At 33.5% G+C, this 144,179-nt stretch overlaps 1 protein-coding gene across 1 annotated transcript; it reads left to right on the top strand.

Annotated features, from left to right (window-relative positions):
- Positions 1-37,080: 37,080 nt before the first annotated feature.
- LOC126892960 (ATP-binding cassette sub-family C member 4-like) lies at positions 37,081-131,600 on the top strand. The gene is made up of 11 exons (XM_050662899.1): positions 37,081-37,407; positions 41,516-41,620; positions 53,757-53,987; positions 58,932-59,359; positions 73,511-73,667; positions 81,706-82,941; positions 93,549-93,963; positions 102,211-102,361; positions 105,649-105,879; positions 117,764-118,275; positions 130,841-131,600. The coding sequence occupies exons 2-11, from the start codon at positions 41,535-41,537 to the stop codon at positions 131,306-131,308; spliced, it is 3,915 nt and encodes a 1,304-aa protein (XP_050518856.1). The 5' UTR covers positions 37,081-37,407; positions 41,516-41,534; the 3' UTR covers positions 131,309-131,600.
- Positions 131,601-144,179: the final 12,579 nt, after the last annotated feature.

The following is a 144,179-nucleotide window of genomic DNA, read 5'->3' as shown; positions in this document are numbered from 1 at the left end:
AGATAATTTATTTATTAAAGTATAGGTACCTTAACTTTTTCTATGATTAATAATGATAGTCAGATTTAAAACATGTATTTTTGGGAAAAACATTTTTTTTCAAAAATTGTTTAAACAAATTAGATTGTTTATTAATTAATAAATGTCAAATTGCAAATAGACAAATTACATATTTGTTTTGTACAGAAAAATTACATACAAATAAAAAAGAAAGATCAAAATATATTCAGTAGATCCCGAGATATAGAAAATGATTGTAGTTTTAAGTTGACTTTTTTAGTTTTTGAACTCGTGCATTTGTGGGGTCCCAGCTCCTCCTTTACTTACCACGACTAGTCACCAACTGAACAACATTTTTAAAAATTTGTGTGAAATACCAACTTTTCGAATATGTAAAACGATTTTTTCTACGGACAATATTTTTAAAGTTGTTCTAAATGTTTATAAACTACAAAATTTCAAAAATTTGGCATTTGTATCTTTGACTATATTTGTATTTTTTTTATAGTCTGGGCAGATTATCGGAGAATAGGCCATTTTTGAAAAAAGTTATTTACCAGCAATTTTATTGCTGGAATCGAATTATAAGATCCTATTTATTAATAATATAGGTATGCAATTTCCTCAGATAGTGTGCTACTTTTTTATAAACAAAATGGCGCCCGAAAATCGTGTTTTTTTCAATTATTGCTCTAACTCCGAAGATTTTAACTTTACAACAAAAACACTCAAATAAAAATTCACCGTGATTAAATTCTGCATAGAGACGTGTTCCTCCCGATCTGCTCCGACGAAAATTTTCCTCGGAAAATGCGGGTTTTCCCAACAAAATCTTTAATTTTCAAAGAAAGTTTTAGATAAGTAATTATCCACCAATAATTAAATAATTTGGTGACTTAAAAGCCTTCTTGGTTTAGATTATAGTTCCAGAAGCTGGTGAAAATTAAACTAATATTTTAGCAACAATTAAATTGTTAAATTAATAATTTACGGTCGCAATAATAACCAAAATAATTATGATACACTAATCAAACTTTGAAATCTTATAGATGAGATGCCTATTTAATATTTTGTCGACAAAATATTATTTTTTATTTTTTTTGTAAAATCTTTAAATGTATAAAAAAAATAGTTATAAACAAATTAACGTTTCTCAGAAAGTTTTTATTATATTATAATTTAAAAAAATAGCTAAAATGCGTATTTCAAATATCTTGAAAATTAATGCTTTAAAACTTTTTTGCAACCATTTGCAAAAAAGTTATGAAATAGCAAAATAAACAGACGATTATTACGGCGTTTATATATTTTTTTAATTCTTTCGAAGCGTAGAAGTTAGTTTAAAGTACAAGCTAATTATCTACAAAAAATATCGATTATCAGTTTAATGGTTATATTTTAATTAAAGATTATAAATATATTTTTTTGTAATTTACACGCGTGAAAGTAGACTAATACAGTACTGTAGCTAAAATTTTCACTCGGAGCGACGACCGGCCGCGCAACGTACACTTTTAATAATGTATGCTGCGTGTCAGTCGCTTCGAGTGAACATTTTAGCTCCGACTCTGTATCATGCCTACTTTTACGCTAAAAATTACAAAAAAGTGTTTTTAATCTTTGATTAAAATATAACCATTGCACTAATTTTCGACATTCTTTGTGAGTAATTAGGTTGTACCATAGACTCACATTTAAGCTTTGAAACAATTAAAACAAATTATAAACAACGGAGTAATCGTATATTTACTTTGCTGTTTCATAACTTTTTTGCAAATGGTTGTAAATTTTTTTAAAGCATTCATTTTCAAGACCTATGAAATACGCATTTTAAGTATTTTTTAAAATTAGAATATAATAAACAATTTCTGAGAAATGTTAATTTGTTTATAACAATTTTTTTAAACATTTAAAGATTATAGAAAAAAATAAAAAAAATTATATTTTGTCGACAAAATATTAAATAGGCATCACACCTTTATAATCTTTCTAAGTTTGATCAATGTCTCATGATTATTTTGGTTGTTATTGCGACTGTAATTTGTTAATTAATAATTGAATTGTTGCTAAAATATTCGTTTCATTTTCACCGGTTTCTGAATTTATAATCTATACCAAGAAAGCTTTTATTTCACCAAGCTATATAATTATTGATGAGTAATTACTGGCCCAAAAAATTTATTTGAAAATTCGAGATTTTGTTGGGAAAACCCACATTTTCCGAGGAAAATTTTCGTCGGAGCAAATCGGGAAAAAATTGCCACTATGTAGAATTAAATTGGGGTGAATTTTTATTTAAGTATTTTTGGTGTAAAGCTAAAATCTTCAGAGTTATAGAGCAATAATTGAAAAAAAATACGATTTGTCGGCGCCATTTTGTTTATAAAAAAGTAGCACAGTATCTGCGGACTTTGCATACCTATATTAATAATATATAGGATCTTATAATTCGATTCCAGCAATAAAATTGCTATTAAATAACCTTTCTTTGTACTTTAGTAATTAGAACAACGTATTATAACTATTTTTCCTTCAAAATTTAAAGATTGTGCAAAAAAAAGAAAAATTTATATTTTGTCGATAAAATATTAAATAAGCATCTCATCTTTATAATCTTTATACGTTTGATCAATGTATCATTATTATTTTGGTTATTATTGCGATCGTAAATTGTTAATTAACAATTGAATTGTTGCTAAAATATTCGTTTAATTTTCACCGGCTTCTGGAATTACAATCTATACCAAGAAAGCTTTGATGTCACTAAGTTATTTAATTATTGATTAATAATTACTTACCTAAAATTTTATTTGAAAATTAGAGTTTTTGTTAGGAAAACCCGCATTTTCCGAGGAAAATTTTCGTCGAAGCAAATCGTGAAAAACAGATTTCTATGCAAAATTTAATTGCGGTGAATTTTTTTTTGGTGTTTTTGTTCTAAAGTTAAAATCTTCGGAGTTATAGAGCAATAATTGAAACAAATACGATTTTTCGGCGTCATTTTGTTTTTAAAAAAAGTAGCACACTATCTGCGGACTTTTCATACCTATATTATTAATATATAGGATCTTATAATTCCATTCCAGCAATAAAATTGCTGGTAAATAACTTTCCCATGAATTTTGCTGATTAGCCCAAAGTATTAGTACATTTTGATAGTATCACTTTTCTACTTTCCTTTGTCATACGCAGAATTGCCTTATCTTCATTATTTTCTGTCTTATGTTATTGCTAAATAAAGGTCTCTGGGATAAACAAATAGACTAACTTTTAAACTAATTAATGTATCGATTTCAAATTTTGAGAGTTTGTTAAGTACCCAAATACACAACTTTGGGTAAAACACTAAAGATCTAAAGTAGTTTTAGTAAGAGTTATTAACAAATAACGATTTTCACTTATTTTGCAGTTTGGGTAGCAACAAATTAACTTTTTAGCTTTCAAAAATCGGCATGTTGAAGGATTTTCAATGTTCTAAAAAATTAAATTTTGTAATTTTATGTCAACTGTTTAGCTTTTGAATGGGGTGCAAAAAAATCGAAAAAATCGCGATTTTTGCACTGAATTATTATTAGTTAAAAAACGGACGCGAACTTTAGGCATTTAGGCAGGAAACAGTTAGGTTTTCTTCCTAAAAGTCTACAATAACTAAAAAAGTAGTCAGCTACCTAGATCTTTGAGTGTCCCGAACATGGTCTATTTTCAGCTTATTACCCTGGAGTAATAGTACTTGTGCGAGTCTGAATGTTAAAATAGTGCACTATCTTTTTAGTTTAGATAAGAGACGCTATATGGTAAGTTCTTAATTTTAAGGAAAAGTAGTAATTTAGGTTCAATTAAAATTGCTCATTGGTCATTGAGTATTGGATCAAAAGGAAAAGTGCGTATCTGGGTCACATCATGCGAAACGAAAAATACCAGTTCCTTCAACTTATAATCGAGGGAAACATTGAAAGCAAGAGAGGAATCGGTCAAGAAAATGCTCTGGCTCTGAAACATAAGGCGATGGAGAGGGATTGACGACAAACAATCTCTGATACACATTGCAAAAACAGAGAGTTCATGGAAAATGTGACTGCTAACATCCATTAGTGGATTTGCATCGGAAGAAGAAGAAGATTGATCATTCATGACCAGATTTTAATGGTAATCATCTTAGTGATTATTATAGGAAAATATTTACGTTCTTTGCGGAATCGAATCGTGGTCTGGTGGTCTGTTATAATTAGACTTAGGCAAATATGCAAATTGCATACTTTGCATATTATGCATAAAAAATGCAAAAATTTACAATTTTGCATATATTTATATAAATATGCATAATGTGCATATAATTTGAAATTTTGGTTGTAACTATAGATACCTACATATCTTTTTATATTCAGGTATAAATAGCTTGAAAATCTCAATATTTGATTTTGTTTCATAATCTCTTGGTATTCAAATTTTTGGTATCGGTGTCGGAATGTAGTAACTAATAAAAGATAGCGGCTTATACATAGTTTGTCACGTTTTGTCCTTAATACAAGGGTTCCAACATCTGCCAGTTTATATCTCTAGGTAAAAATTTTTATTTTGACGGTCCATTTGACTTTTGTTGTAAAATAAGCCGTGAACAAGTGTCTTTGTAATTGTGAATAATTATTGTGCTTTGAAAATTCCGAAAATAATCAGTTCAGTACTATTCATAATATAAAACTAGAGTTTTGTTTAGAAAACCTTACATTTTTAATAAATAAATAGGTAGTACATTTTTAATAAAAGAATTTAAATCATTGTGTCAAAACATTAAAAGTAATATATAGGTATTTGGAAGGAAATTGCCCAAGAATTTAAATCAACCATGGAAATAAACAGTGGTTACCAGTTACCAGTTACCAGGTTCTTTCTGAAGTGGTTCAAGTAGGTACTAGCTGAGACATTTTCCGAAACACTTAATTTAGATTTGAACCAACTATTATACATAGCATCTAACTTTAAAAAAAAAATTAAAATTTTGATCACCATTTGATAATTTACTGTTACCACAATTTGAAATAATATCATTTATTTGTTAAAATACATAAATATTTAATTACATAAGCTTGGTATGTAAAATACATAGGTACCTACATTCTACATGTTAATTAATACGACATGTGAAGATTGTAAATAAAAAATTTTGAACCTATTGTTTTTATTACCTGCATATTTTCTAGATAAACATGCATATTTTTGGGTAAAATACTGCATATTTATGCGCATATTTCATACATTTTTATTTGCATATTTGCCTAAGTCTAGTTATGATTATAAGAAGCTACCTACCGAGCTCTAACGGTACCTACCTCCTTGAAATTCAACAAGGATACTCCTTGGTCATTGCTGATTTCTGATGATATCTTGTTAACAGAGTAGAGCAAAGAAATGTTGGAGGAGAAATTGAAAGGTTGGATAGGGGCTATTGAAGAGGGATTACTTAAGGTTAGTAAGTCGAAAAAGGAGCATATGTGGCTGAGAGGAAACTGAATAGTTGGGGACATCAAATTGCTTGGAGGAAAACTAGGGCAAGTAGAATAACCCTCTAGCAGGTCAATTTTATTTTTAATGGAAAAATTCAATGCTTCATATCTTTTGACTTAAATCAATTATTATCAATTAGCGTTAACCAAATATATACAAGTACGCTCAGTAGTATACGACCAAAGGTAGGTTTGCATGCTGCATGCCTAAAAATAGTTGAAATAGGTGAAAAACAGCTGAAAGATAGCTAGAAAATAGACCGCCTTTAGGCGGTCTTGCCTGCTAAAGGGATAATTTATAGACCTTCGCTCCTACATAACGGAACATGGCAGTGGCGTGCTGGCCATATAAATGAATCGGTGCAATCACCGAGAGGCCGCGGCCTCTTGAGGCCGGTCAGATAGGTTTTTTCACAAAAATTTTTAGATGTAACAAAAAAATATTTTTTAATTTCTAATCGAATTTTAATTTTGCTAATAATATTAATAAAACGTTTTAAAAAAATTAAAATTTTTTGAATGGTAAAATACAGTTAAATAAATAAAGTAAGTAAATGAATAAGACTCTATATACATAAATAGATTGCTACAGATAATATTTATTTTCATACATACAACTATGTCCCTATATTTATGGTTTTCCAATTTCCTTAAACATGTATGTACTCAGCAAAATAAAAAATGTCTTGCAAATTTTTTTCCGAATTATTGGAAATATTGAAAAACGATTTGATCAAGACAAATCGTTTTATGATGTTATATGAAGAACTCGTGGATTCTGCTGATAAATGGATTGTATTAAAAAATAGGATTTTGCAAAATACTGAAATTATAGAAGATCGAGTTAATGATGAATATGTTCAGTCTACAGAAATATGAAGGATGATATTAATATTAATCTTACTGATAATGAACATAAAGTAACAAATGACAATGTTGTTGATATTGTGAAAACTTCACCTCCGTGTGGTACTAAAAAATATATGTATAAAGATTGTATAGCTTGCTGTTATGCTGTTTTGCATAAGTACAACTTATATCAGTGTACCTATCCAAATTTAAATAGTATATAAGCATTTATTAACTCTTTCAGTGACACAGAAATCTTGCGAAAGAAGCTTTTCAACGTTGAAATACATAAAAAATCAGTTAGAAGTACTTTAGCACAAGATCACTTGGAAACATTTATGCTAATCGGTATAGAAAAAGAAGCTTTGTATGAGCTTAAAAATCAGGGGCGTAGCTACCGCCGTATCAGCCGTATCAATTATACGGGGCCCCCGACATTCAGGGGCCCCCAGCGCAACATGTCGAAACAAAATTTCACTTACAAAAATTGAACAAAGTGTTCTACAATTATTTCACTATTAAAATGCTTTGAAACAGTGTATGTTGTTTGGATATCAACATTTTGGTGTAGTGGATTCTTTATCTACGTCTACACCTATATAAATCGTATTTATCTATTATATATTCTCTGCTCCATAAGAACAGAGCTTTTTTGTTTTCAAACTACCTCTCATTGTCAATTCCGTTAGCTGTGTGTGAGTTATTGTATAATGTATAATGCCAAATAGCAACTTTTGTAATCGCTTTATCTTTGAATATTTGAAACAGTGTGTATTGTTTGGGTATATTTTCGTATAATCTGTTCTTTATTTATAATTGTATATATGTATATCTACAGTTCTCCAAGAAATTAACGCACCACCTTAAAAATTGGTCATTTTTAATGTCTCATATTTCCTAAACCTGTTTTCCGATTTAACTGATTTTTTTGTTGAACAATATAGTTGTAATAATATGGTTGCTAGACAGGTAAATTGTCATTGTGTACCGGCTGTATACCAAGCAAACTGTGATTTTTTCTCAAAGTTCTCGTCACCCTGTGGAATATTGTAGCATTTATAAAATACTGAAATTAAAACCCAACTATAGCCTCATGTTTTCTTAACATTATGTTTTTCGATTCATTCGTTTACGTTGGATAATAAAGAAGTTAGGTATGTAATACTTTAACAACTAGTCTTATTTTTGATCAATACAGGGTGTTTTTAAACAAGTATGGCAAACTTTAAGGGTTATTTCTGCATGAAAAAATAAAGATAAGATAGGTTGCTTTATAAACGTATGTCCGAGATATGGGGTGTGGAGATTTATCTTACAAACTGACGATTTATTATTTGCTCTAAAACCGGTTGATATATGCAAATGAAATTTGGTGGGTTCTAACAGGTAGTGATTGTGCATTTTTTAACATACCTACAATTAAGAATTTTATGTTCACCATTGGCGCACATAAGGGTCATATTACCCGTATTCGCGCCAATGGTGAATATTAAATTACTAATTGTATATCAAAAATGCGCAATAACTACCTCTTAAAACTTTCCAAATTTTACTTGCATATTTTAACCAGTTTTAGGGCAATAAATAGTGTCAGATTGTAAGAAAAATTTTAACACCCCCTATCTCGGAGGCGAAGCATTTGCAGACATACGTTTATAAAGCAAACACAAACTGTCATTACTTTTTCATGTAGAATTACCCCTTAAGCGGCCCACAAATTGCATTATTGTTCGACAGTTTCGTTCGATGAGCTAGTCTGTTCGAACAAAAATGACGCAAAACGGAAGTTTGTGGGTTGAAAACTGTCGTTCTTGCTCGCTTGCAAAAATGATGCAATAGTCATTTTTGTTTGAACAGACTTGCTCGTCTAAGAAAAAAAGTTAACAAAACTGTCAAGCAAGAACGCAATTTATGGGCCGCTTTAGAGTTTGCCATACTTATTTAAAAACACCCTGTATTGACGAAAAACAAGGCTAGTTGTTCAGAATGTTAATAAAATATGAGGCTATAATTATGTAGTTGGGTTTTAATTTCAGTATTTTATAAATGCTTAAATATGCCACAGGGTAACGCGAACTTTGAGAGAAAAAATCAGGTTGATTGGTACATCCAGTATACAATGGCAATTTACCTGTCTAGGAACAATATTATTACAGCGATATTGTTAAAGGATAAGGCTATAACAGATTAAAAAAATCACTTAAATTAAACAACAGGTTTAGGAAATTCAAGACATCAAAAATGACCCATTTTTAAGGTGATATGTTAATTTCTTGAAAAAGTGTATTTGCTTGCCGCTCACCCTTATACCATAAGAACAGAGCTTCTTTGTTTAAGCTCATTTTCAATGTCCATTCATCCTTAGATTGAAAAAACTTAATATGTTCTCAAACAATAAGTCTCGACAATTCAAATCTATTTTTCTAGTTTGGTTTAGAGTTTATTAGGTTTATTATTATTTATATTTGGGTGCTATACGCAGAACTTATTAGTTTCTACGGTTGTATTATGTAGTGTGCAATTTATTTAAATTTTGCAATATATTTTTTTGTTTTATTTCATTATCTTTTATTTTGTACTAATATTGACGATTTATGTAATTTCAGTAAACTGTATTTGTTTTTGTTTTTTTTCCGACTTTTTGTAAGCTTTGTCCATAAAATTGTAAAATTTTCAGTGACAATAAAACATGTTTCTATTCTATTCTACACAAGCCTTTTTGCTTCTTTTGTCGCGGGGAAAAGGGCCCCGCGACAAACTTTGATATGGGGCCCCCGTGGGGCTAGCTACGCCACTGTTAAAAATGATGAAATAATCGACGAATTTTCTCAAAAATCCACTTTAATGCGGAAATTATTGGTCGAGAGTTAAGTTATTATTTTATAAAATAATTGCAAAAGAATGTTTAGATTATTGCGTTGTATTAACATTTTAAATATTGTTGAATTAAAGTATTTGCACTGTACTGGTATTTTGTACTCTCTTGTATAATCAATGTACTAAAATTCAACTTAATACATGATTGAAAAATCCTCAAAATTTGATTTTATTCAGGAAATCATGGTTTCTGTCTTACTGCATACAATATTCGCATACATGTCATTTATTATTTGTAAAATTTTACTTTTAAATAAAAAATATAGCAAATTAAAAAAATCATTGAGTTTAAAGTTGTATGTTTGATTTAAACATAATTTATATTTTTGTTTTTTTTTTATTTTATAAATAACGAATAAAACATCCTGATAATATAAGGTAAAATGATGGGAGGCCGCTTTTCTATAAAATCACCGGGCCGCTTGAAAAGTTCCAGCACGCCACTGGAACATGGAACACTAGATATAGATAGAGCAGTTGCCTACAGGATACAGTCTTGTGGCTTAACTGGAAGCGAATGAATGGCCTATTCTGTTATCAAAAAATCGGAGAGGGGGTGAAGGGAAAGATACAAAAGAATGAGGTGAGACCTGAGTTGGTGTACGGCGGTGAAGTGTGGTCTGTAACTGAGGTACAGAAAAAGATGGAGATAACTGAATGAAAATGATCTGGTGGATGTTGGGTAACAGTAGAAGGGACAGGATCGGAAACCACTTAATTAGGAAAATAACCGGGGTGACTGCAATCTCAAAAAATGTTCAAGAACGAATACTGTAATGGTTTAGATACGTCAATTTCCGGAACAAATGTAGAAATGAAAACTATGTGGGTCCAAAGATAGAGTTGTTCTAAGTTAATGGAAAGCGAGGTAACTGAAAAGATGAGGAGACTGTGTGGCTTAGAGAGAAAGGTTTAGGTAAAGAAAACACAACGGACAGAAATGAGTACTAAGAAGAGTAAGAAACAGCGACCTCTGAAAAGTAAAATCTGAGCAAGGCGCTGAATGTAATCTACAGGGTGCTGTTTCAAAAAGGTATGTCATAAATTAAATCACGCATTCTGGGAACAAAAATAAATGGATTGAATCTAACTTACCTTTGTACAAAAATGTACACAAAAAAAGTTACAGCCCGTTGAAGTTACAAAATGAAAATCTATTTTTTTCAATATATCGAAAACTATTGGAGATTTTTTATTGAAAATGCACATTTATGATTCTTATGGCAGGAACATCTTAAAATAAAATTATAGTGAAATTTGTCTACCCCATAAAAATTGTATGGGGGTTTTGTTCCCTCAAACCCCCCCCCCAAGTTTTGTGTATGTTCCAATTAATTCATTATTGTAGTACCATTAGTGTTAAACACAACGTTTTTAAAACTTTTTTGCCTCTTTGTATTTTTTTCGATAAGCCAATTTTCATCGAGATGCGGCTTCTTTTTTAATATGTTTGTTTACATAAAAATTCTATGGGGGTTTTGTTCCTTTAAACCCCCCAAATGTTCGTGTACGTTCCAATTAAACTATTATTGTGATACCATTAGGTAAACACAGTGTTTTTAAAACTTTTTTGCCTCTTAGTCTTTTTCTGACAAGTCACCTTTTACCGAGATGTGGCTTCTTCTTGAAAATATACCTAAAAATGTAAATTACATATAAATAAATTTTCAGATTATTAACAGGTATATCATAGGTACTTAACCATTTACAAATATGTGGTGGATTCGACAAATATTCAAAATATCTCGATAAACACGGGCTTATCGAAAAAGTACTAAGAGGCAAAAAAGTTTTAATAACATTGTATTTAACTAATGGTGCCACAATAATAATTTAATTGGTTCGTACACAAAGGTTTGGGGGGTTTAAGGGAGCAAAACCCCCATAAAATTTTTATGGGGTGCACAAATTTCACTTTAATTTTTTTTAAGATGTTGCTGCCATAAGAATGCCACATGTCCATTTTCAATGAAAAATCTTTAAGAGATTTCGATATATTATCAAAAAAATCGATTTTCATTTTGTAACTTCAAACTTATAACTTTTTTTGTGTACACTTTTTTACTAAGGTAAGTTGGATTCAATCAATTTATTTTTATCACCGGAATGCGTGATTTAATTTACGACATACCTTTTTGAAACACCTTGTATAATAAATTTTAGTGTTACATAGTATTTTGTTAGGCTAAGTAAGCTAGTTATCGATAATAAAATCGCTTATACAGCAAACTAAAATTGCATTAAAATATACAGTGCGTCCATAAAGTAACGCATAAATTCATTATTTCGTAAACCGGCGATATTAAGGAAAAATCCCGAAATAGGTCGATTTTTATTTTTAAATTCCGATTTTTTGGCATATATATATACATATATATATATATATATATATATATATATATATATATATATATATATATATATATATATATATATATATATATATATATCATACTAGTGACGTCATCCATCTGGGCATGATGACGTAATCGATGATTTTTTTAAATAAGAATAGGGGTCATGTGATAGCTCATTTGAAAGGGTATTCAATTCTTTATTCACTAATATAAACATTAACATATTTATTTATACAAGGTGTTCCAAAAAAAATATTTTTAATTAAAATAATTGAGACAAAAAGAAGAATGTATGTAATTTATTTAATTCAAAATACGTTTCACTGTTGTCAGAAAACAGGAAAAAATGTTTATTTGACAAATAAATATTGTTTTTCGCTTAAATTCAATGTTAAAGCTGCCACCCACCTGTCTCTTGGCAGTTTGAACATTTCGTTTAAACGAAAATCAATGTTTATTTGTCAAATAAATTTTTTTTCTCTTTACTGACAGTAGTAAAATGCATTTTGATTTAAAATAAATTACATATTATATTCTTCTTTTTGTCTCACTTATTTTAATTAAAAAAATGTTTTTTGAACACCCTGTATAAATAATTATGTTAATGTTTATACTGTTGGATAGAGAATTAAATACCCTTTCAAATGAGCTATCACGTGACCCCTGTTTCCATTTAAAAAAATCATCGATTACGTCATCACGCCCAGATGGATGACGTCACAAGGATGTTTTATATTCAAAAAAATCTTAATTTAAAAATATAAATCGACCTGTTTCGGGATTTTTCCTTATAATAATAACGAATTTATGCCTTACTTTATGGACGCACTGTATATTGTGTAGATATAGATGTTTACAAATAAAAAGTGTAATTGGCATTAATTGTAAACATGAAAGTTAAGCAAGTAGAAATAAACAGTTTTGTCACACTGCATTCACTTATATTATTATAAACGATTTAAATAGCAGTTATGGTTGAACGACCACTAAATTATGATTTAATCATTTTAATTTAACTCCAAACATATCGTAAGTGAACTAACGAACATCGCCATAAAAAATATAAAACTGAAAGTATTTTCACTACGTCATAGGACCATACTATGAACATAATACTAATACTTAAAAGCAGGTTGACATTACTAATGACATTGATTATAGACACGGATCCGTGTCTATAATCAATGCTAATGAATATCGAACGTGACTCACGCTTACGTAGTTGACCCGTGCTTTGGACATAAAAAACGCTTTTAACTCAGCAAACTGGGGCCTCATTGTAGACAGAATAGTCGAATGTGGAGCTCCGGAATATTTGTCCAACATAATAAAGGACTACCTATCTGAAAGAACCGTATGCATATCAAAGAAAAAGAAGATGAAAATGACCGCGGGAGTACCCCAGGGGTCAGTCCTGTGACCCTCACTATGGAATATATTATATAACGGGGTACTAGAAATAAACAAAGAGAGAGGAGTAAAAGCGATTGCATACGCGGACGATCTGGCCTTACTAGTCGAAGGCGATTGGGGCATAATAGAAAAAGTAAACCAAGCAATAAAGAGAACCGCGGAATGGATAGAAGAAAACGATTTAAAACTTGCAGTAGAGAAAACTGAAGCGATAATCTTGAGGGGACCGAGATACAGAAACAACATAATATTCGAGTACAATGGCTCCGAAATAAGACCCCAAAAGACCGTGAAATACTTAGGCATCACGTTAGACGATAGACTAGCATTCGGACAACACGTTCAGGAAGCACGTCGAAAGGCTGAAAAAAGGACCTCGGTACTAAACAAGTTAATGCCAAACATAGGGGGCCCAGGATCACAGAAAAGAACAGTTATGTTACAATCCATTCTATCGATAGTATTATACGGGGCCCCGGTATGGTACGAGGTCCTCCGGATGAAAAAATATAAAGACATGCTTCTCAGGGCACAAAGGAAACCTCTGATCAGGGTGTGCAGCGCGTACAGAACCGTATCAACCATTGCGTTACAGGTGGTGGCTGGTTCTGTGCCGGTGCACATCCTGGCTGGAGAGAGAGTCCGAATGTACCAACGGGGCAACGGGGCAATAGGTTCAGGACCATTAGAAAGAAAGAGAAGTATAGAGTTGTGGCAGAGGGAATGGGCAGCCGAAGTCGAGAAGGCGGTCTGGACGAGATCCTTGATCCCAGATGTGGTGAGGTGGTGCGGGTGTCGGCATCGGCGCGTCAGCTACTACTTCACACAGTTTTTGACGGGGCATGGATCGTTCAGAAAATATACCCACCGTATAGGGAAGACCGCTGACGATCTGTGTCCCGAGTGTGGGGTGGTTGATGACGCGCGGCATGCCGTGTTCGTGTACCCTGCGTACCATGCGGGGCGTGCCGAGCTGCAGCTGGGTCTGGGATCCCCTCTAGGTGAGCCACACGAGCTAATGGACAAAGCCATTAATAGCAAGAGAGACTTCGACCTGGTCATTGCTTTTGTCACCAAGACAATGAAACACAAGGAAGAGAAGGAGAGGCGTCTGCAGACGGGATGACCACTATATTTATTTATTTAAAAAATGTGTTTGTGTCGTGGCGGGCAGTCAGAGGGGGGAGGACCCTTTACATCCAAACCACACTGACTGTCTATTTTTATTCTTACATGGTTTTATTTATTTATTTATTTATTTTATTGTAGTTTATTTATTTATTTACTTAATTTTATCTATACAAGTAATCGTCTTTTGATCAATTTTATCTTTCTATTTCCTGTTTATGTTCTCTATCTTTACTTTTTCTTTTCTCTTTTGCTTCTTTCCTATTCTTCTTTTCTCTTTCTTCTCTCTTCTCTAATTCTATCTCCACTTTCTCTTTTCAGCTCCTTTTACTCTAGTTCTTTCTTTGTATGTTACACCATGTTTTGTATTGTTTTGGGACAGTCAGTGGGGAAGGACCTTTTACATCCAACCTACACAGACTGTCCCATCTAAATGTCAGAATGAATGGGTGGACGAGTAAGTGTGCATAGATGAAAGTAAGGAATGTTTGGGGTTAAATGAAAGAAAGTATGAATGGGTGGATGAGACAGCGTGGATAGATGTAAGTATGAATGACTGGAGTTGCTCGTAACTGCCAACTGACATTCTCTGGTTTGTTCCATCCTGGGCTGGGGAAACCCCGGTCGACCTACCCGCGCACGGGTTGAGCTAGGCGGTCGCTTCACCGGCCTGTCTGGTGCGGAGCGTGCGCGGGGGCGGCCGAGCGGCCAACCAATCCATGGAATGCACGCTAGAAGTGCCGGAGGGGAGCTATGAGTAAGGTCGACGGGTCAGATATGCTCGCTAAGAGCGGTTCCAGACCCGTCGGCTGGAGAAAGAGGAGGTGGGTTTAGTCGGTAGGCGGCTCGTGATACAGAGAGGGTGGGCCGAATCCGACACACCTGGGACACCTTCCCAGACGGTCTTAAGAAGATTCCCTCCTCGAAAAAAAAAAAAAAAAGTTGACCCGTGCTACACGACTAATGTAAACAGATGTTCATGCAGCACGAATGGTCTACGCCACGCCACGATAGACATTAAACATGTTAAATATTTCACGCTCTAAAGACAGTCGTAGAGAGTTTGTATTTGATTAAGCACGTGCTTTTACCCTCAAAAAGGAGCATCTGAATAGACGGATGACCGTTATTTAGATTTGTAGAATTGTTCGAATATGATCCTGTGCTCTGGAATGATTGAAACATAACATGGAATCTAGTACCTGGAAACGTGTACTAGAGAAATACTAGCTGATGGGTGGAATGCATAAAACGTAGTACCTGCTAATGCTAATTCTTCAAGTATGTAGGGGAGAGTTGGACAAAACCGGGTAGGTTGATAAAACCGGGTACCCCTTAATTCTTCTAACTGTCTGCTGCTATCTATTAGACAATGTTAAAATTAGTGTTCCTTTACCACCAACAGTCGTGTGTATTCATTTCTACGTCATCTGAGTAATCTGTGCCGGAGCAGTAAGACCTCACCTGTTTTTTATGCAGGAAACTCGATTTTTAAGGTAAGTTTATAGCTCTTTTCTCCTCTAATGAATAATTAATGGCCATTTCAAAATATTACATGGCCATTAATACATGTAATCTAGTATATTGCCTTTAATTTGGCCAACAATTTTGAATAATATTTCATAACTTAAAAATTTAAAAAACATTTTATGTCTTGTTTACGAGTTTGACAAAACCGGGTAGTCCGAAAATCGACAAAAGCGGGTACCCGATTTTATCAGACCTGTTGTTACTTCCTGTTTCTGCAGTGGTTTTTTTACTTTTAGTTAACTACAACATGTGGCTTCTTCTGTTAAAGAAGCTAGTAAGAAAGTTAATAGGAAAAATTTAAAAAATCTCCAGTCGTAAAAAAATTAAAACTAAATGAATTGGACAAAAAAAAAAAAGAAAAAAGTGGTAAAAAGGGCTGCACCAAAAACAAAATTTTGGAGAGTTTGGAGGAAGAAGATAATAATGACGATGCGTGTCTATATTACAATTAACTATTTTCAAATTATAATGCGAAAGAAGGCTGGATAGAATGTGTGTCTTGCACCAAATGGGCTTATGACGCCTGTGTAGTGCCTATGATGATGTAAATGAAGTTTTTATTTGTGACTTCTGTTCATAGATTTTCGATTTTTGTTCACATAATTTTAATAATTATTTTATTTTCTGCCCATTAGCCTCTTTACATGGTAATTAAGTTACCACCCGGTTTTATCATACCGGTTGGACAAAACCGGGTATTTTGCAATATTCTCATTAAAATAAAAAAAAAATTAAAAATCTAAGAATATTTTTAAAATATTGACATTGGCATATCAAACTTAAGTCATTTGAGAATATTTCAATCTGTAGTAAACATTTGCTACTCTCACATAGCAAAAGATACAGACGGTTTTTGGAGTGGTACCCGGTTTTGTCCAACTCTCCCCTACTACATTTTTGAAGATTTTCCTACACTTACAAAGCATTACTACACTTACAAAGTCTTTGTAAGTGTTTTACTAAAGCATTAAATGCTTTGTAAGTGTAAAATGCATTAAAAAAATTTCAAAAATGTACATACTTGAAGCATTAGCAGATGGTAAGTTTTATGCATTCCACCCATTATTTGTACATACTGTAATAGTAGCCTTTTCGGCGCAAATTGATCCTAAGCGAGACACAACCTGCACCGGCGAACTGCGCGGACAATTTTGTAAAGTACGCTTATAAACGAGGGACCGCAAGTTAAACCCATTCTACGATCAGTGTATAGTGTTTGCATTCGCTCGCAGGTCTCACTTGGGAACGTTTGTCATCGGCGTACAGTTTTCTTGGGTCGTGGGATGCGTGACTCACCGCCAGATGTTTATTTTTACTTGTTTTTGTTTGCGAGATGGACTTACAGAAGCTAATTGAACTCGTTCGGGATATACCCGTGGAAAGACGACGTATGGGAGAAAATAGGAAATGAAATGAATACAGATGCTATCTAAGTACAATTTATTGTGATAAATAAAATATTAGCATAGTCAAAACCACGAGTGAAAATGCTTTGTCGTTGTCATTAAATTATGATAACTTTATTACTAGTAGACTAAAAAAAGAATGTGTGTGTACTTTGTACGCACGTAAGAAGTTATACTTCAATTATATGATTATATGATTATAAACGAAATTAATATACTTTTTATTTATATTTTATTTAAATATTAAATTAATTTATACTTACTACTTCTCAAACATTTTTATTAAAACAGTGCCAAAAATTAAAATAATAAAAAAATAAAACACACAAACACACTAAAAATGCCACAAATGATTTCTGAACATTAATTGTCGGAAAATTTTTTAACTAAATACGTATTTTCTGAAAATAAAATTATATAATAAATATACTTACAATCATAAAATGTATAAAAAAAATAAAAAAATAAAAGTTTCTATTGGGATTCGAACCAACTTACCACGCGGCTGGTATTTGTGTTGTATTGGGATTCTCTCGCATTAAAACTGCGCCACAGAGACAGCTTGTCATTATGTGCGAAGATCGTCTAACTAAACAGATTAACCTTTTGACATTTTTAACTTATGTAAATTAAATTATTTTGATTTTGAATTGAAATGATTTAGAATTGAAAAAATACAACAAAACATAGAGTAAGAAGACAATATATTATGTAAATATAAATATAAATTATGTAAATAAAAGTATTACATACTACTTATGTATTTTGGTAGGTTCAAGGTAGGTATCGGAGCCCGTATAACGACTAATAAATTTCGCAATCACTTGCGTCGTGCAAAGTGGCTATGTTCAAATATCATAACAAAATTTGATCAACTATCTATAAAACACTTACCAGTGAAAGATTCTTTAGCTTTGAATAAGCGAGATCTGCGGCACTCATACTAGGCACAGTTTGATGAGCTTTCACATTGGCATGAAACAATCATCTCTTCTATGTAAATAAGTCCAAAAATATAATATGAAAACTATTTAAAAAGGCAGTATAACCATTAACTAACTTTTTGTTTGTTGTTTCTCTTCCTACAAATTTTAAAACGCAACAAGCATACATTATAACCAAACGCAGTCCCACAGCTGTGCCACAGCTGCCATATTGGATAATTTTTGTCATGTCATTTGAACATCCAATCAGAACAAAGTTATAATGCGCATGCGCCCGGTCGCTAGGTTTTCCCATATAAAATTTCACCGTCATTACGCCCGTAAAGAAGTATAACTTCAATAAACGGCGATACGCAATTAATAATTAAAGTTATGCCTTTACAATAACATATGATTAAAAAAATAAGGTTTCTTTAAAATTAAATAGGATGTCCCAAATAATGATGGCGTAATCCCCTTTCTATAGGTTTAAACATTTTATGTAATTCAATAATTCCTCAAATCTACAGATTATCAATGAAAAATGATTCATGTTACTTAAAACCGTGATCGATAAAAATATCGTATTACCCTTAAATTCAACTTCTTGGCATATTACATTTTTGTTAATGCTTAAAAATTAAAAACGAAATATGTAGATAGTGTTATTTTTTATGACCGGTCAGTAGCGGAGGGATTATTAAATAATTCTAAGATTATTTTAAATATTTAGGTATTATGTGCAGAAATAAAATACTCAGTGTAAGATACCTTTTTATGCACCCTCTTCTGACGAAGTTCGATGTTTTCGGAAGTCATACCGCTATACGAATACTAGGGTCGTGTAGATAATTAAAAGGTTGTGAGTTAAAAGTACGGAAATACCGATTTAAAGTTACCTACTCAATTCACTACAAGGATCAGATACATCAGTATTTTGTAATCAGTATTTGTACTCAGTAGTTCAGAAGCATGGAAGATGATAAACAATGTCAGAACATCACAAAAAGGTGGGCACACAATTAAGAGTATATCTGATGCAGAGTAAGAACAACATTTTAAGGAATTATTAGTAAAAAGCGACAAAATACATAACAAGAATACAAGAAAAAGAGAATGATATACAGAGAGAACACAAAATAGAACTAGATAAAAGCAAAGTGGAAGAAGCTATTAAAACTATGAAATCCCGGAAAGTACCCGGGGCTGGAGGAATAATTAATCCTCAATTAATCAAATATGGACCACCCAAACTATGGGATATGCTTAAAAAACTTTTCGAAAGATGTCTAAATGGAGAAAAAGTACCAGATGAATGGCTAACATCACATATTACGCCCATACATAAGAAGGAACCTAAAAATAACCCCAAAAACTATAGGGAAATGAACTAAAACAAGAAATTCGAGGAAAGCAAGCTGAAGAACAAGCTGGTTTTCGTGCGGGACGTTCAACGGTAGACAATCTCTTCACTTTAAAAATAGCACTAGAAAAAAGAATACAGAGAAATCAAGAAACCCACATCGCTCTTATCGACCTAGAAAAAGCCTATGATAGTGTCCCCATAATAGAACTATGGAAGTCAATGAAAGGCATCGGTATCGATGGAAAACTCATACAAGCCACTAAAATGTTTTATGAGACCACTAACACAAGAATAAAAAACGGCAAAAATTTCACTGATGCATTTAATACTTCAAAAGGCCTCCGACAAGGATGTTGTCTACTCCCACTCTCTTTAAAATATATTTTGACCAATCCTTACAGAGGTAGACAAAAGCAGTAAAACCGATGGGACTGAAAGTGGGAGACGACTCTCTATTTACATTATACTTTGCGGACGACCAAGTTGTTATAGCCCAAGATCAAGATGACTTAAGCTATATGATATATATATATATATATATATATATATATATATATATATATATATATAATCGGTTTAAAACGTCCTCCGACGTCTTCCGATGCCCAATCTCCATGCATCTCTATCTTCCCAAAGGTCTTCGTCTAAACCTCTCTCTCGGATCTCTCTGTCTATTCCTTCTCTCCAGCTCTTTCTGGGTCGGCCTCTTTTTCTTTTTCCATTTGGTGACCAATCTAGAATCTGTTTGGGCAGACGGTGTTCTGGCATTCTCTGCACATGTCCATACCACTTTAATTGTTGTACTCTTATATCTTCGACAATCGTATGTGTGACTCCCATAATCTCTCGTATACGTTGGTTATTAACTCTTTCGAGTTTTGATTTTCCTGCGGCACGTCTCCAGTAATCCATCTCCGTGGCTTGTAGTGTTCTTTCAGTAGTTGTCTTTAATTGCCACACGTCACTTCCATACATTACTATGCTCTTTATAATAGTGTTGTATATTCGATGTTTATTTTTTTTGGATATATGTCGATCCCAAATAATACTATTTAGTTGCGATATGGCCCTTCTACCTTGAATGTTTCGTTTTTTTATAGCCTGATCTGATTTGCCGTCGTCCGTGATTTCTACTCCTAAATAAGAATATTTATTGTTGTACTTAATGTGTTGTCCGTCATTTAAAATTAGACTCTGCTCGTTGCCACCGATGTTCATGTACATTGTTTTATCTATGTTAACTTCTAATCCCCATTTTTGGTATTCTTCGATTAATTTTCGAGTCATGTATTCCAGATCGTCATATTCGTTAGCAATCACAATTTGATCATCAGCAAAACATAGAGTGTACAGGTTGTTATTATTTAATTGTATACCCATGCCGCTGCATTTCCGCTTCCAAAGTTTCAATGCTTGTTCCAGATATATTTTGAAAAGTGTCGGCGATAGGCAGCATCCCTGCTTCAGTCCTTTGTCTACTACGAAACCTTTGGAAACATTCGTTCCTATTTTAACTTTGGCGTTGGCGTTATCATATAGTTTTTCCACTGCTGTTATGAGATTTGAGTTGATGTTCGTTTGTCTTAGAGTGTTCCATAACTTATTTTGGGGGATGCTATCGTAGGCCTTTTTTAGATCAACAAACAAAAAGTGGACTTCTTGATTTACGGCAACCTTTTTTTCTATAAGTTGAGTGATACAAAAAAGGTGGTCTATGGTCGATCTACCAGCTCTAAAACCTGCCTGTTCTTCTGCCTCCATATCAGTATATTCTCTTTCTATTCTATTTTTGATCATTTTCCCATAGATTTTACTAATGGTACTAGTAACTGCTATTCCACGGTAATTATCGCAATTTTGTTTGTTTCCTTTTTTATGTAAAGTTGAAATGGTAGAGGTTTTAAATTCGGCTGGAATCTCTACTTTGTTTATGCAGTTTTGAAAGAGTATTGCCAGGTGCTCATATAGTTTTTCAGTTCTATTTTTTATTAGTTCTGAGGGTATATTGCCAGGTCCGGGTGCTTTTTTGTTTTTGAGTGAAGTACAAATATCCTTTACTTCCTTTTTCGTGATTCTTATAGGAGATGCTTCAACGCGTATGTTTTGGTTATTATCTTTTATTTTGAATTCTACTCGATCTTCTTGTAACAGTTTACTGAAGTACATGTCCCATGCTTCTAACGAAATTGGTGAGATTAAATCTTTTTTCTTGTCGTTGGTCCTAAGAGATTTAATAAGTTTCCAGCTTTGTGTACTTCTGGTTCCTCCTATGTACGTATTTATTTTTTGACAGTTTTGATCCCAGGATTCATTTTTTTTCTGTCTTATCATTTGTCTCACCTTAGCTTGTTGGTTTTTGTAATTAGACCAATTGGTATCTGTTTTTGCACTTAAATATTGTTCATACTTTTGTTTCTTTTGTTTTATCGCTGTGTCTATTTCTTCATCCCACCAGTATGGAGTATTTTTGTTTTTTTTTCGTAATATCCAAGGGCTTCTTTTGCTGCAGAGTGAATACTTTCTTTAATGTAATTGTAGTGGTCCTCGATGTTATTGAAAGTTATGTTTTTAAGTTTCTCGTTTAGTCTGTTTTGATAAAATATTTTTACACTATATTGTTCTAGGCTTATAAGATTATATCTTACGTCATCTGCCATCTCTGAGCGAACTACTGGTTGTTCCTTCTGGCATCTTCTTGAAAACATTATTTTTGCTTTTAAGAAATGGTGATCGCTTCCACAAACTGCACCTCTATAAGCTCTTACGTCGTAGATTTTAAGATTTGATCTTTGGCGTACAATCAAGTAATCTATTATAGATTTTAGATTCCTTGTTCTCTGTCCCCAGGTGTATTTATGTACTTCTCGATGTTGATAGAATCCATTTGTAATACGGAGCTGGTTCTGTTCGCATATTGTGATGAGTCTGGTCCCATTGTCATTTGTTATGTTTTCTCCGTAAGGACCAACTATTTTATTGTTTTGTTTTTTTCCGACCCTGCCATTAAAATCTCCAAGTAAGATTAATTCCCTCGTATTTCCTATCGATGTTATTTCTCGGTTTAGTTTCTCGTAGAATTCTTCTTTCTTGTTAACCAATGCATCTTCGTTAACTGCATATACACCTATTATCGTTAGTTTATGACCATGTATATTGAGGTTTATTTTAATTAGTCTTTCGTCTATGGCTTCCCAAGTGGTGATATACCTTCTTAGGCTTTTACGAATAATTATTGAGACACCTTGTTGTGCTCTTTTTTCTTTTGATATGCCGCTATAGAAATGGTCGTAATGCCCTAAGTTTTCTGACCCTGTACCTTTTTTCTTGGTTTCTGTTAACACCACTATGTCCATATTGAGCTTCTTTGTTTCATACATTACTTCATTGAGTTTTGTAGAGAGACCCTGTACGTTCCATGTTCCTATATTCTTGATCCATTTTCGTAGCTTAAGTCGTCGTGTTTTATTCCATCCGTTCCGAGGCTGTAGATTTGGCTTTTTAACATTTATACATTTTTCTGAGTATTGAGGAGTTAGCCCAATGCCTCAACCCCCAACCTGGAGGACCGGGTGATTTGTTGTCAAGGTTTTCTTCCTCTAGCCTTTGATGGTTCAGCATCTAACTACAAGGCAGCAGCTTCGCCTGTACCCTAGGCAGGGGCCCTTACAGGGTGCTATCATCCGGGCCAGATGAACCCTGGTTTTTTTACGAGGTTGTTACTCCTCCCCCTTCCTCCTTTATCCGGGCTTGGGACCGGCAACATAACAGCTAAACTACTCAATTCGCCCAGCCGTCATGCAGGCGGAGTTAGCTATATGATACGGAAGCTAAATTAACATTACCAACAGGCAGGATTAGTAATAAATATGGACAAGTCAGAATACTTCATAGTAGGAAACGAAGACATTGAAAACCTACCATTGTAACAAGGACATATTGTTGGTGTGAAACAATGCAAATATTTGGGAGCTATATTTAACAAACGAGGAAATAGTGAAGATGAAATACAACACATAATCAATGAAGGTAGAAGCATCGCTAGATCCCTCAATTCAATTTTATGGGACAAAGATATCAGGAAGATATGAAAGTATAATAAAGAGCGCTACAATCTACGGTGCAGAAGTTTGGGATATAAATGCAAGAAATAAAAACAAGCTACTTAGTACAGAAATGGACTTTTTGAGGAGAAGTAGTCAGGTCTCAAGATTAGAACATGTAAGAAATGAAACAATTAGAGAACATATGAAGGTGGAAAAAACTATAATAGACGATATTGAAAGGAGACAGCTGACATGGTTCGGTCACGTTAAAAGAATGAATGAGACTCGCTGGCCGAGAAAAATATTAGAGTGGGTCCCACCGGAGAGAAGAAAAAAAGGACGACCACGGAGAAGCTGGAGGGACAATATTCAGGAGGCAATGGATTCGAAGCAATTAGATGAAGATATGTGTTACGATAGAAAAAGTTGGAAGCTGGGTATGGAGAGGCGGCGACAGCCGTAGAAATCCATTATATATGTATATATTTGTACTCAGTACCACTGAGTACCGGTATCAAAAGTATCCGTTACACGTCCGCACTGAGTTTGCCCGTCTCCAACACCGACAACCAACGGTTGGGTTAGGTTGTGTTCAATATGCGGTCGGCTAGAAAAATAAATGCACGGCTCACCCGTCCCGTCCCGTCCCAGAAGCGTAGATAACGCTTGTTTTTTAGTGTGAACCACGTTCGGTATTCACTATATAGTAATGCAAACCCCCCTTAAATTAGACATTCACGCTATAAGACCAAGAGTTTCATGTAATGAGTTCAGCAGTGTTCAGTGATCAAGTATCTGTGCTCCAGCCGAGATACTTGAATATCATTGTTTTATTATCTCTTTCGTGTTTTTACCGAAGATACAATGTGAATGCAAAACACTGTGGTGATAATTTGCCTTAAAATTAATAATTAAAATCTGCGTCTTAGAATAAAACAAATGACTTGAACTTGTGATCTTGGGAAATAGTTGTGCCACGAAAGAGGGGTCAATTCTTTACCTACTTATTTTATGTAAGTATTTTACTAGGTTATCTGTACGCGTATACGGTATATAATTAATTGATCATCTATAAGATACGCGGCTGTAAATTAAAAATTGAATTGGGTGTACCAATGCAATTCAATGGAATAGAAGGTCAAGTACTTTAGGAAATCGAAACACAAGTTAATGAATTTCTAACCGTTGTGTTGCATAGTTTGGATTGCTAAACTGTTTTATATGTAGATGTAGATAGTGGCTTGCAATCTTGCCATCTGGCTTGCAATTTTTAGAAGCCATGGAGGTGTCACCAATATTTTTAATATTTTTCAATATTATAAATAATTGCTATTAGGATTGAAAACTTTACCTTTACCTTGTTACATTATTTTATATGTTTTATTAAAAATTAATAAATGAAAATAGTTTCTGTCCTTGTGGGATCGGTACTCACCAGAGGGACCGCAGACGTTCGGATACAATTAGCCTCTCTTTGCAAAGACAATGAATCACACACATTGCACATTACACTAGGTACCTGATTGGAAAAATTGATGAAAAATGATAAATAAAATTAACTATTTTACTAAAAAAATGCTTGTGTTAGACGAGAAATTGGGTAATATGGATCATTTCGTACTCAATTTGTTAGGCGAGAAGGATCAATAAAACAAGAAAGCAAGTTGAAATTACTTCTCAGAGCTGAAGACAGTCACCTTGGTGCTTGGTGGAATGAACGTTGTACAACTGCTTCAAGAGAATACAAAACTGATCCTCACAAAACAGAAGTAAAGAAAACCTCATTAATTTAAAAAAATTTAGAGCCAAGGCGTCTTAGGTGTGCCTTAGAACAAAGGAAGAAACAGTCACAGTAGAACTAATACTTCCATTCTAAAGTCTCAAAGAAAAATAACACAGGCGGGGAAAATACGCCCACGCGAGTTTCTGTTATTTTATATAAAAGTAGTTTAGTAATCGATAACCAGGAAATTGTTAATGTAATTGCTGAAAATTGTTATTAACGATTTAAAAACAAGAACCTCCTCAAACAAACATACCCTTCTATACAACATCTTACCAATCTCTCAAATTTGACTCTATTGTCTTAATGACACTTAAGATAAAGCGCTTAAGCGCTTCTTACGCACTTCTTTTACACTTCTAGTCTAGTTGGGTTAGACGAAAAACAGGCCTAACCTTGCATTAGGAACTGCCCCAAATTTTATTTTTTTAATCTTTGGGAGGGGTCAAGAGTAGTGTAAATTTAAAATCTCGACTGAATTCCGCCATTGCGTTAGCCGCCATCTTGATTTTAAACGAGAACCGTTTTTGCTCAATATCTCCACCATTTTCAACTTTTCGACAAAAAGCATAACAACCGAAATTTTTGAAAATGTAATTTTCTATAATTTCTATTTTTTACAATTTTTTCGTGACATCGATATTTTCCGAGTCATAGCGGAAAATAGTGACATTTATATATAAATAGAGCATAATTATTGAATTATCTCGTTTACTATTAGTTTTACGACAAAAATGTTCATATACAAAAATAGAGAGAATTGAATTCTACACAATATTTTAGTTTCTTTAATTTTTTTGCTAAAGTGAATATTTAAGGTAGTATGTATGCGATAATGGCGTGAGCGTAAGACCTGATTGATTTTGTAGCAATTGTTTTTGTTCAATATCTACGCCATTTTCAACTTAAATTGTTCCAAATATGATGTCCTACAATTTCTTTTTAACAATTTTTTTCATGCGGTTGACATTTTCCGAGTTAAGTGGGAAAATAGTAAAAAGTGGTGGGGGGAGCATAAGTACTGAATTAAATCTTTTTTCCGAGCTGCACCAAATTTTTTAATTCTATCCTTTAGGGGAGATCAATGTAAATTTAAAATCTCGACTGAATCCCGCGGTTGCATCAGCCGCCATATTGATTTTAAAAGAGAACCGTTGTTGCTTAATATCTCCGCTATTTTCAACTTTTCGACAAAAACAGTAGGAACTAAAATTGTTGGAAATGCAATTTCCTACAATTTCTTTTCCACAATTTTTTTATGCGATCAATATTCTCCGAGTTAAGGAGGAAAATAGTGGAAGCGGAGGGGAAGCATAATTATTGAATTGTCTCACTTATTATTAACTTTACGACATAATTGTAGATAAACAAAAATAAAGAGTATTATATTCTATACAATTTTTGAAACTTCCAATGAAACACCAACCAAACTAAGTACATAAAAGACATAAATAATAACTTGTTCACTTAATTTTATTAACTAGCGGGTTTTATTGGTTGAATTTTTCTGTCGATAATTAAGTTTCATGTCAGCTAACATATTTTATTAGTTTAGCAATTTTTTTTTTAATTTTAGTCCTTACAATTTTTGTCTAAAAGTTGAAAATGGAGAAGATATTAAACAAAAACAATTGCTTTAAAATCAATCGTGTCTTAAGCTCGGGCCTTTACCGCATACGTACTACCTTAAATATTGATTTTATCAAAAAAATGAAAGAGATCAAAATTATACAAAATTTAATTATCCTCATTTTTGTATAGGTTGAAATTTGTTGTAAAAGTAATAATAAACGAGATAATTCAATAAATCAATAATTATGCTTTAACTGTCACTGTTTTTCCCCATAACTCGGAAAATATGGACCGCACGAAAAAAATTATAATAAACGAAATTATAGAAAATCGCATTTTCAACAATTTTAGTTTATATATTTTTTGTCGAAAAGTTGAAAATGGCGGAGATATTGAACAAAAACGGTTCTCCTTTAAAATCAAGATGGCGACTAACGCAACGGTCAAATTCAGTCTAGATTTTAAATTTATACTACTATTGACTCCCCCTAAAGATTAGAAACATAAAATTTGGGGCAGCTCCTAATTGAAGGTCAAATGGTATCCCGACTGGGCTATTCAGCAACTCTAAAATGTTCTTATAAATTGCAAGAATTTAGTTACAGTTCCCGACAGCATTCCCTCCATAGTGGAGATAGTCAGGGCCGCCGCTACCATGTGTGCTAAGTGTGCATCGCACACGGGCGTCTAACAAGAGGGGCGGCCAAAAGCAAGCCACTGATGATAACACTTTTTAAAACGAAAATAAATTAAAATAATTAAATAGTAATGATTCAGATAATTCTGTAAACTATTATTATTACCTGATAATACTAAAATGCGTTTAATTTATCATTTATAGTTCTTTTTTAAACGCTTTTATTTAGTTCAATGGTTTGCGTCAAATTTTTAGACGTTAATTTGACTGCCTTTCCTTCAATGGAAATGAATGAAATTTTGCAGACATATGGATTCGCGGGGACAATACACGAATAGTCGATCAATTTTTTTTATGTTTATGAATTGTTTAAATAAAAAAAAAACGATTTTAATGAAAAATGCTTAAATTCTCTTGTTTTTTACAATGTAGAAACTTGAAACTTTTACAGATTGTAGCTAATTATATGAACTATACATAATTTCACTTTTTACGTTATTTGTTTACGTTATGCTTCATATATAAACAATAAAGTTTAAAATTTATCCAGTTTCTGTCCGATATCTATTCAGTTTTCAGCGAAAAAAAAGTTATGGCACCGCAGAGGGACGAATGTATTGAGCTTCGACTGTCCATAAAGCGCAAGGTTCGACTGTTGACTACGCTGCGCTGTCGTAAACTTGGGCCCGAAAGTGTTTGCGTAAGGACAGGCTTAAAAGCCTGCATTGAGCCTGCCAAGCTTACGTTTCATTGAGCCGAGTGCGAACATTAAGGTACGTATCCATACAAGGGTGAACCCCGCTCGGTGTAGCTGCTCAAATGGATACAGCATGCGCTCCCTTACTATACATAGAAACCGTAATCCGGTTGAAACGAAGAGTGTACGCGCCAAGCGGCGATCACCGACGTATCCACTAAGTGGAGCTACTACACCGAGCGAGGTTTACCCTTTTATGGATACGTACATTTAGACCACTTGCGCATCGAAAACTGCATTGCGAGAAATTAACAGCGTCTACACCGTGCTATAATAGTAAATTATTACAAGAGATGGAAATACTGCGAAAACTCTCATAGTCGTAAATAATGATTTTGATTTAAGAAATGTATGAAGAAATTACAGAAAATGTACAATGTATGTATCAAAAGTTAAAATAAATGCAAAAAACGTATCTGTCATATACCTACATCATTTTTTAAACATAACGATATATTTTAATGTTTGAAAAGTGTAAGACTAAAAAGTAAAAAATAAAACAATATGAAAAAATTTCTTTAAGAAACGCTTTTATTGAGTTATGAGTGACTAAAAGTTAACATAAAAAAATCAACTAAAATGCAAAAAATAAAAAACATCAAACGCGACGGATTATTAGAAAAAACGTTCGTTAAAAAAATAAAAAAATCTAACACATTCGTCAAAGAAAAGCGTGGCGCGTCTTCATCGAATAAACGGTTTTCGCCCCACGCTTTTCTTTAACGAATGTGTTAGATTTTTTCATTTTTTTAACGAACGTTTTCTAATAGTCCGTTGAGTTTGATGTTTTTCATTTTTTGCATTTTAGTTGATTTTTTTATATTTTAACTTTTAGTCACTCATAACTAAATAAAAACGTTTCTTAAAAAAATTTTTTTCATATTGTTTTATTTCATTCTAATCTAAACAAAAATATCAGAAAATATTATTTATTGTATGCACTGCCCTTTTGCAAGTCTAGTCATAAAGCAGTTGCGGGAATACTTTTTCATTCAAAGCGGCTGGCGGCTTTCGGACTTTTAGAAATTTTTCTCGTCCCCATGTGGAGGCGGTCCGCTCAAGTCTCCACAGCTTCTCCTGATCATCGTAAAAGGCAACAAATTGGAGCAGCTGTCCGCTCTCGTCTAGCCAAGCTCCTAACCTGTTCCTGTTTGATAGTTAATACTCCCAGCTATCATTTTTTTATAAAGATATAGATATTTATTTTGACAAATTTAGGAAATACAAAAAAAAAACAAATACACGGCCCCACATAAGAACTGTTAATACTAATAATAATCAATCACATTTAGTTTAAACATGGCATTATTTAACCTACACATCTTTGTTTGTTTTTTTCTTTTTGTTAATGAAATATTAATTATTTATCTGTATAATATTAAGCCACACAAGAAATATTGTTTAGCTAAAAGAAGAGGGAAAATACAACCAATGTAAAACATTGAAGCAGACATAATAATATGTAATTTTCTTAATTTTTATAATCAGAAAGAGACAGCATACCTAATCATTAAGAAATTTTATTACGGGAAAGTATTATTAGGTTACATCTAAGTCATTTAATACATATTAACTAATTCACGGTTTTCGGCAATGACATTTCTTAACCATAAACATATATTTCTTTTAGACTAACTGATTTCTTTATCTCAAATAAATTAACAGAACAAATCCTCAGCGTTGCACCCGCCATGTTTGATATAGCGTTGTATTGTATATTTTTATAGAAGACGATACATTGAAAAGACCTATTATAGTTTTGATACATAAGTATACACATTTTTAAAAAGGTACTTACCTACATGTATGAAGTTCTACCATTTCTGGAAGGCCCCGCAATTGGTTAATAACTCCTTTTTTAATATTGTTCTGAAGCTATATATTATATCATTCTGTCTTAGCTTTAAATTGTGGCATATTTCCCAGTTAGAATAATAAGCTCCTTTATTTCAGAGTCGTCCATCATTATACCTAAAAAGCATATAAAGATACTATTATGTTTCTTTTATAACCATTCGGATACGCAACAATATTATTATTACATCTTAAATTACTCAATTTACTTATATTTAATACCTATATATGTACGTACCTTCAAAATATCCGTTAATTTTTAAAGTACACCAATAAATCCAACATCCATCTATATGAACATGAACATATCACGCCATCTTGACAAACACTGACGACTAAATCATAAATAGTTAATCTGCGCAATTCTTTTGTGGAAGAAAACCTCTTTGCAAGTAACATTTCGACAATAAGAATTATTTCTTGTGGTTTAAAATATTTATTTGATTACAAGAAAATTTCTTGTTCACAAATATAAATATGGATTAACTTAACATTATATTTCTTATACTGCAAAATATTTGTAGTTTTCAATTTAAGAAATAAAAACTTTATGATAAGAAAATTAAATGTAACCATTAATGCATTTCTTAGTATTGAAGAAATTATCTGTAAAAAATTATTAAGTTGTGTTTAAAAAACTCGTTTCTTTATATGTGAACCGGTATGTTAAAGTTAATAGGATATGTTAACTTTTAAGAAATATTGCTCAAAGAAATCGGTGTTTTAGGAGAAAAGAAATTGTTCTCTCGGTGTAACCTGTTCCTGTTTCATAGTTAATACTCCCAGCTATCCTACGACATCCACCCCTACCTAAACCTGTACCCGAGGAGAAAACCTCTGAAACCAGTGGAGGACACCACTGAAAACAAACGGATATGCATAGTGATGACGGCTATGTATCATCCTAATATACCGCCACCCCAACCTCAAGGTGTAACACCCTCATGCCGAAAGGGTGATGGCCCAGGGGTAACATAGTGGGTTACAAGCGATGCCTAAGGGAGATGGCGAACCAGGCTATGAAAATAGCCTTGGAGGGGCAAGGGCGCACTGCCCCACTGAACCGATCATCACGACCCAACTCGTGGAAAGAAAAATGAGACAATTAAAAAGAAAAACAATAAAGGTAGAAGAGAGAGCAGAGGGAGCGAAAGAGAAAACAAAAGAGGGAGGGAAAAAGGAAGGGACGAAACTCGAGGTTAGAAAAGCTGGAGGCGAGAAAGTGGAAGAAAAGGAATTAATCGGATCTAGAATCAGTGCAGGGACAACAGGGAAGGATGAGAGATACAGCAAATCAAGAGAGAGGAAGAAAGAAAGAGAACAGGAAGAGAAAAAGAGGGAGAAGAGAGACAGACATTTCATTTATTAAAAATAATAGGCGAAAATAGTTTCTATCCTTGTGGAAGTGGTACTCACCGGAAAGACAGCAGACGGCAGACGTTCAGATACAATTGGCGTCTCTTTGGAAAGACAATGAAGTCGACTTTTCAAGGTAACTAGGCATTTACTCAACACATTACTTCTACACATTTCTTTAAATACTAGTAAGGTACATTTTTCTAAAGTGTTGAAATTGGAAGAGGGCGGCAAATATTAAGTTGCACACGGGCGGCCAACACCTTAGCAGCCGCGCTGGAGATAGTATTTATATATAAATAATATAGAAGTCAGGCAACTCGTATCTCACACTATCTCTTCTCCAATCATTATAACTGATTAAATTACTACGTGTCAGGATATCTGAGGGATGTCATCTGGAGAAACAAAGATATGAGGCTGGCAGGGAAAGTATGCATATACAAATCATGTGTAAGATCGATCATGACGTACGCGATGGAAACAAGTTGTGACATAGCAGAAACCACGAGGATACTGAGAACATCAGAAATGAGAACGTTGAAGTCAATAACTGGGAAAACACTGAGAGACAGAATACCGAACGACTGAATAAGGGATATCTGTAACATACAAGATATAGTATGGTGGGATAGACAGAGAAGACGAGAGTGAAATCAGCATGTGACGAGAATGGACAGCGAGAGAATAGCCCGTATAGCCAGGGATTCGAAGCCAACAGGCAAGAGACCAATAGGAAGGCCAGGGCTGCTTTATCGATTAGGCAATATAGGCAGTTGCCTAGGGCGGCAAATTATGAGAGGGCGGCAAAAATACTGTACAACAAATATTTGTATACGAAATTTAAATCGAATAACATTTAAGTACATATACGTACATAGTTCATCCATCAATGGAATATAAGTGGGCATTCATTTCTAGAAAACAAATTGCATTTTCTTAACACTATTCATTCAAAAATGACAGAAGTTTTAAATTTAGGGATTATTGGGCCGTCGGCAGCACCGCAAAGGCGGCGGGCGCACTGTTCTATAATTTTTGTAAACTCAATCCTTTTGGGTTATTCGTAATTGAAAATTTGCCATTTTCATTGAAAAATGTCGCCTTTTTGGACGGTTTTTTCTATTAAAAATCATATAAGATGTATAATTAAATTATGCTTCTAACAAAAAAAAAACTATATAAAAAATTTTTGTAGCTTATGAAAAATCAAAGAGATTCGTTCCTTCATAAGACATTTTTTTTGTGCATGCTCAAATCGGTGTGTTCAACTTAATAACAGAGAAATTGTCGATTTTAAGGGTATAATGCTATCAATATCTTTTGTAAGTACTGCCTGAAAAGACCTTTAAAACGACCGCAATGTTAAATTTCGATTACATTCAAACTAAGCGGGATATGGTGCAACAAAAAAGGATGACTAATTTATTTTAAGATAAAATGCGAAGAATGTATATCTTAACCCCTCATCCATCAGATTTAAATGCATCGTTATGCTTCTACAATACCTTTTACTATAGTGTTATTTCTATGTTCAACAAGTTGGACGGGTTTAAAATGTATGGTTTTAAAAAAAAATAAGATCAAATTATAGAGAGCATTTTTAAATTTTTTTTTAAATCTCCCTTTTTCTCCATGTAACTCGAAAATGATAATGAGATACAGTAATGAAAGAAAAATAAAATTGTTATTTAAACGAAAACCTACATTTTTGTAAGGTATTTTTTACGTATCTCTTATCACTTTCGAATTACATGGAGAAAAAGGAAGATTTTTAAAGACATTTAAAAATGTGCTCTATAATTTGATCTTATTCTTTTCAAAAACCATTCATTTTGACTCCAAACCATTTCAACTTTTTGAATATAGAAATAATACTATAGTAGAAGGTATTGTAGAAGGAAAACGATGCATTTTAATTCTGGTGGATGAGGGGTTAAATATACTTTTTCTATATTTATATATACTATTTCTTATTTTATCCTATTATCTTATATCTCTTATATTATATTTCTTATTTTATATTATATCTTATTTTCTCATTTTTCCTTAAAATACATTAGTCATAATTTTTTTTGCACCATATCTCGCTTAGTTTGAATGAAACCGACATTTAACAGTTCTCGTTTTAAAGGTCTTTTCAAGCGCTACAAGAGGTACTCGTAGCATTATACCCCTAAAATCGACCATTTCTCTGTTATTTTAAGTTGAATACACCAGTTTGAGCATGCACCAAAAAAAATTGTTTTTCACCTACCCTCTCTTTTTTTATTAAAACTAGAAGATTTATGAAAAATTGAATCTCTCTGATTTTTCATAAACCACAAAAATGTTTTATATAGTTTTTTCGTAAGATGCACAATTTTTATAGTATTCCCAAAAACAGTCTCCGAAAAGTGTCATTTTTCATTGAAAATGGCAAATTTTTAACCACGAATAACTCAAAAATATTAAGTTTTCAAGAAAATTTATGAAACAGTTCTTGCTTAGAATTAGGTTTAGGTTTTCTGGTCACTTCCGGTGTTAGTTTGATAAAAAAATTCCACCCCCGACAACGGGTGGGAACCACCCCTAAGTTAAAAAGCGCCATAGGATATAGGGTAGACTTTGTTTCTTGAGCTATTCCCTACTTACAGTGAACATATCAAGTAAATTGATGCAGTAGGATGGAATTCGAAGCCAAATACCCTCACTGACTGCACTAATAGATACCTACATCATTCATAACATGACTGCATTCACTTAAAGGGTCATTTGGATACCACAATAAAATCACCAATCACCAATGATTGACATATCTAAATATTTGGAAAAGAGTGGATTGAAAGATATTTTCCCTAATTTTGATATTGCTTTGCGCATTTATTTGTGCCTCCCAGTTGCCAACCAAAATATTCATGAAAATAATTTCCGATCCAGTACGACGCAAGAACTTCTTAACAATTTGTCGATTTTGTCCATAGAAAGTGACGTAACAAAGGCGATAAATTATGACGACATTATAGATGATTTTTCCAAAGAAAAATCAAGAAAGAAATCTTATGTGATCGAACTGGAATGACAATTTTTATGTATTCTTATAATAAAAAATCTGCTTGCAATTTTTTTTCGCAAAAATGGTACATGCTTGAAGGGTGGCTACTAGAGAATTGCCTAGGGCGTCGATTGACCTAAACGCGGCCCTGAGGAAGGCCCTTTAAAAAGTGGCGAGATAGCTGGCAGTAAACATCACAGCTACGAATACAAGCAAAAAATCGGTTAAGAATAGGCCAAGAGGCCTAATATAAGAATAAGAAGAATGTTTAAGGTATTTTTGAAGTGAAAACTTCTTTAGCGACATTGTGCACTTTTGGGTGGGAAAAAAGCATTGAATTAGCGACCTTCATCGCTACGGCGAGAAATTTGTTATTTATATACTATAGACTGCAATGTGTATAAGTTCGACCGAAGTTATAATGCTTGGAGGAGGGACAGAGTGTGTACTCGAAGGAGCTTGCCAAGAAAGCTCATGAGGGGCCGCACTATCCCTACTCCAATCATTAGAACTGATTAGTGTTTAAAGTATTTTTTGAAGCGAAAACTTCTTTAGCGACGTTGTGCACTTTTTGGATGGGGAAAAAGTATTGAATTCGCTACCGTCATCGCTTCGCCGAAATATATTCTGTACGTTTATGCATTGTGTGTATGTATATATTCAGTGCCGGTGCTAGGGTATAAGGCGCCTGCCTGCAACACTAGCATAGGCGCCCTTCGGTTTTTTAAATTGATATTTTGTATAGCACCAGCAGAACAAAAAGCTCAGTTTGGCGCCCCCTGAACAGGGGCGCCCGCCTGCAGTGCATCCCTTGCATCCTACCAAACGCTTATATAATATAGGTATAACACTTCTCTTTGAATGGGGAAAAAGCATTGATCTCGCGATCGCCATTGACACGGCGAGATATTAATAAATTATATACGATATGTTAAATTGCGTATAAGTTCGATTGATGTTATAATTGTTGGAGGAGGGATAGAGTATGTACCCGAAGGCGCTTGCTTCGCAAGAAGTTTTCACTTCTGTCGGCACTCCCCAGAATACCAATTTTTTTTTCTTTTGTCTTTCTTCTTTAAGTACTGTTCCCAAATTTTAGGCGTAGCTAGCTTCCATAACAATTTGCCTGTATCATTGTGCGGCATGTAATAATGAATCTGCTGATAAGCCATTCCATTGACTAAGGTTTCGGAACCACGAATATTTCTTCCTGCCAATTCCCCTTTCCCCGTCGATATTTCCGTTGAGTATTAACTGCAGTAATCTGTATCTGCTACGTCTCATTATATGCCCCAGGTATTCAAGTGTTCTCTTATTATCATTTTCATTAACTCACTTTCGCATTGACCTACTATGTTTAAGACTTATCTGTTTGAACTTGACTTCTCATGATATTCGGAGCATTTGACGATATGACCAGATCTCGGAGGCTTCTAATTTGTCCATCATGTTAATCTTCATCCCTTCATGATCCAGGATTCACATCCATGTAGTAATACAAGATACACATAACATTTTACGAACTTAATTCTTAGTTGTAAGTTCAGCTGAGAATTATTGCTCAGAATAGATCTAAATTTCATAAATGCTCCTCTTGCAATTTCTATACGAGTTTTGACTTTTTAATTCAAGGTCTTCGATACTTTCAGCCATGATCGCGGTGACATCTGCATATATATCTGATGTAGTTTCTCCCCCAATTCGAACTCCACTTTGCCCTTCCAAGGGTTCGTTAAAAATTATCTCTGAGAAACGGTAATTAAATTCGGGGACAGCACACAACCATATCTGACACCTTTTTGAATGCAAATTTTGACGGCTTCTTGGCCGTCTACCAAAATAGAAGCTTCTTGATTTCAATATAGATGTTGTGAAAGTCCCAGATCCTTGTCATATATTCCAATCGTTTCTAGATATTTAAACAGCCTATCATGCTGAACCCTATCAAACGCCTTTTCAAAATATATAAAGCAGACGTAAATTGGTTTCTGTACTTCCCATGATCGTTGAGGTAAAATTATAATTGAGAAAAATGCTTCCCTTGTTCTCAATCCTTCTCCGAAATTGAATTGTGTTTTTCCCATTGTCTCTTCATATTTCTGCTTGATTCTATTAAGAATTAGCTTAAGAGGTAGTTTGAAAGAGTGGCTCATGAGTCTCATTAATCTAAAGTCTTTAATGTTGTTCTGAAGCTATTTTTTAATAATTTTTAATAATAACGAAACGTTAATAAAAATCATTTTTTAATAATATTGTGGCTTATTTCCCATTCTAAATAGTTAAAATTCTAAAGTCTTTACATGATGATGTATTAGGTTTTTTTGGTAGTGGAATAAATGTAGACTGTAACCATATTTGTGGCATTATTCCAGTTTCGTACATGGAAACAGGATATTTTTTCTTTTATTTTCTCTTTATTCCAATTTATAGTGTAATGTAAAATTTATAGCAAGAAAATTGGCCCAGTGGCAATAACCTTGTAGTTGAGACACAATAAAAACATTGTCGTTATTAAATATTTATGTTGATATAGATATTTATAAATACAAACAATAATTACCAATTATTGTAAAGAACAATAATTATAAACAAAAGTTAGCAAGCAGAAATTAACATTTTTATCATACTTTATTTATTCACTTAAAAAATAATATAAACAACATACATATTCACTAAACTACCATTTTATTATCATTTTAATTCAACACCGAACGAAAGTAACGATAAAAGATAATATTATAAAACTGAAAGTATTTCTACTACGCCATAGTGAGTTAGGTACTTGCAGTATCAGCACAGAAACGTCTTGAATATCATCGTTTTATTATTTATCTCCTTCACGTTTTTAACAAATATATCTACAAATAATGTTAAACAGTGTCGGAAAAATTTCCTCTAAAAACAATAATTAAAAACTGTGTTTCGGACAGTTTAGCAAATGCCTTTGAACTTGTAAGTGATCTGTGGAAAGTGTAGTGACACGAAAGAGCGGTCAGCTGTTAGTTTACCTACTTATTTTACGTGAGTATTTTATTTGGTTATGTATACCTATGGCATGTAATTCATTGATTATCACTATAATCTTATAGTGACGCAAGCGTAAATAAAAGAGTGAGCATGTGCGGATGCAATGCAATGCAATAAAAGGTCAAGTATTTTAGGAAATCCAAACACAAATTTATTAATGCATTTCCAACCGTTTATTGTTAAACTCATCCAATTTCACATTTTTAAAAAGAAATACATTTTTTATGTATGTACTTAGATATTTCATTTTTTTTATAGAATAATAAATAAAAAAATATGAACAAAAAATTTTCTATGAACAAAAAGAAAAAATCTAACACATTCGCCAAAGAAAAGCGTGGCGCATCTTCATCGAATAAACGGTTTTCGCCCCACGCTTTTCTTTAACGAATATGTTGGATTTTTTCAATGTTTTTCTTTTTTTGCTTTTTATTTGATTTTTTTTAATAATACTTTTAATTTTGGTCACTCGTATCTACAAAAAGCGTTTCTTAAAAATTATTATTTTCATATTTTTTTATTTTTTACTTTTTAGTCTTTCACTTTTCAAATTCAAATATATCGTCATGTTTATTAAAATATGTATAAAACATATGATGTACAAACTTGAAATGTAGTCGAAATCGGCAAAAAATTTGAAACTTTATTATTTATTCATGAAGCATAACGTAAACAATTAACGTAAAAAGTGAATTTATGTATAGTTCATATAATTAGCTACAATCTGCAAAAGTTTCAAGTTTCATCATTGTAAAAAACAATTGAATTTAAGCATTTCCCATTAAAATCGTTTTTTATTTACCTAAACAATTAATAAACATAAAAAACTTTTTTATTGACTCTTCGTGTATTATTCCCGCGAATGCATATGTCTGCAAATTTTTAGTCATTTGCATTGAAGAAAAGGCAGTCAAATTAACGTCCAAAGATTTGACCTAAACGATTGAACTAAAGAAAGTGTTTAATTAATTAGCCAAAACGAATTCTAATGTTAATTGTAGCTCAAAACATCTCTACCGGTGGTTTTTCTAAGACTACGATAAAAACACAAATTTTATGAATTCGATTTTGGTTGAAGTTTTGTTTCGTATCATTAAAATTTGACAGGAATAAACTCCGATTTATATATAAACAAAAATATATGAGCGTTAATTTATTGTTTATTTAGGAAGCATAACATAAACAACTAACGTAAAAAGTGAAATTATCTATAGTTCATATGTATAATTAGCTACAATTTGCAAAAGTTTCGAGTTTCTACATTGTAAAAAACAAGAGAATTTAATAATTTTCCATTGAAATAATTTTTTTTATTTAAATAATTAATAAACATAAAAAAATGTTTTTATTGACTATTCGTGTATTGTTCCTGCGAATGCATATGTCTGCAAATTTTCATTCATTTCCATTGAAGAAAAGGCAGTCAAATTAACGTCTAAATATTTGACGCAAACTATTGAACTAAAGAAAGGCTTTTAAAAATTACTCAAAAGAGTAGGTACAGTCGGAAAAATGAAAGAATACCCATGAGCGATCACACCAATCACTTATTTTGTATTTGCTATCTTTTTCTATAACAAACGTTTGTTATTTATAGAAAAAGACAGCAAATACAAAATAAGTGATTGATGTGATCGTTCATGGGTATTCTTTCACTTTTCCGACTGTACCTGTGTGAGGGGCAAAAGTTGGTAATATGGATCAGTTCTACTCAATTTGCAAGAGTGTAAGCGAAGAAATATAGTGAAGCCTAGCATCTCGCCAGAATGATTGCCATTAATGTCGACTAGCATCTCACTTGTCATCTCGCCGCGATGTTCAATGCGATCGATATTATGTAAAAGTCTTTAACATAAATATTGCGCCAACGGGTTGAGCTTTAAAATTAATATTTTATTAAATACAAAATGTAGTTCTGCAATTTAAAAAATTACAAGATATTCTAAGGTTCTCTCCCATATTACTTTCAATTTCTAGCATTCTGTCTTTGTAATATTTAAACTGATTAACCTTAGATGGATATCATCATTTTAAAAGCGTTAATTAGTAATTTTTTCGCTCTCTCTCTCTCTCTCTCTCTCTTTCTCTCTCTCTCTTTTCTTCCCCTTTCTAGTGATATTCGCCGTTTTACTAATTTTGCTACATATTACCTATTTCATTTTCAAGAACTTTTAACTTATCTACTTTTTGCCCCTTTATAAAGCTTGTTCTGTTTATATATTATATTGGTTTCAAAATAAATATACCCAAAACAAAATAAATGCCGAACCTGGTACCCAGTAACAATTTTAATATTAAACAAAAATAAAAATAATAATCGGTATCGTTTTGATTCAAACCGAGCCTCTTGCCATCTTCTGACACCATGTTTCGGGATCTACCCTTTATGAAAGAGACTTTGCAAGAATACTGATTTGAGTATAAACGCACCGAAGAAGGTGGTATAAATATTCAAATGTTTACACCAGAGTATGGTTAGACTGACCTCTAACGGGGAACGATGAAATGAGTAAAATGAAGGTCGACAACGAATCAAGTAATCTGTTAATTCAGGTACTAAAGTACCAAACGGTCGACGCTAGGAAAATGTTTCAACAATGCATCGCAGATTACCTGTATGAAACGCTATCATTTTGTACTATACAGAGTATGGTGAAAAACAAAAATGAAATTCTCATACAGAAGTAAAAACTTCAAATTGTATTCTGGTATATAATCGTTTATTAAAAACTATCTATTTTGGTTCCTCGTGAAAAAGTAAGTAACATTTATTCGGAACATTTTTCAGAATTGTTGATAGATGGCGCTAAGAAATAGTGTTTTTCCGATTAGAGCGCCATCTATTCGTAATTCAAAAAAATGTCTCGAAAAAAAGTTAGTTTAGTTATTTTTACGCAAGGAATTAAAATTAGTAATAAAAAATGCGGAATGGGACGTTTCGATGCCGCCGGTTCATCGCCGGCCGTTTCGATGCCGCCGGTTCATCGCGAGTCCATTTCATCGCCGTCATATCTCGCATTTCCTGGAATTCCTAATTAATACTAAAAATAACTAATAATTGTAACTGTCGAAAATTCGGAAATATATCAGATAGCGATTAATTGACTGGCGATGAATCGGCCGGCATCGGCATCGAACTGGCGGCATCGAAACGGCGGCGATGAAACGTCCTAGACCCTAAAAAATGGGGATCCTATTTAAGATTTTAAAGTTCCCTCCAGTGGGTGGAGTGAAGAGTCGTGCTTGATGCTATTCGATAGGTTCTCGAAAAATATTAAACACGTATTTTCCGTTTTTTATTTGGAAGTTATTCTTTGGGATATTAGACCGTTTCTATAATTTACCTATGGTATCACGATAAATCGTTTTTTCTGATTATAGTGCCATCTATCCACACTTCGAAAAAAATGTCTAGAATAAAAGTTGTTTATTTTTACGTAAGAAATCCAAATCTGCAATAACAAATGGGGTTTCTATTTAAGATTTTAAAGTTACCCCAACCCCACCACCAGGGGGTGGAGTGGGGTGTTTAGTGCCATTCGATAAATTGTAAAAAAAGTTGATCACGTATGTTTCAGTTTTTCGATTCAACCTTCATTTCGCGAATTATTCCATAATCCCACGAAATATTTGATCGTCCCAGGCGACGAGTTCCGCCCTGGGCACCAGGTACCTCCGAGAAGATCGCCGTCATGAAATTCGTGTTCAATGACCTCCGTAACTCTCAAATATAAAAATTGAACTCATTTCCGTCAATATTTCTTGAGTTGTAAATTATTCATTTTCCATCTGTTCGTGATGGACTTTAAAATGCATTTTCGTGTGCAAAAATTTTTTGCTGGAGATCAATTTAGTTCACAAAATTGCCTGACACTCTCTCGAATCGAATGCAAAAAGTTGCACGACGGTTCATCTTCCTGTACAAAATTCCTAGGTTTTGGGCTTTTTAGTGCTTCGTTGCTTCTCCTATCCCCCTAGTCTGCTATATCATTCGTTTGACTTGGGAAATTTTAGAAGGCACGAATTAAGGTTATCATCAGAATGTTGGTTCCAATACTTCTTATTCTGACGTAATAAAAAATTATGAAATCTATATTTTTAGATGCAGCTAAACTTACCAAATGGAGGAAGTTAAAAATGGTGAGTTTGCAGAGAAAAAGCTGAATCCACTAGATAGGTCAAATTTTATTACGAGATTGTTTTTCTGGTAAGTAAACGTTAAAAACAAAATATGTTGTTATTGCATTATTCCTAGACCTGGATCCCGCGTATGAAAAAAAATTGATTAAGAGCAAGCTGAAAATGTGTTAATAGCTTAACGGTGTCTAGTCGAACAAACTTCGATGTATGGGAACACTGGAACAGGGGAAGTTTTAATTGTGGAACAGGTTAAAAATTTGGATCGTCAACGAAAACGTTCCATGTATTTTATCGGACAGAACCTCCAATTGATTTGTTACCATTTCATTAAACTCTCATGCAAAAATCAGACTGGTGTTTATCACCAACTGGGCATTTTAATGAGTGGAACACGAAGAAGATATCAAATGACAGGAACCATGTTGGTTAGTAATAGCAGTCTAATTTTGCATGAAAGTTTAATAAAAGGGTAACAAATGAAATGGATGTTTTGTCCGAAAAATACATGGGACGTTTTCGTAATCTGACGTTCCAAATTTTTAAAATGTTCCACAATTAAAACTTCTCCTGTTCCAATGTCCCCGTATATCAACGTTTGTCCGACTTGACACCATTAAACTATTAACAAATTTTCAGCTTGCTATTAATCATTTTTTTTTTCATACGTGGGATCCAGGTCTCTCCTGGAAATGTAGTTCCTTTTAAAAAATAAAACGTGAAAATCCTGCGGCAATAAATTTTGCAATCAGCCATCTGATCTGTACAGTGTCCCAAATTGGTATGTTTTGCATATATAGTATACCAAAAATTAGAGGAAATAGAAAAAGTAGTTAAGGGGATGGGTACGAACTTTCGGCTTCAATTCTATTTAAATGGGATTTATTTTTTTCGAATCCTGAGAAAACTAATAAGTATTTTTAAAAAATTTAATCGCAGAATGAAAGCTTGCGTTATTACCGAGAACCGAAAGGCCCTGACAACTTCTATAATGTTTATTTTAATAAGTTACAGGGGTGAAAAACAGAGAAAATTTGTTGTGATTTTTAATTTCAAATATCTCATTCAAAATAAACTTTTTATTCATTCTAAGGGACTTTCAGCCCTAGGTAATAGAGAAATCTTTCATTCCGCGTTTAAATTTTTTAAAAATACTTATTAGTTTTCCCAGGATTCAAAAAAAATAATTACATTTAAAATACACTGAAAATTTTGACAGTCGTCAAAATGTTCCTTTCCTCTTAAGACGTCATGACTTCGTTTTCTGTCAAAGTAACAATTGACCAATGGATGCCGTGGAATACGACCTGAAAACCATGAATATAAGACAATGGAGAATCAGGCCCAAGAGAGATCTGAATGGAAGGACATAGCCAGACAGGGAAAACTCATCCAGGTTTATGATGCCAAAAGAAGAAGAAGAACAATTGCCCAATCAAATTATCAATAGCGTCCCACATTAGCGAGATACAGGGCGATTATTGAAAAATATCAAAAACTGTGTTAAAGATTTTCTTTATTACAGTGTGTCAATTTGAAAAGATGCCATCCCGTATAATTTGGTCCCTATAAAAAATCTAAAAATATAAAAAAACACGTCAAATTTTTTTGTGATGGGGACATTTTGTAGACCAGTTTTAACTAAATTACATTAACCCTATGGCGGGGGCGGACACAACACCCAAAATCTTTAATGGAAAGGGGGATTCAGTGATACCTTATTTTGAAGGTAATTAAATTACCTTTTCAGAAATACCACATGCCTTATATTTCTTTTCAGTACTATTATGGTATAACTAGACCCAAACACAGACATCCAAAGTTAAAGTTATCTTCTAACACCAAAATTGTTCTATATGCTCCACATAATGTTCAGAAAAAAGTTACACCATTTTGAGCGTCGGGTTCGGGGGGGGGGAGATGGGGAGAGTAGTTTTTTTACGTTTTTCGTCAATATTTCTAAAACTATGCGTTAGAGTAAACAATTTTCTATACAAAAATGTTCTATATAAAATTTAAAACAAAAAAGGCCTATACATAATTGTTATAAAATCAACGGTTCCAGAGTTACGTAGGGTGAAAAGTGGCGGTTTTCGATACTTTTTATATTTTTTTGGCAATTTCCTACTGATTTTCTTTAATAGAATTGGGTTTTATAAATCAAATTTGCTATTTCAGTGGCTGATGGTATGTTAGTGATAAGCCCTTGAAGAAACGTCTACCTCACCACCCAAAATCATCATCAATTGCCCAAAAAATATAAAATGTATCGAAAACCTCCACTTTTCACCCTCCCTAACTCTGGAACCGTTGATTTTATAACAATTATGTATAGGACCTTTTTGTTTTAAATTTTATGTAGAACATTTTTGTATAGAATATTGTTTACGCTAAACCATAGTTTTAGAAATATTGACGAAAAACGTAAAAAAACTACTAATTTACCGACTTCTCCCCCATCCCCCCCCCCAAACCGGACGCTCAAAATGGTGTAACTTTTTACTGAACCAAATGTCGACCATATAGAAAAAATTGGTGTTGGAGGAAAACTTTTATTTTTGATGTCTGGGTTAGGCCTTTTTTTGGACCAATTATACTATATGTACTACCTCTGTAACTTTGGAACCGTTCATTTTAGAAGGATTATGCATTGGACATTTTTTATTTCAAATTTAATGTAGAACATTTTTGTATAGAAGGTTGTTCATGCTAAACCGCATAGTTTTAGAAATATTGACGAAAATCCCAAAAAACTACGAATTTACCGATTTCTCCCCCCTCTCCCCCAAAACCAACGCTTAAAATGGTGTGACTTTTTTCTGAATATTATGTGGACCATATAGAACAATTTGGTGTTGGAGGAGAACTTTCACTTTGGATGTCTGGGTTATGCCATCTTTTGGATCAATTTTATCATATTATAGGAAAAAATCTTTTCTTTTGGAAAAATCTTGCTACTCAATACTCTAAAAAATGTTGGAGTTCTGAACTCGTACCTAATATCTTTACGGTTTTACTTGATTTTTCCAAAATACTCTAAATACTTCAACACCCAAAAAAATTCAATTTGGAGTTCAATACTCCAAAAAAATTTTTGGAGTTCTGAACTCGATATTTAATATTTGTACGGTCTCACTTGATTTTTCCAAAATTCCTGATAATAAATATAATGTATGTGGTATTTTTGAAAAGGTAATCGAACGATTACTGGTCTATAAAATGTCCACCTCACAAATAAATTTGACGTGTTTTTTTATATTTTTAGATTTTCTATAGGGACCAAATTATAGGGGTGGCAACTTTTAAAATTGACACCCTATATATACGTTATAGAAGGGTTCAGTGGCGTGCAAAAACTTTTTAGGGAGTTTCATTAAATAAATAGAATACGTGTTTTGGGTGACGGGGTAGACCATGTTTCGCCCAATTTTAAAAATTTATCTAAAAAGAAATATGCTGTTTCTGAAAAATACAATTATTTTGAGGTTATACAGTCAAAATTGTCATGTTTACACCTGTGAATTTTTGGAAATTTTTAAATTGATTCTATCTGAAAAAACACTCTGGGCCAAAATTAACCACCTACCTTAAAATTGGTCATTTTTGATGTCTCGAATTTCCTAAACCTAAAGTGATTTTTTTAGTATACTGTAGGCTTGTTCTTTAAAAATATTGCTGTAATAATGTTGTTGCTAATAAGGTAAATTTTAATTGTATACCGGGTGTACGAATCAAACTGTGTTTTTTCTCAAAGTTCGCAACACCCTGTGGAATATTCTAGTATTTGTAAAATACTGAAGTTAAAACACAATTACAGCCTCATGTTTTCTCAACATTCTGTTTTTTGATTAATTCGCTTATGTTGGACCATAAAAAAGTAAGGTACTTTAACAACTAGCCATGTTTTCATTAATGCAGGGTGTTTTTAAATAAGTATGGCAAACTTTAAGGGATAATTTTGCATAAATTTGTCCGAAAATGCCTCGTTTTCGAGATAGGGGTTGTTGAAATTGTTCTTACAAACTGACGATTTATTTATTGCTTTAAAACTGTTTGAGATAAGTAAATAAAATTTGGTGGGTTTTAAGACGTAGTTATTGCACATTTTTTGACACGTAACTAAGAGTTTTATATTCACCATTGGCGCGCATACGGGTCATATTACCCGTCATATTACCCGTATGCGCGCCAATGGTGAATATTAAAATCTTAATTGTATGTCAAAAAATGTGCAATAACTACGTCTTAAAACTCACCAAATTTCATTTGCATATCTCAACCGATTTTAAAGCAAATAAATAAACCGTCACTTAGTCCATTCTTTCACGGTTTTTGCTCTAAATTTTAAAGAACCGCTTGGATGGACATGAAATTTGGCATTCGTGTAGCTTACATGTCAAAGAAAAAAAGTGATATTGTGCCGATGTGTGCTTTTGCCCTGGGGGTGACTTTCACCCCCCTTTTGTGGGTGAAAAAATATATGTCCAAAATAAGTCCGGAAATGGGTAAACTGACTAATTTTAAGTAACTTTTGTTCTATAGAGATTTTTCGCCAAGTCAACACATTTCGAGTTATTTGCGAGTGAATATGTTCATTTTTCTACAAAATAACCACATTTTAAGACGGTTTTTTGCAAATAACTCAAAAAGTAAGTATTTTGTCGAAAAAATTTTCTTAACAAAAATATAGCCTATAAAAAAGTAAAAAAAATGGTGTACACGTTAGGTCTCTGAATCTCGTAGAACCAGAGTTATAGCCAATGAAAAATAGATTCATATTCACCAAATTTCAAATAGAATATTTCGACGTGAAATATCCAAAAAATTAAGCACTTTTTGGGGAAAACCCATTATAACTTTTTTAAAGTGTTTAAAAAAATCTTTATTTACCTTTTTACAAAAAGTTTCTAGCATTAAATTTAAGCAAGTTACGCTCAAAATTAAGTTGGTCCCTTTTGTTTTTGCAAAAAAAAATCGGGAAGACCACCCCCTAATTAGCAACTTAAAGAAATTAATCGTTACCGCTCCACAAATTATTTTACTTACGTTGTGTTTATATGATTTGTAAGTTTCATCGATTCAAAGTGCTTATTTTTGAAAAAATTTGGTTTCAAAATAAAATTTTTAAAAATTTAAGTTTTGAAAAATATGCTTTTTTCAAAATAACTTAAAAATTGTTAGAGATACCAAAAATCTCGAAAAACAAAAAAAGTCCGATTTGCTTTTCTGAATATCATGTATTTTTTTGTTTTTCTGTAAGACAAAAATTGATTAAGATTAAGTGTTTCAAAACTTGCATACATTCGTGATCAGTGACTCGTTCAACCCCTTTTAACTACAGCTCTTTCAATAATAAGGACTTTGAGCCGATGAAACTTATAGATCATATAAACAATATATACACGAGTCAAGAAACTTGTGAAGTCGTAACGACTAAGTTCATTTAAGATACTAATTAGGGGGTGATTTTCTCGATTTTTTTACCAAAACCAAAAGGGAATAACTTTATTTTGAGCGGAACTTGTTTAATTTTGATGCTAGAAATTTTTTTTTATAAAACAAAAATGAAGCTTTTTTTAAACACTTTAGATAAGTTGTAATGAGTTTTCCCCGAAATGTGCTTAATTTTTGGTTATTTCACATTAAAGTATTCCATTTGGAATTTGACGAATATGAACCCATTTTTCATTAGCTATAACTCTGCTTCTACTAGGTGTAGAGACGTGATATATATATACACCATTTTTTAAAATTTCTTACAGGCTATATTTTTGCTAAGAATGTTTTTTCGACAAAATTCTTACTATTTGAGTTATTTGCGAAAAATCGTCTAAAAACGTGGTTATTTTGTTGAAAAAATTAACATATTTACTGCCAAACAACTCGAAAAGTATTGACTTAGTGAAAAAACTCAACAGAACAAAAGTTACTTAAAATTAGCCAGTTTATCCATTTCCTGACTTTCTTTGTACGAATATTTTTTCACCCCCAAAAGGGGGTGAAAACCACTCCCAGGGCAAAAGCACATATCGGCACAATATCACTTTTTTCTTTGACTTGTTAGCTATGTGTATGCCAATATTCATGTCAATCCAAGCGGTTCTTTAAAATTTAGAGGTTTTGCAATATTTCACGTTTAAAGAACGGACTAAGTTTGTAAGAAACAATTTCACAACCCCTGTTTCTGAGATTAAGCATTTGCGAACATACATTTATAAACCAAACTGTCATTATTTTTTCATGCAGGATTACCCCTTAAACTTTGCCACACTTGTTTATAAACACCCTGCATTGATAAAAAACAGAATGTTAAGAAAACATGAGGCTATAGTTGAGTTTTAATTTCAGTATTTTTCAAATGCTAGAATATTCTAAAAGGTGATACGAACTTTGACAGAAAAACACAGTTTGATTCGTATAGCCGGTATACAATGAAAATTTATCTGATTAGCAACAATATTCTTACAACGATATTGTTAAAGAATAAGGTTATAACAAATTAAACAAAACACTTAAATCGAACAACTGGTCTAGGAAATTCGAGACATCAAAAATGACCCATTTTTAAGGTGGGCGGTTAATTTTGGCCCAGAGTGTATAAAAACGAAACAATCATTTTTTGTAGTAGGGGTGGGAAAGTGTGGGTGGCTGATTAAAATTTTGCTGAGTATTATAATTCAATAACATTGTGTTTTGACTAGGAAAGTTTTGGGGTAGGTAGATCTGATTTCCTCCATTATATTATATGTATTTTGGGCTGCTGAATCCGACTATGAGCTTTGCGGACAAAATTTCGTGACGGAACATTGAAAAAATCGCGAAAAAATAGTAAGATTTCTGCTTTTTCTCGCTTTTTTGCTTAAATCTCGAAAACTATTAACTTTCAGTAAATGGTCTGTTAACAGAAATTAAAGTGCTTAAAATTCTCTACAAATAGTACTATCTATTTTTTTTTTCAGACGAGCCGTTTGTTTTAAAATACAAATTGAAAATTGCCAATTTTTGACGGTCTCGGCAAAACCCACTTTTTACATTCCAAAACTATATTTTTTATTAGAATGCTGTCATTTGATAAATTTCTCCTAGTTTTCTGCAAATAATAAATGTTAGTTTATATGTTATGTCTCTTGTGACAGCTTCCATGAATCCATTCCAGTCCAGAGGACGGGAATGTCTCTGCTTTTCCCTTAGAGCCACAGAAGATCAGGCACAGATGGAGTCAGTTTCAGTTGGTGTGAATATTTCCTTCGGATCTGTTATCTTGATTTCTAATAAACCTTGAGCTTTTGTCCTTTTAAAATGAATTAGTTGAACAGCTCTCTGACTTCCATAAACCTCAGGCGCGGGTTTCTTTTTTAACCGAGGAATGGATTGGTTAGGAGATACTGCATGTTTTGGTGCAATACAAGAAATGCCACCTATAACGTGAAAAGTGTGGTATCCGTCGATTGTATACATTAAAATCAGCGTTATCATACACCTGCTGCGTAAAGCACGGAAGGTCAACTTTCTGCGGATAGCCTGCGAATGCTGACACTTCTAGGCGAACAGCTTCTGTATAGGATAAACAAAAACCCAAAGAGGAAACTATATCAACCTATTTTCTTAAGCCATACTTTTTGTAGAGAAAACGGCCAACCCTGCAAGGAATGGTGAGACGAATTATCTGGGTCTTACTGCCGCTACAAGCGCGTTGCTTGTCTGGAAGTGCCAGCAATCGCAGGCGATCCGTAGAAAATTGCCCAGCCGTGCTTTACACAACACGTGTACGATAACACTGATTTTAACGTACAACGTACATAAAATCGACGGATACCACACTTTTCACGTCATGGGTGGCATTTCTTGTATTGCACCAAAACATGCAGTAGCTCCTAACCAATCCATTCTTTGGTTAAAAACTAAACCCGCGCCTGAGGTTTGTGGAAGCCAGGGAGCTTTTCAACTAATACATTTTGAAAGGACAAGACCCCAACCCGTGTGGAGCTGCCCCCCCCCACCCCACTTGCAAAAATCAAAAAACAAATAGCCCTGATTGATGAGCTATTTATGAGCTCTCATATTCCGCAAACTAAAAATTTTGAGCTCGTTCCACTGAGCAGGAATTTGATACTTTGGTGTATCAAAAAGTATTGATTTATTTTAATAACATTATATAACAAATTTTGCTTACAATTTGTCCCTCTCTCGATTTGTGGGGTTATTTTTAATAAAGTAATTTTCACCCCCGAGAAGGGGTGACATATACCCCAGGTTAAAACCCCAAGTTGTTATTGTTAATTCGTGGAAATGAATGGAGATTTACCGAAATCGAAGGTCATAGTTGATTTTTACCTTCAGTGACTGCACTATAGAAAGAAAATGGCAATTCACTAATTAGGATGCGTATATTTTGCAAGCTCATAAATTATTAAACGATATGTAGTCGCCAAATAATTAATTTAAATTATTTTAAGTACAACTCTCTCTTAAGCCGGGAATATGGGATGGTTTTCTTACGAAGGGGTTGTAGCTCTATAATCGAAAGGCGCGTGATTTAAGAGTTTATTCTTAGAATATAAGCTATACGAATTAAACTACTATTAACTTTTTTGTAAAAACTTACAATTTTTCAGTGATTTACGAAAAACCGCTTCATAACATGCATTTTTTCACGAATAGTTAAAATCTTTGATCTTTAATAACTTAAAAAGTATTGACTTATTGTTATTCTGAAGCTATTTCCTTGTGGCATTTTTATAATTAAGTATTTTCTATTTTGACAATTTATTTTAATTCAATAATCTATTTTAATAGTATTTTATATTTTGACAACGAAACTCGATTTGGGCTTCGAAACGTTAATAAATTCATTTTTTAGTAAAATTGTGGCTTATTTCCCATAGAAAATACTTAATTATTGACTTATTTTGTTAACTTTATATATTAAATTTTGCTTTTAATTTGTTCTTTTATTGATTTGTTTGTGCAGTTATTTTTAATAAAACAATTTTCACCCCCGAGAAGGGGCGGTATCCACCCTCAGGGTAAAGGCGCAAGGTGGTACCATGTCACCTTTGTTTCTTGACGTATCCTCTAACCACTGACCAATTTTCGTGAAAATCGATGAAGGTTCACCGAAATTGAAGGTAATCGTTGATTTTTACCTTCAGTGACTGCACTATACAAAATAAATTGCAATTTACTGATCTAAATGCGCGTAATTTGGAAGCTAATAAATTATTCAATGATATGTAGTCGCCAAATAATTAGTTTAATACATTTTAAGTACAACTTTCTCTTAAGCCGGGAAGATAGGGTGGTTTTCTTGCGAAGGGGTTGTAGCTCAATAATCGAAATGCACGTGGTTTATTAGTTTATTCTTAGAGTATATAAGCTATAGGAATGATATCCGCAATACGATATATTTTAAATTTTCTCAGCATTTTTCTCTTAAGTTAAATCAATTAAATGGTTGTTTGGGGGTGAAGGGGATGAGCTCAAAAATCTAAACTATATAATTTCAAGAGCTCATAAATAGCTCGTAATTCTGCCGCAAATCCGATTCAATATTCCTATTTTTAAGTAGTGGGGTGGGGGGCTGACTCAGCCCCCCCCCCACTAAAGTATCAAATTCCTGCTCAGTGGAACGAGCTCAAAATTTTTAGTTTGCGGAATATGAGAGCTCATAAATCAGGGCTATTTGTTTTTTGATTTTTGCAAGTGGGGGGGGGCAACTGAACACGGGTAAAACCCCAAGGTTTATCAGAAATCAAGATAGCAGATTCGAAGGGAATGTTCACACCAACTGACACTGTGACTCCATCTGTGTCTGTTCTTCTGTCGCTCTAAGGGAAAAGCAGAGAAATTCTCGGTGTTTTATGATGGAATGGACTCATGGAAGCTGTGACAAGAGACATACCATATTTATATTATGAACTAACATTTATTATTTTTACAGAAAACTAGGAAAAATTATGCATTTTAATAATAAATAAAGTTTTGGAATGTAAAAAGTGGGATTTGCCGAGACCGTTAAAAATTGCCAATTTTCAACGTGCACTTTAGACCGAACGGTTCATCTGAAAAAAAAAGTAAATAGTGATGTTTGTAGAGAATTTTAAGTACTTTAATTACTGTTAGCAGACCATTTAATTAAAGTTAATAGTTTTCGAGATTCGAGCAAAAAAGCTGAAAAACGCAGAAATTTTTCTCTTTTTTTATGATTTTTTCAATGTTTCGTCAAGATATTTTGTCCGCAAACCTCATATTCGGATTCAGCAGCACAAAATACATATACAGGGTGTCCCCGAAAATAGTGCGTTCCTTAAAGGTATAGGTAGAAAGCACAATGTAGAGCAAAAAAGTCATAACATTTTTTTTCTAAATTGATCCGTTTGACCAAAAAACGAAAATACATTTTGATAGGCAAATTGAAGTCTGGCAACAACGCACTCAAAAATCTAAAGATTAAAAAAGTAGGTTTGTAGGTCAGTTGCATTTGGTCGGTAAAATAATGTAAATATCAACCAAACCCATATCCATTATTTTGCAGGTAGTTGCCTACCATGTCAACAAGCCCAAAAATCACACTTAAAAGTAAATAAACAAGGGGTTATTAAATTAAATTTCCACAGTCACAGCAAGTTTTTCTAGGCTACATTGCCATGTCATTCAAATTTATGAAAATAAAAATTTACTTATATGGAGAACAATGTTTTTTTTCTTGGAAACGGTTGACTTTAGAAAAAAAAGTTATAGAACTTTTTTGTTCTAAATTGTGTATTATATCCATACCTTAAAGGAACGAACTATTTTCGGGCACTCTATAATTAAAGAAATCAGAACTACTCCAAAACTTTCCCACTAGGGATCTCGTAGAGTACAAATTGACTAAATTATTATTTTTATTCACATAGGATGCAAAAAATAACAAATATTGTATTCTGGAAGTGAGACCATTTTGCCTATCTTCAAGGGGTACCCTTTTCCGGCTGGTCCCTCTAATATTTTATTTAAATACTATGTATTATACAGGGTGTAACACAAATACAGGTCATAAATTTAATCACATATTCTGGGACCAAAAATAGTTCGATTGAACCTGACTTACCTTAGTACAAATGTGCACATAAAAAAAGTTACAACCCTTTAAAGTTACAAAATGAAAATCGATTTTTTCCAATATATCGAAAACTATTAGAGATTTTTTATTTAAAGTAAACATGTGGCATTGTTATGGCAGTAGTATCTTAGGAAAAAATTATAGTGAAATTTAGACACCCCATAAAAATTTTATGGGGATTTTGTTCTTTAAACCCCCCAAATTTTTTTGTAAGTTCCAATTTAATTATTATTGTAGTACCATTAGTTTAACACAATGTTTTAAAAACTTTTTTGCCTCTTATTACTTTTTCGAAAAGTCAGTTTTTATCGAGATATTTTGCATATTTGTCAAATCCACCACATATTTGTATACATTATGGCTAAGTACGCTTATGGAGACTAGACAATAATAGGAAAATTTATTTTTATGATTTACATTTTTAGGTATATTTTGAACCATATTAATAAAGAAGCCACATCTCGATAAAAGGTGCCTTATCGAAAAAACACGAAGAATCAAAAAAGTTTTAAAAACACTGTGTTTAACTAATGGTATCGCAGTAATAGTTTAATTGGAACGTACACAATCATTTGGGGGGTTTAAAGGAACAAAACCCCCATAAAATCTTTATATAAACATATTAAAAAAGAAGCCGCAACTCGATAAAAACTGCATTGTCGAAAAAATACTAAGAGCCAAAAAAGTTTTAAAAATATTGAATTTAACTAATAGTATCACAATAATAATTTAATTGGAACGTACACAAAAGTTTGGGGGGTTTAAGGGAACAAAACCCCCATAAAATTTTTATGGGGTGCAAAAATTTTACTATAATTTTTCTTTAAGATACTCCTGCCATAAAAATTCCACGTGTCCAGTTTTAAGAAAAAATCTCTAATAGTTTTCGATATATTCGAAAAAATCGATTTTCAATTTGTAACTTCAAAGAGCTGTAACTTTTTTTATATGCATATTTGTACTAAGGTAAGTTAGGTTCATTCGAACTATTTTTGGTGCCAGAATAGGTGATTTAATTTATGACCTGTATTTTTGTTACACCCTGTACATTAATACTTGTATATACCTTGTATAACTTTAAAAATGATTTTCTATGTTACAGTTGGTTGCTTCCATACTTTGTCAAAGGCTACAATCGAGAATTAACCGAAGATGACATGTACAGGCATCGAAGTGTGCACGATTCTAGCAAGTTGGGACAAAACCTGGAAGAGCGATGGATAAAACATGTAGCTAAGAACAAGAATCCTGCATATTGGAAAGTATTAATAGGAACCTTTGGCTGGGAAATGTTCGTCCTGAATGTTTTTTATATAATATTCGAAACAGTACAGTAAGTAGAGTTCTTAAAATAATATTCCAAAAATGTGAAAATATAGGTAAAGTTTGTTTAGCAGTAAATGGTTGACTTCAAATAGTACCCACTATAAACATCCTTTGTTAACCGATAATAGTATAAAAGGCCCGGTTTCAGGTAAAAAGTAAATATGTTTGAATGTTTGTTTTTCTATAATCTTAGCAATTAAAATAGATTTAATTTATTTTAAAACTCATTTGAAAACGTTAATTTCGGGTACATTATAAGGCAAAGCAATATATTTTACATCCGGTTTTTTGATTTTGTCGTCGTAATTATTGTAAATTTTGTGGATCCTTTGCTTTATTATAGGAGTACTAGTCCAGGGTAATAAGGTTTTTTCCATGACACTCGAGCAGCCAGGGTACTGAAGCGTTTTTTTGACAGCTAATACCTATAAGAGCAAATTGTAAGTATTTCCTGCGTAGGATCTAGCGGCCATTTTTATTTATAAACAATTAAGTGTCAAAAACTGCCATTTTTCCCTTTTTTTCAAATCAATGGAAAACAGTGAAACTTATGGTTTTTTTAGTACAAATATCTTTGAGATTATGGAAAAAGCTTTAAAATGACTTCTTACAAAGATTGATATACTTTTATTGTTAATATAATTGCGAAAAAAGGTCGGAATTGCAAAAAAAATTTCGCAATAACTATTGTAAAAAATTAGTGTACAGCTTTGAAATTTTTGTCATATAAGGGTTCTTTGGTGCTTAATATGTAATAAAAAATTTCAAAGCGATTCATTCAATTTTTTAAATTTTATTCAAATTGTTTATCCCAGAGAGAATTTTTTTTGCAATAACATAAGTCAGAAAAAAATGACGTTAGAACCATTCTACAGGCGTCAAATGAAAGAGCATGAGCTATATTTTCAACTTGGTTTAATAAAAGCGAATAAAAAATGCATTTATTAGTAATAAATAATTATGCAAAAGTATCGTAAACATTTCCTTATAAACTTTTTATTTTGTTATATAAGAAATTATATATTGTTATGATCTGCTTCTTATTAATTTTATATTAATTATTATTTATTTGATTAATTATTTAATTGTCGCAAATCATACATAAAAATTGAATAAAAAATCTCAGGGTGCCTTTTTTTATACTATTAAAAAGAATCCAAATTATCTCACGTTATACTTATCATCTCTCGTGGGTTCAGTATCTCTCAGTTGGTCCTAATCGGGATAAAATAGGGAAAAGAAATAAAGCAAATTATTAAAATAAAAATACAGAATTGTCTTTTATTTATCAAAATCAATACTCTGAAATCTATCTAATCTAAAAACCTGTGGACACAGATGTCCGAATGAAATTTATACCACTTAAATTTATTATAGTTAAAAAAAAAAACAATTTATCGGTTTGGTCCCGATGACTTTGGTAAAACAAACTAAACAAAACAAATTTATGTATTCGCAAGATTACCTATATTTACTATTTACTTTTTGAAATATTGGAATTTTAATTCATATGCTTTTTACTCAAAAATTTAGTTTCCGAACATAAAAATCTCTTTCACATAAATTGACTGACCTTTTGCTTCACACACTCTGATGTCTTCTCGTGACCCAAAACAGCTCTCCCTCGTTGACTATGTTAAAGGCTACTCATCAAAGCCCTCTCCGTTTTCCAGTTTCAAAACTATCAGCATACCAGCACCAATTCTCCAACAAGCCGGGCCTTCTTTTGACACGTACTCGATTCAAACAAAACTCCAAAGATTCTCTGCTCTCCTTCTCACAATAATACAGAATCAAAGAGGTATTTCGTCTTAATTTGATCTGTCTCTCGTTCCACTTTTCAACACTATTTTCCACTATCAAACAGCCACTGGTATCTGCTAACTATCTATCCTCTCAACACGTCGAACCGCTCCTCATCGATGCCAAAAACATAATGCGTTCCTTTTCAAACTCTCTCAATCATTCTAACTACTTTTCCCCTTCCACATTGCCAAACATCAGAAACCTCGACTTTTCCATTCGACAAACAAAACAGTCATTTTCAAAATTATTCTGACAATCCTAATTATTTTCGGAGAAACTCTCCAACATATACTCGTGTTGAAATAAAGATATTAAAATTCCAACTTTCTTTTCAATTATCAATTTCGAGAAATTTATAATTACCTATACCCTAAACAATCTTTTTCCATTTTAAATCTAAATACATCGATATTTTCACTTTAATTATTCACAAAAGTCTTTAATGGTTCATCGGAAAGCTCATTAAAAGAGAAATCTACTTACATCCAAACTACATTCTAAGAAATATCTACAGCTCAATATACAGGGTGTATCAAATTTATGTGCCCGCGTTATTTAAAAAAAAATTAATTTAATTTTTATTTTGCTTTTGATTGATAAAATTGAAAACACAATAATATATTTATTACAATTTTTTATCAGTTATGATATAAATAATATTACTTGGTAGTTGTGCACTTAAAACAGGGTAAAAAAGTTAAGTTTTTTGGAAAAGGTTATTCAAAAAGTTTATAAGGAAAGATTTACGGCGCTTTTGCATAATTATTTATTACTAATAAATGCATTTTTTATTCACATTTTTTAAACCAAGTTCAAAATATGGCTCATGCTCTTCCATTTGACACCTGTGGAATGGTTCTAAGGTCATTTTTTTCTGACTTATGTTATTGAAAAAAATATGCTCTCTGAGATAAACAATTCGAATAAAATTTAAACAATTGAATGGATCGCTTTGAAATTTTTATTGCATATTAAACACCAAAGAACCCTCATTTGACGACAATTTCAAACCTGTACACTAATTTTTACAATAGTTATTGAAAAAATAATTTTTTTTTGCAATTCCGACCTTTTTCGCAATTATATTAACAATAAATTAGTCTATCAAACTTTGTAATGTGTCATTTTAAAGTTTTTTCTATAATCTCAAAAATATTTGTACTAAAAAAATCATGTTTGATTATAAACAAGAATGGCCGCCAGATCCTACGCAGGAAATAGTTATAATTTGTTTCTATAGGTATTACCTGTCGAAAAAACCCTTCAGTACCCTGGCTGCTGAAGTGTCACGAACAGGGTATATTTTTGTCTTATTACCCTGGCCTATACCGTCTAGTCAGTGTTAATTGTCAAACGACCAACTCTGTCTACCTGGTTTGCTTATCGCTCCGGACCGGTCTTTACAATGGGCCAAGTCAGATAAATTTTTACGACCGCACTAATTGAAGTCAACCATTTACTGCTAAACAAACTTTACAGGGAGTTATTCCAGTATAACCGGAAGTAGCAAATACATAGATGCAACTATTTTCATTAAAAAGTTTACTCTTCAAAACCCCTTAATAAAAATTTTCATGAATCAGCTACCTTTGAAAATATTTCTAATTGGTCGTTTATCTGCGTCACCCTGTATAGTTAAACTAAAATTGTATTTTCTTTTCAGCATGACTCAACCATTTTCAATATTAAAGCAACAAACTAATATTACTTGCCTATCCGTGACGAATGTTGGCGATCATCATGGCAATCTTCAGTTTATCTGCAGCAACGCGGAAAAGCTGCACAGATGTTGTGTTAAACCAGGTTCTGAGGTTCTTTAACCAGGATGTTCTTCTTTTTCATGGACCTTGCTTTCCAAATATTTTTCCTTGCAGGATAGGTAGGAGGGCATATCTGGATTCGTTTTGCATAATGCGTCCAAAGTGTTCCAACTTTCGGTTAGTATCTCTCTGTTCTTTCCTATTCTTCTAAGGACCTCCTCATTTGTGACCAGATCAGTCTATGGGATTTTAAGAATTCTCAAATATAGCCACATCTCGAACGCTTCAAATTTATTTTGTAGGCAGGCTTAATAATACTGACGTCATTTCTTATTGGCATCCTTGCACATAGATCTAGCTTTGCAACGTTTTAAATTGGCATGAAGATGAGAATAGCATCGTCTTCTTCAACATACAGGAAAGCTTTAAGACCCACCAAATCTATTTTAGCCGAAACTACGATTGACCAGATGATTAATTATCAATCTACTGATGTAGGTCGATTTACTTACTCACTTATTCCTCTTAACTCCACGCGGATCTCTTGCGGACTTGCGTCCATTCTATCCTATCCTTTGCACTGATCTGTATTTCGGCTCAGGTTTTCTCAATAGCATTAATTTCTTTCTTGGCACTTCGTTTCTACGTTTATATGGGTCTACCTGGTCTTCTCTTTCCATGTGGTATGTAATCTAAGGCTTGCCTTGCTATGTCTCTGTCAGGTCGGCTTATTGTGTGCCCTATCCAATGCCATTGCCTTTTCCATTGTTTAACATAGATAGGTTTCTGGTTAGTTCTTGTCTATAAGACTTGGTTTAATATGCTATTTGGCCAATAAATGTTAAGAATCTTCCTTATGCATTTATTCATGAACACCTGCATCTGCCTGATACATTTTCTTGACACTTTCCAAGTTTCTGCTCCGTATAATAGCACAGTCTTCACTAATATACTGAGATAAATAATATAAAAACCACAAAATAGCAAACATTTCAATCATTCAACAGAAATATGGAGGTTAGCTTCTAATTACTGCGTCACAGGTTAGAAAGAGGAACGCCACCGAGGGTATAATTTGTGAAAATCTAGTAGAACACTTCCTAATAGAATCGGATATATACATGGAGTACCACTTTTGTGAAGAATGTTTCAGTACTAGGCCATTTTTGCTGCTTTACTTGTACGAATACAGTGGGACCAAATGGGTTAAAAGAACAGCTTATGTTTTATTTCGGTTCACAGGTGATCCACCATCCCCATACGTAAGTTTCTCTCTGTTCAAACGTCTTCAGTGGGGCTGAAGACGCATGCATACCTCTGAATCGAAACAAAACTAACCTGCCTATTTAAGAAGAATTAATTTTAATAGAATTGTTTTTTTTTAGAATGGCTCAACCGTTTTTAATATCAAAGTTACTGATGGTTTATCAAACAGATCCCGAAGAAAATATTAAAGATATTTATTTGTACGCAGGCTTAATAGTAGCGACGTCGTTTCTTAGGGTCATCCTTGCACATAGGTTTAGCTTTGCAACGTTTCAAGTTGGTATGAAAATGAGAATAGCCTCATGCTCTCTAATCTATAGGAAAGCTTTAAGACTTAGCAAATCTGCTTTAGCCGAGACTACGATTGGCCAGATGGTTAATTTACTATCTAATGATGTAGGTAGATTTGACCAAGCTATTATTATGCTCCAATATCTTTATTTCGGCCCGATACAGGCACTTATTGTAATGGTAATTTTATATATGATTGTTGGATGGACAGGACTTCTTGGATCAATATTTTTGCTACTATCGATACCGCTACAGTGTAAGTATCAATATTTTGTAGAATTAAGGCATGTATGCCTAGGTATCTATTATTTTATTAAAAAAACAATAAAATTCTTTATAAAAGGTATATATTTAAAATCCCTAAAAAGGGCTACATCACATAACTAGTTTTCGATTGGTTTACCAATCATCATCAGTGCTTACCTAAAATGAATATAACCTGGTAAGAAAATGCAAAGATTTTGAAATTTTGACTACGGTTAAGAAAAGTTGTAGGTTATACTCACGTGAAATTTACATGCTAACCACCAAGATATAATTTTACGAAAATATGTAGGTCAAAGCCCCGTACAAGTAATTCGTCAAGGAAACATCGGTTAAAAATGCTAACTTAAGCATGGATGTTATCCATGCTTAAGTTAGCCGTTAAGTATCCATGTTATAAAAGTATTTTTCATTAATATGCCCCAGGTAACATCTGAGCTGTGGTTTGACTTGTTCACATGGTGAAAGTATGGCAGCAAGTGATAATGAAATAAATAGAGACTTCCGAACGATGACATGACAGAAATGACAGTTCCACAGGAAGTTGTTGTCATATTTCAAGACTATGGTGTACACCTAGTTAAAATTAGAAACGATGTAACAACACTCACTCCATTGTGAAAAATGATCATTTAAAATTCAGTAAACTAGATGTTGTAGTTAAAAATGTTTTCACGTATATTGTCAGTGGAGGTGGTTAGGCAAACCACATTACACAAATGTTTGTATTCGAAAACTAAAGTCAGCAATCAAATCTTGTTGTCAAGAGACCTAAGATTTAAAAAAGCAAGTTTGTGTTGATTTAAAGTTATCGAATTTATTTAACTTATTGGTAGCTGTAGGAATTTGTGTAAGTTTAAAAAGAGATCACAATGGGGGGTGACTGAGGTGTAAAAATGTTTTAAATAATCTAGAGGGATGTATCATTAAGAAAGCACAAGCTTTGATTACTGACTTTAGTTTTCGAATACAAACATTTGTGTAATGTGGTTTGCCTAACCACCTCCACTGACAATATAGGGTCATTGTGGCAACAGTGGGTCACACTTTTTTTTGAATCACATAGCTCTGAAATTATATGAGCTATAAAGGTTAAATTTTAAAGATGAAAAGGTAGCTTCCTTGGCTACACACTGGTTAAATATTTTTTTAAACACATTTGCTAGTTTTTGTAAAAAAAAATTTTTTCAAAAAAGGTTTTTGACTCACTGTGTCCTTAGATGGGTATACAGTGGGTCAACCCCGAGGGCACAGTGGATCAGGAGGATATTGGAGTAGAACAAGACAGAGAATTTTTAACCCTCCGTTACACGCGTCTTCTATTGTGACGTGGTTGCACGCGTATGAGCGTCGCCCTCACCTACATAAATTCGACTTATTTCGAGAAAGAATGAATGTCAACATGTATAAATATAAAATGGGTTGTACTCACATATTATAGAAAGTCTCGTAAACCATTTTTTTTATTAATTTAACAAAACAAAAGTAAAAATAATATAGATCAAAAGCAAGTTTTCTTAATTTTCAATTTCAGCAAGCCGCTGAAGAAATTAACGTTCTTTATGCGAATTCATTTTACTAAAAATACAAATTAAAATTAACAACTGTTCTGAAGCTATTTCTTTGTGGCATTTATGTAATTAACTATTAATATTTTGTATTTTGATAACGACGTCCGAGGTGAAATTCGAAACGTCAATAAAATCAATTTTTCAAGTTAAATTGTGGGTTATTTCCCAATTAGAATAGGTAAATTTAAAAATGGGTTCTTAACCAGTGGCGCACCTAGAATTTTCCTCTGGGGGAGGGGGGTTTGCTTGGGCACCGAAAGTTTTTTGTATTATTTGTGAAAGACAAGTTACATTTTCCTACCTTCTTTTATATATATTTCTATATGCTCTGGGTGGGATTTTAACCCCCAAACCCCCCACTCTCGGTGTGCCACTGTTCCTAACCTAGTCCAAACAATAATATTTTAATTAAACCAACCTAAATATTAAATAAAAACCTAAAAGTTTCTTTGAGATAACAGAAAAGTGATTTCACCGTGATTGCACGCGCAGTGAGGAATTCCCTCACTTGAAGAGGGATGTCTCTTCTTTCAACTATCACACAGCACACTGACCGCCTGAAATATTCTATAACTTTTTCATACCCTCTCATGAACCATGCTAAAGGCATTCCTGGGTGTTTAAGGTTATTGTATTAGTTTACACAATTTCATTGCTTATAAAAAAATATGGTGAGGGATTCCCTCATAGCGCGTGTAATGGCGGGTTAATATTTTTACTTTTTATTAAATCCCTGTTTTAGGTTACACTTAATATAATAAGACATATATTATTTTATGACAAAAAATAAATGATGATTACAAATTATAGCTTTCTTAGCTTTTAAATGTAACAATATAATTTCAGTCATTTTCCATTCAGTAACATTTTGTTTGTTATTACCTTTGATTGTAATGATAATATAAGATCTTTATTAAATATATAAGCAGTGTCCGTAAAAAATATTAAAATTAAAAATTAACAAAAAATTACGCACTCCTTGCTTTTAAATTTAAGCTATTTTAAACCTTTATGTCTTAGAAATCTAATATGACAGTTTAGTATTTTATTGATTATCGACTAAATTAAAACTGAGATTTTGGTTTTTCGTACTTAATTATTTCTTATAAATTTTAACAAAACATAAAATCAACTTAAATAGCCTTCCACATGTCAACTAGCGGATATCGATTTGAGAAAAATCAACATTAAAATAGTAGTAAGACTGTTGACGTAAGGTGCTTCCTCCCCCAGACAAGGTTTAGGCAATATAAGTTTTACATCGGTCTCGTTAACATATTATACATCAGGATTACTTGGCATGTGAAACTGATATTTGTGATTTGAACGAAGGAAGCTTACATAATATTCAAATTTATCATTACGCTCACGCAAAACTATTCCTACGAAATAAACACTTTTCCGTTTAGTAGAAAAACGAACAAGAACATAATCTTCTTTCTTTGGAAAGCGAGGCAAGTCATTAAGCAATAACTTTTCATCGGTTAGTATTTCGTTTTTATTTCCAACTTCGTCTTCCACTTCTTCATCCCAGCAGTCGGAGTCTTCATCATGAATAGAAATCGTGTCATCAGTGTCATCTTCTGATTCACTCTGCAATACTTTCCTTACAGCTTTTTTCTTTGGTTCATTTGGTTTGTTTTTATTTGGTAATTTTTTTTTCTTGACTTCCGATCGTTGTATTCTAATATTTTCCTTCTCCGGTGTATCCGTCGCGATTATGCTGCGGCCAGGTTTTCTTTTTCTTTTGTTTGCCCTTGGCTGAGCTTTGAGGGGCTGTCTGAATTAACTGGGGCTTATAAAAGCACCTGATGATACCGGTGCATCTTTCGACTTTGAGCACTGGGGCTTTGGTGATTGTTGTAGTTGTTCATGCTCTAGCTCCAAGGGCTCTTGTTGTGAATCACGCTCAGGCTCTAAATGGGCTTGGAGAAAAGTTGGAGAGTCTATTAATGTTCCACGGAGTGTTTCATTTTCCAAAACCAAAGGACGGTTCTGCTCATTTTCTATGGTATCTTGCAAAGACACGTCAAGTCTATTTTGGATGGTATTGGGATTGGGACGATTAGTCACAGTACTGGGTAAAAAGTCTTCTTCAGTAAAAATGTCTCTATCGAAAGGATGGATTCCGGTCTTTTTAAAAGAATTAATAATATTTGTGGGAGTCATGTCCCTGGTGAATGCGATTTGCTGACGTATGAGGGTGTAGTGTCAATATTGTTACACCGTTTTCTTTTGCTAAATCTAAAGCTTCAATGGATAAGTGTGACTCATGGTTGTCCATGATTAACAATGAAGGATTTTCTTTAGAGCTTGAGGTGTGTTTAATGAAATGTATCATTGTAGTAACAAATAGCTCGCTATTCATCCAACCAGAAGATGTAGCTAACCCTAATGATCCAGGGGAGCACCTTTAAGCATGTGGTCCTTATAGTTTTTTCTGGGAAAAATCAGCACCGGGGGCAAAGCTTGACCACTTGCACTAATGAAGCAGCAAGTTGTTACAAGTGTGCCTTTCTCGCCGCTTGTCACTTTTCCAATATTCTTACCTTTAGGACCAATTACTTTTTGAGGTTTTTGTACCGTGGTTGTTGCCGTCTCATCCAGATTGTACACTCTAATACCATCAGCAAATGAAGAATATCTTTTGTATACTTCTTGTAGATTATCGAAAAAGACTTTTACAGTATCCTTGCTGAACGGAGTTGCTCTAGCAAGACTGCAAGCTTCTGGTTTGCGTAAAGATAGTTCATTATGAGGCTTGCGAAAAGATTTTAACCAATCAATACCTGCCATCTGATTTGAAATCCATTTCATATGCAACTTTTCTACAATCTTTTGTTGTTAAGCCGTAAAACATAAGAGCGCAATTATTGTAATATTCGGTAAGTGCTCTTACACGTAAGTGTTCTTGCTCATCCGCAAAAACTTTATTAATATCATAACGCGGCACAAGTTGCACATTTTCAATACTTGTTGATGCTTTTGCTTTAGCTGCATAACGCTGTAGCGTTGAAAACGGAATATCCTTTTCCTTTGCTACAACACGTATCTTTTTTCCCGATGCAATTTCTAGAAGAGCATGTTTCATGTTTTCTTTGGTATGGTTACCTATTTGCCTGCATAACGGGCGTTTCTTTGGCATTCTGTAAAATAAAAATATAATTATAGTAACCAGTTTAGTAGCAGTGGGCACAGTGGGTCGATCCACTGTACCCACTTTAGAGATGACCCACTTTATACCACTGTCGCCATTTTAATTTTAGGACGCAATAACAAATGTTTACCACTGTGTGATAATCCTTAATGTAACGTCAAATGAGGCCTTAATAACTACTTACTGCGTTAAATTATAACTCAGGGAATAAGATCAATAGATTCGGAATAAGAAAAGATCAAAACTTACGTATTTTTTTATTTTTTCACTCCAAACTCACAAATTGTTCTCTGTTACGTACACTACAGTTCAGAGCGGCGGACTGACTGACGTGGAATGGCTGATAGCCGGGGTCGAATCTACTATGAAAGAGACGCAACTATTGCTTTATTCTTTCTGTCCAATACGGCGTTGACTAAGTGTGCCCACTTGACCCACTGTTGCCACAATCACCCTACGCGAATACATTTTTAACTACAATATCTAGTTCACTGAATTTTAAATGATTATTTTTCACAATGGAATGAGTGTTGTTACTACATCATTTCTTATTTTAACTAGCTGTCTTTAAATATGACAGATCTAACTAGTCTTTTAATATGACAGGTTAATTTTTCAACTTCCTGTGGAACTGTCATTTCTGTCATGTCATCGTTCGGAAGTCTCTATTCATTTCATTGTCACTTGCTGTCATACTTTCACCATGTGAACAAGTCAAACCACAGCTCAGATGTTATCTGGGGCATATTAATGAAAAATACTTTAAACATCCATGCTTAAGTTAATATTTTTAACCGATATTTTCTTGACGGATTACTTGTACAGGGCTTTAACCCACATATTTTTGTAAAATTATATCTTAGTGGTTAGCATGCAAATTTCACGTGAGTATAACCTACAACTTTTCTTAACCGTAGTCAAAATTTCAAAATCTTTGCAATATTTTACCAGGTTATATTCATTTTAGATAAGCACTGATGATGATTGGTAAACCAATCGAAAACTGGTTATGTGATGTAGCCCCTTTTAGGGATTTTAAATATATACCTTTTATAAAGGATTTTACTGTTTTTTGTATTACATGGTATACAGCCAACTACAGGAAAACTTTTTACTTGTGGATTTTTATTTTTTTATTAGTAGGTATAGTTACAAAACAGCATTTTGAAACAGTAAACCATAGCAGTGGCGGCCGGTCAGGGTCGGCAGGGTCGGCAGTACCGACCCACACATTTATAGATATAGATTTTTTAAATATTTGTATCTGTGCAATAAAAAAAATCTATCAGATAATACAGACTAAATTTTATTCATGGTTTTTAAAAGAATTTGATCAATCCGAGCGTTAAGTGATCCCTGCGCATAACAGACTTCTCAAAAAATGAATGATCCGCTAACATCCGTAGCTTGACAATTTACACGTAAAACTCAACGACATAACAAGTCGATGAGCAAGCGAACATTACTTCTCTCCGTGGGCAATAGCAGATACGGCATGGCAGGTTAAGCGGCAAGTACGGCACATTTCGGTCTGCCGGTCGGTGTTTCATTTGGAAGCATGCATCGGTAGAAATTGTCAAAAATAATCACGCCGTTTTACGTCGTTTAATTGATATTGTAATTTTTTTAAGTTGTCAGGAATTATCATTTAGTGGACATGATGGATCGAAGCATTTGTTAAAAATCAAAGTAATTATAGAGAATTAATAAAATTGTTTTAGAAATACCTATTTACTTTCTGATTCGAAGTGTATTCGTAATACAGAATGAACTAATACATATAATCAAATAGTTAAATTTTGAATAACGTTGTTGAATCTGAGATTTAGAAAACCATTTGCTTTTCACTGAAAGTAGATGAAACTTCTGATTATCATGTCATTCACAATTATCAATTATTTTGTTCGATACGCGTTACGTGGTAATATTTATAACAGATTCAAATTTTTGATATCAAAAATAAATTGGTAGGGCAAACTGGGGCAATCTTATGACGACGTTGCTGTGATGAGTGGTGAATTGAATAGTCTCCAGGCAAAAGTTAAAACTATTGCATCACAAGCTTTATTTACTCACTATTATGCGCATATAATGAATTTAGTTTTACATGATACGTGTAAAAAAATAAAGAATATCGTCTTTTCTTGCCAGTTTAGCTCACCTAAACGGATTACTGCTTTAGAACAAATTTGTTTCGAAAAAAAAGCGAACAGTTTGTCAGACGCGATGAAATTTTAAATCTCGGTTAGTTTTATCTAAGCAGATTATCTCTTATAATTTAAGTATCTGTAGCAGATTTTCGTGAACAGCTTTTGGAAGTTTTTGATTTTATTATCGAAGGCGATGATTTTGAAAGTGGCGATACCTCGATCCGTGAAGCAATCGGTTTGAGAACTTTAATAAATACTAATGACTCTTTCAATATTTTTTTAAATATTTTTAAGACAGAGTTTGCCCAAGATATTCCTTGTTGTTCAAAATCAGTCAACTGACATTATTTATTCTAAAAATAGAATACGAAAGCTGGTGCAAAATCTCAGAGATTTTCGTAATGATAGTAGTTTCCAATATATACGCAGTGACGTTTTGGATTCCCTTGATATTTCCGCACCACCCCAAAAAAGACAACGACATGATACATATCTCGAAAAACGAGTAAGTATATCTTGAAATTTTGGATACCTACTATTATATGCAAATAGATACTCGTTTTTCGAATTTTGAAGATTTGCAAATTTTTGACCTCTTTGACGATTTAAAATTTAAAAGTTACGTTCGCCAAAGAATTTCCAAGATATTTATTATTGCAAGTTAGGTACTTAAAAATTATGCTGGTCCAAATATTTTCAGAAAGTGGGATAAGTTGCACAATATGTATGTATAATTCTATGTAGTAAGTACTGCAATTCATTACAACAAACTGTTTATCAATTTTCTTATTACCACCAATTTCTGCCTAAAAAAAAAACGGGATTTACCTTGTCTCAAAAGAATCAACACGTATTGTCGAAACACCATGAAACAAGAGAGAATGTCAAGTACATCAAATAAAAAAAAAGCAAAAAACAACAAAATCTCCTATGATGAATTAAGCCTTTTAGTTTGATGGTATACCTATATGAGGAGACAAAAAAACCTTGCCGACCCTGTTTCCAAGGCCACGAGCCGCCACTGAACCATAGTTTAAATTTCTTGAATAGAATGCCACACAAAAAATATATATTATCACTTATGCACAATAGCAAGTAGTAGACTATACGCTTTTCTTTGACGACAAACAGCATGAAAACACAATCGTCAAATAGTTGCGGTGTACGGGGTAAGGCAGTTGTTTGACGAATGGGGAATACCCTATTTTGTTTTGGGCAGCGACGTGCAGTGGAAATTCTTCGCTACCGATAGGCCGCAATTTCAGGGAAATGCCCTTTTTTGGCCAGCGGTGACTTGCAATACAGTGGGGATTTCTCGCGAGCGAATGCGACGCAAGCACCATGGCGCAAGCCCCCTCGGACCGCGAGCCGTGGGTGGTTGCCCACGCCCTGCGCCGCCTCTGTTCAAACCAAGTGAATGCTGAATAGAAGAAGACACGGAGAGGTCTAAAATTTGCGCCTTACAAACTAGTTTATCCTATGCGCGTTAGGATAAACTAGAATGGCCTAGGCCAAACTGGTTTGTCCCATAGCGCGTAGGCCAAACTAGTTTGTCCTAGGCCAATCTGATATAACCTGATATAAAAACCTGATAAACTAGTACGGCCTAGTCTAAACCAATTTAGCCAAGTCCAAAGTAATTTAGCGGACATGTAAGGACTTTTACATGCGGGGAATTCTCAAATCACATCCCAACAGGGATGGCAAACAAAATTATACATCGATATATTGAAGCATATTATGATACATCCAATGAAAATATTGAAACATGCTATAAATCAATATATTTTTGTATAATTAAATAATATAAAAAATAATCAATGGAAGGATGAGGTTTTCTCCAAAAATTAAAAGAAAAGTTACACTTTCGAATAAAATCGAGTACGAATTAATATTGTTTTCACCAATTTTGCAAAAATGTGAAAACATTTAATTATCCACGAACGTCTGTCCATCCGTTCGTCCGTAAGTAAGTAAGTAAGGTATGCTTTATTGTCATAAAATTTTACTAATTTGTGGACAAAGCTTATACAAAATAAAAAAATACAATAAAAGACAAAAAATAATAAAAAACTACAAACAAAACAAAAACAGAAACAGAAACCAAGTAAATGGCGTGAGCTATACTACTTAATATAATTTTACAGTTATTAAGTACACATTAAAAAATTAAAAATTTTGCAAACAATATGTACACAACGTCAGAGCAAAAAGAAGGCGAACAAGGAAAAGGGAAAGGGAAAGTAAATCAAAAGTTCTATGCCGCTGCAAATAGTCATTCACTGTATAAAATGCTCTCTCTAGTAAATAAGCTTTCAAGGCCTTGCGAAAAGTGGGAAATGCTGTAAAAGATTTGATGTTAGATGGCAGGTGATTGTGCATTTTTCTCGAATTGTATAGTATAGAGCACTTAACCAGCTCAGACCGTGGGGTTAACAGATAAAGATTATGCTCCACGTTTCTAAGGGGATAGTTGTGAGTGGGTCTCTCTGGACCTTCTGATGCATGTTTGCGGATTAAACAAACGGATTCAAAAACAAACAAAGAAGGAAGAGTTAAAATTTTAAATTTTTTAAATAATTCTTGGCAATGAACTCTGCTATTGAGTCTCAGGGAGTAACGAAGAGCTCTCTTTTGTAGTTTAAAAGTACGCTCAAATTGAGTCGCACAACACGTACCCCAGAATGGAAGGGCGTACCGAAGATGAGACTCAAAAAGGGCATAATAAACGGTCCTAGATGTTGACAAATTCATTTCCGTAGCAACTGATCTTAGCGCAAAACAAGCAGAACTTAATTTTTTGTGTAAGGCATCAATGTGCACGTTCCATTTTAGAGACTTATCCACAATAAGCCCTAAGAAGTTCACCGATTCAACTACCTCTAGACTGTCGTAATTAAGTACTAAAGGTTGCATCATACTGTTGTAAGGTAGGACTTTGGTTTTAGAAACGTTAAATAACAGGAGATTCGAATCGCACCACGATTTAATGGTGACTAGGTCTAAAGCTATTGTATTGCGAAGATCCATAATATCCGTGTTAGTCCAAGTAATACTAGTATCATCTGCAAAGAGACATATTTTACCTTTAATGTTCAGACTAGAGATATCATTTATGTATATCAGAAACAATATAGGGCCTAGAACTGAACCCTGAGGTACCCCACATTCTAATGGCATGCAAGAAGACGTCTTCGTGTCAACACTTACAAACTGACTTCTTTTATTAAGATATGATTTAAGCCATTTATACTATACTTATTATATTACTATAAAGACTATACTTTTTTTGTTAACAGAAAATAATATAACAAAAATTTACATGAAATTATTGTGTACAATATTAAGACAAGAAATTTTGTGTATTACATTGCCACTTTTTCCAATTAGAATATGTCATGTGATTCTGCGCATTACATGTTAAAAAAGCACTTTTTTATATTTTTGGGGTGGTGCATGTGCTGTTGGCCTCAATTTTCTTCTTGTTTTCTTTTGAGAATGTTTTAGCCTCATTTTCCTCAACATTTGCCTATAGTTTGTTTTTTGACCGGCGGGAGTGCACTAGGGAGACAGATTCACACCCAGGAGGGTCACTGGAATGATGGCCGGGTACATCTTATTTTTTGGTTGATCTGGTCGGCCCTCAGGGGTTGTCCATAGATATTGTATTGAATTAATACGTCGCTAAAAAGTGATGTATTGATTTGATGTAATATTTGTGGATGGCCTTTGAGGGCCGACTGGATCAACCAGAAAAGAGGATGTATTTGGTTATTGTTCTAGTGACTTTCTTGGGTGTTAATCTGTCTTTTTAGTGTGCTCCTGCTGGTTGGAAAATGGACTATGGGTTGAGTGTTGAGGAGGGTGAGGTTGGAGTATTCTTGAAGGAAAGTGAGAGGGGGATTGAGGTTGACGGTGCATGTGCCGTCTCAAAAGTATAAAAAAAAAACTCTGACTACTCTGAAAAAACTAAAAAACGGTGAAGTCACCTCGACACCGTAAGGTACAAGAGGACGGCTTAAGTAAGTAAGTAAGTTAAGCCATTTAAGAGCCTTTCCCCTAAATCCATAGTGCTGTAATTTGTCAGTCAAGATGTTATGGTTTACACAATCGAATGCTTTAGAGAAATCACAGCAAAATGTTGCTGTAGAGTAATGGTTGTTTAGACTGGAGTAAACATGATCGAAAAGGAAGAACATAGCATCTGTTCACGTCTGCCCGTGAACTCAACTCCTCCGTCATTATACCAGGTAGAATGACAAGTGAGGTGTCAAATGAAAGCTTATAACCCAAGGATGGTACTAAAGTTGAGAAATTTGACCTAGGCTGTTTGTCCGTCTGTCCGTTCCACCCCGTGAATATAACTCGATATTATTGTTTGTTTGTTACGAATAATTATAATTTTAATAAAAATGATTTTTTTAAGAACAAAGTATTTTATTCAATTTATTATTTATATTAAGCAGTACTAGTTCGCAGAATTACTTTCTTCTTCTTGGCTTTTTCCCATTATGTCTTTATATCCCCAGCACAGAATAAATAACCATACAGAAGCGAAACTCCTGCCGAAAACGGTAACATAATTTTCATGCTCATGTGTCAACGTAACTGGTGCAACCTCACTTTTGCGACTGACGTGACAGTTGTTTATAGTTAAATTTTATATTCATATATGTTTTATTTTATATTTTATTTATATTTTATAGTTAAATTTTATATTTCATATTTAATTAATAACAATTTGTCAAAAATATTACCTAATTTGGAATGGCCTATTCCTTAGAACATGAAGTTCTATTCTGTAACTGGTGCACAAGGTCAAATATTTCGGTCCCGACAAAATCAATGGAAACGACAGTCAGATTTGCTTCTGTGCGGTTATTTATTCTGTGTCCCCAGTGTGCGTCTTTATATCAGGATAAACTAGTTTGGCATAGGCCAAACTAGTTTGTCCTGAAATCGGGTTTGGCCGGTAACATATACATGCATGACTGTCTGTATATAGTATATATACATGACTATATCTGTATATGTATATGACTATCTCTTTGATTAGCTTTTGCAGCGAATTCTTTTCTAATTAATTTGTGTTCTTCGTCTTTCCTACCGTTGACTTTTTTGGAAGTGGATTGAATATTGATAATTTGTCAAGTGACCAGTCTCATAATATAATATATTATGTTGTTGAATAGCTTAGTAAGAGTTGTGATGTGTATGCCTCTAATAATTTTAAAATTTCATCACACACTTCTTCAGGTCCTGGTGATTTTTCATCTTGAATTTACTTCATGGCCATTACTTTTTTGCTTGTTAGTTCTATGCCATTGCAATTGCTCATTTTAGTCGGCCATCTTGATGCATCTTCGAATGTATTCTTTCCATCATTCAATTGTAGGCAAAATCTGGTGTTAGGTTTCTACAACTATGCCTGTATGGCGCTGTTTTTTGGTATTTTCTAACATTGATAAATTATAAAAATATAGTTCTAAAGCTATTTCCTTTTTATATTTTTATAATTTTTATAATTAACTATTTAGATGGAAAATAAGCCACAATTAAATTAAAAAAAATATATTTTTTTAAGGTTTCGACGCCCAAATCGAGTGTCGTTGTCAAAATACAAAATACTACTAAATTAAACAAAAATGTTGTTGCTTAGTAAAAACATTATTTTAATAATTTATTTAATCTGACTCATTTATATCGACAGTTCAGACATATATTATACATTTTAAAGTAGAATACTTTAAAATGATATTGCCAATATTTATGAGTTTCGTTCCTGGGACGACTTTACTGAAAGATAGTTCATTCGATTACATGAAATCAACCCCAACTCAAGAATATCCACCACAAAAAAAATCATAGCATAGATATGCCTTTAAAAAGACAACCAAATGCAATGGTGACAGTAAAATTCTCGCGTTAGAGATTCCATAGTAAATCACGAGGGAAAACCAGGAAAAAACCTCGTGATACTATCCCGACACCGTAAGTATTTGGTCTTGCATTTAGTTTACTCTCGAAACTAATACCAAATTCTGACTTTAGTGTATAATATATATGTTGTTTAAATTATAAAGAATATTACTTATACATAGATATATAAGTAATACTAAAATATAAAATATGTACTAACTCGATATGTTATTGACTTACTGAACGTGGTATTTTCTTTCTATTGACTTCCTCTTTCAGTATGGGTAACCACATCCTACTGCAGTCTACCGAGGAATTTGCGACACAATTGGCATCATTTCATAAAACATCAAGACCATTAAACGTTAGAATAAGTGAACATCAGTCTTATATTAAAAATATAGAATTTGATAGATCTCAAATATGTCAACATGCACGGGATAATGAACATAGAGTTTAGTGGAGAGATTCAAGTATAGTCATGAAAGAAACAGATAGTAAAAAGAGAAAAATCAAAGAAGCGGCTCTAATTATGCTAAATGAAACCAATTGTGTCGCAAATTACTCGGTAGAATGCAGTAGGATGTGGTTACCCATACTGAAAGAGGAAGTAAATAGAAAGAAAATACCACGTTTAGTAAGTCAATAACGTATCGAGTTATTACATATTTTATATTTTAGTATTACTTATGTATCTATGTATTATTAATATTAATTATAATTTAAACATATTATAAATTATATATTATATATTTAAGTCAGAATTTGGTATTAGTTTTGAGTCTAAACTAAATTTAAGACCAAATACTTACGGTGTCGGAAAGTATCACGAGGTTTTTTCTGGTTTTCCCTCGTGATTTACTATGGAATCTCTAACGCGAGAATTTTACTGTCACCTTTGCATTTGGTTGTCTTTTTAAAGACAGATCACATGCTATGATTTTTTTTGTGGCGGATATTCTTGAGTTGGGGTTGATTTTAAATCGAAAAAACTATCTTTCAGTACAGTCGTCTCAGGAACGCAAATCATAAATATTGGCAATATCATTTTAAAGTCTTCTACTTTAAAATGTATAATATATGTCTGAATTGCTGATATAAATGAGTCAAATTAAATAAATTATTAGAAGAATCTTTTTATTAAGCAACAAAAATTTTGTTTAATTTTGTAGTATTTTGTATTTGGACAACGACACCCGATTTAAGCGTCGAAACGTTAATAAATTTTTTATTTTTCAATTTAATTGTTGCTTATTTCCCATCTAAATAGTTAATTATAATAATATACTATATTAATCCTGAGTTACCGGTATATACGTTTCTACTGACACAAGAGTTATTTTTAGCATGGTTAGGAAAGAAGACTTCCCAGTTTAGGCAGAAAACTGCCCTCAAAACTGACGAGAGAATTAGGCTTATGAATGAAATCATATCTGGAATTCAAGTAATCAAAATGTACACTTGGGAATATCCATTTGCAAAGTTAGTGGAGTATGTGAGGGGGTAAGTAGATCAAGTTATGTTGTCTAATAGGAAACTTGCACATTTTTTTATTACATAATAATGTTCAGTTTTGTAAAAAAATGAGATTTCCAAAATTTCACGCTTCAAAAACCCATAATAATTTAGAAGTACAAATTTAAAGTCTTCTTTATTTTAAAATAGTTCAAACGACCCGTGACGTCACAGAGTTTAACTATGTGGTTCAGTTTATGGTTATATTTACGTACATTCTTCTTGTTCTTTAGTTTATTGGCCTCCAGCTAATTGGGTATTTGCCCGGCTCGTCGTCGGGGAAAATAAGGAAAAATATTTATATTCTAATGCCATTTATCGTATGTCGTTGTAACAATATATACCAGTTTGTTGAGATTGGAGTTTGATACAGTTTTTGAAGTACAAGAAAGAAGGTTTACTATTGAAAATAAAACCATTTTGTAAAAGTACAAATTTTCTATGAATAGTTCAAACAATCAAAAACACTTTTAACGTCACATAACTGTATTTTTTACTGACGTTTATAATGTCTAATTTAAAATTATATATACAATTGGTGTAGAATGTAAACATACAACCCCGTGACGTCACGACGCATTTTGGGGTGGCTGGTATAAGTTGAATTTTTAGTCGTCTTTAGGGGCCAAACGAAAGACAAATAAAACTTTTATATCTTTGATACAGGTTCTAAATTATGTTCTGTTCTGATTTATACCATTTTTCTTAATTTAAAATTTTATGCAAGTTCCCTATTCACATCAATCTATGGTTTACCAGTTTATAAGTTAACTTGCTCGTTGAAGATTTTAAGTTAATTGGCCTATAAGAGTCAGATTCTAGACTTGGTTTTCCCGATTTTAAAAACGCCAAGATAATGGCCTTTGACTGATCCATCGGAAATTTATTCTTTGACTTTAGTACCTATGTATATCGTATCTATTGTGGATTTTTCTTTTCTGAATCTACACTGATATTGACCGATCTTTTTTTCCGTTGCTTCCTGCAATCTTCTTTGGATTATGGTTGACAACACCTTATACACTGTACTGAGTAATTTTGGCATTCTTGTTGGTTTCCCTTTTATGTATCATTATGATTTGCCGTGCTTGCCATTGTTTTGCCATCTTTTCTTCTTTCTAGATGTTTACTATTAGTTTGTGTATTTCCCTGTGCAACGGTTCCCCTCCTAGTTTTATCAGTACACTGTTTATTTTGTCTTTCCCGGGTGCTCTTCCATTTTTGTTATTTTTAATAATTTCGATTACTCTTTCGGGTGTTGGCTCACTCGTTCCATTATTTTCCAACTCCTACTTCATTTCTCTTTTCTCTTCTATTTGATTTTCTGCCAGTAACTCCTTGAAGTGTTCCATCCAGACGGTTGATTTTGTCTTACTATTTGCCCTTGCTTATTTTTAACTACCCTCTCTTATGTTCTCTAATTTTTGTGTCAAATTTCTTGGTGTTCTGAGTTTTACTTTCGTCCTCAATTTCTTCAAGCTGACTTGCCATGAATTTTTTCTTATATTGCGTTATTATTTTGTTACTTTCATTTCTTTTTTGCTCGTACATGTCTCTTTGTTCAATTTTATGAGTCCTTATCCACTGATTTCGTGCTTTTGCTTTTTCTTCAACTGCATCGTTACATGCTGTATTGAACAAGTCCTTTCTTGTAATAATGCTTTTTCAAGAAAATACTTATTTCTTGAATTATTTGCGATAACCACCTGAAAACGTGGGTATTTTTGTTGAAAAATCAACATCACTCAAAAATATTGAGTAAATTTTATAGGTCAAAAATTGCTTAGAATAATTAGTCAATTTATCCATTTTCGGACAAAATTAAACGTATATTTTTTCAGCCCCGATAAGGAGCGACTTTCACCCCCCCCCCCCCCAAGGTGACAGTTATTTGTTCGGTACAAGTTCAACTTTGAAGTGGAGGTTAATTAGAACCTAAATCCAAATTTTGATGCAATTCGGAATTGAGCTTGAAAATTACACTCCAAAACGGTCATTTACTGAGTTATGAGTTCAGTGATAGGTTTTGGCTGATTTTTGTATGTTTAGAATGTCAACCAAAATTAATTTAAAAACCAATGATACAAATTCAGATTAAAACAAGACATAAGTAATTTTTTGCTCGGATAACTTTGATGAAAACAATTGAGGAGGTTAGAAGTAAAAGGGTTTAAACGCAATTTTCTAAAAATACACTCGAAGTACAGACTCGCATACTTAAATTGTATTACAACTTGGTGGTAAAAGGATTCAAGCATATTTCGCTCTACAGTCTCCATCTATCGTCATTACATTTAATTTAATGAAAACAATAATTGCAGTTTGCATCAGTAGTAAACGGGTTTACGTGCCCTTGAACCGTTTTGCTACAAAAATATTTTTCGTATTATGTAAAAACAAGCAGTAGTAAACTTGTTTACGTGCACTTGAATCATTTTACCACAAAGCTATTTTTAGTATTCTGTAAAAACACATCATGTTAATACACGATTAATTTCAAGTAAATAAATTAACAGTGGCGAAGCGTGACTTTTTCTAAAGTGTTACCAAAACTAGATGTAAAAAAATCTTATTGAAAAATAGTTATTTATGAAACAGTTCGTGAAGTATGTTTTTTGCGAACGCACGCGATATTTAGAGCACGAGCGACAACGGAGCGAGTGCTATACATCGCGTAAGTTCGCAAAAAGTACTTCACGCACAGTTTCATCCAATAGTTTATCTACGATAAACAAATAAAAAAACTGTAACTCTTCGTCACTGGAATTCATTTCTATTCTACAATTTTTAGAACTTTGACATTTAAAAATCCTAACTACTTTCAAACCACAAAACTGTCATAAATTTTGTTGTAAGTTAGGGTGACCAGATCATAAACTTGAAAAAACGGGACACATCCAAGGAGCAGTAGCGTAGAATTTTTCTCTGGGGAGGGGGGTTGGCGTATTTTTTTGTTTTGTTTGTGAAAGACAAGTTACATTTTCCTACTTTTTTTTTAATTTATTTTTCATATGCCCTCGGGGAAAGGGGGTTTAACCCCCGAGTCCTCTCTCCGGGTACGCCACTGCCAAGGAGGGTTTGGGGCGATATCCAAATAGGCAGGATGAAAAATGGTCTTTTAGCTAATTTGGGACCTACAAATCGTTTTCAATTTACCTTTGAATATGTAATTTACGTACGATCAAGACTGCGAATCAAAGTAAAAAACTCAGCCAGAATATCATGGATTAACAATCTGTCAGAAAAAAACAGTTGTTAACTGAACAGTAAATAAAGCAATTTTACACAAAAGTCAGAGCAACAAAAAATAAGCCCAGCATTAAATCAAGCAAAACAAGAGGACTAAAAACCAGAAAGGAGAAACCGTATTTGAAGAGAAACAGATCAGCAAAATATGGGAAGAATATTACGAAAAAAAGCTATTCACTATGAAGAAGGAAGCACACTGCGATGAAGAAATAAAACCGTAGAAGATAAACGGAAAAGCAGCAGGAGAAGATGAAAAAGTAGTGGAATTAAAAAAATACGGAGGAAGAGAATTACATAAAGAAATAAACCAACTAATACAACAAATTATGGACAAAACTGACTACCAGACGATTGAAACACAGGTATTATAGTACCTATAATATATAAAAAAAAAGGAGATCGGGAGGAGTACCAGAATTAAAGAGCAATAACTTTATTAAACACCACATACAACATTCTAGCAAACATACTATACATGAGACTTAAATAATGCGCTGAACGAATATTAGGAGAATACCAGAATGGATTCAGACCAAGGAGGTCGATGATTAATTTCACAATTTCACACATACAGTGAAACAAATAATTCAAAAATCTAGAGAATACAACAGAGAAATTCCCTGAATATTCATAGATTTTAAAAGCGCTTTTGATATAATCAATCAGACGAAAATGATGGAGGAGATAGAGAATGTTGGAATCCCAGAAATATTAAGAAAAATTATGCTAACAGTAAGCCTAAAGAACACCAAAGCAAGGATCAGTTTCAACGCACAACTTCTAATGAGATAAATGTAAATAAATGAGTGAAATAAGGTGACTCTGTCTCCCGACACTATTATTTAATCTGATATTGAAAGTAATCATAAGGAGGACAAACTTGTATCCACCTTTAGCTACTTGGGAGTAACAATATGGAAAACTGGAAAAGAGAGAACAGAGGAAAGAATTCTGGAAGGCAGAAAAGCATATGGAATGATTAGAAATCTGTTGAGAAACAAGACAAGTATAATATGAAATAATATAATACCTTAATAAGACCTGTTGATACATATGGGATGGAAACAACGACGATTAATAAGAAAGAGGAACATAGCATTCCGAAATTTGAACGAACAATAATGAGAACAATACTGGACCACAATGTAATGAGAGAGGGAGAAATAATAATGAAAACAAATGCCGAAATTGAAGAAACAATCTAAATTGAAGAACGAGACATTTAGGCGTCCCGAGAGACTTTTTCAGGACACCGGGACACATCGTTAAAAAACGGGAAAATATCGTTTTTCTGGGACGTTCAGCTACCTGTCATACGTAGCCTGTCATTAAGTTATTGCTCATATTGTCATAAATATGACAACGCGAAAGTTAAGGATACTTGATTATATGAAAGTGTGCCAAAAAACCCATTGAAAGTGTGCGAAAAAGTAAATCCCATTTAAAATACATTGTTACTTCACGCACACTTTAAACCCTCCACGCACTGCTGTCTATAATGACAGTTTTCACAAACTAAAAACTTATACCTAATATGACATTAAAAGTAGATAACAATTATTTTGAACCTCCCAAATATAAGTTTTTCTAATTATGTATACATGTATTATATGCATGTAATAGGTATAACAGTAAATAGTAAACAAACTAAACAGATTATTCTACAATAAAATTAACATCAAAAATAAACAAGTAGGGAACAGAACATATTTTGAAAACTAGTGTTTATATATTTTAAATCTTCTATTTTCAATAATTTCATTTTTTTCTTCAAAATTATATATAAAAAAAAAATACAAGGATAATGTTCAAATTCAAATGCACGAATAGCTACTAAACTAACGTTACCATATTGTAAAATGGTGACAATACTGATATACACAGCGTGCCCTGTCTCTCTGGTCTCTGGAGCCGTCATTCCTTCAAAATTTTCAGTCTCGACCGATAGCGAGAATCATCTTTCGTTACCAGAACTAGAAGTGGTAACGGAATATAATAACGTGCAACCCTGCAACGGATTCAAATGTATTCACATGTAATCTCGCCAATATTTTCGTGCGTCTAATTGGCTATTTACTGAATTTGGTAGGTACTACGTATTAACAAATATTTCTGTTGGTAAAAAATATAAATGGAATTATTTCATAGTAGTCATAAAATATTTATTTGCAAGATTTTTAACTGTTACCAATGGTAACAGTGGTTACATGGACGCTTCGCCAGTGTAAATTAATATTAGATTTGTGTCGAAATTTGAACACTAATTAAGTAGGTATTATGCAACGTGCCAGTTGTAGTTAAACTGTGAATAATAGCTGGGATAAAAATGATTAGTAATAGTTAACATCTGCACTTGAACCATTTTACCAGTAACATTTATCATTACAATGTACCGATTCAAGTACATTCTTTTAATAATTGAAAAAGAGGAAGGATATTGTAAGAGTAATAATATACCCTTATATTTTTATCATTTTATAGAACATTATACACTAGACATATTTCAGTTTAATGACTCCTAGAATTTATAAAAGTCAAAGTTATTTTAAAGCTGATTATCTTAGAACGATTTTAATCAGTTAAAGCTGATTATCTCAGAACTATCAAAACTGCACTTAAACCCTTTTGCGTCTGAATAAAGTTTTCCATTTTAGTGAGACTTTCCATTTTTAATTTAATTTTCGATTTGCAAAAATTGTTTTTTTAGATTATAGCGCCATTTATCCATAATTCGAAAAAATGTCTCTGGCTCCCATTTAAGATTTTAAAGTAACCCCCCACCCCACCTACGTGGGAGGTCGCGTTTGGTGCCATTCGAGAGATTTTTCAAAAATATTGAATAAGTGTATTTTTCACTTTTTCGATCTGATGTTCATTTCGCGAAATATCGCGGGATTCGTATTTAAAATATTAAATTTATCCCCCACCCCTCTCCGTGGGAAGTCGTGTTTGATATCATTCGATAGATCTTTGAAAAATATTGAGTACGTATTTTTTAGTTTTTCGATCTGTCATTCATTTCGCGAGATATTCGCTTTTTTCTTGTGAAACTTTGGGACTCACTCATTTCCTTAGGCCCCTTCAAATGGTCAGATTTTTGAAATAGAATGTTACAGTCAAATCACTAATTTCAGGCATTCTCAGGTTTAACTAGGAAATCCTCAGGTTTGACTGACGGTCTAAGTCAAAGCCCGAAATAAGTTACAATTACGGTCTTTGACTACTACTCAAACCTAGGCGAGGATAAGTTGGTCAGGCAAAGATGGAAATTTAATCAGATCAGCTATTAAAATGTGGTAATTTATTAGATTAGGTTTAATAAAACGCCATTTTTTTTTAATGTTAATGTTTATTATTTTTATATTGTCGTAATTAAAATTAAAAAAAAAATGTTTATTTTCACATTTTGACGCATTATGGCATTTAGAGTTGCACAATACGTTAGACCTTTTACATTTACATAATTGTGAAGAGCATTTCTTATTGCAGTACCATTTTATAAAGCCTTGTTCTCCAAATTTAGAATCTTTTGTACTAGTTTCTCTTAGAGACAGCTTAACGTCTGGAACATCTTCGAAATTAAGGAAATTCTCTTTGCATTCTCTTGTTTGATTTCTTGAAAAAAGTGTGTATATCGTTCCGTATTTTGTACCTACTTTATATAAACCATCAAATTGTTTTATCTTCTATGATACCCAAAATATTTCGAGCATATCCTTTGGCTCAAAGTATTGTTACAGTTTTTTCGATCAAAATTGGAGGATTTTTTTTTCACTTTATTGTTTCATAGCATAAGCCTGTGTATGAAGACCTTCAATCGCCTTTCCTTTATTTATTTTAGTCTTTTCTGTCTGCACAAATCATACATGTAACTTTTCTTTCAAAACCTTCATAGTATGCACCAAATGTGCTGTCAGCGCACACAACATGTACCACCTGATTACAAATTATGCACGTATGTGCGTCAGAGCTCTCTTTTTGGCAAATACGACAAACCACATCTGAAGAAGTAATCTGAATTTTTTAACAATTTGCTTCCTCTCCCTGTGACGGAGGCTTTATAAAATGCTACTGCAATATAAAATTCTCTTCAAAATTATGTAAGTGTAAAAAGTCTAACGTATTGTGCAACTCTAAATGCCATAATACCTCAACATGTGAGAATAAACACTATTTTCTTTTTATTTCATTTACGACAATATAAAAATAATAAACATTAAAACTAAAAAATGACGTTTTATTAAACCTTATCTAACAAATTACCATATTCTAATAGCTGATCGAGGTTTGACTAGTCAAACCCCGATTTCATAAAATTAAATTTCGACCTTTGCCTGAACCAACTTAGTCTCTCCTAAGTTAGTCAAAGGCCGAAACTGTAATTTATTTCGGGATTTGACTAAGACCGTCAGTCAGACTTGAGAATTGCCTAGTCAAACCTAGGAGTGCCTGAAATTCGGGCTTTGACTATAATATATACACTATTTTGCATGTACTTAACTTACCTTATCTTAATCTGAAAATTTCGAGTTTTTCTAAGGACAGATTTTTTTTTGGCCCCCCCTTAACGAACTCCCCTGCATTAAGAGCCAATATATGGTAGAGGTACATTTTCAGGGTACAAGGTTTCTCCCCATGTAATAATCTGACGCGGTCGAGTAACTGCAAAAGTCCCCGCTTGGGCTCCCATACCATTATGACAATTTTTGTAGCATTTTAATGCTACACTTTACGAATTTTAATATAGGTATTATCATTATTATTTTTATTGTTTTAGCAATGAAATAAAATTCATCAGGAAAACTTCGGTTATTCGTGCAATTCTGATGTCGATGGCCATGAGTTTAAACGACGTAGCTGTTGCGATATGTTTGGTGACATTTGTTTTGACAGGAAATCCTCTAACAGCATCCTACGCATACACAGTTACTTCCTATTACCGTCTCATGGGCAGCCTTACTTACTTCTTTCCCATGGGCGTTTCTCAAGGCTCCGAAATGGTCATATCGATGAAGAGAATCCAAAAATTTTTGCAGTATGATGAAATACAATCTGACATGTATGATGATACTTCTTACATTTTTGATAATTCTTACATTCATATTAAGAAAGCCTCCACTAAATGGTTGAAGTCGCAACCGGAGAACATCTTAGAGAACATCGACATGGATGTAACACCTGGTAATTTAACAGCTATTGTTGGATCTGTAGGAAGTGGAAAGACAACCTTGTTGCACGTTATTATGAAAGAGCTCGAACTCCAACAAGGATATGTAAATGTAAATGGTATAATATCATATGCTTCACAAGAGCCTTGGCTGTTTGGAGGTAGCATAAGGCAAAATATCCTATTTGGAGAAATATATGATCAAATCAAATACAACGAAGTAGTACGAGTGTGTGCCTTACAAAGAGACTTTACTCTATTTCCTCATGGAGATAGAACCTTAGTGGGCGAACGAGGTGTTACTTTAAGTGGAGGACAAAGAGCTAGAATCAACTTGGCTAGGGCTACTTACAAAGACGCTGATATCTACTTACTAGATGACCCTCTATCCGCTGTTGATACACATGTTGGTAAGCACATATTTGAAGAATGTATTTGTGGATACCTTGGAAGCAAATGCGTCGTTTTGGTCACACATCAGCTACAATATTTAAAGAATATACAGAATATATATTTATTAAAGAATGGTCAAGTAGCTGTCTCGGGTTCCTATAATGATATAAGAAACTCTAATACAGATTATAGTAAACTCTTGGCCGAGATGGAAGATGAGGAACAAGAAATAAAAAGAAAATCTAAAGCTGTTGAAGTCAAGCAAGAAAAGACTGAAGGAGAAGCATTGCCTGTATTACAAAGAGAAGGTAAAAGTACAGGAAATATTTCTGGACGTGTTTATCGAAAGTATGCTAAAGCTGGTGGACATATTTTTAAGGCTTTTTGTATATTATGTCTCTTTATACTTAACCAAGCTGTGTTGAGTATGTGCCAATATTTCGTTACTTTCTGGTAAGTAATTTTACTAATTAAGATAGAGAAGGTTTAGGATAAGCTCTCCTGCCCTTTTAAAATGTTAGTCTTCTCTTTCTTTTTTGGAATCATAACCCTGGATGGATATTTCTCCTCCATTTTTCACATTCATACACTACTCCAAGAAATTAACGCACCACCTTAAAATTGGCTCATTTTTGATGTCTCGAATTTCCTAAACCTGTTATCTGATATAAGTGATTTTTTTAATATGTTATAGCTTTATTCTTCAACAATATCGCTGTAATAACATTATTGCTAGACAGGTAAATTGTCATTGTATACCGGGTGTACCAATTAAACTGTGTTTTTTCTCAAAGTTCACGACACACTGTGGAATATTCTAGTATTTATCAAATCTTCTTCTTCAAGTACTATCTTCGTTCCGAAGGTTGACGATCATCAAGGCTATACGTATTTTCGAAACTGCTGACCGAAACAATTCGTTGTTGCTACAGATATACCATTCCCGTAGATTTTTTAGCCAGGAGTTTCGTCTTCTTCCTATGGACCTTTTTCCTGCTATCTTCCGTTGCATAATTATTCGAAGCAGTTCATATCTTTCGCGTCTTGCAATGTGTCCCAAGTATTGCAGTTTTCGTTTTTTGATCGTAAATATGACTTCCTTTTCTTTATTCATTCTTCTCAAGACCTCGACGTTTGTGACTCTCTCCGTCCATGATATTCTCAAGATTCTGCGATACATCCACAGTTCAAATGCCTCTTATTTTTTGGTATCAATCTTTTTCAGCGTCCATGACTCCATTCCGTAGAACAGCACAGAATGTACGTAACATCTCATCAGGCGAAGTTTCATTTCAAGGCTCAAATCTCTTCCACAGAACACTCTCTTTATTTTAGTGAGTATGGATCTGGCTTTTTCTATTCTTATTTTAATTTCGGCTGAGATATTGTTGTCTTCATTTATAAAAGTGCCTAAATATTTGTATTTGCTAACTCGATCGATAATTTCATTGTGTAAATGTAAATTTTGGACATTTCGTGTTGATTTCGATATTACCATAAATTTAGTTTTCTTTATGTTCAAAGGTATATTCATATTCTTCATATTCTTCACTGCAGTCTGCTATCTTATTCACCAATGTCTGTAGCTCTTCAAGTGTTTCTGCGATCAGAACGGTGTCGTCGGGAGATCTTAGATTGTTTAAACTAACACCATTTATTTTAATACCTATGGACTGCTCACAGAGTGTTCTATTCATTACGTCTTCGGAATAGAGATTAAACAGGGTTGGTGACAGTATACACCCTTGTCTCACATCTCGCTTTATTTCAATTTCTTCAGTGGTATTATTCTCTACTCTCACTACTGCTTTCTGATTGTAGTACCTATTTGCTATTAGTCGGATGTCTCGTTTATCTAAATTCTTTTCTGCTAGGAGTCTGATTAGATGATCATGCCGCACTTTATCAAAGGCCTTGTTATAATCTATGAAACACATAAATACATCTTGATTTATGTCAAGACATCTTTGAGACATAACGTTCAGTGCAAACAACGCCCCTCTTGTTACGAGTCCATTTCGGAATCCAAACTGGGTATCATTGATGTCCATTTCCAGTTTTCTGTGTACTTTAGTGTGTATAGTTTTCAGGAATATTTTCAGTACATGGTTCATCAAACTGATTGTACGGTAATCACTACATTGTTTGGCATTCATCTTTTTTGGTATAATAACAAAGGTGGAGAAAAGCCATTTTTGTGGTATTTTTCCTGATGTATAAATGCTATTGAAAAGTTCAACTAAAATGTGGATCGAGTCTTCTTCTATCAGTTTAAGGATTTCCGTTGGTATTTCATCTGGACCTTGGGCTTTAGCGTTTTTCATTCTTTTTAGTGCGTACATTACTTCCTCTTCCGTTATTTCTGGACCTTCGTCTCCTTGTATGTTACTTAGTTCAGATTGTTATCTATCATCTGCAAAGAATTCTTCAACATAGTTTTTCCATGTCTTCAATGTTCTTCTAGTTCTGTTATTATGTTTCCGTTGACATTATACAGGGTATTTGGCTGCTTACGTTTTTGTGTACCTGCAAGTTCTTTAACTTTTTTTTGTACCGGGTGTCCCAATAAGAATGACTCTCGGCCATATCTCAGAAACAGTTTATAGTACAACTTTTAGAAAAAAATATTTATGATAAAAGTTGCCTCGGGAAAAGCCTGGAAATTATTTTCATAATTGTAGGTTCACCGCTAGAGGGCGTTATTGAATATCAAAAATTAACAAATCAAAATTTTACAAAATTTGTCTAACGAAATGGCACTGGAAAACAGATCATCGTATTCTTCATAAAATTTTGCGCATATTTGATTTCACAAGTTTAAGTCTACTTCTCCAAATAAGAGGTGGGGGTTAGTGGGAACCTTGTTATGAAAAAATGGCTGTAAGTCCGGTTCTGCTAAATAGAATTTTGCAAACTTGGTCATGTTGAAGACAGCTCTTTTTCGTCGATGTAAGAGTTATAATTTCGAAACAGCCTATTAAGTAATATGCCGGCTATGGGCCGTTATTTAATTAATTTCAGAAATCTTGTTTTCTTTGGAAAATATTAAATACAAGTATGCATTTTTAATCCTTTATTACAAAATTAGATCAAATTAGCAACCGAATAGCGAAAACAGCATGTCGATACCTTTTTTCTAGCTCGAGATATCTTAACAAACGTGTAAATTTTAAACATAACTGTTACTGTCACTGATAAACGAAGTTAAGAAAAGGTAGTGTGCTGTGGAAAAACAAAGATACATTTTTTTAGATGTCAACGTGTATTAATTAAAACAAAAGTAGGACAAACAACACTATAAAATATAACAAAGAAATAAAAACGGCTACCTAGTGACGACTTAAATGTTGAAATTATGGCCCATAATTTTCGATGCAAGTATTTACTCTTTAAGAGTATATTGAACAGCAGTCTCAATTTCTGATCTCCTAATGCTTTGCATGGCGTTTCCTACTCTCTGTCTGGGGGCGTCTTTAATCCGCCCCCTGTCTGGGGGCGTCTTTAATCCGCCCCCATAAATAAAATAAAAATAAAATTCTAAAACAGTTAAATCTTGTGATCTAGTTAGCCAAAAAATAGGCTTCCACGTCCTATCCATCTATCAGCGAATGACTCATCTAAAAAATCTCTTACTAGAATGGAAAAATGCGTGGGACATCCATCGTGCTGAAACAACATGGACGTACGAACTGCTAGCGGTACATCTTCCAGAAGAAGAGGCAATTCATTCCTTAAAAGAATTAGATAGTGTTCACCAATAATAGCATTATCGAAAAGAAAGGGTCCAGTTATCTGACTATCACCAGATTTAACTGTTTGGGGTGGGGACGGTTTGGTATTTCATTTTTATTTAGGTATTAGGACGGATTAAAGACCTTCTTTTTGCAGCTAGGCCTACTCGAGAAAAAATGATCCAGAGAATACGAAACCCCATTCAAAGCATTTCGAGAGCAGAAATTAAAACTGATGTTCAATTTACTGTTGAAAGGGTAAATGCTTGAATCAAAAATGATGGGCAATAATTTGAACATTTAAGTCGTCACTAAGTAGTTGTTTTTATTTCTTTGTTATATTTTATAGTGTTGTTTGTCTTATTCTTGTTTTAATTAATTATATACGTTGAGATCTAGAAAATATTTCTTTGTTTTTTCCACAGCACAATACCTTTTCCTTAACTTTGTTTACCGGTGACAGTAACGGTTAGGTTTAAAATTTATACGTTTCTTAAGATACCTCGAGACAGAAAAAAGATATAGACATGCGGTTTTCGCTATTCTGTTGCTAATTTGATCTAATTTTGTAATATAGGATTAAAAATTCATACTTGTATTTAATATTTTCCAAAGAAAACTAGATTTCTGAAAATAATTAAATAACGCCTTCTAGCTGGTATGTTACTTAATAGGCTGTTTCGAAATTATAAGTCTTACATTGACGAAAAAGGGCTGTTTTCAACATGACCAAGTTTGCAAATTTCGATTTAGCAGAACCGGACTTACAGCCATTTTTTCATAACAAGGTTCCCACTCACCCCCCTCTTATTTGCAAAGGTAGACTTAAACTTGTGAAATGAAATATGCGCAGAATTTTATGAAGAATACGATGATCGAATTTCCAGTGCCCTTTCATTAGGCAAATTTTGTAAAATTTAGATTTGTTAATTTTTGATATTCAATAACGCCCTCTAGCGGTGAACCTACAATTATGAAAATAATTTTCAGGCTTTTCCCGAGGCAACTTTTATCATAAATATTTTTTCTCAAAGCTGTACTACAAACGGTTCCTGGGATATGGCCGAGAGCCATTCTTATTGGGACACCCGGTACATTAAAAATATCATGTTTTGCCTGGAATTGCTCTATTTCTTCACATTTTTGTATTTGTTTATACCTTTGTTCGTTTTTTCCTTTCATTATTCTCCGATTGTCCATGAGAAGAAGGATTTTATCATTCATCCATCTTTGCTTTATTTTTGGTTTTTCTTTAGTAAGAATTTTCTTCGCAGGACTTGTTATGGCCATTTTTACGTTTTTACCATTTTTTATCTATTTTGTTCGTTGCCTGAAATGTTTCTTTTTCATGAAGTATTTTCAAATTATTATTAATATATCTTTGCAGTTCCTCCTTTACCTCCAGGTTACATAAATGACTGACGTCTATCTGGTTTGCTCTTTTTTTCTGCTCTAATCTTTTTAGTTTAATACTCATTTGAGCTATTAGAGGGTTATGGTCTGAATAGACATCTGCGCCTGTGTAAGTCTTAACGGATTTTAAGGAGTTTCTGTATCGTTCATTTATCAGTAAAAAATCAATCTGGTTTCGAATTATTCTTTGGCCATTGTCCTGGGGTGATTTCCACGTATAATGTCTTCTCTTTGGTAAGTTGAAGAATGTATTAGATACAATCATGCTATTCTCCTGACAGAATTGAAGCAGTCTATTTTTATCAAATACGGAAATTAAAATCCGACTGTAGCCTCAGGTTTTCTTAACATTCTGTTTTTTATTCATTCGCTTATGTTGGATAATAAAAAAGTTAGGTGCTTTAACAACTAGCCGTGTTATTCATCAATACAGGGTGTTTCTAAAACAGTCCGACAAACTTTAAGGGGTAATTCAGCATGAAAAGATAATGATAGTTTGCTTGATAAAGTTATGTCTGCAAATGCTGCGTCTCCGAGATACGAGATATCGAAGTGTTTCTTACAAACTGACGATTTATTTATAACTCTAAAACCGGCTGAGATATGTAAATGAAATTTGGTGCGTTTTAAAAATATAGTCATTCAGCATATTTTGAGAAACAATTAAGAATTTTATATTCTCGATTGCATCCGACGCCCTGAAGGGCGCTAAAGATTATAAGAAAGATATTTGCGATTGGCGCGTATGGGGGTCATATTCCCCGTATGCACCCAATGGATATTAAATTCTTAATTACACATAAAAAAAAATAACTACCTCTTAAAACTCACCAAATTTCATTTGCATATTTTAACCGGTTTTAGAGCTATAAATAAATCGTCCGTTTGTAAGAAAAATTTCAACACCCCATAAATTTCAACGAAGCATTTACAGCCAGGCGTTTATAAAGCAAACTGTCATTTCCTTTTCATGCAGAATTACTCCTTAAAGTTTATTGCACACCCTATATTGATGAAAAACATGCTAGTTGTCAAAATACCTAAATTTCTTATTATCCAAAATAAGCGATTGAATCAAATGTTAATCAAATGTTAAATCAAAACCAGAATGTTAAGAAAATCTAAAGCTATAGTTGGATTTTAATTTCAGGATTTTATAAATGCTAGAATATTCCACAGGGTGTGGTGAACTTTGAAAACAAAACACAGTTTGATTGGTACACCCGGTACACAATGCCAGTTTACCTGTCTAGCAACAATATTATTATAGCGATATTGTTAAATAATAGGGTTGTAACATATTTAAAGAATCACTTAAATCGGACAACAGGTTTAGGAAGTTCGAGACATCAAATATGACATATTTTTAACCCGGGAACAGTCGCGCGATCTTCTGTCACGTAAGCAGTTGCGCGTTAGATTTTATCTAACAATACGAATTTAAACACGAATCTGAAACAAATTTTTATTTTATAACATTTGTATTTATTTGTTATGTTAAAAATGCCTATTTCTAATTGGTTCTCACCAAAGCCATAAATTCCACAAAAAAATGAATAAGAAAATTTTAAAAAAAATTAAAAATACCTACGTATTGCTTAAATACAATCTCCCTCTAGTCCAGCAGCATTCGATAAAACTCCAATCACTCTGTAGGATACTTGAATATAAGTTAACAAAATCTGCATTCCTAAAATTATAAGCTTTATCAAGTGAATTTGGAATAAACGTTACTTCTTTAGAAAATATGTTGTTAAAATTTATTAGTAGAGCCGGATGATGATCATCCTCAGCTACAAGAGGCAAATCATCGTGAGACACAGTACATTTTATATTGGATGCTATCAAATCAAGTATTCGTTCAAGTGTATTTTTTATATTATTATATTGATCCAAGTTATTAGTATTAAATAAATTTAAAATTGCTGCAGTTTTTCTATCCGATATGTCATTCTCAATAAATTTAGGCGCATTAAAATCTCCCAAAATAATCACAAAATTATCATTCAAATAATCAAGTTGCTCTAAAGATTCAAAGAAAAATTCAAAATCTAATAAACTTAACTTATCAGGAATATATAATACCATTACATAAGAAACGATATACCTTATGCTGCATTTAATAACCAACATATCAATTAATGGAAACTGAAGATCAAATGGTGAAGTATCCATTACCTCGGACTTTATAAAATTTTTTATTGCAAGCAAAATGCCACCGCCTTTTGTTTTATCCACTAAATCAAATTTACGATCTTTTCGATGTACATCGTAATCATCAGTAAATAATTCATTACTGGATACTTCCTCATTTAACCAAGTTTCACTTATAGCAATTATATCAAATTCAGAAACACTAACAGCAGCCAAAAAAGTCTTCAATTTACTGTTCAATCCACGCACATTTTGATAGTAGCATAATAAATCTTCTTTACAAGTTGAAAAGCTGTTGGGATTGTTCAGTTTAAATTTTGGACTATTCTTGGCACACCATTAATATACTTTATTCGGAAGTTTTGTTGGCCGTCCGAATTTTTTACATTAAGTTCCTCTTTTAATTTTTTATAATGTGTAATTTGACGCGGAGTGCGATCACTCGCAACAGAAACATTTTTATAATTTCCATTCCTAAGAACTTTTGAATTGCGAGTTAATTTTAATACTTGATTTTCATCGCGTAAAACTACTTTGATCGGTCGAGTTCTTCCATCAGAAAATCGACCAACCCTAAATAGCCTCAGATTTGAAATATCAAATTGCGGATCTAAGAGATTAATAATTTTATTAACCTCCAGCTTATCATTAGCGACTTCACCCTGTTGACTGTGATCTGGAACTCCAAAGATGACCAAATTTTTCTTGCGTCTATTTCTGTCGTTAAGTTCATCGATGACTTCTTCTAAATCCACCTGCTGTGTACTAGGTTGTATTTTCACATTTTCAGCTTTCAACTCTTGAAATAAGGTAAATAGTCGATTGATATACTGGTGAGGCACTGCCTCACCTGCCTCATAGGACAAGCCGCCACTGCCATCCGTATTCATTTCAGATAAGTCATCTCGCAAACAAAAACAAGTAAAAATAAACAACTGGCGGTGAGTCACGCGTCCCACGACCCAAGAAAACTGTACGCCGATGACAAACGTTCCCAACGTTCCCAAGCGAGACCTGTGAACGGATGCACTGATAGTAGGATGCGCAAAACTGTCTACGCAGTTAGCCGGTGCAGGTTGTGTCTCGCTTAGGTTCAATTTGCGCCAGGCCTTAAGGGGGTGCGTTAATTTCTTGGAGTAGTGTAATTTGCAGGCCGGCTTCCACGTCATCCAGCCATTTCTTTCTGGGACTTTGTTTTTCTCATCTTCCTATTGGCTTCCATTGAAATACTTCTTTGTGGTTTTTGTATTTTCTTTTCTCTGGACATGTTTTTAATCATGACAGTCTTTGACTTTTAACAAATATTATAATATGCCCTTCACTCAATGCATTAATCTCATCGTTTCTTCCGATTCTCCATGTGACATTTTCCTCTTGCACCGGCTGTATACCGCTCTCTCCACGTCAAGAGAGGCTCCAGTATCACCATGTTTTCCAGAACGTACTACAAGTAGGTACATAATAAAGTACTCTTTCTATTGATACTTCTGATCTGTACACCTTTTTGGCCTTGGTGTATCGGTATTTCAACCAGTACGTCTTTAATAAGGAAGACAGGGGGCTTATTGGTCCAAGATATTTCGACAACACCAACCTTCGACAACACCTGTCCGATTTTGCCACGATTAAGTGTAAATGGTACCCCTGTTAACTTCCATCCTTTTTGTTGTCCTTCAACAATCATCTGAGGCCAGCGTAGCGTCAAATGCTGTTAATATCAATCAAAGTGTCGACCTGACACTAACACCTGACATTAGTTTCTTAAAAAATAGTACTATTTTTTAATTGATTCTTTATTGATTGTGACGAGTAGAGCTCGGGAAATATGCAAAATGCATATTAAGTGCATATTTGCATATTTTGGATAAATTTTATAAGTGCATATGCATTTATTGAAATTGCAAATTTTCAGACTTTTTTTTACCTCAAACAACAGAAAAAATTTTCTAAACAATAAATCTGAAAAATCCTGTGGAACCACTTTCTGGTAACATTCTTAATCTCCGCCATTTACAATTAATACGGCAAGGAGACAACGAATAAAGAGACGAAGGAGACTCTACAATATGCAATCACATTTTGCTAGAGAAAAAATTTTGTTATTTTGTGATGCTGCGCCATATGACCAAAGTTGGACAACAATTAAAAATGTTTTTTTTTTTTCAAAATTACTTGTTTTGGCAGGGGAGCCCAAGCGGGGATTTTTGCAGTTACTCGAGCGCGTGAGATTATCATATGGGGAGAAACCTGGTACCCTGCAGATGTGCCTCTACCATATATTGGCTCTTAACACAGGGAAGATCGTTAAGGGGGACCCTTTTTTGGTTTTAGGACCTAATAATTACAACCCAATAGGTCCCCATAACGCTCGAGTGACTGCAAATTTTGCATACTTTGCTCCCCTACCATTTAGCACACGCTTTAAATAGAGTAGCAGAAACTGTAAGGACAGAAGTACTCTGCGAGTACAGGTGTACATAATATGTATTTGTACATCTTTATATTATAAAGATCGTTTACCTAATGTGCCTTTACCATCTGAACCTGTGATAACTAGATGGGGAACATGGTTAAATTCTGTAAATTTCATAACCGATAATTTTGAGGGAATTGGAGTCGTCATTTGTAGATTCGATGTAGATAACTCAGCTTCTACAAAAAAAAAATGAGTGGATATTTAAAAAAAAAACTTTATTAAAAAGTAATTTGACACATATCTAAACCAATTTTGTAAATATTGCTGAACCAATTACTAAATTAGAATAGCGAAACCTTTCATTAGACCAAAGTATTGAAATTATTAATTTACTAAATGAAAATTTAAACCTTGGGGAACAACAAAGGGCATCAAAAATTCTGCACGGTTTTAAAGAAAAATGAGGAATCTCAAAAATAATTCAAATAGATAATATATTATTAAGATGGAGAAATGTGAAAATAATTTAATTGTATAGGTAGAACACTCAATTATGCACTAATTTAAAGTTTGTTTCTTTAACTTCATGTGAAGTATAAAGAAGTTTTTTCGTGTATAAACAATTATTATCAGATAGACGGCTCAGTTTTTATGTAGAAAATTTAGAAAAACATTTAATAATGTATAGTTTTAATTGTAATAATAATATAATAAAGAATGATGACAATAAATATAAAGAATAAAAAATGAATATAATGATGTAGATAATAGAAATTTCAATAAATATTTTTTGTGACTAGAATAAAATAAATATTTTTTATGTAGTTTAAATGCCTCCACAACTAAGGCCATTGGCATAAAATAAATATTTAAATACCTTCAAAACAAGGATTACTGCGTTTTCTATTTATATGCAATAAATGCATAAAAGCATATTTTAGAGCATATTTCAACCGTTTTTTGTGCATATTTGCATGCATATTTTAGGGTTTTTTAAGTGCATATTTCCCGAGCTCTAGTGATGAGTCTATCGAAAATACTAATTTATTTAAATATTTATTCTTATTCAAAAATGAATAACCATTTTCAATTTCGTTACAAAACGAAAATACAGACGCACCATATTCTAGTCCAATCAGAGAGTGCAGCAATCACCTCTACCGGTTTCGAAACTTATTAGTCCCTCATCAGAAGGCACATATGCTGCTCTTTCTGATCCAAGAAGGTCCAGAACCAGAGAAGGTTCCCATTGTTTTCAGTCTGGTGGGATGTGGAATAGCATTATGTTGTTTTATATGCCATTAGAGTGAAAACTTAGTCTTTTTCTTATTCTTATTCCTTTACAGGGTCAATATTCAACAATGGAAATCTTCACAAAACATATCATCCACAATAGACACTAGACTTATAGGAAATTATACTGCACTGTTAGAGTTTACCACTCCTTCTCCTCAATCAATTGACAATACAGGTTTCGCTAATTGGTGGCTTACCCCAGTTTTTGTAAGTGAATACACTGCATTCTACTTCATTGCTCTAAACATTATCATGGTACTTATTATGAATATCAGGTCGTCTTCGTTTTACGCATGGGCTATAACAGCATCCACAAAAATTCACAATATGATGTTTGAGAACATAGTTTACAGTCCAATGAGGTTCTTCAATATAAACCCTTCTGGAAGAATTCTTAATAGGTTTTCCAAAGACATTGGTGCTTTAGATGAAGTTTTGCCAATGACTTTCATGGATACTCTTCAAGTAAGTATAGAAATATGAATTATGTGTATTAGATGAAGCAATAAAGCACTGAACCTCCGAGAAAAAAAACGGACAAGATGGATCTTAATAATTCATTTTGCATTCGATTCGTGAATGCGCTAGGAAACTTTGTGAGCCGGAGACATGATATAATATTGAAAAACTGCATAAAAAATGCATTCTTAAACCGCATCTCAAACAGTCGATAAAAAAAAATTCACAACTCGTCAATTATCGGCGGAAATGAGTTCTATTTTGTTACTCGGGGGGTTTTTGGGTCCCTGAAAACGAATATGACTTCAAAAGTGATTTCCGGAGTACCTGGTGCACAGGGTACCTACTGTTTACCTCGTCTTGTGGAGTTTTCGGCAAAATAATTATTAAAAAATTAGTCAAAAATAATTATTCGGGTGTTTTTGGGGTCGCTAACGACGAATATGACATCGGAAGCGATCTCCGGAATACCTGGTGCCCATAAAACCTACCTACTTCTTATGGAGTTTTCGGCAAATTCATTAAAAAATTAGCCAAAAATCATTACTCGGTGTTTTTGGGTCGCTGACGACGAATATGACATCGGAAGTGCTCTACGGAGTACTTGGTACACAGGGTACCTACTGTTTACCTCGTTTTTCGGGAGTTTTTGGCAAATTCATTAAAACATTTGTTAAAATTTATTACTTAGTGGTTTTTGGGGTCTCTGACGACGAATATGACATCGGAAGTGATCTCCGGTGTACCTGGTGCCCAGGGTACCTCCCTACTTCTTATGGAGTTTTCGGCAAATTCATTAAAAAATTAGGCAAAAATCATTACTCGGTGTTTTTGGGTCGCTGACGACGAATATGACATCGGAAGTTCTCTACGGAGTACTTGGTACCCAGGGTACCTACTGTTTACCTCGTTTTTGGGAGTTTTTGGCAAATTCATTAAAATTTTTTTTTAAATTCATTACTTAGGGGTTTTTGAATGCCGATATAAAAATAAAATCTTTTTTTATAACTTTGATATAAGATTATAATTTTACTAATAAGAAAACTATTGTCACCTATAATCAGAATCAATAACTCAAAAAAAGATTAATAGACAAAAAAAAAGAATTCTCTAATCACAATAATTCAACTTAAGGATTTTTATCACCCATACAATATTAATGCAAACTAAAATGTTTTTTACGATCTAAAAAGTTTATGCAGTTGTTAGAAGGACATTTTTGTCACGTACTTATCACTTATACTTAAAAAAAATTGACAAAGATCAAATTTATGAATAGTCAGGGATGTTGTAATACTGGCGCTTTTGTATATTATTTCGGGGATGTTATGTTATTATACGCCTCAATGGTTAAGGTTAGATAATTTTGTTTTTCTGTTCTGTACACTTTGTGTCAACAAAAGTGGCGTGTGTCCGTGGGTGTGTAATAATTAAAGTGAAATAAAACAAAGATTTGTTAGATATTGGGAATTTGTGGCATTGTGGTATTAATTAGATGTTTTTTTTGTTTTTACGTTATATAAATTTCGGTAAGTAAGTATCCACGTAATAAAAAATATAAAATTTATGGGAGGAAACATAATATTAAATTGTACATTGCCAGGAGGTAAACGACGGGAATTTTGAACATTTGAAGTGATTTGTAATTTTTTAACATTATTATTCTCATCCGTAAATAAATTTACCTATTCTTTCATTGAAAAGTGATCTCTTTCTTCTTTTAACAATTTTTTTCTGCCAATAAACTGGGTATGAATCAATTAGAAATGACTAGTTCTTTTTCATATGAATAGAAACTTATTTCGAATACTTTGTAAGGTTAAAATGTTTTATTTTTGCATAAAAACGGTGCGTCGCATGAAAAAAGGAAAGATAGATTGTTGTATCACAAAAATTGAACGAGGAATTCCAAAATGATTTTTTATTTGAAATATCTCAGTGACGTACTTTTTTTTTTAATTCAGACCATTACCCGTATTCGCGACAATGGTAGATACAAAATTCTTAATTTTATGTCAAAAAAATGCGCAATAATTATCTCTCAAAACCTATCAAATTTCATTTGCATATCTCAACCGGTTTTAGAGCACTAAATAAATCGTTAGTTTGTAAGAAAAATTTCAACAGCCCGTATCTCGGAAACCAATCATTTGCGGACATACGTTTATAGAAACTGTCATTATTTTTTTATGTAGCCCTTAAAGTTTGTCGCACTTATTTAAAAACACCCTGCATATTAATAAGGATTTATGCAGTTTTCACTGTATTGTTGTCTTAAATGGACTGCATATCCTATTATCCATTTTTATAGCTACTTTGTTATTCTTGTAGACTGCTTTTACTGCTCTTATTAATATTCTTGGAACTTCGATGCTTCCATTGCTTCCCATGGTTTGGTTCTAAGTATCGAGTCATAGTCCTACTCATATGAGATAAGTAATAAAAAAATTAATCAATGATTTTTAATTGAATTTAGATTATTTTAAGGCCAAGGATACTACAGTGGCTCTAACATGAATGGAAAAAATAAAGCTGTACAAACTCGTATTTGCAAAGAATATCGTCTTACTTTTTTTATGCCATATGGATGCCACTCCCTCAAATTAGTCCTTGGTGATACAGCTATATCTTGCGCACAATCAACAACTTTTTTGGATTGTACAACATTATGCACATTTTTTTCTGCTTGTTGATAATGTGCATTTATCTTTATCTTTTATGTCGCTCCTTCGTCGTTTGAACTTCCTTATGCTACGTCATATGTTGGATCAGTTATACATAATAACTACTGTACTATTTTTTAAATAAATATATTTTTACATAGTTGTTTATAGTGAAATTTTGATTTTTTTGCTATTTTTTATATTTACAGTAAATTTGTAGGTATATTCTTGTTTGAAAGGGCGCCAAATTTTATTTTGCCCGGGGAGCAAAGCCCTAGGGCCGGCCCTGATAATGTTTGACTAATTTTTTAATGAATTTGCCGAAAACTCCAGAAAACGAGGTAAACAGTAGGTACCCTGGGTACCAGGTACTCCGTAGATCACTTCCGATGTCGTATTCGTCGTCAGCGACACAAAAACCCCCCGAGTAATGATTTTTGGCTAATTCTTTAATGAATTTGCCGAATACTCCATAAGAAATAGGTACCCTGGGCACCAGATATTCCGGAGATTGCTTCCGATGTTATATTCGTCGTTAGCGACCCCAAAAACACCAGAGTAATTATTTTTGACTAGCTTTTTAATAATTTTTTTGTCGAAAACTCCACAAGAGAGCTAAGCAGTAGGTACTCTGGGCACCAGGTACTCCGAAAATCGCTTCAGATGTTATATTCGTCGTTTGCGGCCCCAAAAAGCCCGGAGTAATGATTTTTGACTAATTTTTTCATGAATTTTAATGACGAGGTAAACAGCAGGTACCCTTGGCAACAGGTACTCCGGAGACCACTTTTGACGTCATATTCGTTTTCAGCAACCCCAAAAACGCCCGAGTAACAAAATTGAACTCATTTCCGCCGATAATTGACGAGTTCTGAATTGTTTTTATTTACCGTTTGAGATGTATTTTAAGAATGCATTTTTTGTATGCAGTTTTTCAATATTATATCATGGCTCTGGGTCACAAAGTTTCCTGGCGCATTCACGAATAGAATGCAAAAAGAGTTATTAAGATCCGTCTTGTCCTTTTTTTATTCGGAGGTAAGGCCGATTTTTGTGCTTTATTGCTTCGTCTAAGGTAGTGTCGCCAAATAAGGCCAGTGTCTTAATTAGGCCAATTGCAAATATTTTCTTAAATATAGATATTATATATTAGAGGTCACCGTAAATCTCTTTCTCAGTCAAAATCGTCTACGCCATTCAGTCGGTAGTATCACATAGCAGCGCCAAGTAGACTAGACACGTGTTTGTTACGGTGCGGAAGTTCGTTTTTAAATTTTAGGTAAGTTACAAAATTACTAAAATGGTACTTAATGAATATAAGTCAATTATTTTTTCTTTGTAAAGCGATAGTAAATTAATTTTAAGGAATTGGATCTGTTTTTCCTCTATATTGCTTTTTTATTATTTTTGTATGTTAAATAAAAAAGTAGACAGTGTCCTAATAAAGCCAATTGTCCTAGACGTGTGTAAATGTGCGATATGTGTGCTTGTATTGACAAATTTAATATGAATAAAAGTTTCTTTCACTAAATTTTGTATTTGTTCTTTAATTCTTAGGTTTAAAATTTATTATCCACCTCAATTTGCGTAAAAAATGAAACTGGCCTTATTAAGCTACCAGTTCCTAATAAGGCCAAATATTCCAGATTTATTCAATGTTAAAATTTTATATTTCTTTATTTATTTAGTAAGTATTTTATCCTGAAATTCGATAGCTAAAATGTTAGGCAATATGTATACAAGAGTTTTCCTCCATACTGTTCCTGAATAAAATATTACAGATATTTAAACCTTAAGCTGGCCTTAATTGGTGACCTTACCTTATATGTATAAAAAAAATTCTCAAAATATGCTATTTATATTACTTAAACCTCAAGAACTGCTAGATTGAATTTCATGATTTTTAGTGGATATGCTATTATCCGCTATTAGTCCATTCCTGAATTATTATGATGCCGAGGTAGTTGTAGTGAATCACTATTTTTTCTGGGTTTTGTTTGACGTAAACTTCACTATGTGTTATCTCTTTCTTTCTAATTGTCATGGGCTTTGTGTTCTTTATATTTATATTGAGTCCATGTTATTGACTGTAAGTAATACGTGCTTTTGGTGTTCTAGATTCTAGATGGTCATCAAATAGATACTCTGATGTCATCTGCATATCTGATATTGTTTTGCCAGTACCCGTTTAGTAGAATACCTTTTTCGGTTTCGTGCAAACCTTCGATAAATATTTTTTCAGACTGGAGATCGAAAATTAGAGTAGACAAAACACAGCCTCGCGTCACTCCACGCATGATTTTCACATATTATTCCGTCTGTTCTCATTCAACTTGTGATTTGTGGTCTCTTCCAGTAAAGGTTTCTTATTAATATTTTCAAATCTTGGTTGTTAATTTATGCTGTTTGGTGTGCTGTACGCTGTACTCGATCTAACACTTGCTTGTAATGAACAATATGTCATTTGTGCGTATAGGTCGCAATTACTGTATTTACGTGGATTAGTTAATCATCCTCATACTTTAAGGCAGATCTTGAGACTTGACAAAGAGAACCAAAGTGCGGAAATTACTCAAAGATCAAGACTAGCATAGACAGGATTTCTAAAACTTAGTTGGATACTTAAGAACCACAAAATACCCCAAGAGTTGAGGAGCAAACTAATCAACCAGTGTATCCATCCTATTATGACATAATATGGATGTCAAACCTAGACTCTAACAAAGGCAAATATAAATAAACGTGATTGGTGCGTGATTGTGCAATATTTTATTTTTATATCACAAGAAAAAACGATATTTATGAACCAATAAATTATTTAATGCATATTTATATATATAAAGTATTGTATAATAGAATCGTAACTAAAAATTTACATATTATATCACATATTTTTTAGTGCGGCCCGGCCCCTCTGGCCCCTAAGGACGCTCCGCCACTGAACGCAATAATATAACATTGGAGACCTTACGAAATTATAAACGACCAAGAGAACGACCACAGAGGCCTATGTCCAAACATGGACAATAGAAGGAAAAGAAGAAGAGTCTGTATCCGTCTTTAGAATGATTTAAAGGAAAAGCTTAATCAAAATCTAATTACTAAGATTTTTATCCTTTTTTCTGAAATTGCATTTCAAAAAATCACGCTGACGGTGTTGTACAAATTTTAGGAAATTCAAAAGGGTGCCAATAAATATTAACCCGAGATTTATAAAGGATCAAAATTCTCAAAAAAATATCAAAGAATTACATAACTAAAACTATTAAAATTTACATGTTCACTTATATACTTACTACAAAAGAGTTATATGGTCAACAAAATAAGACCATCAGGAAAAGAGTAAACTTCAAAAGATGATTTTATGTATGTATACACCGTTCTTGGGCGTCAAAGCCCTTCGGTAGGGATCTATGGGGGAGTATCACCTAGCCGCAAGCCCTTATCCCTTGCCGTACTGCTCCCTCATAGGTCGATCAGATGCCCGCATATTCCAGTCTAAGCGCCAGAATCATATTTAGAATTTTATACTGACGCGTTAGCCTTTTTGTTTTTCGATGGCCTGGGCTGGGCTTGAACTCACATACCTCACGGCGGAGTGAAGTGTGGGTCAGCCACTAGTCGCACTGAGCTATCCGATCGACAAAAAAAAATGATTTTAGTCATTACTTAAACTAAGCTATTATTGTTAGCCTGCTTACCAATATAAAGCAGTCAAATGAATATAAAAAACAGTCAATGAAATAAAATAACAAGCAACAAACTTGACCTAATAAGAAATATAAGACATATACCTAAGCAAGAAAATGTATTTGCTACATTGAATAATTAGAGGAATTCTAAGGAAATTTCATTGGAATTGTTCCCTACATGACCATTATGTAATAAATAATTACACTTTTATAAAACAAAACGTTTTATAAAACCACATTTTTATTACTTAAAGGACACAATATTATTATAAGCCATTTTGTTGTTTCAATTCCTATTAGTAGTATGGTATAACTATACCCAAACACAGACATCCAAAGTGAAAGTTATCCTCCAGCACCAAATTGTTCTACATGGTCCACATAATGTTCAGAAAAAAGTCACACTATTTTGAGAGTCGGGTTTGGGGGGGAGGGGGGGAGAAATTGGTAAATTCGTAGTTTTTTACGTTTTTCGTCAATATTTCTAAAACTGTGTGGTTTAGCATGAACAACCTTCTATAGAAAAATGTTCTACATTAAATTTTAAATAAAAAAAGGCCCTATGCCTAATCATTCTAAAATGAACGGTTCCAAAGTTACAGAGGTAGTATAGTTTTCCTTCAACACCAAATTGTTCTATATAGTACACATATTGTTCAGTAAAAAGATGGGGAGATGGGGGAGAAGTCGGTAAATTAGAAGTTTTTTTACGTTTTTCGTAAATATTTCTAAAACTATGCTTTAGCGTAAACAATGTTATATACAAAAATGTTTTATGGGCCATTCCACATTACTTCGACAACGAATATTTTACTGTGCAACATAAGAAGTACGAAAGTAAATGGTGCTAATAATTATACCAATAAACAACAATGTAATTTGCAATTTACTTTCGTTCTTCTTATTTTGCACAGTAAAATATTCGTTGTCGAAGTAATCCAAAACAGGCGTATGTTTGTGGAATAGGGTATACATAAAATTTAAAACAAAAAAGGCCCGTTACATAATTGCTATAAAATCAACGATTCCCGAGTTACGGAGGGTGAAAAGTTGAGGTTTTCGATACTTTTTATATTTTTTGGGCAATTTATAATATTACCGATGAAAGAAATTTTCTTTAACAGGATTGTGTTTTGTAAATAAAATTTGCTATTTGAGTGGCCGATGGTATGTTAGTGATAAGCTCTTGAAGAAACGTCAACCTCACCATTCAAAATCATCATCAATTGCCCAAAAGATATAAAAAGTATCGAAAACCTCCACTTTTCACCCTCCGTAACTCTGGAACCGTTAATTTTATAACAATTATGTATGAACCATTTTTGTTTTCAATTTTATGTAGTTTTAGAAATATTGACGAAAAACGTAAAAAAACTACGAATTTACCGATTTCTCCCCCCTCCCCCCCAAACCCGACGCTCAAAATGGTGTGATATAGAACATATAGAACAATTTGGTGTTGGAGGATAACTTTCACTTTGGATGTCTGGGTTATGCCATCTTTTGGATCAATTGTACCATACTATAAAATATGTCATAAAAAAATTTTGTAATCGATTTTAGACTCACATTTTCATTTCCTTACTATTTCAAATGAATAAAAATTTTTACATAACATAGAAAGTAACGCCATCTATTCACAAAACCATCTATTTAGAAAACTAGTAGCCCTATCTTTTAAGCGCCTTAAATGCCTTAAAATTCCAAATAAAGCTCAATGCATCCATGTAAAAGCTGTTGAATACTGCATTTTTATCGAGTTCTGAGGTATTCTGAAAATTTATATTTCAAATTTTGGAATATGCTTAGGTGTGTTTATAGGATGAATTGATTTTTGTATTAACCATTTACAATGCGGAAATATCGAAGTTAGTATATCTTATAATATCTGCTTTCAGATTGGCCTCCAGGTAGGTGCGATCTCTATCGTAATAAGTAGCTTAACATACTGGATCATGATACCCACTATCTGCATAGGTATACTGTTTTATGTAATGAAGATCGTATTTTTAAAAACCAGTCGAGATGTTAAGAGAGTGGAATCAGTAAGTAAGTAAAAGAACGAGGTAAAAGTATGAGAGTTAGTGCCGGCGCAAATTGATCCTAAGCGAACACAACCTGGCACCGTCGAGGTGCGTAGAGAGTTCTGCGCATCCTAATATCAGTGAATACGGTGCCAGGTCTAGCATGCTAACGTTTGTCGTCATCGGCGTACAGTTTTCTGGTGTCGTGGGACGCGTAACTCAATTCTCAGTTGCGGTTTTGTTTTCGAGATGGACGTAGAAAAGCTAACAGACTCGTTCGGAATTACTATTATTATAAACAACACTGATTGTGATTGGATTGTCCTTGCAAAAACTGCTTACCTATTACATATATTTATATCTTGTCTACATATTTTATTTTTAAGCATGAACAAGCCCGGTATGATGACACATTTTATTTGAGGGTTGTGCGATATTCACAGATATGCTTAACGGTTTTTAATGATAATGTTGTGTAGATTTAAGAAATGAACGATATTTACAAAATTTTTATACCTATAGAAAAGGGATTACGCTATCATTTGTGACATTGTATTTCTAGGCCTGGATCCCGCGTACCAACAAAAAGTTGATTATTAGCAAGCTGAAAATTTGTTAATAGCTTAACGGTGTCTCGTCAGACAAACTTTGATGTACGGGAACACTGAAACAGGGGAAGTTTTAATTGTGGAACAGGTTAAAAATTTGGAACGTCAGACTACAAAAACGTTCCATATATTTTGTCGGACAGAACTTCCAATTGATTTGTTACCATTTCATTAAACTCTCATGGAAAAATTAGACTGGTGTTTATCACTAACTGGGCATTTTAATGAGTGAAACAGGAAGAACATGTCAAATAACAGGAATCATGTTGGTTAGTAATAGCAGTCTGATTTTTGAATGAGAGTTTAATGATAGGGTAACTAATCGATTGGTTGTTATGTCCGACAAAATACATGTGACGTTTTCGTAATGTGGCGTTCCAAATTTTTAAACTGTTCCACTATTAAACCTTCCCCTGTTCCAGTGTTCCTGTACATCAAAGTTTGTCCGAATAGACACCGTTAAGCTACTAACAAATTTTCAGTTTGCCTGATCCAGGTCTATAAAGTATGTTTTGCTTTTAAAATAAAAGGTGTCCTTCATTTTGTGTAGGTTCATTTAATAAAAATAAAAGTTAAGTTTCTGTAATACTTAAGAGGCGGCATTTCGAAGACTTGCATCATATTGAAAAGATGTACCGCACGGCTCTGTAGTTAGTGTGGCTTTTGCCAATAAATCAAAGTTATGCGTTTACAAGAGCATATTATTTGAAAAATAAGGAGTACCATAATGTGTCATAATTATAATCTCCTTTATACAGATCAAAAAATTGTTTAGTATGTACTTCTAAATCCACACAATCATTGGAAAATGATTCATGGTAAAAAATATCTATTAATGACACTGTTATCGACAAAGTCGATCAATTTTAAACTTGTCATCATATATTTATTAGACTTTTGTTTATCGTTAAAAATTAAATGATGGTTGTGAATTGTATTTTTTGTGTTATTTAATATTTTAGCAAAAACACAATCAGCAAAAATCTTATTTAAAACATGCGAACCGTTTTTGCAATCACAATCAATGCAGTGTTTAACTTATGCTTGTTATTATAAAGGTATGTAGAAATAGAATACTCAGTGTAAGATATCTTTTTATGCACCCCGCTTATGATCAAATTCGATGTTTTCGAAAGTCATACCGCTACGACTACTAGGGACGTGTAACATATTTTTAAAACGTTACTAGTTACATGTACGGAACTACCGTTTTTTAGTTGCCTACTCAATTCAGTACAAGGATCAGATACATCAGTATTTTGTAATCAGTATTTGTACTCAGTACCACTGAGAACCGGCATCAATAGTAACCGTTACACGTTTGCACTTATTTTGCCCGTCTCTATTCGTCACGGCGACAGCCGACGCGCGACGGTCGGGTTAGCTTGTGTTTAATATGCGGCACGCTAGAAAAATAACTGCACAGGTCACCCGTCCCACCGGCGCAGGTTGTGACTCGCTTAGGTTCAATATGCGCCGGGACTTAGGTTAGGTTAAATTGTAGGGTCCCCATCAAGACTTAAGCAGTGATGAAATATTCTTACTTGCTTCTTCTGTACATCTTCTCCTCTACTATCTTTTCTTCTTCGTAAGGATGTAATGGCGTCATAATATGTAATGTGTTTTCTATCCAATTATACCTACTATCTTATTTTAATTTTAATTATTCTAATTGTATAAAAGTAGTAACCTTTGCATCTGGGGCTTTTCGTCTTGCTCGTATTACGATAGATGTCACTGTTTTGCGTCTCAAAAGGTGGATTCATTGCATCGGGATGTTTTCCCTTAAATAGGCAGGGTTTGTTGATTTTGGTTTAGAGTTGTGACTGCATAGCTCCACTGAGGATGCATAGATACTGAAATAGCTATATGGAGACGGTGGTCCAACTCTGGTGGTCTCTCAAATGAAAACAAGAACTGCCTTTATCTTTTTCATCTTTACTCAGATTTGTGTACCTGAAACTGTGTTTCGGTCCTTTTTCTAGACCAAAAGAAGGTAAATACGTGGCCTAAGTGTCCTTTATTTGCTTTCTTCTATAATCGTCGTATCTTGTGCTTATATATTGTAAAAGCCGGAGATACGGGATGCAGCCAGAAAGCAGTTTCTTAACGAAAAGTCTTGGATTCAAATTATTGTTTATTCTTTTTATTTCAATTATTCTAATTGCATCTGGGGCTTTTCGTCTTTCTTGTGTTACGAGAGATGTCGCTGTTTTCCGTCTCAAAAGGTGGATTCATTGCTTTGCGACGTTTTCCTTTAAATAGGCAGGGTTTGTTGATTTTGTTTTAGAGTTGTGACTGCATACCTCCACTGAGGATGCATAGATGCTGAAATAGCTATATGGAGATGGTGGTGTAACTCTGAATAAAATGAAAACAAAAGCAGCCTTTATCTCTTAAGTTCCTTAATTTATTTTGGATAATTCAGGCCCTTCAGTCAAAGCTTAATAACTGGTGTACAATTCCATTTTGTTTTCTTAGCGCCTTTGGTCAACATATATTTCGGCTCTTCAGACAAATGCTCCATCGTTTTGAGAGATACTGATAGGGTAATTTCGTACCTCTTTTCTGATATTAAGAGGTGCAAGCTAAGTTTAAGTCACAATGAATACAACTTAGCAAGCTAATCTTCAATATTGCCTTTCTAAGAAATATCATATTTAGTTGGTATATCCATATTTTAATTCTTATACTCTCTTTTTAGCTCGAAGTCCCATTTTTACTCATCTAACAGCTACACTTCAAGGACTGACTACTATAAGAGCATTCAAAGCTGAAGAAATACTAAAAACTGAATTTGATAGGTACCAAAATCATCATAGCGCAGCATTTTTCATGTATCTCGGGGCCAATAGGACCTTTGGTTTCTGGTTGGACTTTATATGTGTTATATACATTGGCTTGGTAATATTGTCGCTGATTTTCGTTGAAAGAGGTAAGTGAATAGATCACTAGGCACATATATACGTTCTGTAGATGAGGCAGGGTGAGGCAGATAAACCGCCTATTAGAAATATCTCGAGAACTAAAGGCAACAGAATCATGAAAATTGGAATGAAGTGGTTTTGAAGAGTGATCTATTTAATGAAAATGTTTCCATTTATTTGCTACTTTTGGTTATACTGGAAGTGGCTTACCTATAACTTCGTTTTTTTAAATGGGACACCTTATATAATTTTACATTTTTGGAGTCTCCTCGATGTTTTATTTCTTAAAATATAAGGTTTTGTAATGTTATACAGGATATTTTAAAAGATAATGATGTTTTTTTATTAATTTCATAGCAATATCCACAATAGTAGAATTGTAGTAGTTTGACATGAAAAACTCTACTTACATTCATATGATTTTTAATATAGTCTACTGTTGTTAAGAATTATTATTAGTTTAGTTAAATTTTTAATTTTAGTATACTGCCGTGCTAAGCCCAGAGGCGGGAACTGATTTTTTATGGAAAATGAGATTTTTGTATTTTTAGGTAAAATAGGGTATTTAGTGTATATTTATAAAGTTTTTGGAGTTGTAGAAGCATTATATTTTAAATAAAATTGCAATTTTGTTAGCGGTATCTACACTTTTCAGTTAAAATACTAAATACTAAATATATAAAATACTATGGCATTTTGACGGTATCTGCTACAGTTGCCGTCCATATACCTTAGCATATTGCACTTACCGCTAATCTACTTTCAAGAATGCTACGCCTACATTTAGAAACCGCCAAATCGCCTTAGTATTACAAAGTAAATTCGGCCTAACTTTACAATAAATTATTGTGTTAGTTAAAAGAGTTGTGTGTGTGTGTGTGTTCACAAAGAGGGGATGGCATTAGATAGTTAGTAAAAGAAATAATTAGCGAGGATGGTAAGAAAATTTCGAGTTTATTATATCTATTGAAATGTATTTTCATTTTTGTTTATAATATTTCAAGAATTAACCTAAATTATGTTGTCCTAAACAATATGAATCTGCCCCAAGTGGATGATTTTTTATATCTTGAATTAGGCAGTAAGAGATTTTCATATTTAAAAAATATGTCTTTTTTTTAATTAGGTTTTAAAAACTTAATAATATATCCACACGCTGTCCACAAACATTTTTAGAAAAAGAGACTTAAAATAGGTATTATGTTTTTTTAGAAAATCAAGTAGAGTCGAGTAAGAGTTGTGAACTACGAGGTGATACCACTGAAGACAATATTGTAGAAAGAGAAAAATTTATTGTAAAGCAATTACAAGAAGTGAAAAAAAAACTATGTTCAGCCTATACAGGCGCAAGGTTTGTTCCATACTTTGTTTCAAGGTTTGTTTCAGTTTTCTGTATGTTTAAACCCTTTGTTGGTCGTACATGGGATTAGAATTAGCAGTCCCATTGATTGCATTTTTTTTTTGTTTAAATACAAGCTAATATCATTGTTTAACTAGATAATGTCTAGTAGTCTAGTTATACAATGCTATTATAGATACGGGATTGTAGATTTGGGATCTTTATTTAATCTTTTGAGAATACTTTACGTAAGTTTTATACAAAAATGCTGGTTTTATTGCTTTATAAATTTTCTAAGAATGCGTCAGGTACCTGGATAATAATCCAAAAATTTGTTTGTATATTTTAAAAATCTTATATATCCCATAATTAGGTATTTTTCGGTCTAAAAGACAATGGTCACCATATTTTAATCATAACATATAACTAGTTTGTACTACAATACAACTAATAAAATGTTAAAATTTGCCCTAATTACTGTAAATTATGGTATTTTCCCAAATATAATATTGTGAAATACCCAATAATATAACAATACATAATACTATTAGGGTAGGTGTCGGCGATCATAAAAATCTTGAACCTCTATAATAAATAACTCAGGCCTGTCGTAAAATAGCAAACCTTTGTCGCTAAGAAAGAAAATAAAAATAGCTGAGAAAGTCAAAAGTATGGTTTACAAGTACAATCACATTCACAGTTGAAGAATTCTTTAAAACGCTTCAGCAGATGTTTAAACATCTATAACAATCTGAACGAATTCTGTTTAGTATAAGTACAGTTCTGCCCAAATTATTAGACGCACCATAAAAGATTTTATAAAAAATGTTAATTATGAGGTAATACCATTGTATTGTAATACTAAATAGGTTTTGTATAATATGTACCAGACACAAATTATGTTGTTTGGTGGTCTATTAAATTGTCTATATTGAATCACAAATAGAACATTAATATTAATGAACCAATATGTATTTATTGACTCTTGAAAGAAACAGATATAACTACAACTGAATATTGTCAATTTGTTGTTGTCATATTGTAGCTCAACAAAATAATAACATTTAATAGTACTTTAATTATTTCAATTTAATAAACTAATACACACAAAAGCTTTTTATTTCATATCAATCACAACTGTAAACCACATACCGCTAATAGGCTTAGTTTTATAGAAAGTTTGGATAAAACGTTTTAGCGGTATCTACCTCTTTTTATATAAAACTTTGTTTTAAAATATAATTAATGGTTCCCTTAATAAACTGGGGCATATATCCATGCATAAAAACTATTAGCTAGTCCATAAATCCCTTACGGGCCAAAATTTTAGCACTCAATTTTGAAATCGATTTTGCCACCATTTTGTGAAATGTTAGTTACCGCCTTTGGGCCTAGCACGGCAGTATACAGGTTTGGTCGAAACTCGGAAGGAATATTTTCTGAGTTTTGTTAAATGGAACATCCTGTATTCTATGCGGAATTGTAATGAAATGATATTTTACGGTAATTTTTAATTTCTTAAGCATTCCTAACTGCTTTAGTTTGTGAGATATTGGTGATTCAAGCCAAACATTAATATAATATTTAATTAATAAAAATATAATAAAATATTAATATAAATTAATATATAATTGCAACAAAAAATGCTTAAAATTTTATTAAATTGGGCGTAAAAATATTCAAACACAAATAATTTTACGGAAGTAAATACATATTAGTCCAGACTGATCCTTAAAATTAACAATAATGGTTGAGCTATCAAAATACCTACGTAGTTAAGATTGCTGCCGCGATTAACAATTGACCACAAATTAAAGCAGTTAGGTATAGGGAATGCTTAAGAAATAAAAAATAGAATAAAGAATGTAAAAATATACAGGGTGTCCCATTTAAAAAAACGAAGTTATAAGCAACTTCCGGTATAACCAGAAGCAGCAAATAGATGAACATATTTTCATTAAATAGATCACTCTTCAAAACCGCTTCATTCCAATTTTCATGATTCTGTTGCCTTTAGTTCTCGAGATATTTCTAATAGGCCGTTTATCTGCCTTACCCCGTCCTAATTTAACCTAACCTTTTCACCTGAGGTTGTGAAATCGAGCCCGAAGTCGGATGAAACAAAGATTTCGTCAACGGCATAAGGATGGGGAAGCACAAGTAGGGCAAACACCCCATTAAAGATCTACCTACAGCAATATACCGTAGTCAACCAGTCATGGCAATGCTCGATACTAAAATCAATTTCGAAGTAAGTCCTCTGATCCGCTCTCTGGGGAGAGCACATTTTTAAGTTCATCAAAGATATTAAACTGCAGAAAAGTGCAGAAAGAATATCAAGATAGGCACACGGAACGACAAAACCTTATAAAAAAACAACAAAAATCACAAGAATATGGGATCAAATTAATCGTATCACCCAAGATTCTTCTTCTTAAAGTTCCGCTCCTATCGGAGATTGAAATCATTCTGGCAATTATAATTTTGTTGGTTACGCGCCGGAATAGTTCAATTGAACTGCATCCAAACCATTCACGGAGATTGCGTAGCCACGAGATTTTACGTCTTCCTACGCTTCTTCTGCTTTTGATTTTGCCCTGCATTATATTCCTTAATAGTTCGTATTTTTCACCTCTCATGATGTGCCCCAAGTACTCCAACTTCCTGATTTTTATGGAATTTAAAACTTCGCATTGTTTTCCTAGTTGTTCGAGCACTTGTGCGTTTGTTTTACGATCTGTCCATGATATTTTCAGAATACGTCTATAACACCACATTTCGAATGCTTCCAGGTTTTTAATGTGGGATTGTTTTAGTGTCCATGCCTCAACCCCATACAAAAGGGTGGAGAAAATATAACAACGAAGCATTCTTATCCGGAGCGTTATATTGATATTGCGATTACAGAAAAGTTTCCTCATTCTGTTAAAAATGGATCGTGCAATTTCAATGCGGCATCTTATTTCTTTTGTCTGATCAGTATCTTCTGTGATCCATGCTCCAAGGTATTTGTACGAAGATATTTGCTCAATTTCTGTATTATCCAGTACTAGTCTAACTCTGATGTTTTGTGCTTTTGTAAATACCATGAACTTGGTTTTCTTCAAATTTATTTTTAGTCCATAATCGTTGCAATGTATATTTAGTTGTTGAGCAAGGTGTTGCAATTCTTCTAGTGTTCCCGCTAAAAGTACGGTATCGTCAGCATATCTTATATTATTAAGTGGCTCACCGTTTATTATTAGGCCCTCATTGACTTCGGCCAACGCTAATTCTGAGATGGCTTCACTATATAAATTAAATAACAATGGTGATAAAATACACCCTTGGCGCACCCCACGACGAATCTGGATATCCTCAGTCAGTTCATTTTCAACTTTCACTTTTGCTGTCTGATTCCAATAGAGGTTACATATAATTCTAATGTCTCTACTGTCTATGTTTTTATTTAACAAAATTTCTTTAAGACGACTATGCTGCACTTTGTCAAATGCCTTCTCAAAATCAATGAAACAGGCATATACTTCCTGATTCATATCTAGGCATCTCTGCGAAAGAACACTTACTGCAAACAGTGCGTCCCGTGTTCCCAGACCTTTCCTAAATCCCATTTGTGTATCACTTATGCCTTCGTCTAATTTCTTATGTATTCTATTGTGAATCACTTTTAAAAACAATTTCAAGACATGACTCATTAAGGCTATGGTGCGATGTTCATTGCACTCCTTTGCATTGGTTTTTTTGGGTAGCAGTATAAATGTCGATTGGAGCCATTCTTTAGGTATTATACCTGTTATATATATGGTGTTAAATAAATCCAAAAGAAGGTCAATAGATTCAGTATCCACAATTTTGAGTAATTCGATAGGAACTTCATCAGGCCCGGGAGATTTACCACTTTTAGCTTGTTTCATTGCATATTCGACTTCTTCTCGTATAATGTCAGGTCCAGTATCATCTTTAAATTCTTTTGGTGCTTCTGTTCTCTCTTTGTCTTCAAAAAGCTGTGCTATATATTGTGTCCATCTCTGTATTTTCTGGTTTATATCTGTAATAAGTGCACCACTTTCTCTTAGTTGCCTAGTTTGAAGTGTTTTTTCATTCCGGTTAGTTCTCTAATTCTTTTATGCATGGTAAAAAAGTCATATTTTTTCTCAAATTCTTCCAGTTCTTGGCACTGCTCATGTAACATTCTCTCTTTAGCTTCTTTTATTTTCTTTTTAATTAATCTATCGGTTACATTATAATTGGATTTTTTGTTTTGAATGATTTTCTTTCATTCATTAATAATAGTATCTCTTCAGTCATCCAGTCTTTATGTTTTCTTTTCTTTGGTTTTAAGTTTTCACTCGCTGTTTTAATTACTGCTTGTTTTATATTTTCCCATTTCTGATCAATGTCATAGCTACTTTTATTCAGTTCTTGGGCAATATGTAAATTTTTAGTAAGAGTTTTTACAGTTTGTTCCTTTATTTGTGGTTCCCTTAATCTCTTAACATCAATTCTACTTTGCGTGGGTTTTTTAATCAGCTTTAATTTGATTCGTAATGTGACTACTATGGGGTTATTGCCTGAACCGATATCTGCTCCAGGGTAAGTTTTAGCAGAAAGTATAGAATTACGAAATCTTTTTCTAATGAGGACAAAGTCAATTTGATTTCGGATTGTTCTATTGGTTGTGTCTCCGGGAGATTTCCATGTATACAATCTTCTTTTTGGTAGCTTAAAGAGTGTGTTAGCTATTACAAATTCTTCCATCTGACAGAATTGTATTAAACGGTCACCACGCTCATTTCTATGTCCTAGACCATATTCACCCACATATCCATCCACTCTTCCCTGGCCAACTTTGGCATTGAAGTCGCCCATTACTATTGTAGTGTGATGTCTCTTCATTGACTTTAAGACTTGTTCCATATCATGGTAAAATAGTTTAATTTCGTCTTCCTCTTTATCTGCCGTCGGAGTATAAACTTGAATAAAATTCACTATACCTTTCTTAGACTGAAGTTGTAATGATACGATTCTATCAGAATAAGGAGTAAAACTTACTACAGAGTAGTTGACCTTTTTTGCAACTAAGATAGCAACACCATAGCGATGATTAGTCTCGTTGTTACCTGAATAATACATGGTTCCATTATTTGTTGTTTGTTTGCCTGGACCTGGCCACTGTACGTCACTTATACCTAGAACATCAATTTGGAGGTTTTCCATTTCAAGGAGTACGTTCGCTAATTTACCACTTGCATATAGACTTCTGACATTCCAGGTTGCTACTTTTAATGTCTTAAATGCACAGGGATTTCTCTGGTTGACGACCTGGGAGGCCCTGTGGTCTACAGCTATTCCTCCCCTGCCGGATCTTGGATTCCGTGGTCCATAATCAGTAAGTCTGTTTACTGTTTTTGTCATTTGCCATTCATGACTTTACTAGGGGTACTCTACGAGTCTGTAATGCAGTGGTTCCCCGTTGCCTTCTGCATCCTTGCGCCGTTTACCTATTAATTTCGGTTCATCCGCCTTTAGGGCCAGCTTTAGGACCCAAGATTACAAAATGCATTACTAACTTCCTAAAGATAATCCATAAAACATCTTACGAGCTGTATGAAAGTTAAATTCTCCTAAACCCGTTCGGGTTTATATAATAGGTTTGTTCTAGCATCAGTTTCAAACGGTTTGAAACCATCAGCGAATAGTGGACCAGCGCGAGTAGAGGGGATAGCACTGGTGACTGTATTATGATTTCTCATTGACCAACTGTTTGCTGACGGTTTTTGACTAGTTTGACTGTTTGCTAGAACAAACCTATTATGTTGTTGGTGCAAGAGAGGCTTTGTTCTTATTTCAGAAGAAGCAGAGACGTCAACTGCGACGTATACTCATGTCTTGTTGATTACGAGAAAATGTTTGATCAAGGAAAGAACAGCCAAGATTTCACTAAAATTAGAAACATTTACTGGAATCAGAACGCAAATCTTAGAGTTAGACGTGAACATACAGAACGTGTGAAAATCATGCGTCGAGTGAGGCAAGACTGTATGTTTTCTGCTCTAATGTTCAATCTTAACTCTGAAAGAATATTTATCAAAGCTTTGCATGAAACTGAAAAAATGTATTCTACTAAACTGGTACCGGCTTAACAACATCAGTAATGCAGATAACACCATAGTATTTGCAGACAGCCTAGAAGACCTTCAAATCCTTATTAACCCTCCGTTAGTCGTGCGGTCTACAATAGTAGACCACTCTCCTTTAAGTGGTGGCCAATTGCAGAAACTCCCCCATCTCGCTTAGTAGTTGTCACTAATACTTCTAACTTACTCTTCAGTTTGCTCCGCCGATCTGTTTGCATTATTTTTTACCATTATTCAAAGAGCACTGGTCTACAACCGAAGACCGCGCGCTACTAAGCGCGTTCCAGTTTTTAGTTGTATATATAAAGCTAATATGTAGTCTGCTGTGTATATAAAGCTAATAACATAAATGAAAAAGTTTCAAGAAGCTACTCCATTGAAAAGTTTGCATGGCAACTAATCAAACTGCAAATTGAATATGGATCAACTATACCTTCCCTGCTAAGAACTTAGACAACGAGCTCGCGAACTGCTCGGAGTTCAAGAAGTCGTACCCAATCCCCCTAATATTTCAACAAGTTACGAGGGACGATGTTGTATTTGTGTAGGAATTTGTAATATGTCAACAAGAAGGTCATGCTGAAGATGTGACAAATTTGCATGCAAGGATCATCTCAGGGATATTTGCACTGAATGTTTAACGGACTAAAATTGTGTCATTTTGACCATTTAATAGTTTTGTTTTGTTTTACTTTTTAGTTCTATTCTTTATTATTCATCCCCGTTGGTCATTCTATATGTTCAAAGATAAAAAATATTTGTGTTTTTATTTAATTGAGCTTATTGTTGTGACCATTTTCATTTACTTATAAAGACACAAAAAATCTTGACCTCTTTTTTAATTTTACCACTGTCAAAATGAGAAAAGTCAAGGAACCAAACATATCTAATATCGAAATACGGATATAAGTAAACATGCTATTAACAATTAATTTGTTAATTTTGTCAAAATCCGATATTATACGACACAAAAATATTGGTCTACAATCGTAGACCGCGCGACTAAGCTCGTCAGCAATAACCGCGCCTAACGTCCCAGGCAACCAAGTGACGTCATATAACGTTGAGGAAACGTCAGTTTTTGGTTGAATATAACACGTGTTTGAACATTACGTCATATAGACGTCGTTTGTAGATGATTTTAAATACGTAAGGTCAATGACGTTAAAATTACGTTTAAAAAACGTTTTAATTTCAGACAGCCTAAGTATGACGTCACAAAATTGGGAGGAGCTTGCTTGTTTGTATTCTTCTTCTTTGAGTGCCTCTCCTATCGGAGATTGGATATCATTAGGGCGATTCTAATTTTATTTACTGCTGTTTTGAACAATTCGTTAGTGGTACAGCCAAACCACTCTCTCAAATTTCTCATCCAGGACATTCTTCTACGGCCTGGATTTCTTCGTCCTTGGATTTTTCCTTGCATTATGTTTTGTAGGAATGTGTACTTTTGTCCCCTCATCAGGTGGCCTAAGTATTCAAGTTTTCTCTTTTTTATATTCAGTAGAACTTCTGGCTTGTTATTTATTCTGCGTATTACTTCTTCATTTGTAATTTTATCCACCCAACTTATTCTTAGTATACGGCGGTAGCACCACATCTCAAACCACATTGTATTGACTCCAAACAATTTCGTTTAGGTATAACGCTAAATGTTCATAAGAAATTTCTCATTTATTGTTTACGCGGTTTGTGTCTTGTGTGATAAAATAAGACTTATCATTTAGATATCTAGTTGAAGAAACGTGTTAATTAAGAGATTTTTATGCGTTTTTGCTCAGTGAGTTAGTTTAATGCAGTAATTCTTCTTGACAACTATTTGAGGTTATGTTTATTTGTTTTTAATTAAGCGTTAAATGAAGATATTAAGACAGCGTTAAATTAAGATATTAAGTATGCTGGATAATTTGTTAATAAATTACTTATTAGTTTCATATATATGTTGTTTCAGTTTTGACACAGTAAGTAGGTATATATAACTAGTGAAAATTCTATAACGTGAGGGCTGGTACAATCATGCAGAATCAATGTTACTTCCCAGGCAACCAACTGACGTCATATAACGTCAAGGAAACGTCAGTTTTGATTGAATATATACACGTATTTGAAAATTACGTCATATAGACGTCTTTTGTAGGTGACTTTAAATACGTAAGATTAATGACGTTAAAGTAACGTTTAAAAAATGTTTTCTTTTCAGACAGTTTAAGTCTGACGTCACAAAATTGGGAGGAGCTTGTTTGTATTACTCCAAACAATTTCGTTAAATAATTTTCATAAGAAATTTCTCATTTATTGTTTACGTGGTTTGTGTCTTGTGTGATAAAATAAGACTTTTCGTTTAGATATTTAGTTGAAGAAACGTGTTAATTAAGAGATTTGTATTCGTTTTTGCTCAGTGAGTTAGTTTAATGCAGTATTCTTCTTGACAACTGTTTGAGGTTATGTTTATTTTCTGTTAATGAACTAATTATGTGTTATCGACTTTTATCGAGTAATTTGTTAATAAATTATTTATTAGTTTGTATGTTTTTTCAGTTTTGACACAGTAAGTAGGTATACTTATATAAATAGTGAAAATTCTATAATGCGAGGCTGGTACAATCATGCAGAATCAATGTTAGATTACTTCTAATGCACAAGCGATCTTAAACAAATAGTAGTATATCTTCATCTACACATGAGACGTAGACCTATAGGTTTCATGTTACCTATTTTTTATACTACCTATTTTGAAACATCTGAAAGAGGTCACTTTTTGAAAGTATTAAAGACGTGAATATTACCGACGTATATAAGACGTCACCTTTTAGACGTTTTAAAATCGTCACAATTATGACGTCAAATCGATGAGACAAATACACGTGATTTTCAACGTCGATACTACGTCATAGAAACACGTCAATTGGTCATTTTTATGACGTGTTATCTACGTTATAAAAACGTCGTTTGGTTGCCTGGGTTCTAGCGCACAAGCGATCTTAAACAAGTGGTAGTATATTTTCGACGCATGGGACGTAGGCCTATAGGTTTCATGTTACCTATTTTTTATACTATTTTGAAACATCTGAAAGGTCACTTTTTGAAAGTATTAAAGACGTGATTTTACCGACGTATAAAGGTCGTCATCTTTTTGACGTTTGAAAATCGTCACAATCTCGACGTGAAAAAAACGTAAGTACGATTACGTTTTAAAATCGTCACAATTATGACGTCAAATCGATGAGACAAATACACGTGATTTTCAACGTCGATACTACGTCATAGAAACACGTCAATTGGTCATTTTTATGACGTGTTATCTACGTTATAAAAACGTCGTTTGGTTGCCTGGGTTCTAGCGCACAAGCGATCTTAAACAAGTGGTAGTATATTTTCGACGCATGGGACGTAGGCCTATAGGTTTCATGTTACCTATTTTTTATACTATTTTGAAACATCTGAAAGGTCACTTTTTGAAAGTATTAAAGACGTGATTTTACCGACGTATAAAGGTCGTCATCTTTTTGACGTTTGAAAATCGTCACAATCTCGACGTGAAAAAAACGTAAGTACGATTACGTTTTAAAATCGTCACAATTATGACGTCAAATCGATGAGACAAATACACGTGATTTTCAACGTCAGTCCTACGTCATATAAACACGTCAATTGGTCATTTTTATGACGTGTTATCTACGTTATCAAAACGTCGTTTGGTTACCTGGGGTAGAGTTAACAAAATCACGTATTAGTCAAGAATGTCGACTGAATATAAACATTAGACAGACAGATCTTATGATAATCAGCAAGAAAAAGATCTCTATAACAGAAAATTAATGGATCAATAACAAATATATTAAAGCGAGCATCGAAAAAACTAGATAGACCTTCAACCGGATGGATGTTAAGAGTTACAACCGCTTTCTTGGGATCAAAGTAAGAATGCTGTGATTGTATGTTTTCTCTGTTCTCTTTTGTGTTTTTGAATCGTGGGCCTGAAAAGAAGATATGTCCAGAAGATTGGAACCATTTGAGATGTGGCCATATTGGAAAATACTTAAGATCCCGTGGACTAACCGAGTCACGAATGAGGAGGTCCTCAGAAAAATAAAGAAAAACACATTATGCGAAATGAATCCAGATGTGCCCTCCCACAAGCCATCCTGCAAGGAAAAATATTTGGAAAGCTAAGTCCAGGAAGAAGAATAAAATCCTGGTTAAATAAATCTTAACCTAGTTCAACACATCATAAGGTAAAGATTGCCCTGATGGTCGCCAATATTCGTTAAATATATGCACATGAAGAAGAGGAGCAACGTTTGAAGATCTGTTTGTTTTTTTTTCGATACTTAATGTAATGGGATATTGATACGTCAAGATAATTTCTATTTTTGTGATTTAAAATTTTTGTAAACAATTAAATATTATTTTTAGAAACATTTGGAGGAAATATTGGTCTTGCCCTCACTCAAACCTTAGCTCTGACGGGAACGTTTCAGTGGGGGATGCGACAATGGTCTGAACTCGAAAACCAAATGACTTCCGTGGAAAGGGTCCAAGAATACGCTGACTTAAAACACGAAGAAGATAATTATACTGTAGAACCAGCTGCGACGTGGCCAGATCAAGGAAAAATAGAATTTAAAAATATGTCTCTTCAGTATTCACCCGACGATCCTCCCGTTCTTAAGAATCTCAGTTTTGTTATCCAACCTTCTGAGAAGGTGGGTATAGTTGGAAGAACAGGTGCAGGAAAGTCTTCGCTAATTCAAGCTGTTTTCCGGTTGACTCATATCGATGGTAGCATACTTATTGACGATATAGATACAAAATCTGTTGCTTTGAAAAAGCTCAGATCTAAAATTTCTATTATTCCTCAAGAACCTGTTCTGTTCTCTGGAACATTGAGAAATAATTTGGATCCTTTCGATGAGTATAAAGATGAAGTAAGTATATGACCTTTAAAAAATGGTTAGATAATCGTTACCAGTTAAATAATTGTAACTCTGAAATATTGTGTATACATATTAGTCGCAGTATTTTATATCATGTCATCACGTCTCCTATCAATGATTACTACTAACTTTTAAGAATTGCTTGTAGTTAATGAATCCTCATTAACTGGATATCATCATCATTATCTTTACTCTATCTAGAGATGCTATGAAGAGTGATATTAAAGAGTTTAGTCTCCTTAAAATTTTTGACCATGACACTCTCCTTCTTCCCACATCTCTTTCTCCTCTTAACTTTTCTCTGTCTTATCAATCTTAGTATTTCGTTTCGCTGTCCACTCATTACGTCCCAAATATTGTAACTTTCTTATCTTTTTTGTATTTATCACTTCGTACTCTTTAAAATATGTCATAAGGATATTGAATAAACCCAATTCAGATTCCGTAGAGAAGTAGGTACCCGTGAAGCTCTCTGTGCATTTAACGTACTTATCCACAGATGCTTAGATGTGAACCAAGTTATGTACGTATGTTTCATAGATTACAACAAGGCTTTCGATAGAGTCCGCTACAAAGACCTAATGGACATCCTCAAAGCAAAACAAATACAATACAATGACCTTCGAATTATAACAAATCTATATATTATAAACAGCAGGCACACATTCTCATTAACGAACACGCATTAGAAGAGTTCGAAATTAAAAGAGGAGTTCGAAAGGTGTGTGTATTGTCACCACTTATATTCAATGCATACTGTGAAAAAATTATGAAAATAGCTCTTGAGAGAGAAACAGCAGAAATAATGGTCAATGGAACGCCGATTAACAACATTAGATATGCGGACGATACTTGGACAAGGTATTATATTTTCTCGACTCTGCTTTACGGGATAGAAGCGTGGACACTTAACGCGCCGACTACTAAAAAGTTGGAAGCATTTGAACTGTGGGTGTATAGAAGAATCATAAAGATATCATGTACCCAGCATGTCACAAACAACGAAGCAGGGCCGCCCAGAGCCAGGCCGGGCCCCAGGGATGAGACCCGGCCGCCCCCCCCCAAACCCAGTTGAACGAAAATTCCCAAAAATCTGATAACTCATAAACTGGGATATGTAATAGTGAACACTGATGCTATTGACACAGGAAGGAAGAAAATTAAAACAGTTTTAACAATTATATTTTTAATATTTTACAATAGAGCTGTTAGTTACAACATAACTTTTCTTGCTTTCATATCCGCAAGGTTTTGGATCACGTGGTAGAAATCAAGAGTTTTTGCAAGTTTCGACTCTATGCTTAACAGTCCCAAATCAGACAATCGTTGTTGACCCATAGTAGATCTTAAACAATTCTTAATTCGGCTTAAAACACTAAATGATCTCTCGGCCTGAGCAATGGATACTGGTAGGCAACAGAATATGCGAAGAGCAATGCACACATTGGGGAAAAGATTTGTCACATTAAAGGACACGAGCTTGTTCAAAAGTTTTGCTGGTTTCAGCGACGTATCTGAGATGTTTGATTTACTAACAGTTTTCAAGCAAATCATTTCATCAACTAGATCCCTGCTTACATCTGAATTGTACTACTCTTTGGCAAATCTTTCTGAGATCGTATTCTCGTCCATTTCGTTATACTTCCATAAAAATGAAAATTTCATTTCGATTTCTCTCAGTGCTGTGAACCTCGTTTTCAGGTTGGCCACCAAAACATCAATTATTGTGTAAAAAACTTCTGTTTTGAAGCGTTCTTCCGGGGATAAATTTAACATTACATCTTCTGTAGCTGTTTCATCGTGAAAAGTCTTCCTCTTTCTCGCACGGGAAGTGGAGAGTTCCGGTTCGATACCATAAGCATTTGCAACATGTTTGCATTCAGACAATATCTTGTCCCAGTTATTTCTTAAGGCACTTAAATCATCAATTAGGCTCTCTATATTACTACTCTCAACATCCAAAGTAGCGTCCATAGTTTGAAGTAGTTGACTTTTCTAGTTGATGGGTACCAACACTTTCACCCAAATTGACGCCATGAGGATGCACTTGAAGGTGTTAAGATATTCTAAAACTCCATTTATTTTGGCTCTCGTTTCAACAGTTACGTTAAGATTCAACAATGATGAAACTGCCTCACAGACAATGAGTGCAGTGAAGATCCTACTATCTCTTTCAGAAGCTCCCATCTTTTCGGGCTGCAACTGAATAAATTGTACAGATTCTGAACAACACCAAAGAAAGTCTGTGCTTCAGTACAACTCTTAGCAGCGCATACTCCACATAAGTTCAAACTGTGGCATCCACATGGTGAGTACACAGCCAGAGGGTTTGATTTTAAAATATGAGCCTGAACACCCTTATACTTGCCACTCATATTACTGCCGTTATCGAATCCCTGTCCTCTACAGTCATCTAAGGATATGTCATATTTTTTAAGAACTTCTTTTATTAGATTTGCGATGTCTTCTCCAGTTTTTTCATTGCAGTCGGAAAACTCCAAAAATCGTTCATGGATTTCATATTCTTTTACGTCTTCTTTGAAAATAATGTATCTAAATACAAAAGAGGTCTGTTCTACATGGCTTGAGTCTGGTGTAGCGTCAACCATAATAGAATAGTATTTAGATCGCTTGAGTTCGTCCACAATAACTTTCCTTACATAATCAGCACAACTTGCTATGAACTCGTTTTGAGTTCTCCAAGACAAATAATGCACTTGCATTCTCTTATTCGATTCTTGAGATTGCTTAACCTGATCTAGATGCTTCGATAAAATAGGGTCATAATGACCTAAAAGTTCTAGCACGCCCAAAAAATTGCCGTTGTTTGGATGACCCACCTTTTGAGTTTCTCCTCTAAAAGAGAGACCTCGCTCACTTAAAAATAAAGTTACGTGAAGGAGTCTGTGTAAGATCTGTTTCCAGGTAGTGATTTCATTCTGCAATTGTTTTTCAATGCTACCAAATATAGTACCTCCTTTGTTAAGATTTAATTCCAGATCTTTCCATTTTAAGTAACATTCTTTATGGCTAAGGCTGTTTTGGTGCTCAGGAATCTTTTCGTACAACTTTTTCCATTTATTTTCTTTTGGATACCCACTAACTGAGGCGAATTTGGATCGCACCACCTCTGTCTGAGTACAAAACAGCCGACAAGGAAAGCAAAACAAAGCCTGTTTCACTTCGCTCCAAACAAGCCAATCCCTTGGAACAACTTCATTATTGGGTAGTTTAAATTTAAGCAGAGATAAAGGAAATTGCCGTCTCGTTGAGTCTGCAGGAAACATGTTGGGATGAGCTTGTGGCCCCTTTGTGACAGCAGCTTCAACTTCTTTAGTACTAAGTTGTAACAAACTCAAATTGCCTACATCAAAAACTTCTAGTTGGCTCAAAATGTTCGTAGACGCTGACACTGCCTCATCCTGTTCGTCACGTTCTTCTAATTGTAATGGAGTTAAAAACTCGTCACTACTAAGTGAGGGTAGCTCACGACCAACATTTGATCTGTTGGAGGGTGTTTGTGAATTTGAAGTGCCCGGCAAGATTAAGGGATCATTTTCAATGTTAGTTTCTTTCTCTTCATTTGACACATTTTTCGGCTGTGTAGAGAAAACAGACAGCTTCTGTTGGCCTTTCTTTGCCTTCTCCTCTCTTTCATGTTCTTCTTTCCTCTTTACGGCCCCAGATTTGTGTCGGTATTCCATTTTAAATTCTAAAAAAAATAAAAACCTATGTAAGTTAATTGATTAAAAAAAAACCCGTTAGAGGATAGAGGATAGAGAGGCCCTATTTGTCCTTTTCCCACGGAAAAAAATTCATCCAAACCACATCTACAATTAATTTAATTACAAAAAACAAAGACCATTTGCACCTAAAAACTGTCTTTCGCCAACAGTTTCTATTGAAGCTATATCCAGTACAGTATGCTCAATATATATTTGTAATTAAATAAATTCATTACATAATCTTACTTATGTTATAGCATTTAATAACTGGATAGGCAGATAATAAAGCATTTCGCGAAATTCACGAATAATCTCTGCCAGAATACAAGATTAGAACTAGGAGGCCCATTATAACTACATATAGTTTTAAAGTTGTAGTGTTCAACGTCCTATTTAAACTCGAACTGCCGAAAATTGCAATTAAAACCTGTGACGAAGGGGGTATATGCGAATGGTAGTGAGTCAGGACGTAAACTCGTAAACAAACAGACGTCGCGCCAAGGTCAGCGCTTCTGCGAATCGTGTGGCAGTGGCCGATAGAGCGAGCTTCCGATCAGGGGCTCCCACGCGCAATGTATTCCCGATATATTTTGATTAATTGTAACTTATGCAAAGAAGTAATTTCTTGCATATTGCCTTTTCCAAATGCATAATATTCCTTATAATAATTTCATAATTAAAACCGCAAGCAAATTCAATCTGTTGTAAAATATTTTAATAAAAGGATTTTTTTTAAATTTGCTAACGGCCGGGCCCGGGCCCGGGCCCCGGGCCACGGGGATTTTGCCCCCCTGTCCCCCCTCTGGTCGGGCCTGCAACGAAGTCATGAGAAGTGTCAATAAAAGAATGGAAATATTGGAAACCATCAGGACACGAAAGCTGCAATACCTGGGGCATGTTATGCGTAATGATAGATGCAACATACCTCAGTTACTTATACAAGGGAAAATCCAGGGAAAGAGAAGTGTAGGAAGGAGAAGCATCTCATGGTTGCGTAACTTGAGGGAATGGTACGGAGGCACATCAACCGAACTATTTAGAGCAGCAGCATCTAAGATTAGAATAGCCATGATGAGTGCCAACCTCCGTCGCAGAGATGGCACGTAAAGAAGAAGACCCTTTGCCCATTTCTCGCAATACTTCCGCCATTCTAAGCATTCTTCTGTAATCAGAAGGATGCATTTGCTGTCAAATGGCTGCTGTTTATTTATGTGTTCTTGCTTAAGTGTCTAGCTGTCAAGACCAGATTTTAGTATGAAGAACACGAAACATCTCAGAGCTCTTAGTGACAGTTCCAATCTAACGTCTTTATTGCAGATAATTGTTTTCATTTTTACAAGGCATTTCTTGCTACTTTTCTATCCTGGCCCCTATGTATGTTGTTTCATCAGCATTTTCTGAAATCTAGGTTCCTAGTTATTTACAGTTTATAACCCTATCTATATGTATATTATAAATATATCTCCCAGATGAGTTTTTCGAAAATTAATTTTCTTTGTTATTGTCGTATATATCTAGTCTTTTTTATAGTCATATTTTATTCCATATTTTTATAGAAACCGCTTGTCTTTTTTTACCTTTAGTCATTATTTCTTTATTTCCAGATAGTTATGCTTCCTGAAAAATGGATTTACCATATAAATTGAATAGTAAATAATATACATACAATACATCCCAGCTTAACACATCTCCTGGTTTCAACGTCTGAACTGGGTTTATCTATTACATCTATCTATCTATATAAGGACTTTTACAGCTGTCACCGCCTTCCTCCTTTCAGCCAACGTCTCCAGTCCTTTCTGTTCTGCCATTCTCCATCGCTAAAGTCTCGTCTTTCCATGGCCACTTCATCCCTCCATGGCCACTTCATCCCGTCATGATATTCGGGGTCTACCTAATCTTCTCTTTCCTATTGAGCTCCAATCCGATATCTTTGATAACCATCTTGTACGATTTGCTCTTCTAACACCTCTCTCTCTCTCTCTCTAGAATGGAAACGCTTGTCCTATGAGCTGTCCAAGGTATGCGCAGCATTCTTCTCCAGCACCACATCTCACAGGCATCAATTTTTTGGCGCTCGCATGCGCGAAGAGTCCAAGTCTCTGCTCCTTATATAAATATTGAGAATACAAGGGCATTCACCAGTCTCATCTTGATATTTTGAGAGATAGATCTGTCATCTGTCTTTCCAAACTTTAGTTAGGCGACTCATCGCATTTTTTGCCATACCAATACGTCTCCGAACTTCTGCTTCACAGTTACCATCGTTAGTTAACCTTTAACTACGGGCGCCCAACCATGAATCACAAATACGGGCGCGGTGTACTCTATACACCAGTTACAAATAGCTACAGAAACAAAATTTCTTTAATAATTAGAACTATATTAAATTGCACAACTTGTGTTTAATCAATAATTAGTTATTATATAATAAAAAATAAAACTAAAAAATAATTCAATATGGTAAACCAGTGAGAAAAAACGAAAACAGTAATTTATTACATATTGAAAACCAACCTAAAAAAATATGCGAAAATTTTTAAATTTTTAAATAGGTAGAAAAATAAACACATACGAGTCTTTATTCACTTTCGTCTTCTTCCTGGTTATTTGAGTTAATACACTCAGGACAAATAATGGTGGAATGTTCTTTGCAAACCATTCTCCTGCATGTCTGACACGAAATGGTTGTCACTCTATTTTTACGCCTTCCGCAGCAATAGCACCTTCCTCGTATTTTTGCTGGTGGTTCTTCTTCTTCTTGTTCCACTACAGTAGCTTTATATTTCTTCAGGAATAGTTTTAAATCTAAGGGCAAACTCTGTATTTCAGCTCGTTCTGAAAGGTGTGGTCTCAACAAAGATAAAGATAATTCCTTTAAAAATATCCTTCTATATTTTTGAGGATTTCTTATATTTGCAGCGTTAAACAGGATTTGGCTGTTAATTCCTGCGATGTTTAGGAGCTGAAAAAATATAACCATCGGCCACCTTTGGGTTCTCCTTGATACCGAGTATGTACCGCACATTTTATCTACTGTGTCGACACGTCCTTTGTGAGAATTATAATCTAAAATTATATTTGGCTTTTTTTTCTCCGGATCTACTGCAGAATCATTATGCATGGTTGATATCAAAGGCACAGCTTTATTTTTTGCAGGGACATATGTCACTATAGTTACCTCTTTTTGAAATCCGAAAAGGGACGATCCAACTTCTCTTTCTTTATGTGGTAGGAACTCCAACGGCAGCTCCCGTTTATTTTCTTTAGTGTGCCAACCATTGTTACTTTATCTTTCAAAAGATCATTGGCCAATGAGTAACTTGTGTACCAATTATCACATGTCAAGTTCCGGTTTTTCCCTTTCCAGTCTTGAAGTAAACGATGTACAATATCAGCAGGTTTATTTGATTTGTTGTAAGGTCCTTGTGGCTGATTACCACAATACACCTCTAAATTTGTAACATAAAATGTCTGGGCATCACACAATACAAATACTTTTAACCCATAGGGTAGGTGGGGGCAAAGGTACGCATTTTCTAAATTTTCATCTCTAGTGAATCTCCTAATGCTTGAATTGGCACGGAGTATAGATGAAAGTGAAATTGATACATTTTGTAATCATATTAGGCAAATGGAAATTCTTCAATATCATTTTTGTAGTGTTGATAACTTTTTGAAAAAAAAAATGTAAATGCGTACCTTTGCCCCACTCAATGGGGCAAAAGTACGCATGTGCGTACTTTTGCGGATTTGGGACATTTTGCAATTAAGATAAAAGTAGCTGATAGATTATCAAGCTCAACTTGATATTCATTTTGAAGATTGACTTGAAACATGCATTTGCCAAGTCTACCTCACTGGGGGCAAAGGTACGCACTGCGGACGTTTGCCCCGTTTGTGTGCATTTTGTGGGAGTACTTTTGCCCCATCCGGCAACCAATAATATATCTAACCTCAATATCAAACTATGCACATGTGAACTTCAAACTGTCATGTGGAAGAAGTCTTCTAACAATAAACTTTCAATATGCCTAACCAATAATAATCTGAGTTTGAAAGATTAAGAATTGGACTCAATCAATTTTTAAGAAAAATTAGATCAAAAGGTACAAAAATCATTTTTACCTCATTTTTGTTGTTATATTCGCCCTGATTGCGCCAAAGTTTCTCATCCAATGCTACTGAGTAGTACACACATATGCAATAAGATGCTGTCGCCAACATATAAGAAGTTACTGAAAAATGTAAGTGCGTACCTTTGCCCCGTGCGTACCTTTGCCCCCACCTACCCTACTTTGCAGGCTTGGACGGGATATATTGAATAAAACTGCATCTACCTCTGAAAGGTATTAAGATTTCGTCAATTGTTACTTCTTCTCCTAAACAGTAGTTATTGTTGCAGTTCTCCACAAAACGATCCAGTGTAACTCGAATAGCAGCAAGCTTATCAGTTTCCTTGCGTATCCCTCTACTATTTTTGTCATCAAATCTTAGAGCAGCAAGCAAAAATAAAAATCGATCAGCACTCATGCACGCTCTAAATATTTCTGAGCCGGTTCCGTCTTTAGTCCACAATTCAAGAAAATGTGTATGGTTTTGCTTTTTAGTTCCTGCAAGAAGTAGTAGTCCGATAAATGCCATAATTTCTGTTTTTGTTGTGTCTTTAGCCCGTCTCGGCCGGTTATACTTTATTCGCATATTTGCAATTTTCAAGTTATTACACTCAACTATATTTTCAATAATGTCGTCACTAAAAATTTTTTCGAAAGCACTTCTCTCATTGGTAATATCTCTAGCACTCAGCTTTGGCCCAGGAAGTATTTTTACAATATTTTTGCTGGAAGTTTTGCTAAATTTGCTCACCACTGAATTTTTATACCACTTTGTTTGTTTATCTTTCGCTATAAAATACTCATCTTCCTCGCTTTCTAAACTCTCACCATCGCTCTCGTTATCTGAATCAGAAGACTTTTTATCATTTAGTTCTATCTCCGACTCAGTGTTATAATCGTTGTCTTCCGTAATTTCTTCCTCTTCTTCTGACGAACTAGCATCCTCTTCTCCCCTAACTTCATCCTCAGGTTCTTCTTCGAACAATGCTTCAGCCATAGCTCTAAGCTCATCTTGTGTGAGACTTTTAGGGTTTCTAACACGTACTCGATCCCTATAAAAAATATTTCTCCTAAGTTTCCATTTCACATTTTTGTATAAAAAGTACAATGTAACATTTACTACACAGAAAATAACTCGTTTGCAGGTAATTTAAAGTTTAAAATTCGTTAAATTTACTTACATAACTATGTGCGTGGTGTACTGAAGGCACCGTTCGGGAACTCACTTCATGCCCTGCGAACTCAATGGAAAAAATTTGTTCCATATTTATAGTGAGCTTCCGGAATTAGAGATGGCGACACATAATGTGGATCGCTAATATATGTGGTACAAGGCTAATTGAAAAGAAGAAGAATATTTGACAATTGAATGTCGAGTTGGACAGTTGTGTTTATTTGGTAACAGCGTTGCCACATTCAGCAGATTTCTACTTTTTTGATACATTTTTGATATATATTTTTTTTTAATTCTAGTAGGCAATATTTTTTAGTAGGTTTTTGGTATACAGTGATGAGCACGCTAATAACCGGCATAAAAGCTCAAAAGATGGAAAACATAATACATTGCGAAACAAAAGGAGATGAAACTAGTGGAGGTGGAAATTATCGTTATAAACGTACTATTAATTAACATTACATAGTTTTCCAACTGTAGACGTCTGTGACAGCTGTGACAGGAGTATTTTATAAAATTCTACTGTCACAGTGACAGTTGTCATACCTCTGATACGTCTAAAGGTGGGAAACTATGTAATGTAATGGTATTTTAGACGTTTATAACGATAATTTCCACCTCCACTAGTTTCATCTCTTTTTGTTTCGCAATGTATTATGTTTTCCATCTTTTGAGCTATTTTGCCGGTTATTAGCGCGCTCATCACTGTATAATATCAACATTTTCTGTGCTATGCATTATGACTAAAATGAAATTAACTCTTTAATAGTATTTACATTTGACATTTTGTTACGATTTCCTAATGTCATTACCGAAAATAAGATTCAGGACGTAGGTATGAATACAGAGATTAGAGAAATAAATGAAACTGGTGTCTGATACCACACTTTCTTGTTTCAAGCAGCAGTGCAGTAGTGTTTCGGGTAATATTTATATAACAAAGAGTTTTGACATTCGGTGAGGCTATTAAAATTAAACTAACGACGGAAAACTAAAATATGTATGTAAAATGTAACTTTGCAAAAATAATGTGTTTACCCGTTTCTATTAACGTAAAATGAAAAAGATTTTTTCCGTTTTCAACCGTATTACAACTGATGATCGCAATAAACTTTTGAATAAATAGTTATTTATGATATAAATGTTAAAAGTACACGTTTAAGGCAAGCATGTGAAAGTTTGCAGAATGAGCGAAGCGAGTTCTGCAATTCACATGAGTGCTTTAAAAATGTACTTTTTAACACGCATATCATACAATATTTTTTCTACAAACGTAATTACAGGACAATATCTACAAAAACTTTTACTTGAACTTGACTGACATTCCATTTTTATATTTTTTTGACATTACATCAAATTGCCTATACGCTGTGAGCTCGTACGTAGAGGGGATATTTACAGATTCGCGAGCGCCACTAGTGGCAAGTCTGTAAACGTTTACCGGAAATTTGACATAAATGTCAAAGTGATTAATTTAAAATTAAAATTAAAAACATTAATTATAAAAAATGTTAGTTGGTCAAAGCTGTGGTATATATTTTTACCTTAAATATACTTACGTTTTAAATACTGAATTTAAGTTTTTTTAATGTTCCGTAATATGTAATTATAATTTAATCTAAAAATCTTAGCGCCATCTACACGATAATTGTGAAAGTATCCGAAGTAACAAATTCATATTTTATCAATAGAACGTCAAAATGGTTAGCAAAATCTTAAAAAATCGATTACAATTTAATTACTTTTTTGCGTTGTAAATGTTAAGCGATAACAATTAAATAATAAATTTAAAAATTACCGGAGAAAGTTGAATTAGTAATCCGCTAGGAGCGCCACCAGCGAAGCTCAGAGCGTATACGGTCAATACGAACTGCAGTGCCTTAAAAATTTTAAAGCACTAGTGCCTTGAAGTAACATTTTTAACGCTCGTATGGAGTGCTAAAAATTGCATTTTTAACACGGTTGTAGAAAAAATGTATTTTCATGATTATTTGTCAAAGAAGGTATGAATGAGGTTGGGAATTGTACCAAATTTGATCCAGACATGCATAATATGTTAAAATCAATGGATGACAAAATATTAAATATAAAACTGATAAAAATTAATTAAGTACCTAGGTCATTTTGTTTCCCTGTTAAAATGTAAAAAAAGTTTGGTTTTTTTACATTCACGTTATATTTATTTCTAGTTAAGTTAGCTGCTGTTTTTATTATAAAAAAAACCTAAATTATACTTAAATAAGTTAATAAAGTTTTAGTTCTTGATTTAGTAGATTTTAGCCAAACATGCAATGTATTTCCTAAATAAAATATGGCAACGTTGTCTTGTATTGAATTAAGTGCGTCATTTTGTAATTTTTGTGTTGTGTATTCGTTTTATATCAATTTTATATTTGTGTATTAAGTTTTTATCCCGTACCCAAGTGATTAGTGAAGTGAATGTTTCATATTTTAGTTATTAATAGACATTTTTTCAGTGTATAAATTATTTTTCTTCCCTCAGCTGTACCTAGTTGTTTCCAGGTAATGTGAATAATTCCTAAGGTAGAAAGACATTTTACATTATGTTATGAAAACAATGAATTCATGTCAAGATTTATATAAATAATAATTATTACTGTCATTTGTTGGTTTCATTATTGTTCTTACATTGTCCATACATACATACTTATCATTTTTTAAATATAATCGCTGCTCATGCTAAATTCTATGCTTGTGCATGTTATTAATTTTTTGTTTTTGCAATAATTATTTTTATTTTTATGGTTTCTGTAATAAAAATATTTTATTGCAAAAACTTAAAATTAATAACGTGCACATTATAGAATTTGGTATGCCTAGCGAAGCTTCCAAAACGGTACAGATATCTTCCAAAACGTTACAGAGATCTTCCAAATCGTTACAGAAATCTTCCAATTTAAAACGCTTAGTTGGCTTCCAAAAATATCGATGGTGTTGGAATACGGGACCAGTTCTGCCTATAGAGTTCCCTTTCTACCCCACCCACTCTTCTATGACTCACTTTGATATTTTTTATCACAACTCAACTATTCGATCAAAAATCACGTATTGACTGTAACAGACAATGGTTGATACTATACTGATACGTTACGTAGAGCGCATTAAACGCAGAAAATAGTTTTAAGAAACGGCAACCAACTTAACACGCATGGTGTACTGTGTACACCGTAGCCCGTAGTTAAAGGTTATACTAGACCCAAGATAGACAAAGGTGTTTACTATCTGGTATTCCTGTAACATGTTAGTCAGTTAAATAGTGTCGAATCTGTCTCACATGTCCATACCAAATTAAACGTTTTTTTTTCGATGTAGCTGAGTATGTCTTGTTCTACTGCCATTCTTCGTTTTATCTTTAACAATTTATAAATAATGGAACAAAAAGCTAGGAGTAATTAAACTAGGTTATAAGTATGTCTAGATTTGCGTAGGTCGAGTACATTTTACTTCGATGATGGTTCCAAAGTCTTTACAGATTTATTTTAACATTTAATACCACAATATTCAACCCTTTTCTTTTTTAGGTGCTATGGAATGCTTTAAACCAAGTAGAACTCAAGAGCGTAGTAGATGACTTACCAGCCGGTCTGGACAGCAAAATGGCAGAAGGAGGCTCTAACTTCAGTGTAGGTCAAAGGCAGTTAGTATGCCTAGCGAGAGCTGTACTAAGGAATAACAAAATACTAGTTTTAGATGAAGCCACAGCCAACGTTGATCCGTATACTGACGGTTTGATTCAAAAAACAATAAGAAAAAATTTTGACAAGTGCACAGTATTAACCATAGCTCATAGAATAAACACAATTATGGATTCAGACAAGGTTCTAGTCATGGATGCTGGAAGAGTGGTAGAATTTGATCATCCATACACGCTTTTACAAAATCAAAATGGTGTTTTCTATTCGTTGGTTCTGCAGACAGGAAAAGCTACAGCTAGAACTTTAATAACGATTGCAGAAGAAAATAAAACAATGAAAGACAAGGATAAATGATATATACACATACATTTTAATGTTTGGGTTTGCAGAGTTCCATGCAGAATGATTTTTACACCTATGTCTCGATATGTATGTCGTCCGTTCGGATGAAAACTGCACAATCTCAAAATTTACAAACTTTTCAGGAGAGCATTTTTAAGATTTATCGGTAAATAAAATTTTCCACAATAAACATTGGCAGGTTTTTGTTTTAGTTTGTATTAGTTGTATCTTTTATATGTCGAAACAACATGAAAATATTTCAACCATATAAATAATAATAATAAAACAATTTGTTTTTAAATAAGATGTTTTGAATTTTGCTACTTTTTTAGAGAAAATATTATTAATTTCCAATACAGAAGTAAAAACTTCGAGATGTATTCTGGTATAAAATCGTTTATTTAAAAACTATAAAATGTCATCGATTGCAGAACGTTTTCGTTCTAAACAGAACATCTTCAGTGCCTAGAATGAAGTATTTCCACGTTAGATTAAAGCAAAAGGTTAAAAAAGTGACTGTTAAAATGAAAAATGTGGGAATACTTACATCCTGCCGAGTATTTTGAAACTAGCACACCGTAAATAATGTTAACATCATCATATATGGTTTACATAATGTAATATGTTAAAATGTTATGACTACAAGTCGATGTTAATGGATAAAGTGGAACACATGCTAAAAGGGTGCCATGGTTCCCTGCTCGAAGATACTAGGTACTTGCCAATTCAATGGGCACAGACCAACTGAGAAATTATGAAGTGGATATACAATTTGACAAGGGTGACATGACATGACAAGATAAAGCCAATTTTTGGTTAAAGTTGCATTTGATTTTGGATTTTTTAATAAAATGCGAAGGTTTGTCTGCAAAAATAATTTAAATTATTTGAATAATAAAATCTACTGTAAAGTTTAAATTAGCTCTCTTATTCCAGAATAACTTATAAATTCATTAAATTTAATGCAGATATATTACGTGGTTTAAGTTGTGACGTCATCGGATGTGAAATGACGAGATGAAAGTTGAGTTTGTTGAAACAAGGAAATACACTACATAATAAGATACCGTAAGATGGGGCTACTTTAATCCCCGGGGGCTACTTTAATCATAACTTCCCGCCTAAAATGTATTTCATTTCAATCGAAACTGATCGAATATTTCTCTGTAATTTTTATACGTGGCAACAGTGGAATGTTATTATTAACCATTGTGAGTCGTGTTTCACGTGTTCTCTGGCAAATATACATACATGTAAGTATTATTGTAAGAAACAATAATTTGTGCATATTTTAGCACCAAAATTACTTCTATGGTAAGCTATAGGCATGTTATTTAGGTAACAAAATCATTTCGTTATGTTAATATAGGTACTTTCATGATGTAGGTTTAACCTCAAATTTTAACGTACTGTATTTTACCATGTTCTTATTTTTAATATTGTGTCGCGGGGTAACTTTGATCGGAGAGGTGGGGCTTCTTTAATCAGTGATCAAAGTAACCCCAGCGTATAAAATAGTCTACTAGTGTACATTTTCTTTTTCAGAAATATGGTGCGTACGTACACAAAACGTCTTGGCAGTAGGCCTTACAAAAATTACGATGAAGAAACGGTAGAACGAGCACTTAATGACATCGTTACTGGAAGTCTTACCTTAAGAGGAGCTTCAGCAACGTATAAAATTACGAAGTAAAATTTCCAGAGAAACGATTGAGGCTTATTTTGCAAACTTATCAGATACTTTAAAAGATGTACCACCTGAAAACATATTTAATTATGATGAGTCCAATGTATCTGACGACCCAGGAAAGAAATGGGGAATATACAGACGAGGGGTAAAATACCCCGAAAAAATATGTAATCATTTCAAGACGGCAACTAGTATAATGATTTGTGGTTCTGCTAGTGGAATACTGTTACCTCCTTACATTATCTATAAAAGTACCCATCTTTACGACACGTGGAAAGAAAATGGTCCTGTTGGAGCACCTTGTTGCGATCAACCATGTTGTTCGAGAGGCAGTAGATACAATAGAACATTTAGCGGTTGGATAGATACAGTCACTTTTCGCGACTGGTTTATGACTTCCTTTTTACCGCATGCCAAAAGATTACAAGGCAGAAAAGTACTCTTAGGAGATAACCTTTCTTCACACCTAGATGGGGATGTAATAAAAACATGCAATGAGAACAACATCAGTTTCGTTTGCTTAGTGCCAAATTCGACTCATCTGTGCCAACCCCTAGATGTCGGATTTTTTAGACCCATGAAGAGCGCATGGCGTGCTACACTAACAACTTGGAAACTACAAAATTTACGTCTAACTACTGTGCCTAAAGATCGTTTTCCTATCCTTTTAAGACAGTGTTTAGATCAGATGGATAAATCAAAGTTTCAACCATCCAAACACAGGTCAAGTGAGCCACGTCCAGGTGATAAAGAAGAATCTGCGGTACGGCGAAATTTAATAAACAGTTTTGCTGCTACAGGTATATATCCCCTTAATAAATGTGAAGTATTAAATAAATTACCTTCAAATGAAAACGACGGTGAAATTGTGCAAAATGTAGAAAGTGTTCTAACGAATTTTCTAAAAGAAAAAAGGTTTGGCAATAACGACAACAATACGTCCAAACCGCTAAGAAAGAAACGATTAAATGTTGATCCGGGTAAGAGCATAGCCACAATTGAGAGCAGTGATAGTGAAAATTCTAGCATTCACGACGCACAAGAGTCCGATCATGACAAACTAGAATCTGAAACTGATGAATTAATTTCTGATGAGAAAGAGACTGGTAGTACAAAACATCATGGAAAGAACGAAAGTTCAAATATATCAAATGATATTGGTGAATGTTCTGGTATGGGACCAATAAAAAACTCTCCTTTTATAAAACCTAGTGTTGATAATCTCGAAAAAGATTGTTTCGTTGTGGTGCAGTTTATTTATGACAAACAGTTAAAAACTGAGAAAATTAAAAAATTTGTAGCTCAAATATTGGAAGCAGATAAAGCAAAACAGTCATATCTTATAAATTGTATGAGGCCATATGGTGAAAAAAATACTACTTTTATTTTTCCACATGTTAATGATATTTGTGAAGTACCCTTACATAATATCATTTTAAAATTGAGTCAGCCTATAATACACAGAGGTCGACATACTTTTGCAAATTCTGTCTTTGATTAGTTTTCTGTGTAAAAACTTTCGTGTTTAATTAAAGCCTTGAAGAAATGTTAAATTTTTGTATATATTTAATACCTAGCCTTGAATTTTCACCTATTTTTGTTTATAATTATCAGCAAACATAACAACACTTTTTCTAATATTTTGTTTTTGAATTTTAGGGGTTACAATATAAATATCAGGTAAATTGTATGTGTGATCAAAGTAACCCCACTTGAAGTGTAACTTTGATCAGGCATTTATCTTTTTTTTTCTATTAAAATATTTTATTTTTTGAGAATATTTTTATATAGTGTAATAGCTAAGTAAAAACCGATTTAAATATATTTTTTTCAAAAAGCAAATCATAACTTTATGATTGCTAGGTGCGATGAAAGATTAATTTTGATCAAAGTAACCCCATCTTACGGTAATTAGACTTGCGTGGAAAAACAAAGCTAAACAAGCCGAGAAAACCAGAATTTGAGAGTGTTTTTATGTGGTGAAATGTTGGTTGCCTAACAAGGCAAGCAGACAACAGGTTAAAGGTAAATGGTAGAATATTGCGAGAAAACAGTATATATACAAAAGGTGGCTATTTATTGTGTTAAATTTATTATTATACTATTGTAATGAATAATTATGTCTGTTAAAAGTTGGAAAATAGTTATTAACAAAATTAAATAACTAAAGATTACTGTTAGTGAGGTAGATATATGTGTGAAGGATATGATTGTATATAGTATTGTGAAATGAATGAGAGTATGTAATAATATAATAAAATTAAACTATGTGACATAAAGTCTAATTCATCTTTATGTAGTTTTGAAAGGACTGAATGAATTGGAAGTAATGTATCTTGATAGTCTACCAACGTGGAATAGTGAATAAAATAATTAGAATGAGAGCTACCAATATAGGTCAAATTGTGGGTTGGTGTCAGTATGTAAAGGAGAATCTAAATTGAATGAGTATATGAAATAGAAAAGTATGAGATTGATTTCTATTGGTGATAGTGGAGTGAACAGACTGAAAAAAATGAAATATATTTAAGTGCACAAACTTTATGAACGTATGTGGTTGTAACTGAAATCAAACAAAAGAAAAATGTGAAAAAATTTTTATTTTAAATTGGGATAAATGGATATTGGAAGTTGCCTGATATGAATGGAAATGAAAAGATAGATGAAAAAAGAAGAATAGTGAATGAAATAAAACTTAAATGTTATAATCTGAAAGAAGTTTGACTGAATGGGTCGTAATGGATATAGGTGTGCAGTATCATATTGTTAAGTAAAGTCTAAAAATCTAAAAAGAAAGAATGTTACTAAGTAAGGAAAGTGATATATATGACAGACCAGAGTGATTGGATGTATGGTGTTTTTTATTATTGTAAGCGGAGATGAGAGAAAATGAGTAAGTAACATAGCAGGCAACAGGATAAGTGAGAGTGAAGAACATTCCAAAGAGACACTAAACCAGACCGATTTAAGGATTAATAATAAGAAGAGGCATTTAAATAAATTATGAAAGAAATGGAGAGATGAGATATAGAGGACCTGAAAAAGAGACAGAGACACAAGGTCAAACCAGAAATGACTAGGAGTGGAGAAAATATGAAGGATAGGAAAATAGAAGAATCAAAACTGTGTTAGGGATGGGATATTGGGGGAGGCAGCAATGAAATTGAAAAGTAATGCAAGTTGAGATATGTGTTAATGGGTGATTAGTATGGAAAGAGAAGACTGTTATAAACTAGTGGGGTAGTGGAAAAAGAAGGGGGAGGAGGAAATGGAGAATAGGAGTATAGGGGAAGGGGGGTGAGAGGAATAATGAGAGAAAACTAGGGTTGGATTAAGGGAATAGTTGTCGATGGATAGGAGTGAAAGGACGATTTAAAGTTGTTTGACGATTAACGCAATTGGGGCTGGTCCTCATGTCTCTGGAAATCTCGAGGTCCTCATACAAATCCAGGCGTAGATTGTTTCTGTCTTGGATGTTATGAATTAATTTAACACCATCAGGGATGTCAAGATGGTGATTATTAACTTTCAAATGATGGGAAAAGGCTGATGTAGTGTCTCTTTTAGAATGTTCAGCAGATCTGGTTGAGAGTGATCTGTAAGTCCTGCCGATGTAAGAGGCATCACAATCAGAACAAGTCAGTCTATAAACACCACTACGATTCATATAGTGTATTGTATCCTTGGTATTTGTCAAAAAGTGGCCAAGGGTATTTCCAACTTTGAAAGAAATATGTATATTCTCAGAAGAGTTAGATACAATACGTTTAATCTTTTCAGATAGATGTGGGTTATGATATGGTAGTGACCTGTAAATAGCAGAAGAGGAAGATGACTGATGGAAAGCAGAATTTTGAAGCAATTTAGACTCTCTTTTACGAATTTTTTTTTTTTTTTTATTATTAATTTCCATTATTATACAGATGTTTAAAAAGTAGTATTATGATAAAATAGGGTATGTTCAATGAAAAACTAGGCTTATAAGCAAATTTTTATTCTCAAAAATATTATAACAAATAGCAGGTAATATGGCACAAACCTTACAATGAAATTTAGTCTTAGAAATGGGTGCACCGAAGACAAAACCCTTTATTTAACAAAATCACATTTACTATTAAATACAAACAATCAATCAAGTAAAAACAAATTAAAAGGAACAGGAAAGTTTTTCAAAGATTTTCATAGAATCCAAGATGATAACCTGGAATGGTTTTCTTTTGCAGTAAACCCAATAAACCATTTTTCTTTTGCTCTGAAAATTTATCTGAAACAGTATACAATTACGGAAATATACTATTACACTGATAAAAATTACATCATATTCCAGTAAATTTTTTCACGAAAACTATACAATTTCAAAATTACATGATTTTAAATAGAAGAATGTTTGAAAATATTATGAGAAAAGTTAAATAAATTCGAAATTATATACTATTAATGAAACACAAAGCTTTACCTTCAAGTTGACATTTTTGGTTTTGTATACTCTTTAAGTGAAACAGCGTGCGAACTTCCTCGATCGTGAACACAACTAAAGATTGTACCGTTTTAGAGAGAAAGAGATGCACAATCCTTCCAATTTAAAACTAACCAATGCGCTCCCTAGCGGATATTTCTTGAATTACGATTGATTGTCACTATTCCAGAGAAAATATTGATGACACTGAGCGTTTCTATATACTTAACTCAATTTCGTAAAAATTTGGAGATTGTATACTTTTCATGCGAAGAGACGATGTATCTGTTACCGGCCCGATTTCAGGACAAACTAGTTTGTTCTATCGCGCGTAGGCCATACTAGTTTGTCCTAGGCCAAACTTGTTTATCCTGATATAAATACACACACTTTAGGCCAAACTAGTTTATCCAGATATAAAGATGCACACTTTAGGCCAAACTAGTTTATCCTGATATAATAAAGACTCATACTTCAGGATAAACTAGTACGGTCTAGTCTAAACCAATTTAGCCGAGTCGAAAGTAATTTAGCGAACATGTAAGGACTTTTACATGCGGGGAATTCCCAAATCACGTCCCAACATTGATGGCAAAAAAAATATACATCGATGCATTCTATCATATCATACATTGAATGAAGGAAGATATTGATACATGCTATAAATCAATATAATTTTCTTGGAGAATTAAATAATAATATAAAACATAATAAATAAAAGGATGGGCTTTTCTCCAAAAATTAAAAGAAAAGACAGGGCCGCCGCTACCATGTGTGCAAAGTGTGCATCGCACACAGGCGGCCAACAATAGGGGTAGGCCAAAAGCAGGCCACTGATGATACTACTTTTTTTTTAAACGAAAATAAGTTCATATAATTAAATAGTAATGTTTCAGGTAATTCTAATTCTAAAGTCTAATATTCAAACAATAATTATTATTATTATTACCTGATAATACTAAAATGCGCTTCATTTAACATTTATAGTGCTTTTTTTCGCGGACCTAAATATTTTTCTATTATATTAGATTGTAGCCCAGATATAACGCACGTAGAAGAAATAAATAACAATCAATTATTGTAGAAAGATGTGTTTCAACTTCAACACCAGTTCGGATATTTTTTCTCCTGAAACTGACGTAACTGGACAAGGTCTCTTTGAATTTATAGAGAATAAATTTGAAGAATTAAATATAAATATTATGGATAATACGCGTGGACAGGGTTACGATAATGGAGCCAATATACGTGGTAGACACATTGGATTGCAGAAAATCCTCGAGAGAAATATCTTCGATCATTTTTTATTCCCTTTTCTGCACATAGTTTAAATATGGTGGTGAACGATGCAGTAAAATTAAGTTTTGAGTGGGTGGAATTTTTTAATACTGTAGGTACAGGAACTATATGTATTTTTTTCTTTTGCGAATATTTGAAGGAAAATGTTATTAAAGCACCTTCCAAAGTGGACATTAAAAGCATTGTTGGACATGCGATGGGAGAGTCTGATCAATGTAATCGCACCATTAAAAACCCAGATAAGTAAAATATATGATGCTTTAGAAAAATTGCAAAATGATGACGAAAGGGATATGAATTTGAAAATTTTTGGTATCCAATAAACATATTCAATTGTGAGAAAGTGTATAAAGCCCTTACAGACATAAACAGCTCGGAGACTGACATTAGTGCAACCGATTTACATGAAGAAATTAAAGCTATTCAACCATATGTTACCGCAGAAAAACGTCCTGGTAATATTCTTGAATACATTTACGAAATAATATTATATCAACATTTCCAAACTTAACTATAATCGTACGTATATTCCTAACTCTACCCTTTACTGCAGCTAAGGGTGAGCGGTCGTTTCAAAACTTAAAATTATTAAAAATTATTTGCGATTTTCAATGAAGCAAGATAGACTTTCTGCTTTAGCAATGTTATCTATCGAACATGAAGTGTGTGCGAGATTGGATATTAACACGTTCGCACCTGACTACCACTATACTGGTAGTTCGAGTTTTCCATAGTATACTGACTACCACTTTACTGGCTCCCAGCTCTACTAATTTCAATGATTTATATATTCACACAGGCCAGGAGAAAAGGAACGAGATGTAGACGCCGTATATGTATGTAGTCTCTAATATTGTAATCTTTGCCAGTATACTGGTAGTTCGTTCCTAAGGAGTAAAACTAATAAAAATAATAAATAATCATTTCGTTGTGAATCTAAACAAACACAGTCTTATTTTAGTTAGTTCAGAAAGCGCCAAAAGTCCTCTAAATAGTTTTAACTTTTGTTAGAGTTTCTTCAGAGAGCAAGCACATCGTCGGCTAAGAGCCCGCGCAAACTGCAGACTTTTTAATCGGCCGATAGTTTAGTCAGGTTGGGCTGTCCATGATGGGTAAGCCCATCAAACTTTTTTGTCGGTTGAGACTGAATCAGTGTAATGTGCGCATCTGCATACCTCTCTGTACTGATTAAGAAGCCGACTAAACTATTGGTCAATAAAAAGTCTGCAGTCTGCGCGGGCTCTTAGAGTGTTAACCTGCTAACTCCATTTTTCACTGTTAGTGATATTGGGCTGGGATCTGGGTCTGTGTACCTTCATACACCACCCCACAAACCTGCCGACACCAATGTAGTTTAGAAATAACTATATCTAAACTACACTAGGCCAGCGGGCTTGAGAGACAGTGTATGAAGGTACACAGATTCAGAAACCAGCCCAATATCACTCACAGTGAAAAATATAATTGATTCTCTCTGAAAAACCTGATCGAGTCTGACGGCCAGAATTTTGGTGGTTCAGAGAGAATCAAATATGTGCTCTCTGAAGAAACTCTAACAAGAGTTAAAACTAGCTACAGCACTTTTGGCGCTCCCTGAACAAACTAAAATAAGACTTGTTTCGATTCACAACGAAATGATTATTTATTATTTTTATTAGCTTTACTCTTATTCTGAGTATTGGGTAGGTATTGGGAACTAATCTTTGTTGGAATTTTACCGTGCTAGACAGGAGAGTAGTGAGATGCAACTTGATAGATCTCCCTCGGCTTTCTTTGCTCCGGCGATTCGTTGGCTTGCAAATTTTTAGAAGCCACGAATGGTGTAACCAGAAGATTAGTTCTAATATTATTAATATTAAAAGTAAAACTTTCGTTAGTAGTTAGTTAATAAATTTATTTCTTATAGTTTTAAGTTTAGAATGATAATTATGTTTCTTTTGTAATAAAAAAAAATGATAAAATTGATAAGACCAATTTTTTCCCAATTATACAGCGATTATTCTTGTTTATTTTGTATAGATTAGCCTGCCAGTATACTGGTATTCAGTATATAGTTAAAAACTTTGCTACATGCTGACTACCAGTATACTGACAGGCTAAGTAAACCAAAAAAAAAATGTTTAAATATCTATATACTAATCCATGTGTCCGAGTTTTAATCCAATACTCCCGTTTTTTACCTAAAAACTCATATCCGTTTCTGAGGAACGTCTAGTATCAATAGGTTAGGTGCGAACGTGTTAAAAACAAAGACATTGTCAAAATTCTTGCCAAAACAGAAGCCAGAAAAGTTTGTTTTTAGTTGATTTATGTGTTTATGTTATATTATTCACGGTTTATTTTAATTAAATGGAAGTTTAAATTAGGATACACAGTATACATATAATGGGCCTTGGATCATGGATATTACTCAAATTGTTCAAGTATTTATCTATTTACAACTTATTATTGTTATGCATCTTCTGTACATTTCTTTAAATACTAGCATGTACATATTTCTAAAGTGCTGGAAGGGGGGCAGCAAATATTAAGTTGCACACGGGCGACCAACATCTCAGCGGCGGCCCTGAGAAAAGATACACTTGCCAATAAAATCGAGTACGAATGAATACTGTTTTCACCAATTTTGAAAAAATTGTCCGTGTCTGAAAAAGTTGAAAAAGTCTGTCTGTCCGTGAACTCAACTTCTCCGTCAGGTAGAATGACAAATGAGGTGTGAAATGAAAGCTTATAATCCAAGGATGGTTCTGAAGGTCAGAAACTAGGCTGTCTGTCCGTCAGACCGCGAATATAACTCAATATTTTTGTTTGTTTGTTACGAATAATTATAATTTTAATAAAAATGATTATTTTTTCAAGAAAAAAGTATTTTATTCAATTTATCATATTAAGCCGTACTAGTTCGCTGAATTACTTTCTCCTTCTTGGCTTTTTCCATTATGAGTTTGCCGTTTTCGTCTTCCATAGCACTCTATTCTCCCAGTCGCCATCTCTTAGGTCTCTATCTATCATAGCATTTCATATGTGAGTTTTCCATCTCACAGCAGGTCCTCCTCTTCGTCTTCCTCCCCGCGGGTCCCAGTCCAGTAATCTTTTCGGCCACCTGTCCACCGGCATTCTTTGTACATTCCCGTACCATTTCAGGGCTCTACTTTCACCACCATAACTTTTTGTAATTGAGCATTCTACTTCTATTCTGTTTCATATTTCCTCTGTTCTTATTCTATCCTACCTGGTAATTTGTAGACACTTTCTCATAAACTCCAATTCAACTGTTCGTATTTTATTTCATATTATTGTTGTATCTGGCCATTCTTCCGCTCTTCTAGGGTAATATTCAGCACTCTGCCCTGAAAAATCATTTTTTGTTTTCTTTAGTCAGAGTGTTCTTCCATATCACTCTAAGGAGTGCTTTCGTGGCTTGTTTTCCCCGTACTATTTTCATTTTTATATCTTTCATACAAGTGCCACCTCGGTTTATCATTTAACCTAAATACTTAAAAGTCTTACAACTCTTAATAGTGTCTTCTAAACTTACGTTTAAATCAGCAACCAATCTGTCAGCAATTACTTTCGACTAGGCTAAACTAGTTTATCCTGATTAGTGATGTGAGTCGAGAATATTTCCAAGCGAATATTGGCGAACATTGGAAAGTTTCCGAGAATATTCGCTTATATAAAATGGAAATATTCTCCTGACCGCGAATATTCCTGGAAATTTTCAATGGAAAATTCTCGAGAATATTTCCGAGAATTTTCAAGAATGTTTCCGAGAACTTTCCATAATATTTCCGAGAACTGTTGAGAATATTTCCAAGAGCCTTTTGGACACAAGAGTCAGTGACGTAATTTGAATTTACATGGAAGTAGCGCTATTTAATTCACATGGCCGGCGAACCTATACCTATACCACTGCCAAGTGGAACATTGTTTTGATCATTACCTTTATTATTTTTATACTAAAAATGCCTAAACTATACAAATCACAATAAAGATTCATTAGAAATAAACAAACTAAGACACGTTAAATGTTAAGAGGAGTACTCCCGAATCATGATTTACAATGCAACTTTGCAAATCATGATTTGGGATTTACAATGTACATAAATATTGTAAATCGTGATTTCCCAAACCATCAGTTTCCCAACAATCTTCCAAATCATCAAAGTCCTCCTCGAACATTCAGTGTGTATTTGTTTGTTTATTTCTAGTGAATTTTTATTATGATATAATGGTATAGGTATAATGCATGGGTTTCAAAAGGAAAATAATAAATAAAAAGAAAAAATTCAAAACTATTACAATAAACTTAGATCATTAAAACTTCTTGTAAAAGCTAGATGGGGTTCAATCCTTAATTCAGTGATTCTCAACCTGTGGGGCGCGCCCCCCTAGGGGGGCGCGCTTTTAGTAATGGGGGGCCGTGAGCATATCAAATAAAAAACGCCAACAATATTAACTAATTTACTAAAATCAAATCAAAACAAAATTCTGACAAAATGAAAAATAAAATACACATGAACACTGATAAGGAGCTATAGTTATAAAGAGATACTAAATTAATTATCAACAAGTTTAATGTAAATTATAGACTTCCTTGGGCCTGTTTTGCAGAGCAAAGTTTATCGAAACAGGGTGAAATATAAGAAATATACGTTCTATTTCTATATTTATCTGTGAGCTATATTTGGTCTTCAAAGCAGCTATCGCGGAAAATCCTGTTTCGCAAAGGCAGGATGTTGAAAACGGTAATAGTATACGAAACGCTTTGGTTTTCAGTGCAGAAAACATCATACTGTTTTTGGTCAAAATACTCAAGGTACATTATTATTGCACAAATAGATTGTTATTGTACCAGGGGGGCGCGGTGAAAATAATTATGGAAAATTGGGTCGCAAATGGTACAAGGTTGAGAAACACTGCCTTAATTGTATAAAAATAACATTATTGCGTCTAAAAGTGCTTTACCGATACTTATGGTCATAGAGGGAGAAAACTTAAATTTTCATGGAATTTTAAACACTCTGGATGATGAAATATTTTCGATAAAGTTGCAAAAAGTTGCAGTTGTTTTAACACCAATTGTGAAATGGATTAGGTACTTTATTGGAAGGCAATATGTTTAAAATATCCCAGGTTGTCGAGGCATTTAAGGATGCAGACAATATTTTTACCTAGAATATTCCATTACTTCCAATCATTAAGTCTGAGGAAAAGGAATGCTTATCTAAATTAGAAAAAAATGGGAGTGGAGCACTATGCTGCAAACTTACTCGATTCTTCTTTAACAGGACAAAGCCTCACTGGTGAAGAGAATATTAGCCATGCAGTGTATAGCTGCATCTTAATATTTTTTTTTAAATAAAATAACTTTTTTATTTTTAAATTATAATGACTAATAACAAATGTTCAGAGTATTTTTTTAATTAAGTTAAATA

This window comes from Diabrotica virgifera, chromosome 9, assembly GCF_917563875.1.
Source record: "Diabrotica virgifera virgifera chromosome 9, PGI_DIABVI_V3a".
Classification (NCBI taxonomy): domain Eukaryota; kingdom Metazoa; phylum Arthropoda; class Insecta; order Coleoptera; family Chrysomelidae; genus Diabrotica; species Diabrotica virgifera.
The sequence above is the reverse complement of the archived record's forward strand: the minus strand, read 5'-3'. Positions and strand labels throughout refer to the sequence as shown.

Excerpts from the sequence above, each read along its gene's own strand:
- LOC126892960 (XM_050662899.1), top strand. The coding sequence starts at position 41,535 with ATGGAGGAAGTTAAAAATGGTGAGTTTGCAGAGAAAAAGCTGAATCCA. Across the intron at positions 73,668-81,705 it reads TTAGTGGAGTATGTGAGGGG|CAATGAAATAAAATTCATCA; the intron begins GTAAGTAGATCA and ends TTATTGTTTTAG. Across the intron at positions 82,942-93,548 it reads CAATATTTCGTTACTTTCTG|GGTCAATATTCAACAATGGA; the intron begins GTAAGTAATTTT and ends ATTCCTTTACAG.